Source organism: Medicago truncatula, chromosome 3 (genome assembly GCF_003473485.1).
Source record: "Medicago truncatula cultivar Jemalong A17 chromosome 3, MtrunA17r5.0-ANR, whole genome shotgun sequence".
Classification (NCBI taxonomy): domain Eukaryota; kingdom Viridiplantae; phylum Streptophyta; class Magnoliopsida; order Fabales; family Fabaceae; genus Medicago; species Medicago truncatula.
Genome location: NC_053044.1, coordinates 27,634,649 through 27,778,827, shown reverse-complemented (window position 1 = coordinate 27,778,827; position 144,179 = coordinate 27,634,649). Strand labels below are relative to the sequence as shown.

General features: G+C 33.0%; 13 protein-coding genes and 1 pseudogene across 16 annotated transcripts; 8 read left to right on the top strand and 6 right to left on the bottom strand.

Moving 5' to 3' along the window:
• The first annotated feature begins 7,459 nt into the window (after window positions 1–7,459).
• Window positions 7,460–10,035, top strand: LOC25489154 (uncharacterized protein ycf20). 2 transcript variants are annotated; one of them, XM_024778331.2, is made up of 2 exons: window positions 7,460–7,618; window positions 9,295–10,035. In XM_024778331.2, exon 2 carries the CDS (start codon window positions 9,303–9,305, stop codon window positions 9,756–9,758), a length of 456 nt encoding a protein of 151 aa, XP_024634099.1. In that variant the 5' UTR covers window positions 7,460–7,618; window positions 9,295–9,302; the 3' UTR covers window positions 9,759–10,035. The 2 variants fall into 2 exon arrangements, with proteins under 2 accessions (XP_024634099.1, XP_013460096.1); XM_013604642.3 differs by having other exon boundaries at window positions 7,464–7,618; window positions 9,292–10,035.
• A 6,007-nt stretch (window positions 10,036–16,042) lies between these two features.
• Window positions 16,043–19,913, top strand: LOC11443562 (nuclear transcription factor Y subunit A-1). Of its 2 annotated transcripts, XM_024779710.2 has the most exons (7): window positions 16,043–16,206; window positions 17,146–17,425; window positions 17,585–17,691; window positions 17,919–17,990; window positions 18,118–18,282; window positions 19,068–19,480; window positions 19,712–19,913. In XM_024779710.2, the coding sequence occupies exons 2-6, from the start codon at window positions 17,158–17,160 to the stop codon at window positions 19,443–19,445; spliced, it is 990 nt and encodes a 329-aa protein (XP_024635478.1). In that variant the 5' UTR covers window positions 16,043–16,206; window positions 17,146–17,157; the 3' UTR covers window positions 19,446–19,480; window positions 19,712–19,913. The 2 variants fall into 2 exon arrangements, with proteins under 2 accessions (XP_024635478.1, XP_003600468.2); XM_003600420.4 differs by having other exon boundaries at window positions 16,044–16,206; window positions 19,068–19,913.
• A 3,747-nt stretch (window positions 19,914–23,660) lies between these two features.
• On the bottom strand, window positions 23,661–27,662 carry LOC11443180 (uncharacterized). The gene is made up of 5 exons (XM_003600417.4): window positions 27,506–27,662; window positions 26,604–26,918; window positions 25,771–25,972; window positions 24,239–24,467; window positions 23,661–24,056 (listed from the first exon to the last, which is right to left on the bottom strand). Exons 1-5 carry the CDS (start codon window positions 27,590–27,592, stop codon window positions 23,795–23,797), a joined length of 1,095 nt encoding a protein of 364 aa, XP_003600465.1. The 5' UTR covers window positions 27,593–27,662; the 3' UTR covers window positions 23,661–23,794.
• A 2,393-nt stretch (window positions 27,663–30,055) lies between these two features.
• On the top strand, window positions 30,056–31,615 carry LOC11443179 (uncharacterized). Its single transcript, XM_003600416.4, has 2 exons — window positions 30,056–30,426; window positions 31,354–31,615. Exons 1-2 carry the CDS (start codon window positions 30,144–30,146, stop codon window positions 31,518–31,520), a joined length of 450 nt encoding a protein of 149 aa, XP_003600464.2. The 5' UTR covers window positions 30,056–30,143; the 3' UTR covers window positions 31,521–31,615.
• An 11,475-nt stretch (window positions 31,616–43,090) lies between these two features.
• Window positions 43,091–50,937, top strand: LOC11438034 (THO complex subunit 3). Its single transcript, XM_003600413.4, has 11 exons — window positions 43,091–43,327; window positions 43,479–43,574; window positions 44,472–44,601; window positions 44,768–44,859; window positions 45,083–45,151; window positions 49,292–49,349; window positions 49,454–49,553; window positions 49,707–49,793; window positions 49,903–49,981; window positions 50,408–50,540; window positions 50,628–50,937. The coding sequence occupies exons 1-11, from the start codon at window positions 43,265–43,267 to the stop codon at window positions 50,660–50,662; spliced, it is 942 nt and encodes a 313-aa protein (XP_003600461.1). The 5' UTR covers window positions 43,091–43,264; the 3' UTR covers window positions 50,663–50,937.
• Window positions 50,938–52,010: 1,073 nt separating this feature from the next.
• On the top strand, window positions 52,011–52,563 carry LOC11440148 (histone H4). Its single transcript, XM_003600412.4, has one exon. The coding sequence runs from the start codon at window positions 52,104–52,106 to the stop codon at window positions 52,413–52,415; it is 312 nt and encodes a 103-aa protein (XP_003600460.1). The 5' UTR covers window positions 52,011–52,103; the 3' UTR covers window positions 52,416–52,563.
• A 4,938-nt stretch (window positions 52,564–57,501) lies between these two features.
• LOC25490748 (uncharacterized) lies at window positions 57,502–59,021 on the bottom strand. The gene is made up of 2 exons (XM_013604641.3): window positions 58,141–59,021; window positions 57,502–58,055 (listed from the first exon to the last, which is right to left on the bottom strand). Exon 1 carries the CDS (start codon window positions 58,886–58,888, stop codon window positions 58,187–58,189), a length of 702 nt encoding a protein of 233 aa, XP_013460095.1. The 5' UTR covers window positions 58,889–59,021; the 3' UTR covers window positions 57,502–58,055; window positions 58,141–58,186.
• Window positions 59,022–70,307: 11,286 nt separating this feature from the next.
• Window positions 70,308–86,356, top strand: LOC25490747 (proteasome activator subunit 4). Its single transcript, XM_013604638.3, has 35 exons — window positions 70,308–70,638; window positions 71,866–71,968; window positions 72,061–72,173; window positions 72,590–72,712; window positions 72,944–73,045; window positions 73,135–73,300; window positions 74,769–74,885; window positions 74,988–75,055; window positions 75,158–75,259; window positions 75,346–75,562; window positions 75,740–75,976; window positions 76,063–76,190; window positions 76,317–76,434; window positions 76,523–76,741; window positions 76,827–76,982; window positions 77,120–77,196; window positions 77,304–77,509; window positions 77,822–78,035; window positions 78,136–78,215; window positions 78,313–78,430; window positions 78,506–78,676; window positions 79,444–79,612; window positions 79,698–79,741; window positions 79,836–79,878; window positions 79,955–80,106; window positions 80,311–80,405; window positions 80,547–81,445; window positions 82,016–82,297; window positions 82,398–82,493; window positions 83,754–83,932; window positions 84,191–84,272; window positions 84,879–85,003; window positions 85,503–85,595; window positions 85,780–85,933; window positions 86,046–86,356. Exons 1-35 carry the CDS (start codon window positions 70,478–70,480, stop codon window positions 86,085–86,087), a joined length of 5,451 nt encoding a protein of 1,816 aa, XP_013460092.2. The 5' UTR covers window positions 70,308–70,477; the 3' UTR covers window positions 86,088–86,356.
• Window positions 86,357–88,625: 2,269 nt separating this feature from the next.
• On the top strand, window positions 88,626–105,244 carry LOC25490745 (proteasome activator subunit 4-like; annotated as a pseudogene).
• An 11-nt stretch (window positions 105,245–105,255) lies between these two features.
• Window positions 105,256–106,830, bottom strand: LOC25490744 (transcription factor MYB80). The gene is made up of 3 exons (XM_013604635.3): window positions 106,311–106,830; window positions 106,088–106,217; window positions 105,256–105,984 (listed from the first exon to the last, which is right to left on the bottom strand). The coding sequence occupies exons 1-3, from the start codon at window positions 106,441–106,443 to the stop codon at window positions 105,270–105,272; spliced, it is 978 nt and encodes a 325-aa protein (XP_013460089.1). The 5' UTR covers window positions 106,444–106,830; the 3' UTR covers window positions 105,256–105,269.
• Window positions 106,831–109,038: 2,208 nt separating this feature from the next.
• Window positions 109,039–114,146, bottom strand: LOC25490743 (probable amino acid permease 7). Its single transcript, XM_013604634.3, has 7 exons — window positions 113,855–114,146; window positions 113,356–113,592; window positions 111,682–111,775; window positions 110,978–111,192; window positions 110,436–110,569; window positions 110,112–110,339; window positions 109,039–109,852 (listed from the first exon to the last, which is right to left on the bottom strand). Exons 1-7 carry the CDS (start codon window positions 113,940–113,942, stop codon window positions 109,451–109,453), a joined length of 1,398 nt encoding a protein of 465 aa, XP_013460088.1. The 5' UTR covers window positions 113,943–114,146; the 3' UTR covers window positions 109,039–109,450.
• Window positions 114,147–122,095: 7,949 nt separating this feature from the next.
• Window positions 122,096–124,434, top strand: LOC25490742 (probable amino acid permease 7). The gene is made up of 7 exons (XM_013604633.3): window positions 122,096–122,249; window positions 122,344–122,577; window positions 122,682–122,775; window positions 123,136–123,350; window positions 123,438–123,571; window positions 123,660–123,887; window positions 123,991–124,434. Exons 1-7 carry the CDS (start codon window positions 122,174–122,176, stop codon window positions 124,399–124,401), a joined length of 1,392 nt encoding a protein of 463 aa, XP_013460087.1. The 5' UTR covers window positions 122,096–122,173; the 3' UTR covers window positions 124,402–124,434.
• Window positions 124,435–127,631: 3,197 nt separating this feature from the next.
• On the bottom strand, window positions 127,632–131,246 carry LOC25490739 (probable amino acid permease 7). Of its 2 annotated transcripts, none has more exons than XM_024777672.2 (8): window positions 131,092–131,246; window positions 130,529–130,645; window positions 130,201–130,434; window positions 130,003–130,096; window positions 129,508–129,722; window positions 129,287–129,420; window positions 128,968–129,195; window positions 127,632–128,300 (listed from the first exon to the last, which is right to left on the bottom strand). In XM_024777672.2, the coding sequence occupies exons 2-8, from the start codon at window positions 130,602–130,604 to the stop codon at window positions 127,890–127,892; spliced, it is 1,392 nt and encodes a 463-aa protein (XP_024633440.2). In that variant the 5' UTR covers window positions 130,605–130,645; window positions 131,092–131,246; the 3' UTR covers window positions 127,632–127,889. The 2 variants fall into 2 exon arrangements, with proteins under 2 accessions (XP_024633440.2, XP_013460083.2); XM_013604629.3 differs by having other exon boundaries at window positions 130,529–130,701; window positions 131,092–131,138.
• A 9,262-nt stretch (window positions 131,247–140,508) lies between these two features.
• On the bottom strand, window positions 140,509–143,471 carry LOC25490738 (probable amino acid permease 7). The gene is made up of 7 exons (XM_024777637.2): window positions 142,922–143,471; window positions 142,602–142,835; window positions 142,397–142,490; window positions 142,035–142,249; window positions 141,499–141,632; window positions 141,175–141,402; window positions 140,509–141,070 (listed from the first exon to the last, which is right to left on the bottom strand). Exons 1-7 carry the CDS (start codon window positions 143,016–143,018, stop codon window positions 140,663–140,665), a joined length of 1,410 nt encoding a protein of 469 aa, XP_024633405.2. The 5' UTR covers window positions 143,019–143,471; the 3' UTR covers window positions 140,509–140,662.
• Between the last annotated feature and the right edge of the window lie 708 nt (window positions 143,472–144,179).

The following is a 144,179-nucleotide window of genomic DNA, read 5'->3' as shown; positions in this document are numbered from 1 at the left end:
ACAATAAATAATATATTTCAAGATAATAAATTTATAAAATTAGTCGGAGTAGCGGGGGGTGTAACACCCCGTTTTCTCAACTTGAAATTTTTTGCATAATCATCAGAGTAAACAACTAAAACAGGATGTCACACTATTTTAAAAAATAGATAGAGTAAAATTACTATTTATTCAAAACATTAATTCAAATCTCATTGCAGCGGAAAACATTAATTGAACAACGTAATGGCACTACGGCCTCAACATAAACAACAACAATAAATAATATTGATAATTCACATAGTTCCAACTATAAATCATCAATCAACTTCAAATCGTCATTAACAATGCTTCATATAAACAACATAAACAACAACAATAAGAAGTGAATTCATCAACAACAACATTATACTTCACCAATTTTGGGCAAGAATACAAGTATACATATATACATAACTTGAGCATGTAAATTCATCATCAACAACTTAATTAACATCAAATTCACATACCCAAATATTGCATTAAAACATAAGCACAAATTTCACCAATTAAATCCACAATAATTACTTTATGCAAATAGGCACTTATGGGTAGAAGTAGAAAAAGAGATTGTACAAAATATTATGAATGAAATCTAACCCTAATTTCTATAACATCAAACTAACAAAACAACATATTAAACCCCTTTTTAGAATCATACAACCCATTATTAGATAAAGTTAGTCTCACCCTTACTTTAGGTTAGATGATCGCAAGGTTCTACCGCTTTCTCTTCTCTGACTTCTCACTTTCTCCCTTTTTCTCCCAAAAGCAGTTTCTACGTATTCCTCTTTTTTAATTCTAACACTCCCCTTTTATATAAATCCTTAACCTACTTATTTTCTCTTATTTTCAAATCTTCCCTCCAAGTCTCAATATTCTATTCTAATATATATATATATATATATATATATATATATATATAACAAATCTATAACATATATGTTTCTTCACCAAATAACAAATATATTTCTACACCAGATAACATATATATTTCTACACCAGATATCATATATATTTCTACACCAAATAACAAATATATTTCTACACCACATAACATATATATTTCCACACCAAATAACATAATATTTCTATACCAAATAACATAATATATTATACTAATATATACCAACATATAACATAACAAAATATCACTCATCAAAATAAATCGACTAAATTATAAAAAGACATCTAAACTCAATTAAAATAAATAAATAATAAAATAGGGCGTTACAGGGGCAACACTGTGTTAATTATATTTATTTGTACTGAAAACAATAGTAACCCTGATAACATTTTTCCATACATCAATAGTAAATTTTGTCCACCATCAGTACCAACTCGGTACAGAAAAGCTTATGAAAAGATTTAAAAGTCTATGCAGAGATTTAAATTGCAAAGCTTATAACTCGGTACAGAAAAAGATTTAAAAGTCTATGCAAAGATTTAAATTGCAAAGATTATAACTCAGTACCAAAAAGCTTATGAAAAGATTTAAAAGTCCATACAAAGATTTAAATTGCAAAAGCTTTGCAATTTTCTCCACTATACCAATTCAGCCGCCACCAGCACGACCGCCACGACCCCCTCTTCGACCGCCACCACCACGACCGCCACCTTCTCCACCATGATGGGCCTGCTGTTGCTGGATTTGCTGCATCTAGGCTTGAAATGCATCAGCGGCATGTTGTGCCATCAAACGTGACCGCTTAGCTTTCAGGGCATGAAGGGTATTATCGTCTGCCATATGTGGTAGGATCAGTTCAAAGTCACCATTAAATTGTGCATGGAGCGCGTGTAACGCTCTATTTTATTATTTATTTATTTTAATTGAGTTTAGATGTCTTTTTATAATTTAGTCGATTTATCTTGATGAGTGATATTTTGTTATGTTATATGTTGGTATATATTAGTATAATATATTATGTTATTTGATGTAGAAATATTATGTTATTTGGTGTGGAAATATATATGTTATGTGGTGTAGAAATATATTTGTTATTTGGTGTAGAAATATATATGTTATCTGGTGTAGAAATATATTTGTTATTTGGTGTAGAAATATATATGTTATCTGGTGTAGAAATATATTTGTTATAGAAATATTTTGTTATAGAGATATATTTGTTATTTGCTATAGAAGTATTATATATATATATATATATATATATATATATATATATATATATATTAGAATAAAATATTGAGACTTGGATCGCAGATTTGGAAATAAGAGAAAATAAGTAGGTTAAAGATTTAAATAAAAGGGGACAGTTAGAATTAGAAAAGAGGAATACGTAGAAACTATTTTTGGAGAAAAAGTGAGAATGTGAGAAGTCAGAGAAGGGAAGAATCTTGTGAGAAGAGAAAGCGGTAGAACCTTGCGATCATCTAACCTAAGGTAAGGATGAGACTATCTTTCTCTAATAATGGGTTGTATGATTCTAAAAAGGAGTTTAACATGTTGTTGTTTTGTTAGTTTGATGTTATAGAAATTAGGGTTAGATTTCATTCATAATCTTTTGTATAATCTCTTTTTCTACTTCTACCCATAAGTGCCTATTTGTATAAAGTGATTATTGTGGATTTAATTGGTGAAATTTGTGCTTATGTTTTAATGTAATATTTGGGTATGTGAATTTGATGTTAATTAAGTTGTTGATGATGAATTTACATGCTCAAGTTATGTATATATGTATACTTGTATTGTTGCCCAAAATTGGTGAAGTATAATGTTGTTGTTGATGAATTCACTTCTGATTGTTGTTGTTTTTATTATGACATGTTTTTGATTATTGAAATCTTGGGTAATCTTAACCATAGAGCTTGAAGTGAACTTTTGTTGTTCTTGAGAACTTTTATGAAAAATGTGATTTTTGTAAAGTAATGTTTTGGGTCATGTTTTATATGGTTTTAAGTGCCTTAACATGTATAGAAATGATTAGGAAAGTGTTTGGATCAAATTTGGGCATAGAGAAGTTAAAATTAGGATTTTGGGGTGAAAAATGGAGTTTTCCCAAGAGCTATCTGTCATAACTCGCCATGGCGAGTGGATTTACTCGCCGGGGCGAGTTGCTCTCTGACAACATCCACTGTTTCATGTTCTTGCGTCTTTTTCACACGTTTCTGTTTTGAATTGGCCTTTGGTGTAAACATGAAAGTTGTAGATAATTGTGTTAGCTTTCCAGTGGCTTTGGTTTGACTTGAAAATGATTTTTGGTTTTTGAGTTATGATGAAAATACTCCAAGGAGATCTTAGTGAAATTTTATGAAATTAAATTCCGCATAACTATTTCTAAGTCAACCCAAAACTCATGGATTGTCTCCAAACTTCAAAGCCTGTGTACTATGAGTTCAATTAAGGTGTTTAAGAGTATTTAACCTATGTTGTGATGGATCTAACTTGGTTTGACGTGAATATCTTTGTTGGATGATTTAATATCTATATGAATGTATATGTTGAAGAATATGGTGTTATATGATGTAGAATTATTATATGAATGTATATGTTGATGAATATGATGATTTATGATGTTATATGATATTGAATTATTATATGAATGTATATGTTGATGAATATGATGATTTATGACGTTGTTCTTGATTGACGAATTATTGTATGAATGTATATGTTGATGAATATGATGTCTTATGATGTTTTTCACGATTGATGAAGTATTATATGAAGGTATATGTTGATGAATATGATGTCTTATGATGTTGTTCATGATTGATGAAGTATTATATGAAGGTATATGTTGATAAATATGATGTTACATGATGTTGTTTATAATTGATGAATTATGATATTATGATGCAAAGTCGTTGTTGTTGTCGTTGCCGCTGTTGTCGTCAATGTCGTTAAAGTTGTAAATTGTTGAAGTCGTATAAGTTGTTGAAGTTGTTAAAGTTGTTGGTTGCTGAGTCCATGCATACTCATTAAAGTTGAGGGCTTGATGTCCTATGAGCCTAAGTTAAGGGCTTGATGCCCTGTGAGTATATTTATGCTCTATATGTTGGGGGCTTGATGCCCTATGATCCTATTTGCTCTATAAGTTGGGGGCTTGATGCCCTGATTGGTACCACATGCATATTGCATTGTCAAGTTGATGTTGTTGTCGTTGCATTGCCGAGTTGATATCGCATTGTCGTTGTTGTCAAGTTGTCAATTACTAATGAGTTGTTAATGAGAAACTATGTGAAGTATCAATATTATTTATTGTTGTTTATGTTGTTTATATGAAGCATTGTTAATGATGATTTGAAGTTGATTTATGATTTATAGTTGGAACTATGTGAAGTATCAATATTATTTATTGTTGTTGTTTATGTTGAGGCCGTAGTGTCATTACGTTGTTCAATTAATGTTTTCCGCTGCAATGTGATTTGAATTGATGACATGAAGTGTTTTGAATAAATAGTAATTTTACTCTATTTATTTTTTAAAGTAGTGTAACATCCTGTTTTAGTTGTTTACTCTGATGTTTATGCAAAAAAATTCAAGTTGGGAAAATGGGATGTTACAGCGCACGGAATTGCTCATGATCTTCCTCCATCCAATCGTGAGGCATCGTCAAATCTGCAAAAAAAAAAAAAAAAGTGTAAGCTATTCAACATCACAACAATCTTTACATCACGAAAAATGCAATTGGAAAACTCAAAACAACACAACACCTTTTTCCCCCCACAAAGGCAACAAAATCAAATAAAAGGTCGAAGAAAAATTGAAAATTTCCATTTTTACCCTTACGTAAAATAATATCTCTGGATTTTCTGTTCCTTAACACTAAAAAAATATACCAAATCATGAAGAAGAAAAAGAAAACAAAAAACACCTTAAAGCATGCATAGAATAAGATACATAGCAAAGTTACAACTAAAAAAATAAACATGCAGAGCAATAAAGTAAAAACACACATGATTCATGAAGAAACTTAACTTTTTCGCATATTGAATATTGTATTTCCTAAAGAAACAATATTAATAATATAAGAGGATTCATGAAGCAACAATCCAGATATGCAGAACAGAACAGTGCAATAATGATTTTTTTTCCTTATATACACTGAGCATAAGAAGAAACGTGAGAGGGAAGAGATATTAAGATAGGGGTAAAATGATAATATTTTAATGGGTTGAAATATAAATAAAGTTTTCATTTTTTTTCCTTCCATATATACCATTGTAACAAAAAATATACCATTGTACCAACAGATCAAACAACAGAATCAAAAATAAAATAAATACTAACTAAAAACGTATAAACTTTGTTGAAAAGGGGTTGAAGGAAAGTTGAAATACAAAGAAAGTTTTCATTTTTTTTTTCTTCTTCCTTATATACCAAAGTGGATACTGCCAAAAATAAAAAAAATAAAAAAACTATTTCAAAAATATCAATCGAGTTTTCAGATTATATAATCTAAAATGTAGTTTTCTCTATATTTTTGGTGGAAAAATGCATTTTTTTTACCAATTCATATCTAAAATCCGAAAAAATAAGTACTTCAGATTTTATAATTTGAACACCCCTTATAGATTGTAGTTCGAAACATGTATAGGACGCATTCCTTTTTTTTTCTATGGATTCTAAAATTTGAACACCCCTTATACACCCTCTAGTACCAAGAGTCCAGGGAAAAAATCATGTTCAGATTATATAATTCGAATTGTATCAGTTTGAGAACCATATTGACCTCATCTTTATGTTTTAGGTCATTGTTAGATGTTCTCTCTGTTTCCCAGTCGAAAATCTGGTTTTCAAGCTACTTGATTGGATTGCTCCGAAACTTGCCCAATAAATCAAGGAAAAAGACTCTTGTAGAAGAAACTTCTTATGGGACTTCGCACTTCAAAATCCAAAATTCTATTGTTTAGACCTATTTTAAATGTTCTCAAAAATATTTGAAATTTTTTGGCATAAGCTTTACTTGATTTTTAGAATTTTTTTATTTTATTTAACAAGTTTTATCGTTTTTTACTTTGCTTTTTGGTTTTTTTTTAAGAAGATAAACTATTTCATCGAAAAAATTTACAATTTTTTTTCACCCACAATAAAGGTAAAGTGTATTTTTACCAAAAAAAAAGATGATTAGTCAAACACAAAATAAGAAGACGAGATTAAAGAAAAATATACAAGTTATATTTTATAAGGATTAATACCAAAACTCGTTATATTTAGAGGGTCGTCTATTTAAGCTTGTTTTCTATTATGACTTATGCAATTATTGTCTTTTTTGGCATATATGGGGAGAGAAATGATAATTTAAAATCATCTCACTTTATTTCACCATATACCACCAATTTAGACATATCCAAGCACAAGGGATGAATTTCACCACATAACTATAGGGGAGTTTCTTTTCTCACCCTCCCCATTTCACCACATAGCTGAAGATATATTTTATTTAAGTAGCTTTTTGATTTTAAAATTCTTTGATGGTATTTTATATTTTTTATATAGGTTTTATCATTGTTTTTAAAAAGCAAACTTCACAACTGCTGAAATGGAAGAACGTTCTGAATGTTGCTTATGTATAATCATATTCAAATTATATGATCTAAAACTTTTTTTTTTGTTAGAATTATATAGAGTAAATTACACTCCCCTCCCTTCAAAGATGCTTGAGTTACACTCCCCTCCTCTCTTAAGTTAAAATGTACACTCCCCTCCCCCTCTTATTCAAAACATATTAGAAAAAATTACATTCCCCTCCCCTAAGAGAAGCTTGAATTACATCCCCCTCCCCTCTTATGTTAAAATCTACACTTTACTCCCTCAATATTCTTTTTTATTATTTCTAATAATCTAGCAAAAAATAATAATTTAACACACTTAAAAAAATAGTATTGCGGGTCTATTTTAATATAATAAAAAATTGAATTTATATTTTTCGCTATTTTTTATTCACAATTTCATTAACATGTAGCTTTAAACCCTATTATAAAATATGAAACAACTCAAAACAAAATTAAAATATGTGAAAAATTACTAAAATCATTAAAGCATGATTATTTAAAAGTTAATTTTATACTCTAATTTATAAAATCAATAGCAATATATTTAAATTTAATTATCATTGACATTTAAACTGTAAAGAAATGAATTAATTTTTCTTAAATGGTGATTCAAAATTAAAATATATTTATTCATGTTCAAATAGATTAAAGTGTAGTGCATATTTGATTATTAAGGGAGGGGTTTGTAATTCAAGCATCTTATATCGGAGGGGAGTATAAATTTTAACATAAAAAAAATATTGAGGGAGTAAAGTGTATATTTTAACTTAAGAGGAGATGGAAGTGTAATTCAAGTATCTTTGAGGGGAGGGGAGTGTGATTTACTCAATTATATAATCTGAACCGGGTAAAACGAGAATATAGGAGGGCACCTGAGAAAAGATAAGGGTGGGAATAGAAATTCTCTAACCACTGAGTTAAAAAACACTTGTAGCCTTATTCCCCTCAATTTTGGTCTTGTAGGCCTTATTCCCCTCAATTTTGGTGTGTCTTCACTCTCCACACATCTCTCACTGGAGAGAAGCTTGTTCCACTCTCTCTATCTCCACCGGAGTGGTTCAAGGTTCTGGGTAATTATTATCAGGTAAAGCTCACAAACAAGTTTCAAGCATTGTTTTTCTGCATGTACTAATTAAATCAATGTATTTGTTCATTCATTGGTAGCTTTTTCTGCCACGTTTATTCTTATGCACATTGTTTCTCTTATACTGTTTTTGGTTTTTGTTAATTCAAGTTAATTACGAATAAAATTGTGATTTATGAAAATGATAGTATAAGTGTATGCTTTAGAGTTATTTGATATAATGACCAAAAGAACTTTTGTTGGGTTTGTTCAGAATCATGTGGTTGATGATGCCTATGAATTGTTTGATATAATGCCTGAAAGAAGATTTACACTGAATGTGTTACAGATTTTCTGTTATGATTATCATGATTATGAGAGTCTTATACTCTTATCTAATTGGTTATGTGTGTGAGCGCCGGGGGCGTTTTTTTCCTTCGTTTCTTAAACTTTATATTTTAATGTTTGCTTCGATTAATGTCGATATGCATCTATATCTTTACTTCTCAGATACTGTGATATTCACTTGATATATGAAATTTAAGAAGTTTATTTGCTTTAGTATGCATCCTGCGCCTTCAAGGACACACTTGAGGAGTGGTTACATGATAGTATTGGATACATTTCCCTCCTCCTGATGTCATTCATCATCCAAATATGGTTTAGGATAGAACATTATGGCGTAATTTGATCCATGTACCCGACCCCACTTAGTGGGATAAGGCTTGATTTCTTGTTGACGTCATTCATTAATGAATTTGTTTCAAATTTAACGAGTACATAATCACTAGATTTAGAGGTTTTGTCTTCATTTAAAACAGAAAGGTCCTAATAATATATCATAGCCACTTTCTTTCAATAGTTTAATGTAATTTTGTTGAGTGTGTAAACTCCAATTGTAACTTTACGATGTTTAAGGAAATTTAACAGTGGATGATCATGCACTTGTAAATGTAATACACTGCAAATAGGGTTGGGAATAGGCCAAGCCAGGCCAGGCTTTGATAGGCCTGAGCCTGGCCTACGAAAAAATTTGCAGGCCTGAGCCTGGCCTATGGCCTTTCATAGGCCTATTTTTTTGGTCTGGCCTGAAAGCCTATTCACAGGCCTACTTACTATTAAAGTCACTAAACATTCCATTTTATCTACTTTTAAATAGGCTTAATAGGCATCAAAGCCTATTTCAGTGTAAGACTTGTCTATCACTATAAGGCCTTAAAAGCCTATTTCACTATAAAGCTTTAAATCCTATTTAAAAAGTCCACTATGAAGCCTAACATGCATAAACAGGTTGGCCTATTAGGCTTCATAGGCTTTTTTGATAGCCTAAGTCTGGTCTATTTACTTAAATAGACTTTTTAAAAAGCCTAAGCCTAGCCTTTTTAATAAACAGGCCAGGCCATAGGCCCCTGTAGGCCAGCCTGGCCTATTCCCAACCCTAACTGCAAAGCATGTATAGTAAAAGGCTCATAAATGAGAACCACTTATCATTGAAAAAATTATGTGGACAATTTAGTCTGTTGAATTCCTAGTGTATAATTTTACTACTCAGTTGGTGTATCTGGCATAATATTTTATCTATGATATTCTTCTTGATGGTATGAATTTTTGTTGGCCTGACATGTAGAATTTTACATTTATCAACTTTGCTTGACTGAGTATCTTTCTGATTTGACCTTGCTGATTCTTGATAGAAGAAAGACAAATGACGCATTCGATGAGCTTGATCTCTATAGGCCTCGGATTCAGTCAAATTCCAAAAACTAAAGTCGGTGTATGTGGAAGGTTCAATCCAAGATCTTCAGCACGGCTTCGGATTCAGGCTGTGCAAGAAAACGGTGGATCACGGAGACTAGTGGACATTATTAGACTCGTGCCTGACCTCTCAAAGAATTACTTTAGGAGGCCTTCTCGCAGGACTTTGTTTGGTGGAATCGCCTTGTTGGGTGGATTTTATGTTGCGCAAACGATCTCACTCTCTTTTGGAGCTCTAGCAGTCAATGATGTCATTGCTGCGGTGGTATGTGTTCTTCTTACTGAGTATGTGACCAAGTTCTATTACAGCCGGCCAAAAATTACTTTCCCTGTTGCTCTTCTCAACAATTTCAAAATGGGTTTCACTTATGGACTTTTCATTGATGCCTTTAAGCTTGCAAGTTGATCCTCAACATCTAAACACAATTTTCAAGACTCCTGCCCTCCAAAATTGGTTTGGTTGTGTTTGATCACCAAGCTTGTACATGCTGGAACTTTTTAACATCTAAATGCAACTTCTCAAGATATATATTTACATGGTAGCTATCCATATTTGGTCTTGTTGTGTTTAACCACCAAGCTTGTACATGTTAATGGCTCTTGAACTGTCCTCTGATTTGTTGTATATCAGCTAGAATAACTGCAATAAATTATATCAATTTTTTTTCCTTATATTTCTTCCATTTCCATTTCTAGTGATTTGTTGAGCTGATGTAGTCTTTTCTCTATTTTTCTGTACCTATTAGGTTCTAAAAAATTGCCCCTCTTTACTTTTGTGTTACAAAAGTTTAGTCATGTGCCAATTACCACATTATCTTCCAGTTGATGTTTATGCTCTCACAATGCTAGCAATACACTTGTTATGATTAATTTATTTTTCAAAAGATTAACATACTTGTTTGGTAAGTTCATATATGATCTCTTTTTATAAATTAACAATCAGAAGATAATGGTAGGGAGCAAAACTACTGATAATAAGGTATGCTTAGTGGAAGGACTAAAATAAACAAAAACATGTGTATTTATTTGATGGGATGAAAATATCATGTTGAAGTTTGGGGCCTAACTCATCCTTACAAAATCGGCTTGTAAGGTGAGGAGTGTCTCCTCTTTACAAAACTCTTATCAAGAGTCTTATCTAACTGATGTAGGACTAAATCCACCCCCTCAAAGCCAACACGAGGCAACTCAAATGTCACAATTAGGCGATTATGGGCATATCTCAATAAAGGTTGGAATTTCCAACATGTCATTTCAGCCTTTATTTGATTGTCATATGGTATTGCTAATTTGTTGTGAATACACATCCGATGTGCCTTTTTAGTTGCTTTTTGAGGACTAGAAATGCTAATTTTTTCAACTTACGTCTGCTTATTTCATGTCCTTTTCATATACAGGAAATGTTAGCCAAGCTTTCTGGTGGTGTTGATGCGCTTTTGGTGCATATGATTATTTAAGCTTGCTTTTTAGTTTTTAGTTGCTTTTTTAGGTTCTTTGGGGAAGTTGCGCTTATCTGGTTATCTGTGTATTCATAGGGGAGATTTCAATTGCTTGGAAGTCAAAGAAACAGCCCACAATTGCTCACTCTTCTGCTGAAGCAGAATATATAGCACTTGCAACCCTTACCACCAAATTATTATGGATCACTCAAATCATGCATGTTTTGGAGATTCCATTTCAGCTATACATTTGGCCAGAAAGCTTACATCCCACGAGAGATCGATTGTCATTTCATCCGAGAGCATGTGAAAACCGGCTTTGTTAATATTGTGCATGTTAAGTCAGAACAGTAGCTTGCAAATCCACTTGCTAAAGTATCAATTTCAAACTGTGATACATTTTAACTTCTAAAAATATAAAAATGACCATCATGAAATTGATGACAAACCAAAGAAGAGCATGCAATGGATATAGAAAGAAAGGGTACTCCATGATATCATTTGCAATCAGGTATGCATTGAACGTTTGTACAGAATCAGTTTTATGACATTGAAGTACGCTAGTAAAGGCTAAAGATTCTTCATAGCTCTTTCATCACACTGCAACAATTTTATAACATTGTTATGGTATAGCCTTTAAAAAAGCAAATATGTATACAAAATCAGTTTGAGAACCTTTTCGGAGAAATTTGTGTTTCTGTTTTTCCTGTTATGAGCCAACCACACTAAAAAAATAAGGTAGAGAAGCTTTATTGATGAAACCTCTCTTCATTTTCTTCGACTCTACTTATATGGTGAAATCAAACTGTGATACATTTTTAACTTCTAAAAATATAAAAATGACCATCATGAAATTGATGACAAACCAGAAAGCTTCTAAAAATCAAGCTATAGTTGATCATCAGATATAGCTGACATCATACTTCCTTCTTTTTTTTTAGCCTAACGGCTAGAATTCACCTTATAAGGTGAATAAGTGGGGTGTCCGGGGTTCGAACCCCGGCCCCTGCATATAACATCATACTTCCTTAAGTTGTGGAGAATGAGACATCATATATAGCTGACAAAGTTGTGAGTAAACTCTTCAAGAACTTTAGGTTTAAGTTTAAACATGCATATGATTCAATTATTAATACAACAGTAACATGGAGATGTTTATATTTTTAGAAGTTAAATGATGAAAGAAATTGAAGGAATGAAATGCTTATCATTTGTACCAAACTTCAGCTGTTTTTGGAAAACTCAACTGTTTTTCTTTGGTATTGGAAAACCGTGTCGAACTCATTTTGCTTTACTTGAGATCATAAAAAACTCAACTGTTTTTGGCATGAGGTATTGTGGTTAATCTAGGAAGACAAAATAGAATGTATTTTGTCAAATCAAGTGACGGTGGTCTTGTAGGTTTTGTTTCATGTTAAAGTATATGGTTTTTTAGTAGGGTAAAAAGTGTTGTTTGTCTCTATTATTATAAATTTTAGAGTATGATATTTGAACAACCATTTTATACAATTTAGTGACAACTTCTTTTTTCTTTCTTTTCATTGGTTAAAAACAATGCAGAGAAAAAAAGTAAGAGAGAGAATAAGAGGATAATGTAAGTATGAGAAAGAAGGTTGTCAAAAAGTTGTCACAAAGTGGATGTACAAATATCATTTCTCTAAATTCTATGTTGATCTTATAGCTTCTTTACTAAGAATGTAAGCTTGGTATTGAGTACATCTTGAGGTTGGATTGGGTGTGTAATTTATACGGGCGCTGTCTTGTATTTCTCTTTATTGTTTTGTTGTTAAAAAACTAGATTGTACTAAAACTATGTTACTATATAATTGTTCTCTTTAGATGAATAGGTGGATAGAAAAGTAATTATAAAGGGGTTACAGTCATCTATTATCTTATGGAGTATGATTTTATTTTGCCATGTCACTTGAATGATGAGGTATTATCATAAAAAATAATTCTTACCAATTATTCACCAAAACTTCTCTAGTTCCTACCACTCTTCGGATTTGTTTGGGAAACTCCAAAAAAGAGCTTTTAGCTCTTAGCTTATAGCTTATAAGCTCGTTTGACAATTATTTCCCAAAAAATAATTCTTACCAATTATTCACCAAAACTTCTCTAGTTCCTACCACTCTTCAGGTCTGTTTCGGAAACTCCAAAAAAGAGCTTTTAGCTCTTAGCTTAGAGCTTATAAGCTCGTTTGACAAAAAAAGCTCTGTTTGGTAACACTTTTTCACCATGAGCTTATAGCTTATTTCACGAGCTTATAAGCTATTTTTCAGAAGCTATTCCAAGTAGCGTTTGAGCTTATAGCTTATAGCTTCTCACTTTTTCTTCCAACTTTACCCTTATTATTTCATTTAAATTTCATTTTTATCCATTACAATTTTTATAATAAGCTACGTAATAAAGACTATTATCCCTTTATTCCAATTTTTGTATATATATCAGCTGACCTTTTTTTTTTTTGAAAAATATACACCTTCGTTTATTTTTATTTTTTTGAGGTAAGTGTTATTTTCTTTATTCTCTGTTATTAGTATTACTCTATTAGTGCTACCTTTTTTTTGTTTTTGAGGTAAATGTTATTTTCTTTATAAAGTGGAAACATTTAAATGATAATAAATATAAGATAAAATTTTAGTGAATAAAATTTCATTTAATTTATAATACATAGGATATATTAAATTAATAAATTTAAAGTATTTTTTTAAAGAAAAATTAGTTTACAAAATTACAAATACTTAAATATTAATTGATATAATTTTTTTTATGAATTAAGAATACCCTTTATGTCATTTTACATTTATCAGCTAGTTGAACTGCTATTTTTACCAAACATTTCAGTTAGTTTATCAGTTAAAAACTATCAGCTAGCTTATCAGCTAAAAGCTATCAGCTATCCGTTATTTTTACCAAACAGAGTCTTCTACCATTTTCATCCCCATATGATAACTTAAAATACATGACAACTCTTAATAAATACAACTACTTTTTTATAGATATACGAAATGACAATAATTATTAAAAACTTGCATATAAATAGAAGAGTTAGTGTTTGAACCTGACTAAATTTTTTCGACGTGTTTATCAATTGAGATAGAACTTATGACTATATAATGCAATTTTAACTTATTAAATTACGATTTAACAATTTACATAGCACATAAATTGTATTCAATCGCTAACTTTATTAATACATTACCACAAATTTTTCAAAATCATTTGAAGACATTCTTCATTTTAACATTTTATTCATCACCCCAATTTAAGGTTATGTTTGGTAAAACATAGCCAATAACTTCGTTTGATAGCTAATAAGCAAATTGATAGTGAATAAGATAACTAATTAAATTCATAATATTTGATAAAATTAACGGTTAAATTAATTTATAAAATGATAAAATTTCTAGTCTTTGATACCAAATGATGGAATTTCGTCCAAAACATCAAGCTTAATTTTTATTGAACCAACTATGATATTCATTCTAGAGAAAATATCAAGCTTAACAAACAAAACGCACGGTGGTTTAGAGAAAAGGCCAAGCTTAATTTGTAGCTTGTTCTTGCCAGAATGTGATTTAAGTATTTGTTAAATGAAATATAATTTGTGGTCATTTTTTTGTTAACAATGACTATTTTTAGATTTCGTGTATTTTACAGTTGATATTTCAACAATTAATCCAACTAAAGTTGAATACACATTTTTGTAAATAACAAATGTCTTAAGACCATATATTAATTTTTTACTAATAATAAATCATAAAACCATAAATAAATGGAAAAAACAAGAAGGGTGTTTATTTTTAATTTTTTTAGTCAAATAGTTTAATGACTAACGGAGTGTCCGGAGTTCGAACCACGACTCTGGATATAAAACGGGGATAGAAGGGTGTTTATCTAAGAAGAAAAAAAAAAAGGCAAAACAGAGGACACATGGATAGGGTTGCTGCCAACGTTGGTACAACGTGGTCCCCACGTAGAAGCCACGCGTTCCGCAAATTTCAGCAAGTCAAGTGCGTGTCACGTGGGCCACATACAAACTCACCATCGGACCATTCTTCACTTGTAACTCGCTATCGCCGGTTACCCCACACCCTGTTTTGTTTCCCATCTTGGACACGTGTCACTGCTTTAAAACTTGTTGGTCCCACTAGAAGGTAACGTCATCATTACATCATTGGATGATGGAACTTAAGTGAAAAAGATACTCACTCATGTGCCTCATGCTAACGGCAGATTTGAAATTTGATGATTTCACATTAAGAAAGAGAGGGTTTATTAACTTTGTTATTAAGGATTAAAAAAATAATGCAATTGATAAATTTTATATTAAAAAATTATTTTTCAATATTTTAATGTGTTGAATATGCACATAAGATAAACATTTTATTTTAAACTTCTTGTCAAATGTTTTAAAGGTATTTGTTCACACTTTTTTTATAAAGGATTCATAAAAAAAATTACTCTCAATAGATTTGATGTATTTTTTATTATTATTTTAAAGGCAAGATCAAATATTAGGTTGACAGGCTAAATACCTATTTTCGTACTATAAATTTCTTAAATTTTGAATAGATCTTTCAAGTTTTTATAAGTTTAAATAAATCATTTAAATTGTTAATTTAATGCACATATTTAAAGTTTTTAAGTTTTAAATAGGTGCTATTATTATTAATAAAATGCTAAAATTAAGAAAAACTAATATAGTATTTCTATCAAATTTAAAAGATCAAAAAAGATAGTTGACCTGATTAATAAGACGAGATAGTTTTTTTTAAGAAAATATGACAAGATAGTTGAAAAAAATAATTGAAAAGTTCATTTATTTTAAGAAAAAATATTTTTACAAATAGGTTGAATAAATGTTTGTTCAAAAGAGGTAAATATCATTGACACTTTTAGAAAATTTAATAAATTAATTAGTGCGTGTCAAAATAAAATCTATACAATTGAATATAAAAAACTTCAAAGTTATTTAAAATACGTAAAGTTTAAGGTTTGAATTTTGAACACCGAAAAAAAATCATTTTAAAGTTAATGATTATATTGCTTTTAATCCCTTAAAAAAAATTATTGCTTTTTTTTTTTTTTTCCTTGTAACAAATATTATTAAATAATACAAAATACACCTTACTCAAGACTTACAAAGACCAAGACTTTTGAGTGTAACAAATAGTATTGTTATTTTATTTTTATTTTTAAAAATGTTAATTATCTCCATTATTATTGGTGGTGTTATTAATTTCTGATACTAAATTCAGAGAACAGTGTTTCTCTGTGTGTGCGCGTGAAAGAGAGAGAGAGGGAGAGAGAAGAATCAGATTAGCCCCTTTGAATTTTCAATTTCAATTTCAATTTCAATCAGAATCACAATACTAAAAAATCTAGGGTTCTTTTTTCCTTCTTCCTCAGGTAAGTGCATGCTTCGATTTAGCTTCGATTTTTCTCTATCGATTTTTTTGATTGCGTGATTCGTCGTTTTCTGATGCTTATTAGGGATTAGGGTTTTCGTGCTGAATTTTGGGTTGTTTTTGTTTTTCTGAGTCCTAGTCGAACAATTCTGTGATTGCATGTCTTGTTCTGTGTGAATTCTTGTTTGGAATCACAAAAAGATTTTTTTTTTTTTTTTTCCAATACGAAAAAGAGGATTTTTCTCTGGGCTAGGTTTGATTGTGAATGTGGGTGAAAGGTAGAAAATTGGGTAGTTAAGTAACTAATTTTTCGAAATTCTGTTAAACAGAGCTTCAGAGGTAGTGTACGGATGTTATAACCGAAAGTTAAATTACACATGTTATGCCTTATGTTTCATGTGATTCTGTTTTTGACCAAATATGACCTGAAAAGTTGTGGCATAGTGTTTACAGTTTTTGTTCCTCTTGTGTAAATTCTATAGCTGTAGTTTTTTTTTGTTTTGCTAACCCTCCGGTTTGTAGGGAATGGTTTTGGTAATCTGGATTTCGTTCCAGAGGTAAGTTAAGTCTGGTCTAGAAATGTTTCACCCAAGAATCGAACTCGGGTTCTCCCGAACAATTCGTCTTTAGGTAGAGTTCGTTAGCCACTTGAGTCCAATCACTCAGTTATAGTTGTAGGTTTTTTTTGGGGGGGATTATAGCTGTAGGTTTTAGTTCAGATATGTTTTGTGTCAAGATTTGCAATTCCAATATATGGTCAAGTATATAAAAGTTAACATGGGTTGTTTTGTAACTTTGATTGAATAAGGATATCTTATTTGTGAGTGTGATCATAATCAATTTCACTGTGGATTACTGCATTTTGTGACTGTGATTGACCAGTTTTCTTTTAGCATAAGGGATAAGATTTGTGTATAAACTACACTTGTAATTTTTGTAGGGATCTGAGGATATGCAACCCAAGTCCGAAACTGCAAATCAACCGAGGTCAGGTCCTCATTCCTTTCAGCCCGGTGGTGTTTACTCCGAACCTTGGTGGCGTGGTGTTGGATACAATCCTGTAGCGCAAACAATGTCTGGTGCCAATTCATCCTCTCTTGATTGTCCCAATGGTGATTCAGAATCCAATGAGGAAGGCCAGTCTTTGTCCAATAGTGAGAGGAATGAGGAAGATGATGATGCTGCTAAGGATTCACAGCCTGCTGCTCCCAATCAATCAGGTGCTTTAGAATATCGTGTAATTATTTACTAGCAATTAAATAAGGGGAAAATAAACAAATTGGCACTTTAAACTAGCATTTGATGAAAATTTTCCATTCTACCAAATACTATTGATTTAGAGGCACTAAAATACAGTGTATTTTTTTCCTTCTTGATAGGAAATTACGGACAAGAACAAGGAATGCAGAATACTGCATCATCTGCAGTTATTCGCGAAGAATGCCTCACACAGACTCCTCAGCTGGAACTTGTTGGTCATTCAATTGTAAGTCTTTGCCTAAGCTTTATTGTTTTTTTTTCCCCCAATTGCTTTCAAGTTGTTAAGATAAACATTTTTTTGCAAACATCAAATCAGTAATTTTATTCTGGAACACAAATCTTTGCTGATTCGTGCATATAATTTCAATGGAAAATATGTTATTATAGAGCTTGTAGTTGCATGCATTTGGACTGGATGGGACTCCTAGTATTCTTCCAATTCTTTTGATGCAGGCATGTGCTACAAATCCTTATCAGGATCCATATTATGGTGGCATGATGGCAGCTTATCCTCACCAGCCGTTGGTATGTGACATTAATCTGTTACCTTACCTGCTTAAAGGTTATTGCCATTTTGTTCTATTTTCTTGATTAATGGTAATATTTGGATAGCATTGTGATATTTAACCATATGTTCTGTTTTTACAATTAGGGATATCCTCCTTTTATAGGAGTGCCTCATGCCAGAATGCCTTTGCCCCTTGAGATGGCTCAAGAACCTGTTTATGTGAATGCCAAACAATACCAAGGAATTCTGAGGCGAAGACAAGCTCGTGCTAAAGCAGAGCTTGAAAGGAAGCTCATAAAATCTAGAAAGGTATGAATTCGTAAGAGCTAATGCTTCTGTATGATATTTTCCTTTCCTTTGGGATATTTGTCTTTTTTATATGGAGAAAGGCTTCTGTCTACCTTTTACACAATTTCATACGACAGTTGCTTAGTCTTTATCTGGAATATTTTTAAAAATATATATCAGTGTGCATGTAGTAGCAAGTCTTTGTGTATGTTATATACGTTGTTATCTATAAGGAGAAACTATAAATGCTTCTAATATATAGGACTCAACCATAGAGCCTTTGATTTTTTTTTTTTAAGCAGTTTTGTTGTATCCATTATTGTGCTGTATTGACGGCGGCAAAAGCCAGTTCTTGTTTACTTCATTAGAATTATGTAAAAACATTTGTGAACAACAATCACCCACTTTTCAAACAAGCAACAACATCTAATTTAATGTTTAGATGGATCTGATGTTGGAGGCTCAAGGAAGTTAGGATTGTATCCTTGTCTGCAAGAATTAGGCTGTAAAAAAATAAGCTCTCAGATGCAGGTAGTGGTGGTAATTATATATTATGGCACAGATGTCAAGAAAAATGGTATTTGAAATTAGTTTTCTAAAATGATTTTACTACATAAACTATTTGTGGGTTCCACTCCAATTTTGCCAGTGTATGTAGCCACATTCATGTAAAATGAGAAAAGCAAATAGAGCTAAGTTGCTGATTTTCACCATTTTTTACTTGCATGAGTCCAGAATATGTTTCAAGTGAGACAGAACTTGGTTGTACTAGTAGCCATGGTTATACTAACATCTATTATTTTCAGCCATATCTTCATGAATCTAGACATCAGCATGCTTTGAGAAGGGCAAGAGGCACCGGAGGACGATTTGCAAAGAAAACTGATGGTGAGGCCTCGGGAAAGGATAATGGCTCTGGTCCAGTCTTGTCGTCGCAATCAATTAGTTCATCTGGTTCAGAACTTTTGCCTTCAGACTCTGCGGAAACCTGGAATTCTCCCAACATGCGACAAGATGCAAGAGGATCAAATGAAAATGGTGGTAGCTCCTACCATAATAACAACAATGGTATGCAATCTTCAAGGTATCAGGGTGAAAGAGTGGAAGAAGGGGACTGTTCAGGGCAGCTACGTGTAAGCATCTCCTCGAACGAGGCATCGCAGAGGCGTCTTGCTATTCAGTAGACCCCCCTTCCTGCATGGGAGGGATAGATGCTGAGGTTGGTTTTGTATATCCTAGTGATATATTTGGTGAATGAGTACCTTACCTTGGTTATCTTCTTGGCAATATATATGCCGGCAAATCATTCTTGGCTTTTGTTCTTGTGTTTATGGTGTGAATGATATAATATGGGGGGGAGAAGAATGGTGATTGGGGTATATGATTTCTGTTGAAGTCTCAAGCAATCAATCAATCCTTCAATCTTATCTCATTTTTGCATTTTGTACAGAGTTTTAGTGGTAGTCAACTTCAGCTGATATGGATGGTCAGGTCAGAAGACTGAAGAAAACAAACTCTTTTATGTAGTACCAAAACTCTCTTGTTTCATGGGTTTGTTCTGTAAACTTACCTGGTTGGTTGTTAATGTTAACATGAGACATCATTATAATAGAATCAAACATGCATCTAGTTCTGGTCGCATTTTCTATTTATTTGCTGCCTATGATTTCAATTTATAGAAAAACTAAATAAATTACATTTTCATCGTATTCCTGGCATAAACAAAATAAATATGCACCAGCTTTTGATTTATTTATTTTTCCATGTGAAAGTGGTCACTTGAAGCTCATTATTCTTGTATTACAATACGAATAGGGAATAGCTATACAGGATGAATAAAAATGTCATGTCCAAAACGTAGTATGACACCTGCTTTATTAATTTTAATTCTAAACCACTGTTAGGAAAACAATAAAACAATTATCTAACTAAACTTGCAAGAAACATAGCCCAGAAAATCCCATCACGATCATCATCTTTCTATTATCGAGAAAGTGTGGCCTACAATCCCACAAAAAACATTGATTTTCAGTGATTGCAACATATTAAGGACATTATCATTCTCTTCCTATCCCGCCATCATCTGCAAAACCCTTTGGTGGGGTTTCTTTCCTTGTGTTGGTGGAATTACCTTTATCTATGTTGCATTGTGTGTTGGTGAGATTCCCTTTATTTGTGTTGCATTGTGTGCTGGGAATATTTGAGTTACATGTTATAGATCCATAATACGGCGTAGTACCGCCACCGTCATTTCTTAGGGAGTGGTGGCTTGGTGCCTTGTTGGTTGAGGATGGAGGTGGCGATTGATGACGAGAGAAGTCTTTCTTAGGGAGTGGTGGCTTGGTGCTTGGTGCCTTGTTGGTTGAGGATGGAGGTGGCGATTGATGACGAGAGAAGTCTTTCTTAGGGAGTGGTGGCTTGGTGCTTGGTGCCTTGTTGGTTGAGGATGGAGGTGGCGATTGATGACGAGAGAAGTCCAATACTTGGATTGTCAGGTTAAGAATGATGATGAAACGGTTCAGGAACAAATAAGCTAACAAAGTTTTTTTTTTTCTGATGAAGAGGAAATTAAAGGACAAAAAAAAACAAACTAGCCAGTCCGTTTTCTAATTGAGGAGGAGAAGTCCATATATTCAATTGAGGAGGAGACATTCATTCACTTCTCTCAATAAGCTAACAAAGTTTAACACAACTTAATAATAAATTTAAAGTAATACGTGCCATTTTTGTGTTGCAAGACACCAAAAACTGGACCTGCATATGCTTTCTCCTGCATTTTAAATTTTGGATTAATAAGGGTTTACCCCTTGTAATATATGACATTTTTGATTTCGCCCCCGTAAAATAAAAGTTTTGGATTCCGTCCTCGTAAAATAAATATTCTTTAAGATTGTCCCCTGAGCCCTATGACTCAGCAGAATCTCTGATGTGGCATTGATGGAATCCAAAACTTTTTTTTTTTACAGGGGACAAAACCAAAAATAATCTATATTACAGGGGTAAAGCCCTATTAATCTTAAATTTTTAATGGGGTTTCATGTCCACCACAGTTTCAATAGTGTTGTGTCTACTTTCTTGCTGACTTGAGCATGGTGATTATCAAGAAAATGTTCTTCATTTAATAGCATATTTCTGTTTCTATTTTGGATAATCTTGGTTTCCATTTTACTTTCAAAGAAAATAATCCCAAATTGTTCATTATGCATCGGTGATTGATGGTTTTTATACGTGGCTTCTTATAATATTTCTTCGTCTTTGGGTGTAGAAAAATCATTTACATTCTGGCATAAGCGCTTAGGGGTTGAGAGATTGTCAAAAATCAATACTTCACTTTATTTGAGTTTAGTTAAATTTGTTCCTGGATGAGAAAATATTAACAACATTTCTTTAATCCACTGAATACTTGCTTTTGTTCTTGGTTTTTTTTTTCTTTTTTCCTTCCAATGATCTCTTATCATAATAGAATAGTACCTTAAAAACGTATGGTATGTTTTCATCCTTAGGTTTTCTATCCTTATTAGAGTGATGCAAAAACATTCATCACCGTATTCCAAAATTATCTAAATTTGGTGTGCTCATATATCGTTTTTTCTCTAATAAAAATTATAATCTATTTTTATCATATGACAAAAGCTATGTTTATTTTAAGTTTTTTTATGGAAAATAAATGTTAAGTCAACACAGACACATCGCATGCAAAGATGATTCTCATTTTTATAATAGTTTCTCTTATGTTGGATTGTTTTTTCTCTCATATCGAGTTGCTTGCACATACACATACTCATCCCGAGTGTAATTTATACAATCACTTGTTTTTGATTAACACGTCTGATGACGAAATTATATCATCCATTTAACACATTTGTAGTCAATTGTTTTTTCTCTCGCATTGGGTTGCGCACACACTAATATTAAGTGTACTTTATACATTCTTGATTTTTTTTTGTCTAAATAACACATTTGTTGACGAAATTATACCATCCATTTAACTCTGTCATCTTCATTTTTATCGGTATATTTTGAAATCAAAATTGATTTTTTATTTAATAAACCAAAAAGATATATTAATGAGCACTACCCATAACACAAAATGCAACAATGGTACAAAATACAATTACAAGAAGCAATGCAAAAAAATCAAGACCAAGGTCATGTCAAAAACAAGCTAAAACCAAACCAACTCATAACATACTATCAAAAAGAATAAAGCGAAATAGCTAAGGACCCCAAAGATATTGATAAAATTCAACCTTAAATCCTTTCTCATTTATTTTCAGTCACCACCATGATAACAATTTATTAGATTTTAAAATATTTTTGTTGAAAGATATTTGCATTTTGAACTTTTCAAATAGCCCACAGACAAGTCATTTGAACCGCTTGCAACAATTTATAATAAAAAAAGAAGAGAATAAATTTATAAATAAAAGTGTTTAAATAACATATAATTTGAAAGAAAAAATTACACTAAACTTAGTATTCCCTTCAATATAGGCATAGACCGTTATCTTTTTTACCCCCTCAATAGATATCTATACCTATATATGAAGAGTTGGGTATAAAACAAAAACAAGGTTGTTAATCCAAGTCGTTTACCCTCTCAATACATTGAGATGCCATATAAAATAAAGATCATTCAGCCAATACTATCAAGTGCAGGGTGAAGCTATGCATGTGGCTAGTTTTGGCTACCCATCAATATTGGAGAAGAGTCAAAATCTAGTACTAAGTGTGAGGGAATGTGGCCCTTTCCTCCCTCCAAAACAAAAAATAATATTTTTCCATCATTTCTATAAAAGAAAGTTAATCAAATATACGGTATTTTGCCTCAACCACTCAAGATTTTAGCAAAAATTATATAAGGTTTAGATGGGTTTGGGAGAGCTTTTGAATGTGAGAGAAAGACATGTCTTTTTTATTTGATTTCTAGTTTGAAGAGTTTTTAGAACCTCTCAAAAACCCTTCCCTCTAAATAAACTTAAACAAAGTGGGGGACTATCCCTTTTTTATTCTCATTCCTCTTCCATTTCCCTCCAAATCCATTCGCTCTCTTAAAATCCTTTTTTTTTTTTTTATAAATACTCATAAAATTTAAAAAATATATCAAGAGTTACATGTTTTTTTTTTCTCTCCAAAAACTCTCCCAGACAATGAGAAACATTATTCTTTCCTCCTCATCCCTTACCCTCCTCCGATTTTATTCTTAACGTCCAAACGAAGTCTGAATGCAAAGTGTAACTCAAGTAGAGACATTTCTTTTGTCAATTTTGACCTGTTTATCAAGAGACACTCGTCGTGTACATCGGCAAAGATCATTTTATATTTTATATTATAAAGCATGATGATGTGAGAGATCAGCCTGAAAGCCGAAACGATGAGCACGCCAAGGAAGGAAAACATTATCCTTAATAAGGATCTATTTGAAAGCGAACCACTTTTACTGTTATTATTTCACACATTGTACTTTTACACTCACATAAAAAGGAAAATTGTGATCTAGTCACTAGATGTATTTTAGGTATATGATTACCCATTAATCATACTGTTTATCATCTTCACCTACATCCTCTATGTTTTCAATGACTTCTTCAGTATTATATTGTTCCGAGAAAGATTTTTCATCATTACTGTCAGTTGGAGCTTCATGCTCCGGTCCTGTTGTGCTGCCTTGTGAGGCAGCATCAGTGGACCCTGTGGCATTAGTCACATTCTGTTTGTCCATCATCCCAGACAAGGCTAAACTAGGAGACCATTCAAGAACATCATCAATGATGTTAGATACTCTCTTCTGATACCTGCACAAAGACAAAAGCAACAAGTTATAACGGCGAGAAAGAAAAACTGCAAATTGTTTTCCCTTCATGGGGTGTCGTAGACCCAACACCAAATAAGAATTTAAGCTCTGAAGGCAACCAAGATTATTCTGTTCAAAAAAAGTTGGAGGGCTATAAATTCATTCATAAAGTTTAGGAATTACCTTGCTCTTGCAGCTTCATCAGGTGCATGATGCCTCAGAAGTAATATGAACAGTACAGCCACCACAGCATAGAAAATCCTTGTTGTCCATTTCGGCCTTTCCTCTTCATCTTTCTTTGGCCAAAATCTGAACAACTCTCGCAGTGTTGCTTCCTCCGCAAGGATGTTAGGGAAAAACCAGATCCGCTTTCCAACAAGAATATATAGAACGCCAAATATTGTACCTCTTACTACAATGTTAAAAAATTATTCATGAGGCCCAAGAAAAGGGTGCATTTATCAAGAAGATTTTAACACAATTAACAACTAATATTTAAGTACTAGGTAGCTAGGTGCACATGAAGTTAAAAAAACATTTTATTCCTTGAGCCTTTTAGGGGAAATGTTATGAAATTAACATTCTAGAAGGAATACAAGTTAAAATTACAGAACAAGGTAAAGGAGTCCAAAAGTATCATATACGAGCTAATGCTAACCTACCAATAGATATGGAAATAATGAAAATACATACTACAGGGTATATGCACGAACGAAATTGAAAGAGCCTTTTCACACACATATTGAACTATAAAAGTTCTCAACAGTCATTATCTTCAATAAATATCTAATTGGTCAAGATTAGATTGCACACATGATATACCATCAAGCATGGATAAACCCAAAAGCACGCAAAATAAAGACACATGTTATGGATAGTGTGTATTTTATAGGTTTCAAGACTAGTCTGCAATCCAAATAATTCAAGAAGGCATGCATTTTTCAGTAAAAGGTGTGAGTTGTTCAATAATAAAAATATCACTGCAGCAGACATATTTTTTTGTCATATTTATCTCCATTATTATCGAGAAAAATCATCTTTAATCAGTTTATTATTCAAAAACAGCAGATTTACTTCCCTCTTGCATCACAAATATAAATATTTAGGATGAAAACTCCAAATAACCTTGCATTTTCAAAACCTTGCAAACCCCTAGAAAACTACCAGAAACACCAGCATAACCATCTCCAGTTATTGGAAGGTCTGACACAAATCAGAATAATCCAGGGGAATCATGAAGACAGGAGTCTTTTATGAGTATACTCTCCCACTAAGTGCAAAATTTCTAAAATTATTGTCATGGTAAATTGACTTCAAAATCTATGGAAAAATGGTGGTTCAATTCAATGCTGTTTAATAGGGGTTTAGAATACAGGTGTGGTTTAAGTAAACCAATAGACAGTTTTGGTCCTATTAAAAATAACAGTGTAAACGAAAGACCCATTTATTATAACGGATATGGATAATAATATTCATGGTAGATTGGCCTCAAAATCTCCTGATGTACAGGCTTTTTTCTCCTCCATTCATAATTACATATATTCATCAGAAAATGAATAACTGTTGTAATTGTATACATGGTATAGTACCACAACATATAACAAAATTGGCTAGAGACATGAACATTTGTAACAGCCCATAAGGATATATATTTATATACAGAAGTGAAGAAACTAGACATGACCAATCAAACAATATAGAAAAGAAAAACTTACTCAACAGAAGAGAGAGGATGAGAAAAAGGATCCCAGCGCACGAGTAAAGTATTAAGAGCTTGCAGCTATGAGGGTACACGGGAAATAAGCAAATAGCCAATGTTAACACAGGCCAGAAAAAAGATAGGAGTGTCTGCCAAAGTGGATGTCGTTTTACAAATGTCCATGCAAAAAAAGCATCATTTTCGGAAAATGCTTGTTCCTAACAAAGATAATCAGATTGTGTTAGATTCAAACAAAAAGACGAAACTAATCATTTAAACTACCGCAGCGTCAAAAAAAGAGTGTGCTGATATTATCATAGAGCAAACTATACAGATGTTTTCCTTATTCTTATTCAAGAGTAAAACTATCATTGAGTGCAAAAACAATTTTCATAGTGCAGAAATACAATCTTCTCATATACAATATGGTGCAGAGTGCACAGATATCACAAAAGTAGGAAAACGAATTATCAATTTGAATTCAAGAAACAGACACTCATTGATGCAAACATACCTACACAAGATAAAACCAAAAGAATAAGACGGCCACACACAAAAAAGTGGCCAATAATGTTGTTCATTGGATCAACAGGTCATTTTTTCTCACCATGGCACATGGACCCATGTCAGGCAGAGGAATAACTGCAAAGACCAATGGTAGTGACCATAAATTTCGAACATGGAAAATTTTCCATTTTAATTTGCTTAACCTTTGAACAGAGGAATAACTACAAAACGCAAGAAATATACTGAAACATTGACAGATCCACATGCAAACACATATATGTTAAACTTCTAACACACTCATTACTTTGCAACACAACGATTGCAGCAAGAAAAATTACTTACAGGGAAAATTTCTAAATGAGCAGGCCAAGTAGACAGCTTTTTCTTCCCAGGACGAAGAGTTTTTACCACACGATCACAGCGAACTAAAAGATTTTTCTCAAGTAAAATGTTAGCAATGTCCTCTGTTTCTAAACTCCTGTCTGATTCCAGAATGTCTTTAACCTCCGGATGATTTTTCAAGAAGCTCACAAAATCCTTCCCTCTAAAATACTCGACACGTGTCTCCTGTAAAACAGCCCATCTCGAAACCAACTCCTTATGGTCTCTCACTTTCTCAGCAAACACCTGATACACATCCTTCTTCACAGCTTGTTTCTGAAAACCAAAAACATCATAACAACACAGTCACAATATAACACAAACAACTTTTGCATGTCAAATAAAATTGAATCAACCCACAAAATGATCATGTGCAATGGGAATGTAAAGGTTTAAGAAAATCATAAATTTTAATAAATCCTAAATAATTTACAATTTTACATCTAAAAACACACAAACACAAACATAACAGATCAAATGCCATGTTAATTAGGATTATAATATAATACAATTTCAAGTTACCCAATTTAAAAAGCAGCTTAAAAAAATAATCTTTATCGAAAACCCAATCTAGAATTGCAAAAGGGTGTGTAAAAACAAGCTCAAAACAAGATTATCACACAAAAAATTGCTTTTTTTATCATGATTAATGCAAAACATGCTTATAATTTTGTTGCATCAAAGCTCCAATAAGCAAAATACTGAAATAAAAACACGCTAAAAATGCAACAAAAAAATGAAATTGAAATTTCGATCTAAGAATTTGAGAAGAAAATACATTGGGTGTAGAAATTGGTGATGGAAAATTGGGAATTGGAAAAGAATTGGAAACCCTAGAGAGAGAAAGAAGGAGAGAGAGAAACCCTAGGAGGAACGTCGGTGGAGGGATCTGGTGCGGAGGAGCGTCGGACGCGTTTCTTCTCTGCCGCGCCTCCCGATGATTTCTTCATTATTTCTGTTAACCTATGTTATGTTTTCTCTCTCTATTTTTTTCTTTTTAGTACAAGAAGATTCAATACATTACAAATATTAATTTAATATATTATTGGACTATTATTAGGTAGATTTTAAGATAGACAATCACTTATGACATGAATATGATGGATTTTAAAGATTTGATTTGTACGTCGATATTTGTCGACATGATTTATTATTATTTTTTTGATGAAAAAAAAAATCTCATTGGTCCGAAAAACAAAAATTGCAAAGTAATATCATAATAAATGAAAGTATATTAAATAAAAGTTTTACACTACCTTTTTAAAATATAAATTAATCTTATTGAAACATGAGTTTTTTTGTTGGTAGTGGTCGAGATTTGAACTCCGAACCTTACATATTTTATGCATTGTCTCAATCAACTGAGTTACGCTCGCGCACCTTGAAACATGAGTTTAGTAGTTGTGTAATTTTTTAATTAATGTCTATATATTGTCATTGGTGTAAAAAAAATTACAATGTCGCTAAATTACAGTCGTTGTACGTAAATAGAACATTAGAAAAAACTGACGTTGTATAAAAATTAAATAATTTTTTTTTTACAGATTTACTTATAAAATATTTTTATTTTTACACAATTGTTGTTATTTTTTTTTTTTACAAATTGTATAGTTTAAATATACTATATTATTATTAGTTATTATTTATTAATACCATTATTACATTGTCATATAAAGTGTGGAAAATTGTTGACTGTTATTTTTGGTGGTGTAAATTGTTGACGTTATTTTACAGAGTTATGCAAATAAATAAGATTTTATGTATTATTCACAAGTTTTTAAATGTAATTTAAATTATAAAGATACAATTTTTGTTATTGAAAACTTATAAATTAACATACAAGCCTATCTAGTATAGTAACAAAATGTTATTCAAACTTTCCTTACGAAAAAAGTCATTCACCATTAAAAATAGGTCATTCAAACTTTCCTTCAAAGCAAAGTCATTCATCATATAAAAAAGTCATTCAAACAAAAATTTAATTTTTAAAATAAATAAAGAAATTTAATCATAAATTTTAGTATTAGACTTTTGACTATAAAGTGATTTTAATAAAAAAAAATATGTTGATTGTAAAAAAAAAAAAAAACTCATAACACTCGTGTTAATAGCAAAAAACGACGGAATATCTATGTACAAATATGACTATATATAAATCTCCAAAATACTCATGTTTTCGAATCTACAACGTTGGCGATGAAAAAATCATTGATTGAATCTGAATCAAATAAACACACCGTACAAAGACATGAAATCAAAATAAATAGAGTCGTCCAAAGACGACGAAATCACAAAAATAAACGAAAGAATACTTAAATATGTGGAAGTCACTCGTTTAACTAAAAAATGGAGAAACAATTCACACGATGATTCTGGGTCAAAATTGACAATAAATCACCCTTCTCCGGTATATCATGAAGTATTTAAAATAAGATATTGAAAAACGACTTTTCATTTAAAGCAAATTATAATATATATTTTTTTCTTCATATTCTCATTTTTAATGAAATTAATCGTGATCTAAGGACCTTTGCGGCTAAAATCTTAGGTGCATAACAGTTGCCAAAAATTCCCTCGTGTATCTCGTTCATCGTGTATTATGGTTCCTATTCTTCGAGGCACACCAGTTAAGAGAATTATCTTCTATATAACTTTTCAGTTTTGACAGTACATTGTGGTGCAAATTGTGTCATCTTAGAGCCTGCTCCTTGCCTTCATGAAACGTCTCAAGTAAAAGGTAATCTCAATGAAATATGAGATTACATTTTACTTGAGACGATAGTACACTTCCATCTCCAAGATGGACGGTGCTTATAGGGTTTGAAAAACCACAAATTTGTGTTGACTAGAGGTTTCATGCTTGCCAGCTTCGAAAGTTTGTCCATCTTGATTTTTTGATAACATGGCATATTGTTAATGTAAACTTCAACAAATTTTTCCATAAGCAATCCAACCTTGTTTAGATATCGGAAATTCAAAATTTAACTACCAATTAACTAACTTTTTCTTCGACAAAATTATTCTTACCAACTCAACTATTCTTTAAATTTAATCTTAAATCTAAAATCTACCCCAATAATATAGGAAATTTGAAGATTAACTATCTTTTAGTTAAATATAAATTTTTTCAAAAAATTTTCTCTTTAATAATCTAATCAATTTTTAAAAATTAAATTAAAAAACACTTAAACGAATTAAGTTAAAGTTATTATTATTTTACAAATAATAATATATCTGTGTAACGAAATACAATAGAACAGATAAATTTGATAGAATTTACTCAAAAAAAAAAAAAAGAAGATAAATTTGATAGAATGACCAGAATGCCCTCAATTATCCTATACTGAATGTGACAAAATACCAAATGACAAATGGACCACACTTTTTTTACCAAACAATTATTTAAAATATCAAGTTTCGTTTTCATGGTGAGGCTAAAACCATAAACATTATCTTCATTTCCATTGCTTCTCGTGTCTTAAAATTTCCACTCATATTCAGATGTTATTCTCTATGAAACCTCTTAGCATCTATAAGCAGCCACCATTATTATTTGCATCACTTTCTAAACAGTTATTACATAATGATGATAGAGGCATATTCAAAGAGAGGAGGCTCATAAAATATTCTTCTTCATTTAATTCATGCTGCATAGTTCATGCATTAAAGGAAGATTCAAAGCAATATGAGATAGACCCAGAGAAGGCCAGAGAAGCCCTCAAAGAGCTTGACCAGAAAATTCAATCTCTCTCTAATAGAGAAGTTTCCTCTCCAAAACTCAAGGGTATTCTCTCTGTTTCTTTTTCTCTTATTTTTTTCATTACTTTTTCATTCTCAAATTGCTAATTTTCAAGTGTTTTTAAATTTTGAGAGATTAACGTTTTTTGTATCCATAGAAAATTATGGTAATATGACTTCTATATTACTGATTTTTATCTAAATTATGCTTTGTCAAAATAGATAATGGTATTTCAGAAACATGAGGAATTTATGTAGAGATTATAAAAAAAACATTTGGTGCCTTGAAGTTTTGCGTATGCGGTAGGAATTACTTATTTATTGAAAAAAAAAACTCAAGTTCCACGTATAAAATATAAGACTTTCGATAAAAATTTATAAAGATGTTCATCCTTATCTTATAAGTCGATTTTGTAATAATGAGTTAAGATCGAAATCTAACATCATTAATAATATTATTTTTTTAGTGAGAGTAACGACACATACATTAGCTGCATTTTTTTTTTATGGAAGAAATTTATAATAAGAGAATGGTGACCCCATACAAAGTAGGGATTAGCAACATTTTTTATTTATAAGCAAAATATGTTAAAGAATATGCAAAATTATAGCATATGTAATTCAATTAAATTTGAAGTTTTAAATTCGTCTTTGATTTGTTTTTTCTCCAAGTTCTCATGTTTCCGTTAATATACCCTTATACAACTTGTGATAATTCAAGTAAATATTTTTATAATTAGTTATTTTTTTATATAAAAAAAAAAAAATTTGATACAAAGTTCAAATTCCTTCGGTAATAGTTGTGAAATGATTATTAGTGTCACTTTAATAATAATTATAACCTCTAGACGACAAAAAATAGCAACATTTTGCAGCACACGACTAAGTATAATAGTGTTATTTATTTATAATATTTTTCTGCTGTGATAATTTTTAATTAAACTGAAACATTTTTCTTTCAACTTTTTTGCAGTATCAGAAATGAAGCCTACGAGAGAGGAGGTGATAAGTGAAAACAATGGTAAGCTGGAAATTTCAGAGTCCTTTCTTGCACTTCTAGCTGGTGGACTTGTTCTCTTTACTATATTGTACAATGTACTATTCCTTACTGTAATTAAGCCAGCCATTGATGGTCCATAACCTATATCCAAGAGCTGTGTGATATTAATTTACTAAACACTTTGCTACATGTATAAAGTTAAGGTTTGGAACTATAGTACTATCATTTTTTGCAAGGGTCATGACCATGTTATTATAATTTTAATAATCTCTAGTAGAAATTGAATGGGCAGTAGCTTATACCACATAATTTCACGATTCATAATTTCTATAAAAAAAAAAATATATATTACTATGTGCTAGTTCAATTTTCAGTTTTTCACATAGTGTAAAATTACCAATAAAACATGCGCAGAAAAAGAAAAGGGAAAAAAACACCAATAAGAGACATTCAACGAGGGTTGTGTGTTAGCACGGAACAAAGTAGTAGGAAGCTCCTCATATTAACTTTATCACAAGCCACTTAAATTTTATTTTTGCTCATAAAATATTAGTTTTTTTCTTACTAAATATTTTTCCATAATTAGTGTTTTTGGCTAGCTTCTCATAAGATGGAGAATGAATAGAATACAAAATCAAACTAGGTAAGATTTGAATCATATATATGAGCAAGGACGGCCCTGAACATATGGGCGGGACAGCCTTCGAGGTGATTTAGGAAGAGTGGATACGTGTATTGAAGACTAAGTGACGTGTAAGAAAGGTTCAATGTGAATAGTGCAGATTTGATATCCGGTGTCCGATTCACTATTAATATATCTTTTTGGAAAGGGAATCTGCCCTCGTGAAGGATTTGCGCCTTCAAGGAGTTCCAAAACCAATTACTTAGACACCAAATTCCTCAATCATTTATGGACATCCCTGTGGAAATTATTTGGAACATAGTTGAATAGGGGTTCAACAACTCATCCCCAAACTGATGGACATATTGAGGTCACAAACATAACTTTGGAAAATATGATTTGATGTGTTTGTGGAGACAAGCCAAAACCGTGGGATTTAGCTTTGCTTAAAGTTGAGTTTGCTTATAACAACATTATGCATCCTGCTATCGGAAAAACACAATTTTCACTTGTTTACACTTATGTTTCTATGCATGTGGTTAATTTGATTAAGTTGCCTAAAGCTCCTGAAGTTAGTGTAACTGCTGAAAATATGGCTGAAGAAATTATAGTTGTGAAGGATTGTGTCAAGGTTAAGTTAGAAGCTACTGGACTGAAAAATAAAGTTGTTGCAGATAAACACTGAAGAGTCAAAGTATTCAATTTGGGAGATGATGTGATGGTGTTTCTGCGAAAGGAAAGATTTCCAGTTAGCACCTACAGCAAGTTGAAGCCTTGCAAGTATGGCCCATTCAAAGTAACTCGCAAGATCAATGATAATGCGTACGTGGTAGCGCTTCTAGAATCGATGAACATTTCCAACACTTTCAATGTGGCAGACATATATGAGTACCATGCAGATGAGGTCCTTTATCGAGATGAACTCGGGGTCGAGTTCTTCTGAAGTGGAGGAGATTGATGTAGGAAGATTGGTTTCGCGTATTGAAGATGAAGTGGCGCGTAAGAAATGTTTTGTCTTTTATTATTGATGACATGTCACCTTATGTTATTCTTAGCATGTTTTTCAGTAGGTTTTACCAGCAAAACATAGGAGTACTAGAGCAAAGGAGCTAAATCTTAAGGGGCCAAAATTGTAGTTTTTATACTTAGGGTGCCAAAATTGCAAGTTTTTTAAAGTTAGGGGGGAAAAAGTGCACTTTGGCCTTAATCATACTATATTCTTATAATAGACAACGTAATGTAGGTAAAGATAATGAAACATGAGATATCCCTTTGAATTAAAAATTTATATATAGAAAAATGTTCATCATCGTTTCACTTCTTTTTACAATAAGTTTCACTGTCATAATTAATTTTGTGTTGATAATTGTAAAAACACAAAATATAAATGTTTCACTAAAATCGTTTTATATGTGATATGGTAAGAACAATGTGAATTGCATTTTCCTAAACTGAAAAACGTAATAGAATCATGTACAAAGAATCGACAGTTAGATGAAGAGGTTTATGTTTTTGTTTTAATTAATTAAAGAAATGTTATAAAACTACCCTTGCATTTAAAATTGGTTTGAATAGTAATAAGTTGGTTTTTTGGTAAAAAACAAGTGGTAGTAGGCTTGCTAACTCGCTTCTTCATATTTTTGGGTGTGAGTAAGTTAGCAACCCCATATATATATATATATATATAGGGGGTGTATCAAATGAGAGGACTTCTTAAATGAGAGGGTGAGAGGATTGATTGCTAGCCACTAGATTAAGATGAACGGTTAGGATTAAACTGGTCACCAAAACACAACACGCGCCTTGTTTTTCTTCTCCATTCTCTCTCTTACGCGTTATGTTTCTTCTTTCACAAACTTTTCCAATTCCTTACCTTTTCAATCGTTCCTTTACTCCCAAAACCTCATATATAGTTTCTGATTTGCAAAATCAACTCTACGATCCAGATGAAGAATTTCGGTGCTATTATTTCCGGTCACCGTTTACAAAATCATAACCCTTGATCCTGCTTTCTCTAAGTCGCGACGATGCTATTATTTTTGTTTAACAAATCAGTGCCGATTTGGCTTCATCTTTCTTTGTAAAATTAAACGAATGATTGTTTCATCTTTCCTTGTACATATATATATATATATATATATATATATATATATATTTTTCTTTACAAGTGACATTAACGGAGGATGTTTTTGGAGTTCTGTGCATAATTTTTTGGGGAAAATTGATTAATAAATAAAAAATATGCTTAATTCACCATCGATTCACCAAATTACACATACTGTTTTTGTGTCGGCACTGTTGTTGGGTTTTGCAAGTAGAAGAAATTGTTGGACAAATTCTGGAAAAACTGGACGAAGAGAGAATAGAGAAGAAAAACGAAGCGCATGCTGTGTTTTAGTGACCAGTTTAATCCTAACCGTTCATCTTAATCTAGTGGCTAGCAATCAATCCTCTCACCCTCTCATTTGATACACCCTCTATATATATATTAAAAAATTAGCCAAAAAATCGGTCATAAGAAGAAAAAAAAGAAATAGACATATAATTTTTGTAATCACACAAAAAATCAAGGATGGTAAATGATTCTCTTATCTATCTTATGGTGGATTCTAGGGTGAGGGAGTTATTAAGTCCCTCACCGGTGGACCACTATTAAGAGACGTCAGATTAATCAGATTACACACATCTTATTGTACATCATCTACACTAAATCACAAATATATTTTTTTCTCATTGGTAAAATCATGGTTCTAAGGTAAGGTTATTTCCACAACTGTTGTCTCGGTTAGAAACACAGTCCATGGTTTTGCAGGCAATAGATTAAAAGGAAATTCAGTCACGTATCAACTTAAAAACTTCAATTCTTTTGTCTAATTTTTTTTTTATTATGTTGGTTGAAATCATCATCTTCAACCTCCATTACTGTAACGCCCTCTTTGAATTATTTGTTTTATTTGATTATTTTATTGAGTTTAGAATCTTTTTGAATAATTTATTTGATTTATGATGATGTGTGTTATTTTTGTGTTATAGGTTGGTGTTTTAGTAGTATATTATATTATATTATCTAGTGTAGAAATATATTTGTTATTTGGTGTAGAAGTATATATATATATATATATATTAAAATAGAATATTGAGACTTTGGGGGCTGATTTGGGAATTTAGAAGAGTTTAAGAGAATAAGTGGAGTTAAGAGAAAATAGGTAGGTTAAGGTTATAAAAAGAGAAAAGTGAGAAGTCATAATAGTTTTTCACGTACAACCAGTTTTTGGAGAAAAAGGGAGAAAAAGTAGAGAAGAGGAGGAACGAGAAGAGAACCTTGCAATCGATTTCTTAAGGTAAGGGTGGGACTAACATTCAATAATCTTGAGTCTATGATTCTGAAAATTGTATTTAACATGTTGTAGGTTTAGTTTTTGAGAATTTGATAATTAGGATTAAGAGTGATGATTGTGATGATTTTGAATGAAAGTGAAGTTGAATAATATAAGTTGCTTTTTCTGATTTTTCTTTTCATCTCTGCCCCGAATTTGAAATGAAATCTGGTATTGATAGCTCCAGAATTGGTCTTAGGTGTAAACACGAAAGTTGTAGGTATGGATGTTAGCTTTCTAATGTCGTTGGTCTGACGTCAAAACGATTTATAGAACTTGAGTTATGGTCAAATTACTGCACGTAGATCACAGTGAATAATTGAATATGATTGATGAATTAGTATATGTATGTATATGTTTGTGAATACTATATTGTGAATTGCTTGTACTGTTTCTGTTGCTGTTGCTGTTGCATATTGATCAAGTTGCAGGTGTTGGTCTAAGTGGTAAAGTTGTAAGTTGTCTTTCCAAAGTATTGGAGTCTTAAGTTGTTAATGTTGTCTAAGTTGTTGAAGTCGTAGTTGAAGCTGTTATTGATGACTGTTTATGTTCAGGTGTTTTGTAAGAGGTGGTGTACTCTTACGTTGTTATTCTTTAAGAGGTGGTGTACTCTTACGTTGTTGTTTATAAGTGATAGTGTACTCTTACTTGTCGTTTATAAGAGGTGATGTACTCTTACGTTGTTATTCTTTAAGAGGTGGTGTACTCTTACTTGTCGTTTATAAGAGGTGGTGTACCCTTACGTTGTTATTCTTAAGAGGTGGTGTATTCTTACGTTGTCGTATTATAAAAGGTGGTGTACTCTCACGTAGTTGTGTTGTCAGGTTGACGTTGTCGTTGATGAATCGTTGAAGTTGTTGATAAAGACAAACCACTGAATATTGATGAATATGTTGTTGCTTATGTTATTATAAGATGATGAATATGTTGTTTCTTATGTTATTATAAGATGATGAATATGTTGTTCTTTATATGATTATGAGATGATGATTATGTTGTGTTGTTTATATTATTATGAGATGATGATTATGTTGTGTCGTTTATGTTATAAGATGATGTTTATGATGTGATGATTTATGATGTTATATGATGATGGTTATGATTTGATTATTATGTGCTAAGTGATGATGTATATAATGCGATGAATATGAAGTTAATAGTAATTAGAAGTTGGTTGAGTTATTAAGAATCATTACATAAAGGATTATTATTACTAATAGATGAAGTTATTTATGTTGCTAAATATAATTAATGAATTATATGCTTGATATTATTGTTTTGTGAAATCTCACCCATTCTGCTTGGAAATGTTGCTATTCATATGAGTAACTTGCAGGTGATCGAGTTTAAGTTGTTGTTAGATTGCTGTCGTGAGTGGATTATCTCTCATGTGTGTAGGTGCTCTGATACGTAACGGGATGGGAACTTTGTTGCATGCTTTTCTATTCCTTACGTATTGCTTATGAATTTACATGATTAAGTTGTTAATTAGATTTTTATGAGATACTTTGATGAGGCCTTCGTGCCAAAATTATTTTAGATGTTCGAATAAATTCCGCTGCGAAGTATTAAATATTATGTTATTGAATTTTGAATTTTGAAGGATAATTAATTAATTATTCTGTTTATGATTTTAAGAAAAGAAGTGTGACATTCCGTTTATGTGAATTACTCTCATTAAATAAATGAAATTTTTACGTTGGGAAAACGGGGTGTTCCAATTACAATTTAGGAGCAGCAACACTGAAAAAGCTAATCTACAATAAAAGTTGAGTTGAGTACCATTTTCAAAAGTTCATGGGTTTTATTAAGAATATAGTGTTTGGATACAATTAGAGATGGTGACCTTTTAATAAACATGAGTTATTTGAATTCTACACACCGAAAGAAACACATTGAAGAAGAAATTAACCAATTTAATTTATTTTACAATTGAAGTTAAGAAGAATAAAAGGGTATAAGTTTTCTGTCAAATAAAAGAAAAGGTATGACGTATGACTAAAATCTTTATGTGATATTTGATGGAGAACGATGTATTTAATTTCTGAAAGATAATTCATAAATTCAAAGGACGTGTATTATTGAGAAACGAACGACAATGGGATTTGAGAAGGTGATAGATGAAAACAAGGAATACTGCAAAACTGCAAATTAAAGAGGAGAGGAGAAGAAAGAAAAGAGATCAAGTTCAGGAAGGTGCATGATAAAAACTATGGACTCATTTAATCTAATGGTTGTTAGACATGGTCCACCGGTGAGGGACTTAATTGCTCCCTCACCCTAAAATCCACCCTATCTTATAGTATGTTATCCACCAAAATCCAAATAATAAAAATAGAGCAACTAACTTCTCTATTCAACAAAGAATAACTAACCTCTCAAAATGTATGAAATTTCATACACTCATGGTCAGAAAAATTAAAATTTTAGTAATTCGTTTAACGTCAAGACCTAAAATCATAAACAACTATCTCATAAAAATCGTAAACAACTATCTCATATTATGAATCAAGTATAAACTCCAGCAAATGAATTAAATTATGTCGGCAGTTTCTTGGCCACAACAATTTTTTTAACAACTAAAAAGTTATTGAGATAACGCAGAACCATTGCACAAAATGTACTTTTCCTATCAAAACAGAACACGAGGACCACATGATAATAATTGTCCAAAACAACAAAATACCGAAAATAAAAGGAAAAAATAACAAAATAAACTTTCACAAAGCTAGAAATGAATCCCCATAACGACTGCAAATGACAACCAAGTCATGGATGTGCATTTCAATTACGAACAAAATTACAATCCAAAAATATAGTCTCAACTAACATGAAATTTGGACCAGACTAAAAAAAAATAAAATTGTAGTAACACCAGCAGACACATACGGAGCAGAAAAGGAGAGCAATGGCCAAAACAATGGCAAAGAACCATACCAGCCCAAGATAAAGGGAACCTTCAAAGTTTATAATAAAGTGTAATACGAACAATTAGAACGCCACTTAAAATCAAGACCACACATTTAGAAATCGTTAACAACATATACAAAGCCGCTTGAAATTAAAGTCATAAAATTAGAAACAATAAGTAGCATATAGAAAATCTCACAAAATTTAAAAAATATAGAATTTAAACACTTCTATAGTTGTTTATATTTTGCTACTAATCAAGTATGATCTTTTTTTTAGTATCCAAACCAAGTATATGAAAAATTGAAGTACCGTAAAACATAATCATTCAAAACTCCATATCCTTTCAATATTTATGGATATGTCCAACTCCTATATTATGACTCTACAAACTAAATACTTCTCTAGTTTTCATGTTATCAAATCTCCAATGAATGAGCTCAATATCATTCATTATCATTAACCTTGCCTCCTTGTTTGACAAACATGCCATTAATTGATTGGCAACTCTGTCAATATTTTATTACAGCACCCTCATACCTAAATGCAACAATGTCAAATAAGTTTTAAAAATGGTCAAGCTAACTTAAGATAAAGTAGCTACTCCATAATTCTTCATAGCAAGGCAATTGAACCATTCAATTCCATCAACCAATTGACAGAATTGTAAGTTTGAAACAAACAGGGCTCTGCATCTCCTCTAGTTCTCCTACAAATGAAAGTGAGCTATATAATTTATTCAAAGATGCAGGCAATCAATGTGCAAATGATTTGCTCCTCCATAAGCTTAAAATAAAGACTAAATCAAAATTTTAAAAAAATTAAAAGAGCTACATAACTTATTAAATTGTAAAAAATAATCAAACATTCCCATCATACACTTCTTAGTTACTTGAAATGAATGAAAGAGTGTGAAAGCAATCAAATGCTCCAACTAAATTATTAGTAGATTGACAAATTGCCTAACTACTTCTCAAATTCATATGTATAAAAAGTAGCATGCATATATACATATTGATTTGTCATTGTGATGATCGAAATGAGTTCAACAAATAAATAAATCATAAACCAAACAACACTTTCTTCTATGTAATTATAATAATTACTAACATAGACAAAATTATATCAATTAAGCATAGAAAAACCAAGAATAATTATAGTCCTAGATTGATATGGAATGAGCCTTGTATCGTCCAATTGAAGTCAGTCTAAATTCTTGGGATATAATATGTAATAAATCAATGAAGTAGTTAAAATAGAAGCTAAACACTGAGCTTAATAGGAACTATATCAAAGCATCCCAAACTAAAATAAAAATTAGCATCAATATTTTAACACATATCCAATATAAATCAAGGGGGTGTTTGTTTCTAAGGAAAGATAGTGAGGGGGTGGGAAAGTTGAGGGAAAAAAAGAGTTTCCCTTGTTTGGAACAAAGGAACATATGACAAAGGAAAGAAACTGAAATATGGGCCCCACAAAAATATTCTTTCCGCTCAAATTTGTGAAGAAAGTGGGAGTGAACAAATTTTTAGACTGAAAAGACAGTATAGCCCTTATTTTATCATCTATAGTCCCATGTTAATTTTTCTAATATATACACCATTATTTTTCTAAAAATGGCAAATGTGCTTTGTGCAATTAACGTGCAGTCATAGTTCTTCTTCAAAGTACCTAATTTTATATTTGATTTTATTAAATAAACATATATTTCTACATGTTGATATGCATGTGAATTACCATCTTTATATAAGGGTATTTATGTCATTTACTAAATATACATCTTTCTTTCGTTTCACTCTTTCACTTATTCCAAACAACCGAAAAAACATCTTACTTTCCTTTCACGTTCTATTCGCTTTCATTCCTTAATCATTCTATCCTTTTACTTTCTTTCCTCTCACCATCCAAACACAACCTAAAATATTCAACCTTTTGTTTATGAGAGGAATTCCAATTGAATGTTAGAGACCAAGAACATTTTTGTTTATTGAAAAAGCCTTCACCGGAACAAAAGAAACCAACACGTCAACATAGCAAACATTTTTTTTTACTAAAGGAAAATCTTTAATTAAAAAACAAATAAAAATATTGAATATCGCATAGGTGCACATCTAATAACGCATAAACAACAATAAACAAACTAATTAGAATTGGTTTATACATAATTCTAATTAAAGGAAAAGAAAAAACATAAGGGGAGAGCTCAAAATTAAAGAAAATTAAATGACACTAAGAAATTTTGAAACAAACGATAAACCTCTTTTTAGTAATTGCTTCCTTCATTGATAAACCCCTTATTCCCCTTTTACCAATGCATCCACATTATCCCTGTGATTCACTGTCCAAAAATAACCAAGGAAATAAAAATAAAATTAGCACCAAATGTAGTTTTGATGATAAGAGAAAGGAAAAAAACTTTCAATTGTGGGCGCCGTTGTGAACATGCTGAAAGAGAAAAAAACATAGAGGAATAGAAGAATTACAGTGTTTTTCCAACAATCTTAAACGTCGACATCGTTGCCGAATTCAATTAAGTATTTGGTGACGTGGACTCATAAGTGGAGAGAAGAGACAAGAAGAGGAGTGTAGTTATCGTAATATGTGGTGTATGGTGGTAGAATTAATGATTTATAGTTTATGTTGAATTAGTTTTAAAGAAGGGATGATGGAATTGAGGAATAATCCAATTGTGATATGTTATGTTATTGTTCGCAGGATGGAACGAGGATGACAAAGGAGTTTATGACATGAGTGTGTCTATATATATAAAGTTTATTAACTTAAGAACCTCATACAGATTAGGGTTGTATCAATGGTTAGAAAGAGAGAAATTCAAATTTAAAACATACATATAGAAGGTCACCAAGTATTGGGTGTTGGTCTATATGGCCAATAAAGATGCGCGCTAGAGGGGGTGAATAGCGATTTAAAAAGTTTACGGAGTTTTGGCGAAAGCGTTTTGAAAGATATTGACTTATTAGAAATATGCTTTGAACAATCACAAACTTTGACAAATTGTTAAGACCATGCACTAATAAGATTTGCAATAGAATTGAGAGATTCATAAGCTAAATCTTATTTCAATCAATTATTAATAATACTTGAACAATTTGCAAAACAAGACAATTGCACAATCAAACCTATAAGAAAATATAACAAGCTAAACATTAAAAACACAATGTATATGCAATTGATGAATTGCTGAGAATTGAAACTAATTGATCCAAGTGAAATAGTAAAAACATAACTCGAGGAATTAGGCCAATTTTAACCAAAAAGGAACTTAGATCAAAATCAATTTCTATCCTATCAATTTAAGCATATACAATTATCAAAATTAAAGAGGATAAGGAAAATAGAACAACACCGAGATTTTTATAGTAGTTCGCCCTTTCGTCCTCGTTTCGGGCTACGTCTACACTTCTTGATGAAAAACACTTCCACCAAGGACTTCCACTAATAGTAACAATGTTGAATTACAAATGTGATTACAAGAGTTCCTTAAAACTATCCTGGTTCTTCAACCCCTATGTAACCACTCCCTCAAACTTCAAATACCCTTTGAATTTGGTGCTTCTTGATGTCTTTGAATCCTCAGATACCCGTGCAATCCTTCAAGCTCTTCACTCAAGCTCTTCGATGCTACGTCCGACAAATGGATCCCCTTGAACACAAGAACAATTAGAAAGAACCCTCAAGACCTTTGGAGGTGGAATGAGATTATTCACCTCACTTTAGAACCTTGATTAAGCCCAATCAATTTTCTTGAAAGAACCAACTTACAATCTCTATCCCTAGAAAATCATATGACTCAAAGAACAAAGTGATTCTAAGAAAAAGTGTTTAATCTTGAAGAATTTATGAACAATGAGTTTTTGAGACCTAGAGAGAATAAATGCAAATGATTCAATACCTTGGGTGTTATGAGGAAGTGAATATATATAGAATGGGATGACAAGTGCAAAATTTCGGCAAAAAACAACATAGTGAATCGATTCAGACAACAAGAGGACACACCAAATGAACTATGATAATTGATATGATTCAAACATAATTTGAATCGATTCAAAGTGCCCTGAAGATTGAAACGATTCAAATTATACTAAATCGATTCAATATAAGTCATAAAGTTTTGGTGATACAATTCAGGCAAATTTGACTCGATTCAAAATATCATGAAACGATTCACCCCAAGTCAGAGACTTTAGGTGATACGATTCAAACATAAATGAATCGATTCAGACAACATAAACTTCAATTTTGACGGTAAAAATGAGATTTACCTAGTCATAACTCATAAGCTAACTAGAACACAAGGAATCACACAATACAAAGATACACATGTTGCTTGGGTGCTTTAACATAATCTAAGCTAAACTATCAAAGGAACAACATGCTAAATAACAAGCCACCAATTATTAAAGACATCATCAAATTAACCCAAGACACATCATTAAAACAACTATGTCAAGACAACTTCATATCATCAAATTAACTTTTACTAAGACAAATTTAAAACTAAAAAAACTAAAAAGGATTAATCTTGTATAACGTAAGTAGGTATTTTGGCCAACCAAGTTGTTTGGACTCTAATGGCAAGGAACTCCTTTCAAGAACGTATCCGGGTTCGATTTTCAGGGAAACAACGCTTGACCAGTGCACATGCCTCTACGCATGAGTCAGATTAGTCGCTCACCATTGGTGGGTCGGAAACCGGTGCAAAAGCCAAAAAAAAATAAAATTAAAGTAGGTATTTGGCCTATAATATAATGGGAAATACCTAATACCACTACAAGTTTTTTCAACGAAAACCAAGAATAGGCTAGCATCCTCTTGTTTGGATATGAAACGAAAAACCAATAGTGTCGTAGCGGGAATCAAAAGTGTTTCCCAAAATTCCTAGCTTCGATTCCACCCACGAATCCGTACGACAATCACAGTTTCCGTGTCTCGTAAAAGTGCTTCCAAAGCCATGGAGGAACAATTCTCATTTAAGAATCTTCACAGCAGAGAGTATTCCGGTCACAAGAAGAAGGTACCCTTTTCCTCTCTCATTCCAAACACCTTCAAACTTCTGATTTTTTCCTACTTGTTAAGGTTTAATATCTAGGTTTATGTTGGAAAAAACCCTCTTTTCAATGTTTATGTTTCAATTCTGAAGCGGGTCTTTGTTTGTGTTTGAAAAGGTGCATTCAGTGGCTTGGAATTGCATTGGCACAAAACTTGCTTCTGGTTCTGTTGATCAAACTGCTCGAATTTGGCATATTGACCCACATGCCCATGTAGTAACCTTACTCCTAATTGCACTTTAATTTTCTATTAATTAATGTACTTTCTCATAAATCACAATATTAGTCACTGTTTAATTTTAGGCCTGTGCTAGTCTTATTATTTGGATTTATCTTATGAGACAAATATTTATATTATTAGTATTTGAATTTTGGATAGAATCATGAAAATATTCAATATCATGTCTATAAGTTGTTTCCAGTTTATTTCATTAGATTCCCATAATGACTTATGAATATAAAGTTTGATTAAGCTCCCTAGAGTAGTAGATCTTGAATAAGTGCTTAATTAAGTTGCTTACCTAGCGCACTGTGAATACACATCTTAGCTATATTGTAATGCTGTCGTAAAGAAATACAGTAGCTTTGCTGTTTGTAAAAGATTTGACTATTCAAGTTTCCCTTAAGTAATGGTATAGTATAATTTAAGATCTGCCCTTTTGAAATTACTGTAGGAAACTTTGATGAATTTTAAGTAATGCCCATTTTCACTTTTGATGAATGAGATTACATGACCTAAGAGGATTTGTCTTTGAGAACATATGTCTTTTTAACATATGATGTAGTTGCTTTGGTGACCTTCATGACCTAAAATGACAGTAATGTTAGAGTATTTTTCCATTAAGATTGAAACTTGTCGCATTAAATCAAGAAATACATGGCGAATTATGTATGATAAGATAGGAAATTGTTGTTGAAACTTGAAGCTATAGAGTAAACTAAGGCTGGCTGTTAACTTTTCCACGAGCATCTTTACAAACGAAGCATTTTGCGATGAGATTCTATTTCAGTTTTGGTTGCTACTTATATGTCACTGTAAATTATTTTATTTTTGTTATTTCTGGATTCAAATTTGATTGTTCCATTTTGGGTGTGTGGGGGTTATTATAGGGTAAGGTTAAAGATATTGAATTGAAGGGTCACACTGATAGTGTGGACCAGCTATGTTGGGACCCCAAACATCCCGATCTTATTGCAACTGCTTCAGGGGACAAAACTGTTCGTCTATGGGATGCTCGTAGTAAGTGATCATATTTAGCTATACAATTTATTTTAAATTAATCATACAGAAGGGAGGATAATTATTATGAGCTTTTATATTTTGGGAGACGTTTAATATAATCTACTGTTATTGCCGAATAAACATTAATGAATATTGAGATGCCCCTCATATTTGATTTCTGCAGGTGGAAAATGCTCACAACAGGCAGAGCTTAGTGGGGAGAATATCAACATCACCTACAAACCTGATGGTACTCATGTAGCTGTGGGTAATAGGGTATGTTACACAATCTCTTCATTTGCTTAAAGCTCGGAAGTGAAGATTTTCTGACCATGTCTGTACCTATTAGGGTACTCATGTAGCATATGTTTTTGAGTCGATTCTTTTTGGAATCATCGAGCTTTGTATTGTAGCTGCTAAATAGACCATGTCTGTACCTATTATTATCTTGCTGTTTTTCATCATGTGAAATCTTACTTTTTCTTTGTTTTTTTTATAGGACGACGAGTTAACAATACTTGATGTTCGGAAATTCAAACCAATGCACAGGCGCAAGTTCAACTATGAGGTATTGCATAGTTTTTGCTTCATTGTTGCAGTCTGTTCTGTTTTTTGACAGTTTTTTCAGACATATTTGGAGGTTACAAAATGAAATTGTTAAAAACCTATACAAGCAAAATGTGAAATTGGTAGAGTAGAGACAACCAGAAAAAATAAATAATTTTAATGAAATATTGAAAATAGGAGAAAGAATCTTCACTTAAGGCTTATTCCCCTTACAACTGAGCCACTGCTTTATTTACTCAATACTAACAATTCTCAGTGATGAGAATCATGTGCTCTGTGTACTAAATGCCAACACTGCTAACAAATTCCCCCTAACTTACTAGCTTACTGCTCTGGTTAGCCCTAACTAATTTCCCGTTCTCTTCTGTCGTAGCAGACACTAAACCTTGAAAATTATGAGCAACCAGTCTTTTTACCACATCCTTATCATTTTACAGAAAATATGAATGTGCTTTCTTTTTCAGTTTAATTGATAAAGTAACTCGTGAATATCCAGCTATCTTCGTTGAAATTTTACAGTTTGAGAAAGGGCTTAATTGTTGGATTGTGAAATGTGAATTACTTATAGTTATATCCCTTTTAATTGATAGAAATTTGCTTGTCAACTGGCATAACTAAGTGCCCTGGTGTCAAATCATTAGAATCGACCATGAATTTGCATGTCTGTTTTGTTTGAATTACAATTTTCATGCCTTGAAACCTGATCATCTGTTAAACCTAGAAAGAAGTGAAAGAACATCGTCTTTACTTACAGCCACGTCAGTGCAAGTTATAAGGATTCACCCTAGACAGAGACGAGTACAAATTACCAATTATATGTAGCTTATCACTGATTTAAGTATACAGTCACATTTGACTGTACATGTTCTTTGGCATTGTCACCGTAAATAGTCTTGTTCCTGCTTCACAGTAAATTGAGAGGCAGAGGAGGAATGCCATTGAATTATGATGGAAATTAAGTAAAACTGAGTACAATTCCAGAGCTACAGCTCCTCAGTAAAGAGAAAGTGTTTTCTCCTACTGCCTAACCGTAAGGTTCTAACAAAATGATTCACTGAAACTTCTCACACACCCTCTTATTAGGGGAAGATTCTAACAAACATGCCAGCTCACCCTTCCCACCATCTCTTTCTTCTTTTTCCTAGTGCACACCCTCCACACTTTGGGCCCCTCGTTATTGAGACCCACCAAAACATTTCCCTCTACCGAGTCAGGCCCATAGCCCCACACAGGATCCTACTGAATGGCGTTGTTGAGGATGTGAGGTTTGGATCCTTGCTATCCTCTACTTATAACTCCTTACCTTGTTGCCAAATGGGATAAGAAATTAAGGCACTAACTTTCACGTCTTCAATGTTGTCGAGACAAAGCATCTGCCACTTTATTCTCAGCCCTAACCCCAACAGTTTAGCCATCCACTCTTGTTGATTGGAGGTGGTGATCCGCTGTTGACTCAAATTCCTCAAACTCTTTTGATTCGAAAATACCTCAAACTTCCTGCCCAGTAGATAATGCCGCCAATGTTGGATGGTTAACACCAAAGCCATCAACTCCTTATCTTAGGCTGATTTAGTTTAGATAGTTTAAAACCAGAAAAAGCTTTGCTAAAGAAAGCTATAGGGTGTTTTAGCTGCTTAAGCACAGCCCCCACGCCTTTACCAGACGTGTCACACTCGATCTCAAAGGGAAAATCAAAATTTGGTAATGCTAATACCGGAGCTGATGTAACAGCCACTTTGAGCTGTTCAAAAACTGTAGCAGCTGCATGATTCCAACGAAATCCCTCCTTTTTTGTTAACTCTGTTAGGGGTTTGGCAATCTTACCATAATAAACAATAAATTTTCTATAATATCCAGTCAATCCCAAAAACCACGCACTCCTTTAACATTCTTCGCAACCGGCCAATTAAGAACACTACCCGCCTTGTTAGGATCCACTCTGCAGCTCCTTGATGAGAGATGACATGCAGGGACGGACCCATGTTAACAGGAGGGTAGGCCTTGGCCCTCACTTTCTTCTTGAGTTTCTTGGTAATTATATTATATGATAGCTACATCTAAACATTACTATAAGATGATAAATATATATACACCAGGCATTTCCCTCATGTTTTCTTGTTTTTGTTTTATTTTACTGTTAGGAAAAGCACACCATAAATAATAATGTGTTTTAAAGATTCTATCTTTATTTAAGCCGAGAATGTATATCCTATGCTTTGTTATTCTTGTGTTTAGCTTTTTTTTTTTTTTTTTAACGATACTTGTATAATATTTTAAACAAAATTGAGTTTATTTACTATTTCAAATAATATCAAAAATAAATATTTAATGTTAGTGTTAAGTAGTCTCGCATCGGATAAAAGATGACCTGACAAGTGGAGGCAATCCTCACCTCACAAACCGGTTTTGTGGAGTTTTGTAATGGTATTAGACCCTGATTTAAGATCCATTGGACCACCCAGCATTTATTTAAGAGTTAGAAATTTATATGTAGACATGGCCCTCACTATTGAGAATTTCTGGGTCCGTCACTGATGACATGCCTGAGATATTCCACTTGCTGTTAGCCAAAAGCACATTTCTTTTGGTTCACTGCAAATTGATGCTGCTGCAAAACTCGCAGAACAGTCTCCAAGTGCTGGATGTGAGCTTGCCAATCGGAATCTACACCAAAATGTCATAAAAAACACCAAAACAAATTTGCGCAAGAATGGCTTAAAGATCTCATTCATCGCTGCTTGAAAAGTTGCTGGACGTTGGTAAGCCCAAAAGGCATGGCCAGAAACTCATAATGAACCTCCAAACGAATTTGGTGATAGCCGGACTTAAGGTCATGTTTGGAGAAGTAAGCCACACCATGTAATTCATCTAATAGTTCCTCTACCACAGGAGTAGGATACTTGCCCTGCACTGTGACTTTGTTAGGTGCTCTATAGTCTACACATTTGCACCATGAACTGTCCTTAACTAGGATCACCGGACTAGAGAAAGCACTAGTACTATTGCGTATCACACCCTGCTGCAGCAAATCCTTGTTTTGCTTCTCAATTCCGTCCTTCTGGTAGTGGGGATACTGATAGGGATGTACACTCACTTGACCAGCCCCGTATTGTAATTCAATAGCATGAGAAATGGTCCTCAGAGGAGGAAGGCCCTTGACAACTGCTAAATCAGCACCAAATTTACCCAATACCTGCTGCAATTCAGTCCTCTGAGAACAAGGCAACTTGGTGTCTTTCACTTCCATCATGGCACAAAAAAGAACCAGTGTGATGTTTTTCATCAGTAACAATGTTGTGTAATGTAGCTGGAATAGTCAATTGATGGTGGGCTTGGAACTGGACTGGTTTCCCCTCATGAACAAACTTCATAGACATTGCCTTCCAATCCATAGTGATTGTCGTCAAAGTCTCTAACCACACTACTCCCAGGATCAAAGCAATCCCTCCCAATGCCACACATAAGACTCCAAGGTGATTGTGATGCTTCCCAACTCTCTGAGCCAGAGTTTCCTTCGAAGCACAAACGCGATTGTTCTCAGCGATCAATGCGTCTCCCAACCCAAACCATCGATTTCTGATGCCAGACGGTCCAAGTTGAGCTCAACAGCAGTCAATCTATCAGACATTTTGGGGGTATTGAAGAAGGCAGGACGACCAATTTGATAGAGCAGAGACAACATAAATGGAATTAAAGGAGGAATGTTATTGAATTATGATGGAAATTGAGTAAAACTGAGTACAATTCCAGAGCTACAGCTCCTCACTAAAGAGAAAGTGTTATCTCACTGCCTAACCGTAAGGTTCTAACAAAATGATTCCCTGAAACTTCTATTCCCCTCACACACCCTCTTATTAGGGGAACAAACAGTCCAGCTCACTCTTCACACCTTCACCGCCATCTCTTTCTTCTTTTTCCTAGTGTTTACCCTCCACACCTTGGGCCTCTCCTTATTGAGACCCACCAATGCATCTCCCTCTACTGGCATGGTTGATTGAGAGTTGAGAGCAGCAATGAATTTAACTATTTAAGTGACTTGTCTTGTACTCGGAGCACACATTTCTTACTGTGCAAACATTTGTTTAACTCTTCTGTGAAGAATTATTTCCAATTTGCTCAATGATTCCTGTATCCTTCCTAGGTAAATGAGATTGCTTGGAATATGACTGGCGAGATGTTCTTTCTAACAACAGGAAATGGTAAGTAAGGTCATTGTTTTCCTTGCTACTTTTAAAAATATGAACCTCGATTGTTTTATTTGTTATTTTTTATCTTACAATCTGTTACCTGCTCACCTACTCAGGCACTGTGGAAGTATTATCTTATCCATCTCTTCGACCTCTTGATACTCTCATGGCTCATACAGCGGGTTGTTATTGCATTGCAATTGACCCAACTGGAAGGTATGCTTCTTGTGTTTGTTATTCCTGGTCTTGCAAATTGCACTTGAATTAGCAAGCAAGGCTTCATAACTGCGTATTGTTGTTTCTGTTTTCATTTTTCTTAGAAAGTATAATGAACATAACCAAATATATATCCTCATTATATTGAGACAGACATTTCGCTGTTGGAAGTGCTGATTCCCTTGTCAGCTTGTGGGTTATTTCGGAGATGCTTTGTGTGCGGACCTTTACAAAGCTCGAGTAAGTTTTCCCTAACTTCCATGTTTGTTTATTGTATTCAGCTTTTGTTTTTCAAGATATAATTAGCGTTTAGCTTCTTGTGACAAATTCAGAATGTTATGTTTCTCAGATGGCCTGTCCGGACAATTAGTTTCAATCATACTGGGGACTTGATTGCTTCAGCAAGTGAAGACTTGTTCATTGATATTGTAAGTTTGTATATTTCCTTTTCAACATTTCTTATTTACTTAAATGTGTTTTTGGCCCTTGTAAAATACTGTATTTAGTTTATAAGTGGTCCCTGTAGTATATATATTTTTTGTTTTAGTCCTCTTGTTTTGTTTTGGTTTATGCAATATACACTTTTTGTTTTGTTTTAGTCTCTGCAAAATAATTTTTTGTTCGAGTCCACTTTTTTCGCTTTAGTCCTTGTATGAATTGAGCTTAAACAAAATATCATGCAAACTAAATCGAAAAATAAGTATTATGACAAGACTAAACAAGAAAGTAATGAGGACAAAAACGAAGAAGAAAAAATTACAGGGACGACCAAAAACATTTACACCATTTTCCAAACAAAAACATTCATCTTTCAAATATACATTGCATAAACAAAATTTGCTTCTTTGTGACAGTCCAATGTTCATACCGGAAAAACAGTACATCACATTCCTTGTAGGGCTGCCATGAATAGTGTTGAGTGGAATCCTAAATACAATGTACTTGCATATGCTGGAGATGACAAAAACAAGTATCAGGCTGACGAAGGTATGATATTTTGGACACATGCAAAATGTTATTGGAAACACAAGAATCATTTGAGGCTGCAATTAACTTGTGTGCATTTTGTTTCAGGTGTTTTTCGAATTTTTGGTTTTGAAAATGCTTAGTACTTGGCATACAAACCATTTGCCTTGGTAGTTAAGAATGCGAACGAAGGACAAAAGAACTTGAAGACAACAAATGAGATGGCTTAGTGTTGCTAGTTGCAAGGAGATTAATTTAATACATTATTGTATCAACCTGTGCTAAGAAGGATGTTCACAGAAAATATGAAATTGGATGTGGATGTAATGGCATTTGTTTTGGTTTTAAGATTTTGGATAAATTACACTTCAGTCTATTTTAGCATCAATGGTCGCATATTTCAAGAAAAGATTTCTTACTTTCAGTGTCAAGTAATTTTTAATACCTTATTTAGGACTTCAGAAAAATGAAGTTAGATTATGTTTAAGAGAAATGTTAATAAGTGTCCGTGAGACATTGTTAAGAAGGCAAAAGAAATAACTTTTGCTTAAAAATTTGTGTAATTATGACTTTGATAAGTGTTTGATTTGTATTTTCAAAACAAAACTTTCTTTTACGTATTCCTTAAACAATGTTACACTGCAATAATAATACTAATACAATTGTTCACCAGTAGGTGAACCACATAAGAATATCAGTTGACAATTAGAGTGTTTTCACTTGAACAAAAGCCATTTTGTCAAAGTAATAAGGATATTTGACATTTAAAAATTACTATTCTTCCTTTTAAAATTACTCATTCTCTTAACTCAACTAGAGTTAACTTCTGCTTGGTATTTTTCAGCTAGGGTTAACTCTCGTTGGCACTTTTAAGATCGGTTCAATTACTTTTTAAATCGGTTAATTCTCGTCATGACACAAATTTAAAAACGGAACTTTCTAATTTTTTTAATATTTAAGATATGTCCAAAGAATGATTTTCACTTTTTAACATATTATTGTCGGAGAAAGTCTTGCATAAACACAAATACAAATGAAAAATGTTTGGACACATTCACATGAATGAAGAAAAATAAATGAGAATAAATTTAGTCAGATCATTCAATTATTTTCTCTTTTAATTTTATTAATTTATATATGTGTGTCTAACCACTTTTACTGTGTTTGTGACCTTGCCTCGGTTGATCTAGAAAACAGCAAAAAAATAAAAATGAAGGATATCGTTTGACCAAAGAAAACACAACATGCATCCACCAAAAACACAAAAAATAGCACAACAGAAGCGCTTATCCGCACAAGTGAACAAAACAAAATCGGACCGTCAAAATATTGTTTATCGACGTTCACTATTCATTTGGGCAATACGCACGGATCGAGTGTTTAAACCGTCGATAATTTCAAATCCAACGACGGAAACCAAAAGTTGAAAAACTCATTTGCTTCTTCTACTTCCCGCTCTGAATCTGTGATACTATATATACCCGAATCTCATTCTTCATTATTCACACTTGAAATTCAAATTACAATTTCAAAACCCTAGATCCCCAAATTTTCTATTTCGTTTTCTCAAATTTTCTCTTGAAAATGTCAGGGCGTGGAAAGGGAGGTAAGGGACTCGGAAAGGGAGGTGCAAAGAGGCATAGGAAGGTTCTTCGTGACAACATCCAGGGTATCACCAAGCCTGCTATTCGTCGATTGGCAAGAAGAGGTGGTGTTAAGAGAATCAGTGGATTGATCTATGAAGAAACCAGAGGTGTCTTGAAGATCTTCTTGGAAAATGTGATCCGTGATGCAGTTACATACACTGAGCACGCAAGGAGGAAGACTGTGACAGCCATGGATGTTGTCTATGCTTTGAAGAGACAAGGAAGAACCCTCTATGGTTTTGGAGGTTGATGAAGAAAAACAAGAAGCCCTCTTATGTGTATTATGCTTTTAACTTTGTTATTAGAACATGTAATTGTTCTTTAAAATGCTTATTTAGATTGTTCCTTTGTAAGTTTCAACAAGATTTGAATCTAATGAAGTAATTATTTCTGGTGAATTATGATTCTTCTTTTATGTCCTTTTTATTTCTTTTAAGTTTATAATTTGCTCACTGATTATTTCTTTTAATGTCACTCTTTATGTTTCTGCCTTGCAATGAATTATGGTGATATTATATGTATTTTTTGTTATGTTGATCTGTATTTGATAACTATTGAATTATGGCATTGAATTGAATTCTCAATTTCTAGTTTCTCAGCAATAATGCAAAGTAGTACTATTCACACCCTACTGTTGGGTACCACATATACTAAAGCATTGTAAAAGTGCAACGCCATCTAGGCATGGGAGTTGGATTTGGAATAGGTTTCTGGTTGATCTGTGGTCCTTTGTTTCGTATTAGGAAATGGGGCATACATACTATCAGTTTATCGATGACAAGCTCTATGTAACTTTGATGGTAAATTTAAATAATTTTCACTAAAATTGAGCTCCTGCTGGTTAAGGTTAGTTCCAAAGAGAAAGTGAGTTCCTGCTTCTGAATTCATCTTGAAAAACTTTTGATACTAGTCAGGGAATGAATGCATTCATGTTATCAACTGTTCCATATATATCTTTCCTTAAGTATTGTACAAAATGCAGTGATTTTGGACAATCTTACTTATGTTATGGGTTTTGTGGAGAAAGTGGAATACTTCTTTCTATTATCTCTCTATATTAGGTTATGCAGATGGTTGCAGAATAAGATATGATATGCAGTAGAAAAGAAAAAGCTAAAATCTTCATTTCTAAAGTAGATTGTATTGGCACTTGCAGGTACTACTTTATTATATGGGTATCTCAGAATGATTTTCTCCTTCAATATCTTTACCACGTAACCTTTCCTGTGCAATATAGGCTTCATTCCCACATTGCAAAATTTGTAGATTGCTTTGAAACTTCTGAGGTCGTTGTTATAATACTTGTGCATGTTTCACTAAAATCAACAATTCGCATTATCTGCAGCTAGCCAATCTACAATAGAGATCAAATTTGTATCGTGATTTCATTAAATCAAAAGCTCAGACCAGCTATGCTTCATTCCCTGGCTGAGAAAACAAGAGAGAACGCTAACCATAACAAAACAAAGCAAATCGTTTTGAAAGTGAGTGTAATTATCATTTGAAGCAAGATTCTCAACCTTATGATAAAATGTTAAAAAATTCAATGCAAAACTATGGCCAAATTCATATTGTTTTGGTGCTTAATCATTAATAGACTATGAATCGAGTTCCATTAATGAATGGTAGCTCTTATTTCATAAGATAAGACATCCCAATGGATCAAGATTGAAGAGCAGCTAGCATTGCATAAGTGCTCCCAAGATTGACTAGATACCGAGAGCACACAAGAGGTGTTGCTTCAATGAGACAATGACAGGATATCTAACAATGCAACGTATTATTATGCTCTTGCAGTATATCTAGTTAGTAGTCACAATGACACAATCATCAAGAAAAACCTTCTGAGTTGCAACTTGAAACCATGTTAATTTTGTCATGTATAACTTATACTTTATTCCGATCCTTGCTAAATTTGTAATTAGCATTGAAACCTCTGAGGCCATTTTTTGTATTTTTCCATGATTCACTAAAATCAACTGTCATGAGTAATGAGTAATCCATCAGTTCAACGATGAACACACGATAATTGCAGAAAGCAATTTATTTGAACAAAGGCTAAACTAATGAGTGAAAGAAAATGAAGGATGAGCACAAGAATTTGGTAACCCAGTTCAGAGTAAAACTCCTACATCTGGGGGACAGAATCCGCCTTGAAGATTACTATATACTAATGAGTAATGAGAGAAATTACAAGGATCATCCATTAATGATACCATGAATCTTGATGAGATCTAGCCATACACCTCACAAATTAATTTTTCTCCTGTTTTGTGCACTCAATATCTGAATTGTTTGATCTGAATTCTTCCACTTAACTCTTTCATGTCTATTCCTAAGACTTATATATTGCACATACAAAAGAGTAAGTTAGTTAAAACAAACAGGATTTGCTTGTTGTGCACACACCCAAATCTGGTAAAAGGGGATGAACTGAGCCATGATCCAAAGTCAATTGATCTAAATCAACAATTCCCATCTTCACCATGGCTAGCTAGATCGAGATCAAACGACTCATGTCGTGGTTTACAAAAAATCAAAAGCTCGTGATCTCAACAGTGTAATCTTCATCAACAATCGAGCCGAGCTAAGTGCAGCAAAACCCAATTCCCTTGATTCAAAAGGGCTTGTCTAAACCAATCGGGCTGACATTTCTTCATTCCCTTGGCAGAGGCTGACAATTCAAGGAAACAGAAACCATTAAAAACTAAATAAATAACACAAGAGAAAATAGGATACGCTACACTGTCATCAACAACCGCGTATTCCGCCAAATCCCTCACTTTAATGGTATGACATCGAGAAACCGTGACACAGCATCAGCATATTCATTAAACTTGAACACAAATAAAGAAAGACAAGACTTTTTTCACCCAAGTAAAAAAAAGACCCAGGGTACGATCCATATCACGTGTTAACATGCTAACATGCTTCATTCACCACTTTTTAGCATAAAATCCACCTCTTTCTCTTATTGACTTGAGCTTCGGAGTGCTAATGTGCTTGCGGGACAAAAAAACAAAATTGTTGTCCATAAAATATTATAAATTAAACATTTATCCTTTTTGAATCATTTGATACGGCTAAACTATTGTCCACATACTTTCTTATCAAGCTTTTTTCAATTTATCCTTTTTGGAGCTATTTCTTTTTTCAAGCTTTCCATAACCCAACATCTTCTTATATAAACAACTACAATCTCGTAACAAATCATACTCCCATTTGAATTACATCTTCTTTTCTAATCCAAATAATCATTCATGATGACCATTCTTACTTCGCAATTGCCACTTCTTTTGCTTCTACTTTTATCCATAACCACATTCCACAAGAGCATGTGCAGCCATCACACATTGGTTTCATGCAATGAGAAAGATCGAGAGACACTGTTAGCCTTCAAACAAAGCATCGATGATAGTCTTGGTCTGATTTCAACATGGTCAACCGTAAAAGATTGTTGTGCATGGAAAGGAGTCCAATGTGACAACATTACTGGCAGAGTTACATAGATCGATCTTAGTGATCAGTATTTGAAAGGTGAGATCGACTTTTCTTTCCTAGAACTTGAGTTTCTTAGTTACTTGGACTTGAGCGATAACGATTTTGATTTGATAAGTATTCCAACCATTCAAAACAACATCACACATTCATCTAAACTTGTCTACCTTGACTTATCCCCCCTCAGCTTTGGTACTCTTCACATGGATAATCTTCATTGGCTTCCTCCACTTTCTTCGTTGAAATATCTCAACCTTAGTGGAATCGATCTTCGTGAGGAAACCAATTGGCTTCAAGAAGTGGCTACACTTCCTTCACTATTAGAATTACGTATGATTGATTGTAACCTAAACAACTTCATGATCAACTCATTTTTTGAGTATTCGAATTTGTCTTCACTTGTAACTCTTGATCTTTCTGAAAACAACTTCAGCTCTCAGTTACCAAATGCATTTTTTAACCTCACCAAAGATATCACCTATCTTGGCCTTTCGTTTCTCAAAATACATGGCAACATACCTTCAAGCTTGCTAAACCTGCCATATGCCTGAGAAATTAGGGTTTAGGGTTTAGTTTTGATATTTCACCTGAGAAATTATTAGAGGCAATAGATAAGTAAGATAAGGATGGGAGTTGGGTTTGGAGTAGGTTTTTGGTTGATGTGTGGTCCTTTATTTCTTATTAGGAAATGGAGGCACGCGTACTACCGGTTTATCGATGGAGTGGGTGACAGGATCTATGTAACTTTGATGGTGAAGTTATAGCTTTCACAGAAAATGAGTTCCTGCTAGTTAAGGTTAGTTCCAAACAGAGCCAATATTACAATTATAATAATAATATCATCATTTAAGAGCTGTATGACATGAGATGTGATTGTACCATTGTTGATTTTGAATTCATCTTTCACTTGTTGTAATGTTTTTATTAATTGAAAAACTTTTGATACTAGTCTGGGAATGAATGCATTCAAGTTGTCAACTGTTCTATAAATATCTCTCCTTAGTATTATACAAAATGTAGTGATTTTGGACAATCTTGGTCATAGATGGTCAAGATGGTCCCTGTGTAACATATGCTTCATTCTCATCCTTGCAAAATTTGAAGTTTGCATTGAAACTTGAAGAGGCCATTTGTTATAATACTTGTCCGTCCAAGTTTCACTGAAATCAACAATTCCCATTATTACCGCAGCTACAATCTAAAATAGAGATCAAAATTGTGATTTCATAAAATAAAAAGCTCAGAATTTGAACCTTCTTCTAATCAATCGGACCAACAGAGGCTGAGAAAACAAGAAAACACTAACCATAACAAAACAAAACAACAAAGCAAATCGATTTGAAAATGAGTTTGAACTACTTGTGGACCTTCACCTAGAGTGTGAATTGAGTTCACATTAAAATAATTCAATACAAAATTTACCCTTATCTCTATCTATGGCCAAGTTTCACGTTATTTTGGTGCTTAATGATCAGTAACAGACTATGAATTGAGTTCCATAAATGAATAATAATTTTTATTTCGCACGATATTCCAATGAATCAATATTGAAGATTGAAGCAGCTAGCACTGCAACAGTTGCATTAATGTTCCCAAAATTGAGTAGATACCAAGAGCACAGAAGGGGTGTCGCTTCAATGACATATATCTAGCACTGCAAGATGCAATGCTTATGCTATATATCTAGTTAGTAGTCACAATGACACAATCTAAAACTTGTGCTTCATTCCCATCCTGTAGAAATTAGCAGTTTGCATTGAAACCTGAGGCCATTTTTTGTACCTGTCCATGATTAACTAAAATCAATTGTTGAGATCAATGATGAACATGCGCGATAATTGAAAAATGCAATTCATTTGTTGAAGAAAGGCAGGCACATAAACGAAAGAAAATGAAGAATGAACACAAGAATTTGGTAACCCAGTTCAGAGTAAAACTCCTACATCTGGGGGACAGGATCCGACTTGAATATCACTATACGTTAAGAGAAATTACAAGGATCATCCGTCAAAGAATCTAGCAATGCCATCTCTCACAAATTGAATTTTCGTCTCCTGATATGTGCACTCAATTCTAGCTAAAAAGTTTGATCAGAATTCATCCACTTAACTCCCTTAAATCTACTCATCACAAGGCTTTATATATATAGCCAATACAAAAGGAGCAAGTTAGTTATAACGAACTTAAGAAGCATGATATGCTTGTTGATTAGGTAAAGAGGGATGAGCTGAGCCATGATCCAAAGTCCATTGATCTAAATCAACAATTCCCGTCTTCGCCAGCACTAGCTAGATCGTGATCTCTCAACGGTCTAATCTTCATCAACAATTGAGCCGAGCCAAGTGCAGTAAATCAATCGGACCAACATTGCTTCATTCCTTTGGCAGAGAGGCTGAAAACAACAGTTACCATAAAAAACTAAACAAACCTCATAAAACCAAATAACACAAATTAAGAAAGACAGACATTTTTTTTACCTCATCATTAACAATAAACAAATCCAAACATCATCATAATCTTCAATCACAAACCACATAGAACAAACTTGGAAGCAGGAAAAGCCAAGCCTGTAAAACAAACAAGAGAAACAGTAAGCAAATAACGATTAAACCAAGTAACCACTTTCCATTTAATCTCAACACTCGAACTCTTCATCCTTTTCCCATTCACTTGCAACTCTTTAGACAAATCAAAACTAGCCCCTTTCATCCTTAATTCCTGAATACACCTCCCAACACCTCTACTATCATTCCTCTCCCTTTGTAACCGTTCCCACACTTTCCAATACCTAACCAATTTCACTTGAACCAAAAACACAAACACAAGTGAAGTTGAAAGTGAAATCAATGATGGTATCCACCATATCTTACAACTTCCACCACTACCACCATTCATTTGGGTTTTTTGCCATGAAGTGAAAAGGAGTGTTAGGAAAAAGCCATGGAAGATGAAGAAGAATGAAGTGAGTTGAAAAAGTTCTGATTTGATTGAATCCATTCTTGTTTCTTTTCTTGAAATGCGTTTGGCGAAGAGATTTTCTTCTCTTTGCCAAAGCTTTAAGAGTAAGAGGTGCCCGGGTGATTCGGAGATTTCGGTTAATGGGTGGTCGTCGATTGCATCAAACATGTTAGAACATAACAAAGCTTTGTTGTTGTTGTTGTTTTCATGATGTTCTTGGTCTACTGGGATTTCAACAATGTGGTGAGTGTTGTTTGTTTCAGCCATCGTAATAATAATCAAAAGAAAAAGAATGAAATGAAATTAAACAATGACAATGATAACGATGAGAATTTGCAGAGAAAGAGAGGATAGAGAGAAGAAGAGAATGTTAACGTTATTGTTGTGTTGGAAGAGAAAGGTGCGGAAGACATATATCTGTGAATTCTAACGGTAACAAAGCGGGGCTTTTATTTATTTATTAATATTTCACACCGTCTTCCAACGGATACATTTAATTCGGACCGACTCCACTCTTAAATTGTGGTTCATTTTAGAAAAATTATAATTTTTAAAAATAAATAAAAACATGGAAAACAAAAAATAGTCCCCATAGCTTAAAATCAAACACTCTGTTCCTCTATTTTGTATGTTTGTTGCAGTTTTGGTCCCAACTCGACTCATGTTCTTTACCCAAAAAAAAATAGTGTTTTTTGAAGAAAAAAAAATTGATTTATTGTTCAGACGTTGAATCTAAATAGAATCAAGGGTAAATATCTTTTTTCCTCCCTGTAATATTAGTGAATTCCGGTTTTAGTCCCTGCAAAAAAAAAGATTTAAATTTTATCCCTGTAATATTAGTGAATTGTTGTTGTTTTTGTTCTGGAATAAACCAGACCACAGCGACAATTAACTACAACTTATTCATCTAATGAGCGGTAATTAATTGTCAATGAGACATTTTAATATTTTTGGGGTATTATGGAGTAAATTTTGAAGTGAAAAGAACAATTTTCAAGGTAGAAAGCTCATGATAATACTGGACTGGGAAAAAAATGTATTTGTTTTTCTCACATGTATTTTTTCATATGGAAAATACTATCCCCTCTGTCCATATAACGCTAAAACACGAGTTTTTTTCTTTCTTTTTTCCGATATTGATCTAAGGTCATCAATATACTAACTATGAAATTTGTTACAGCTGCAAATCCAAATCCAAAAGTTATTATTACTCTTATTGTTAGAGCATTGATATTCGTATAATCATTTAATGATAACTTTTGTGACAATCATCTTTCTCTTTTCTTATTAGTAAACAACAATAGAGAGAAAAAAGAATGAGAGATAACAAAAACATCATATAAATATGAGAAAGTTATCCAAAAATTATCACAAAATAATTGTTAAATTATCATTTCTCTATTTTTATTCCATTTTAACCATTTCAGCTCTTCTATTTTATTTTTGTTCAGCACCTTAATACAACATTTAAAAACACAAGCAATTTGAAAGCACGTCTATGTCTATTTTTCATTGGGGGGCATATATGCTTCTCACCGGTAAACAACAACACATTACAATCTTTTTGTACTTGTTTCAGTAGTACTCCCTCCGATCCTTATTATAAGACAAAGTTGATTTTTAAATTCATAGAATAATTAATGTATCTTATAGTAAATATAAACTAGATACATCACCTACAAAATAAACTAAAAAAGTCAATTATTTTTTATAATAAGGACCAGAGGAAGTATACAAGTGCATGACATTAAATTTGCCATTTGTATTCAGGTTGCATTTTAATAGATTCGATTCTAGTGGCGCTAAAGTTTTCTAGATTTTTTCTTTTTGGCACAAAGTCGTCTAGACTATTTAAACCGAAAAAAGAGTACATTTTTGAGGATAAATAAAGAACAAAGGAAAATCTACGGTGAAGTCACGAAAATGATTTTTTTTGTGAAGTTAAGACTATAGTATTAAAAATGTTGTGAGTAACATTCCACTGTTTGCACAATGACATCAAAAGTTCAGTCCCCATATTATCATCAATTCATCAGACTAACAAGAATACACTTAATCTAATTTTATCTTACATTGTTTTAAGTGTAACACCTCACAAGGTGTAACACTTAAGACTATCACACAATATCATCAACTCTATTTGCATGTTAAAGATGCCAACAATAAAATAGTGTCAGTAAGTTCAAGATGTTGCAAGCATTACTAGATGCATTACTATTAATCATGAATCAATAATCAATAATTTAAAAATGAATCAAACATTAATATTAAAATTAACTTTTTAAATAAAAGTCAATTTCCTCATTACATCGTAGAAGCTCCCAAGAACAAAATATGATTATGTATATGAAATTTGGCGCCACTCACCTCGGAGAGGATTTTCAATCCACAACTTTATAAGATCTTCTTCGGAAAAAAAAAAAAAAAAAACTTTATAAGGACCCAATCATATCAAAAGAGCATCAAATGCTATTTTTCTAATATTTATTTAAAGGTCCTGTTAACCGGTGCTCCCGGAGCACTAGTTCAGCATATCATAAAAGAGAATTATTACCATAAAAAGAAACTGTTTTTGATTTTATTATCAATTAATTACACTATTTCCATGCATTAACTATTATATAATTTCCTTTTTTACATTCTTAACCAGTGCCCCAGGGGCTAGGGCACTGGTTAGTATTTCCGTTTATTTAATTACATGATAACATATTATCCTTTTGAGTTATATGACTTACTTTGGTTTAAGACACACATAATGTTATTTTGTTTTCCCTCTATACATTCCAGTGAAAAGACGGACGCGATCTTTTTATTACGTTAACGTTTGAAAATTATAAACGGTGTTTTTTTATGGAATTTTGATTTTGATTAAATTTAAAAATATAAATGTTTATAACAAACCAAACTAACCATAATTATCTATTTCAATAACACCACAATATAACAAAAAAATATTATGTAAATTCTTTTTTCTTTAATGACACCAACAAGAATCTTTATTATATAAAAAGTTGTTAAATGTATAATTGGGATAATGAAAAAATAAGTATAAATATACTCATCTAATATATATATATATATATATATATATATATATATATATATATATATATATATATATTCATATCGTGTTTGTTACATTTTTTTAATATTTAAATTTAGGATCTTGTTAACAAGTGCCCTTAGGGCACTTGTTAATGATTCAAAAAATAGAAACAATTGATAACTTTTATGTAGAAAAAGTTAATTTTTGATGTTTTAATATGTTGAGTGAACATATGTCAAGACAAAATTTCCATTTTAAAACTCTTATCAAGTTCCTTAAGGGTACTTGTTAACATTTCCCTTAAATTTATTCTTATCTATTTGTTACATGTGTTATTTGTATTGAAAATTGAGGACATTTTTTAAAAGAGAAAAAGTCGGCCTAAAAGAGCTTAAATGAGTTGTTTTCTTTATATATAGTATAGATTGTATAAGATTCTTTATTCTTAAAGATCGAGAAAAATGAGTATTAAATAAATACAAAAGGTTAAGGAAAATGCTCTCTTATTTGTTTGTACAAAAACGATTATTGCTCTTTATAAAAGAAAGACTAAATTGGTTTATTAGTCTATTAATTAATTTTTTGTTTTTATTTTGATTTCATGACTCGTAAAATTTACGATTTGGTTCCGCAAGTTAATCTTTGTTAATCAAATAAATCTATGACTTTTAACGTTAACCCTAGATGTTTATGACTAACTTTTAAGATTGGTCACTTTTAAGATTGGTCAACCATAGATCCTATTAATTTTTTAATTTAAATTGTATGATCTTTTTTTTAAAGGAGGACCATTTGATTAAGCAGATCTATTTTATCTTACGGTAAGTCAACAACAACTAATTAATTTTCCCTTTCTTCGTCTTGTTCATTTATCTTCTTCATCATCTTCAACATCACATTCATCAATATTCACGCAAAACCCATAAAAAAAATCCAAAAACAACAATCATCACCAACATCATCATGTAGACATTACATGACAAAAGATCATGAGTAAGTTAATCACATTTATCTCAAGCCATTCTGAAACGTTCCCACAAACATCCCTTCATTTGGTTTTGAAACGCAGATATATCATCTTAATGACTTAGAGTGGTTTTGATGAATGTTGAAGAGGCTCGTCGTGGTCAATTTCTAGTGTTTACTTCCTGAATATTAGTGGATCAACTTTTGAGAAAAATCCATGTATCCCAAGATAGGGTGACGAGGCATATTCATGTACCAATGGAGGAAATCGTCCTTCAAAGTGTCTAATAAGAGTTCACATAGTCTTTGACTCATTTGACGAGAAGGGATCAACTCTTCGTGTGGAATGCAGAATGTGAAGAAAGTTTTTGAAAGTCAGAGCGGAAGCTTACGGCAATGCTAGTGCACACCCACTTAATGTTATGAAGGTGTATATTATCAAGATGCACCTTTTTTGAGTTTGAAACAAATACCCTATGTTTAAATAAAAATAAAATAAAATTGTGGGGTAAGTTTGTAATTTAAAGTTTTTTTGTGGTGAAATATTGCACTGGGGAAGATAGGGATGTTTCATAGAATAGTTATGGTGAAAGGCAATTTTGTTTTGTCAGGTTGAACGTGTCGAATCAAGATTATTTCCATTTATTCATCTCTCCATTTCCTCAATGAAGTCACAAAAAAGTTTGAAATTAATTAATAGTGGTGGGGCCCACTTAGTAGTAAGACCCACGACTTACTTTTTCGTATATATCTATCACCAAATAACATTATTCATTTATTTTTAGCAAATAGAGAGGATTTTAACTCGAATCGAATGTGATAGAACACAACAAAATTATTTTTCTACCCCAATTTAATGTTATTTTAGTTTAAACACAAGGGTACTTTTGTCTAACTTAAAAATGTGCATCTTGCTAATACAAACCTTCATAAAATTAAGTGGGTGTGTTCCCTCAAAAAAAAATTAAATGGGTGTGCGTTATATATATATATATATATATATATATATATATATATATATATATGAGATAAGATCAAATGACACAATTAAATTTGACACTAAATCATAGTCATTAATATAATTTTAATCTAACGGTTTCCATCAATTCATTAAGTGGTTACATGTTTGATCAAATGATTTACCTTTTAATTTTAATAGTAATTTATTCTTTTTCCTTTGGTTAATTACTTTCCGAAAATTCTCTAATTCTATGGGCCCGTTTGTTACAGATTAATATAAAAGTGATTTTGACATAAAATAATTTTTAGATTATATTTTAGAGATTTTATGAAAAAATCAGAATCTATTTTGTGTTTGTTTACCGTAATAAAAATTACTTTTTTAAAACAAATAATTTAGTTTGTTTGGATACAACTATATAAAATAGGTTTTTTGTTACAAAACTAGTTCAATCTTTTAATTCATGTTTTCCCTTTCCTCTAAAAACAAATTCTATTTTTTGAAAAGCTGCTCTTAAGAGTCCCATTTGAAGTTGTTTTTAGATTTTTTTTTGGCTTAATTGCACTTTTCTCCCTATAGTTTGCCAATTGTGCGATTTTGCACCCCATAGTTTTAAATGAGCGATTTTGCCCCCTATAGTATTCCCCCTTTCTAATTTTATGGTCCCCATGACATTAGTGCTGATATGTTTGTTTTCTTTTTTATCAATTAATGTGTACCACGTGTGTAATTCCATTTTTTTAAAAATAAAAAAATGGTATTTTTCAGATTTTGAGAGAAGGAGGCACGTGATATTTCTTCTTAAAATGTGAAAAATCACGTGCACCCTTCTCTCAAAATCTGACAAATACAATTTTTTTATTTTAAAAAAAATGGAATTACACACGTGGCACACATTAATTGATAAAAAATCAGCACTAAATGTCATGGGGACCATAAAATCAGAAAGGGGAAAAACTATAGGGGGCGAAATCGCTCGTTTAAAACTATGGGGTGCAAAATCGCACAATTGGCAAACTATAGGAGGAAAAATGTAATTAAACCATTTTTTTTTTTAAGAAGTGTAACAATTGAATGCAAAACTCTTAAAGTGATTTTTTTCTTAATAAAACTATAACAAAGGGCTCTATATCTCTTATTATTATAGCTCCCTTGCACATGCTTCATTCTTTTTCATTACTTTGAGTAACCCTTATTTTCTGTGACTCTTCCAAAACCTAATTGCCGTTTATTTTTTCACATATCAGTTTTTTTTTCCTTCAATTCCCTAGCTATTCACCATCACAATCAAGAGAGAAAAATCGACTCTCTCTTCCCTATACCACTTCCATGCCTCTTTTTTGAAGAAGAAAAATCATGCAACTATGGAAAGTTCAAAATCAAATGCCAAAGAAGATAATCATAACATGTTTAAAAGATGAAAATAGTGTTGAATATCCAGTTTTAGAATATTGAAATTAAGATAATTTATTCCACAATTGCAAAAAATAAATAATAAAACCACAATTTAAAGTATGCAAATTGACTTCACTTTATCACTTATGTTGGGTGTGGCCTACTTCTTTTCCCTTCATAAAAAGTGTTCGGTTTCTCAATTTTTATGTTGACTAATGGTGGACCATAAAGCATATGCAGTCTTAATATGAAAAGTATATTCCAAATATTTTTTATCAGACACATATATTAATATAATTTGTAAGATGCATATTGTGTATATCTTTTTGTCACCGTTGATGCTATGAACTGAATATAACTTGTCTAACATTAAGTACAAGTATGATATTTATCACGTAGCAGTCGCAGGTATCAAATATAAGATTCTTTGCTGTGTCAATTGTAATGTGACATTTTTCAAAAGTGATGAATCAAATAAAAAAGTTGAACAAACAAACAGTATATGCCTCCTATAATGGACTGTCTTTGTAAATAACACAAAAGGTATGTTTCACTTTGCTCCACCTTTTAATGGCTTCCACGCAAGCTTCCCACTTTTATCACGGTTTACTTAACTTACACCACCCCTTTTAATTAACTTAATTTAAATTAATTTATTTAGCTTGGAATTTTTATTATATTGACATTTTGTAGTTAGCATTAGAGACTAGGTAGTAACGTGTTATACGTTTCTTCTCCACTATTTGATTAATGCATGCCAACAATTTTTTATAATTGGTTTCTATCATTCTCAAACCCTAGTTGTCACCCTTTTCTTCTTCTTCTTCTTCTTCTTCTTTTCTGAGAGGTGATTTGGAGTCAATTTTGACACACAAATCACCCATCTGAATTGTTTTTCATTCTATCATAATTGAATAAGTGATTTCACATATTTTCTGTTTTCATACATTTGTTTTTGTGATTTTGTCGTCTCTGAACGACTCTGTTTGTTTGATTTTCCATCTTTGTACGGTGTGTTTTTTATTTTCCATCTTAGTGCGACATTTACTTGATTTAGGTTGAAATATTAGCTTTGAGCAAGTGCAGATCCGATCAATGACAATGACTTTGGCATCGTCAACGTTGCAGATCTGGAGACATGAATATAGTCATATTAGTCATATTTGTAGGCATAAGGACTTTGCCGTTTTATGATATTAACATGGATGTTGTGAGTTTGTTCACAGGTTTATCCTTTTTATTTTTAGCGAATTTGGATTTGTATTCTATCGATGTACTCTATCAATTTGAATGAATGAATATCGTTTATTTTTGTCAATTTTTTTTTTTATATTATAATTGGTAATAATTTTTTTTTCTCAATGTCCCACATCTCTTAATGAATTAACATGTACGAATATTGCGCCCATAGGATGTCAACACATTTTATTTTTAGCTAAAACTCTTATTCTACTTCACACTAGTCTGAATCCGCGTTTGGAGTTTTAATTTCGCGTTTTAAGGTGATGTTGAGGTGAAAAGTGAGAAGCCATGAATAACAACTTCTGCATTAACGTTGTTCTTTGCTGCGATTCTTCTTAATGCGCTGCATTATCAAACACGTACTTAGAGTCATGATAAATCCTATTTGAAATTTGAGAAATGATATTTGAACATCCATTTTGTGACAACTTTTGCAACAACTTTCTCTCTCATACTCACATTACTTTTTACTTTATCTCTATATTGTTTTGGTTTTCGTGCAAATACCAACTTTTTCTTTGTAAGTTATGGTTGTCCCAAAAGTTGTAAACCAAATGGTTGTTCAAATAACACTCCTCTTGAAATATATAGTTGAAAACTTTGGTTTATGTTTTAAAAGTCTTTGAAAAATGTCATAAACAAATCTAACCCTAGTGCGACAAACCATCATTCTATACAATGTGTGTGACTAATATCTGTATGTTGAATTTTTTGATAATAAAAAGAATCATTTATCCGTTTGAGTCAAAATAAAAGATTTTTTTTTAATTGTTTATGCATGATTTTCAACTACAGAACTTTTCTAGCATAAAATATATTTTCTATTAAGATAAAATAATGTTAGTCAAAAAATACTTTTTGAAGGAAGTCAACAAATATTTATAATTTAGCAATTTGCAGCCGTTGAGTTGCAATTATTTCTTAGTTTTAAAACATTATCACAATATTCTTAAAAAAAAAAACATTATCACAATATCTTCTTCCGCAAGTTATATGCATATCTTTTTCCTCAAGCAAGATGCATCAATATCAATCATGTCATAAAATGTATACATGCAAATATGAATTTTCAAAAGTCGGTATCAGTATAACCAAAAGTGAAAAGGCAGAAATCAGACGTCAGCTTCCAAATTTCTGTAAAAACAAGAACAGTTTCCAATTTAGTTATGTTTTACGATAAAATTGGATGCTAAATGCATAAAATTTTAAACTGAAGTAAATACAAAAGATTAATTTCAATGGAGTGACGATGTAAAATATTTTTTTATATAAGTATTCAATTAAATCTTACAATTGTACTATTTTCATAAGTTCGTTTCTAAAATTTCTTTACAAATATGCATCAGTGGCGGATCTCTTTGGTGGCCGGCGGGAGCCACGGTATCCCCCAAGATTACCTTATATAGCATAATAGATGTATAATATTAGTAAGATTTTGTTGCTGCAGTGGAAAGGGGTGCCATAAAAAAGCGTTTGTGCGGATTCAAACTCATGTTCTCTCCCTGCTTTCAGACGATTAATACCACTAGGCCAATTATTATTTACTGATATATCTTGAAACCATTTAATATATATTCCATAGAAGTTTGACACCCTCAAAAATTTAACTCAAGATCCGCCACTTATCTGCACGGTATGATTTATTTGGATACATGTCTAAAGAATTTTTATACGGTTAGTTTAAAGTTTAAACAAATTAAATCACTTTTTTTTATTACAATTAAATATTTTTTTAATAAACTAAATCAATCCACCTAAATTGACATATGAGATAATCGAACTGAGACGTCGAGAAAAAGCACACTCTCAAGTCCCAAACCAATACCACTAGACCAACTCAAGTGGGTTTATTACAATTAAATCCTTATATTAATTAATATATTTTTTTTTAAATAACAATGTGGTTAAATTCAGGCCGAATCTGAGGCAGAGCGAAGAGGGCGCTGCCCTAGGCCCAAAAAAACAAGTACGAAATTTGGGCCCTAATTTTTTTTCTCTAGGGTTCTGTTATGCCCTAAAAAAATTGCTTAGTTTTTTTTATCAAGTTTGATGTTTATATATATTTACTAGTTAGAGTCTAAATTGTAGGTTCGCTCTAATCCAACAAAATCTTAGAAACGGCCTTGATTAAATTCATACTAAAATGAATAAATAAAAAATCTGTCTAAGCTTCAAACCCTTTAACCCTACATATATTATGCGATATCGCAAACTTATTGGTAACTAATTTCATCCGAAAAACTTAGCTAAGAGACCACCTTGTTGGGGTACACTACCCTCCCAATTATATTTCCTTATTAATGGCCTGCCAAACAAAGCATCCGTGAATCCATCGTGGTGTAAGGTTGTCATGATTACACGAAGACTCGTACGTCAAACACCAATCCTTTTCTTTTATTTTAGTTCAACAATTGTAAAAATCCTTTTCTTTTAGGCCAAGCTACTAAGCTAGGACGGAATATAAGAAAGACTTTACGTAGTCAAAAGTAAAAAGAGATCAGAAACACTATTCATATCCCACAATTTGTTTAATTATGTATAAAAACTATTTTATTTTTGTAAAAATACAATCCTTTATTAGCTTTTTATATGTAAATATATGTTCTTGTAAAAACAGAGAGTAAGAATACGTTCTTACAAATTCTACCGGTGGAGGCGATGATGTAAATGTCACATGTAAGAATCATTTCTTAACCAATCAAGAATAAATATGAGGTGATTTGTTTTGTTCGTTTTAAAGGAATATATGTAAATTTATAGATATCAAGATAAGATGTGACATATAACTTGTGGGATTCATTTGTTCTTAAAGTGTTATACCATTGGAATTAAAATTTGCTAAAAGTCTTCAAAGTGACGTGGTATTGTAGGCTTAACTAAAAGAAAGACAAATACTAAATTAAACAGAGAAATGATATCTAAACATATATTTTTTAATAATTTTTGTTACAATTTTTTCTCTCACACTCACATTATTTTTTACTTTATCTATCTATTACTTTGGTTTTTGTGCAAATACCTACTTTTTCTTTGTAAATTATGATTGTGCAAAAAGTTATCAACCAAATAATTGTTCAAATAACACTGCACATTAAACAAATGGACACAAATTCAAAATCTACTTTGATTAGCTTGCTAGGGAGAGAAAAAATTGTTAGCAACAAGGCTTAAATAACAAACCTCCTTCTTAATCTTTTTCGGTTTTACAAACCTAGGTCGTCTTACGGTTTGATATGCTTTTGAGGTAAAAAATTATCCCATTTAAAATAGAAATCAAATGCGGTTTAGTTTGGTTTGGATGACTATTCTGAAAAAAATCTGATTCGATTCAAATATATGTTGTTTAATTTGGATCGATTTTAGGACATCCAAAATGCAACATGTGATTTTTTTTTTATCAATATTAGTATTATACATACACAGTAAAATAATAGACTTTATGCAAAATATAACACAAATATATTTAAAAATTAGCATTATAGAATGAAAATGATCAATTATATTCAAAATATATGAATTATTGATAATAGAGATTAAATTAATGCAATATATACAATGAAAAACAAAAAAAATATATATCAATGTAATATATAATACTAATATATAATAGAGATTAAATTAATGAGCTGTTTGATTTGGTTTTAAAAAAGTGATTCGAAATTCGATCCAATCTTATAGTTTTTACAAAAATTATTTAATTTTTTAGATCAATATACAATTTTATTTTGAATATTTGAACACCTACACCGAAATATATTTCGAAGAAATTTATTATCTATAACAATAGTACTAAAATCAAAACAGCTCATTATATGTCGCAACTAATACTAATGTGGTAATGAAATGAGATTATATTTTGCTTCACCTTGCTAATGGAGAGTGTTAAAATAGTTGGAAGCAATTACCCTTGAATCTAATGGCGGCTTCATCATAGTGTAAAAGTCAATTGCAATGCAACCAAAAACCCAAGTCATATTTTCATCCCATCCATAGTAACAACAACAACAAAATCAACAGATTAATTAATAAACAATAATACTAATAAATAAAATAATAATATTCAGTTTCACACTTCTCCTTTCTCTTCAACTCAATGAATTTACCTTTCTTGTTCAGAAAGTACCTCTGACTCTAAATCTTCAATCCTCGCACCTACACACACACACTCTTTATATAAATTCACATTCACAGTTCTATAACTACCAAAACCTTATTCTTCTTCATTTCTCTCGAAAGAACAAAAAAAATGCATCTCTACAATGCATGGTTGCCGCCACCGGTGGCGGCTCAAACCGCCGGTGAAAGAGATTCCTTTGCTCGCATCATCGCCGCCGTCAACTCTTCCTTCAACCGTGACGATCCCGAATCCGTTTATTCTACTCTCAAATACATCTCCGTTCTTGACCTGTTAGTTCCATTTTTCAACTCTTCAATTTTCTCTCTCTTCATTCGTTGCTGATTTTCGTTTTCTTTAATTTCTTTTTTCTTGTTATATTTTGATTTTATCGTGTTTTTGTTTCAATTGATTTGTTTTTTTTTGCTTATTTTTAATTGATTTTAGGTAGTAGTGATTTTTTTTAGTGGTAATTGTTGCAAGATTTTGTGTTTACACGAAGAAAATTTGTTGTGATCGAATTCGAAGGTTTGGTGAGGTTTTGAATATTGAAGTTAGTTACTGAAACGTTATTGACTTCATGGTTTTAAGTCTTTTTAGACTCTGATTTTTTCACTGTATTGGAAGGAATTTACAATTATTCTGATTACCATAGTGTGAACAGTACTTGAGGAGACTGCATAGTTGTCACACGCGGATAGCAAAACAGTAGCGCGATAGCACCACAATAGCCGCTAATTGACAACATTTTGTACTAAATAGCGAATCACGAAACACTGGCAGAGTGATTTGTCTGAATTCTGCTACTCTATAGTGGTATAGCGCTGCTATAACTCCTATATAACAACAGTCAGCTTAATTATGTTTGGGTCAGCTTAATTATGAGAGAAATAATGGCTTCTGTTCTATGTACCACTCCCACTTTATATTGAAGGAGCATACACTGTACAATGTCCGACACCGACACATGTATAGTTATGATCAATCACTTCGATTTTAAATTATCATCAGTGTGTACGTGTCAATGTCATGTCTGGCGTCATTGTTTTTGAATGGACTAGCCCACTGAAATTGGTACTGGGAGGAATTGAACCCGAGACCTTGAGAGGAGAACACTTCAAAGTACCAAGCCAATACCACCAAACCAACCCAAGTGGGTTGCTGTATAGTTTTCGTTATCAAAACTTCCCTCTGGTACCTGTCAAAGAAAAGCGATTATTTTCTTTGATTAAGCAAATCAAAACACATAATTCTTGAGAGTGTTGTCAGGGTTTAATTGTGTCTGTAATATCACATCATATATTGTGTATAAACAATTACGCTTGTTTCATTGTTTTGGTAGTTCTGTTATCACTAGTTTCAGTGTTTGTTATTCAATTGAAGATTCTTATCAGTATCTACTCGCCCTTCATTGCATTCCAAATTGCATTGTTAGCAGTGGAGATGGGGTTTTTCGTTCATAGGTTGTATCTGAATGGAGTTGGTTATGGAAGTTAATCTGACTTTTATGTGTTGTGCAGTTTCATAAAGGCAAAAAGTGACGTGTCTTTGGAAGATGTCCGGACCCTTATTCAGACGGGTCTTGAACTATTTCACATGTCCCGTAATAAGCTTTATGCTCAGGTGCTGCATTTTTTCTTGGATGAGATATGGAGTTTTCTTGTTTTCATGTCTTTTCATGCTTTTAAATGAATGTGTCATTTTTTGTTTATTAGGTTAGATGGGGAAATTTATTAGTCAGGCTACTCAACAAGTATAGGAAAAAGATTGCACTGACTATTGAATGGAGGCCTCTGTATGATACGTTGATTTGCACACATTTTACTAGGTAAGGTTTGTACTGTTACTGTCAATATTGCAGTCTTAATTGGTTTAAACTTTGAAGTTATTCTGCATTGTTAATAGTTTGCAATACCTAGCTCTGAAATTTATGATTTCTTAGTTTTATCATTGAAAACAAAGGGGAAAAAAAAGAAAATAATTCCAGTTGATTTAAAACTTGAATTAGAAATGAACACAAAAGTTATCTGTTTTTTGAGGGAAACACAAGTTATCTCTAATTATGAACTTAAGCTTTTCTCTGATTTCAATGTTACTTTCTTAGTTCGTTAAAAAAAAAAGTAATTTTAGTAGTCCGTTCTAAAGCAAAATACTTAATTGAATATATTGAACAATTTAATTCTTTGCTTCGTATTAGGTTCAGTAATTTTAGGCTGGTGATTATGAATTATATCATTGTTGCAGAAGTACAGGCCCAGAAGGATGGAGGGTAAGACAACGTCATTTTGAAACTATAACTTCACTTGTTCAGTCCTGCCGAAGATTCTTCCCATCGGGTTCTGCCTTTGAGATATGGTCCGAGTTTAAGTGAGTGCTCTGACATTGTTTCTGCATAGTTTTATTCTCGAATTATCACAAGTTTTTCTCCTTATGCCTTTATTTATTTTGTACTATTTATTGACACTGAGATAAATGGAAGTGAATTGTATATGTTTCCATTGGACGTGTATTAGGACTTTTATGTTTTTTTGAATTTCGGTTTTGTTTAATTTATTTGCTTATTAATTATTTTTCTTTGGGTCAATGAATGATTTGTAGATCTTTATTGCAAAACCCATGGCATAATTCATCCTTTGAAGGATCTGGATTTGCTAGACTGTTTCTCCCAACAAATCTGGATAATCAGGCCTTTTATACACAGTAAGAAGCATAAATTTGTTAGGAAATTTATGTTTTGTGATATCTGATATGACTTCCTGTGCGATGAAGTCTTATAATTGAATTCGCAGTGATTGGATTACGGAGTGTATAGACTTGTGGGAATCTATACCAAATTGCCAATTCTGGAACAGTCAGTGGGCAGATGTCATAGCTCGTGTTGTAAAAAATTACCACAATGTTGATTGGGAGGGGTTGTTGCCTTTGCTTTTTGCTAAATACTTAAATATGTTTGAGGTGAGCATATCAATTATTTTTATTCACATTTTGATTTACAAATTGATTGAAAATTATCAGAAGTACATACATGCTATCTCTATCTTAAGCACTTCATTTAAAGATAATCTATTGTGTTGTTTTTTCTCCATTTTTAAATATTTACAAACTTTTGTTATTGCGACTGAGATTTCACCTTTTCAACATTTAAAAGATGTTTTTTAACACTGATGTAGTGAAACACAATTAATTAGTGGCGAATATTAAAAGAATGATGTTTATCTTAGAGCGTAGTGCTGAATGTTTGGTTTTTTCGCATAATTGATCACATATTTATACCCTATATCTCTTGTCTTTTGATAAATACACTGGAATTACCCGCTGCCAATCAGTTTACACCTTCTTAGAAATTGTGGTTGGGCCCAACACATCCCTACAAAATCAGCTTGTGAGGTGGGGACCCCTCCCCCCCCACTTATATAAACACATGTTTAGGCCATCTTTTGTCCGATGTGGGACTTTTTAACACAAACAAATAAGCACTGTCTTCTCAATAGGAAATTTTCAAGGAAGCTAGATGGTGCCAATCCTCATGCTTTAAGCTGCGAAACTAAAATAGATTTCTTTAGTGTACCATCTTTTTTCTATAATTTTTCAACAGAATTTTTTGAAGAAAGCTACAAATGAAAAATTCGTTTGAATAGCTTATCTTAAAACGTCATTCTAAATATTTCATCATTTTGTTGAAATTTTTTTTGGATGATAAAATTTTAAAAATCTCTGAAATAAGAAGCTATTTCAAATAGCTTTTCATAAAAATAATTTTTGAAAGATGTCTTTTTGAAAAAATAGGTGATCTTTACTATATAAATTTTCTAACTGAATGTTTATGTTAGTGCATATCATAATCTCTTCATTAACTTATGAAAACGAGTTTGAAATAACTTCTACTATTTTTGAATATATTTCCAAAAAAATAATTTTTAGAAATACAAAGAAAACTCCATTTTTTTAAATATATAACAAACAGGCACATTATTCTACCACAAGACCAGCACGGTCCTTCTTAATAGCCATGTTTATATAGTTCCCTATCAACTTTCATGCATATATACAAACATTGAAAGATATACTTTGAGATGCATTATTATGTAAGTAGGAATTCCAATCCATTTCCAAACATACCTCCAACAAATGGCAATCTTAATGCCACAGCTGTATCAGTTATTTCCTGCAAAGTCATGAGCATGCTATCAAAACTAGCTGCTTCACTTTTAAATTCTTGTTTACAGTAAAAAATGCATCCTCTGGCAAAACTTATTGGATTAGTTGATCTGTAGGTACACCCACATGTTGTCCTGCTATGTTTTGTATATATTTCATTACTTTCAATATTTGTAAAGCTAATTGATCTTTATTTCCATAGCTTACTCCTTTGGTTAGTCATTTGGATTTTGCCTCATTTCATGCTTGCACTAATGAATCCCAGGTTCCTGTTGCAAATGGAAGTGGATCATATCCCTTTTCACTGGATGTCCCAAGAAACACAAGGTTCTTGTTTGCCAATAGAACTTCCACCCCTGCAAAGGCTATCTCCAAGTCAATTGTAAGAAAATATGTTGTTCCTTATTTTTCTGGGATTCTAACATTTGAGCCATGTTGCTGGTTTCTTAGTTTTAATAGCGATCTTTTGTAATTGCAATTACAGGTATATTTGCTAAGACCTGGCAGTTCCGCGAAACAGCACTTTGAGAAATTGGTCAACATTCTGGAACAGTTAGTTTACTTACACATTGCTTGCAATATTTAGCTTAATTAAGTTTACCTTTTCTTCAATTCAATTATTCCCTTTTTGTTGTTTTCTTTTCCTTCCCTTAGATACTATCATCCCTCAAATGGTGGTCGATGGACTTACTCACTGGAGCGGTTTTTGTTTCATTTGGTGATTCAATTTCAGAAGCGTCTACAAAATGAACAGTTGTACGGATCAATTATCATTTGTCATCTATTCTGTTTTTTTTCCTTCCTGCTTCTGTTTTATGGAACTGAAAAACTCTGTTCTACAGGGGTATAAATAATTGCAGACCCACTGAACAGCATCTTGGAGAATCAGAGAGGGTCTTCTTTGTGAATACAATGCTAAAGTTAATTGATCGTGGTCAATACAGCAAGAATGAGCATCTCTCTGAGACAGTTGCTGCAGCAACATCTATATTGTCTTATGTGGAACCCTCACTGGTCCTTCCATTTGTGGCATCTAGGTTTCAAATGGCCCTTGAGACGGTTAGTTGTGTTGTTTGAATATTTTTCATGGTAGAATTTCAGAAATCATATGTGGTCAGTGGCATTACAAAGAATAATATTTTCTTCTTGGTAATATGTCCACTGAGGGATACTCTTTGAAAGTATACTGTATTGTGTTAATTTGTCTTTCTGACCATATTCATTTTGCCTGGCCAGATGACTGCCACCCACCAGTTGAAAATTGCAGTTATGTCTGTGGCATTTGTTGGGCGCTCACTATTTTATACATCTGTATCGGCTTCCTCCATGAAACAAGTTGATCTTGGCGGTGGTGATGAAGCATTCATTGATCTTGTGGGGGTTTCATTATCTAATGCATTACTTGGCATGGATGCTAATGACCCTCCGAAAACTTTAGCTACCATGCAATTAATTGGTTCCATATTTTCAAATGTGAGTTTCAACTTCTTGATATATTGAATAAACGTCTTCTAGATATATTGAATGATAAAATTGACCACTCTACTGTGTAAATGCAGTTGGCTTTATTGGATGATAAAATTGACGATTTATCATTTATGCCAATGATCCGTTTTTCTGAATGGCTGGATGAGTTCTTATGCCGTCTGTTTTCCCTACTTCTACACTTAGAACCCAGCAGTGTTTTGTAAGTAATGGTGTCAAAATCCCTCCTCTCTTGCACGTAATTTTATTTGGCAAAGATGTTGTTTAAGTGGATTTTATGTATGTTATTATGCTTTCATAATTGGATAACTGGTTTTTGGTATATTAGAAATGAAGGTCTGCACTCGTCAGCTTCGTCAGGAACTTTTCTAGTTGACGAGGGTCCATACTACTTTTGTGTTCTTGAAATTCTTCTTGGGAGGCTTTCAAAATCACTATACAATCAGGTATTACTTTATAACTTAAAAATACTTGATATAGACAACTTTTTCTGAGCTAATATATTGTCTTGCACTTCACTGACATATCAAACAGGCATTGAAGAAAATTTCCAAGTTTGTGGCGACAAACATTCTTCCTGGTGCTATTGCAGAGGTTGGATTGCTCTGTTGTGCGTGTGTTCACTCAAACCCGGAAGAAGCAGTTAGTCAACTTGTTGAGCCAATATTAGTGTCTGTGACATCCTCTTTGAAAGGAACACCAGGCACTGGATTTGGAGGAGGTGGGACTTTTGATACTTCTGCTTCAACCAAGGTACCTGAGTTTGGTTATTTGTGATTGTCTTTGACTTCAAAGTTGCCTATGGATTCTCTGGAAAGCTGAGACTTCTCTACTTCAGGTTAGGTCCACAATTTCACCAGCTCTTGAGGCTGCAATTGACTATCAACTAAAGATATTATCAGTTGGTATCACGTATGGAGGTCCAGCACTCCTCCGCTACAAGGATCAATTAAAGGAAGTTATCTTCTTGGCTTTTGACTCACCATCTTGGAAGGTCTTACTCTTACGGGCACACTTGATCCGTTTCTTCAAATATGCTGATTGTATTCTTTTACTAATGCACATGAATTTGGTGCGGAGTAGTACTCCATTGGTTTCATATCTATATTTGATTGCTCTTTTCATTGACAGGTTAATGGTGCTGCTGATCATCTTCTTAGGTCTCTTCTTGGAAGTCAGATTCACTATTATCCAATAGACCAATATAAGTATGTATTAGAAGGGTTCATTCATTTCACTATGTTTGCGTGGTATTTTTTCTGCGATTCTGTGGCTGTATATCTTCAGTAACAAACACTGTTTTTTGGGATTCAAGGTGTGTTCTTAGTCACCCTGATGTTGTTGCTCTAGAAGAGTGGATTAGTACGAAAGATTTTTCTGCTGACGAAAGGTTGATTCCAAAGTGGCATATTCCCTGTGATGAAGAAATTCATTTTGCAAACAAGCTTTTAGATATTCACTTTAAGTCTGCTTTGGATGATCTGTTGAAAATATGCCAAACTAAAATTCATGCTGATCAAGGTATAACAAATAAGCATTTGTCTCAAAAAAGTTAATTAGTTATCCTGTGTTTATTAGCAAGATTTCTTATTTTAGTTCCTCTTTGACGATGAAAACTTGTATTAATTATGAATAGTTCTTGAAATTATCTATGTTCATTATGCTGATACGTATTATTCTGTTTTCTTGGAGTTTTCTTCTTTTTCTGATATAGTAATTTGTTTATCATAAGACATATTTGGGTGGTAGTTTTCTATGAAGGAAATTCCTATAGGATAATAATACAAATGTATGCTTTTCTAACTGTTATATTGAATGTAATTTTATATGCAGGAGATGAGAAAGAGCACTTGAAAGTGACTCTTTTACGTATTGAGTCGTCTTTGCAAGGACTTTTTTCTTGCTTGCCTGATTTTGTCCCAGCCTCTAAGAATGGAATGGTTGAAGATTCAAACCATACATTTCTAATTGCTGGGGCAACAGGCTGTACTGTTGGAACTACTGCTCTGAGAGAAAAGGCTACTGAAATTGTACATGCAGCCTGCAAGTAAGTGTCACATATATTGCTACTCTATGCATCATCCCTTCAACTTATGACTATGTGGTTTTCGATCCGGAAATGCTATTAAACTTTGTCTGTTTAACAGATATGTCATCGAGAATAAATCTGATGACAGCATCCTGTTGATACTCGTTATTCGTATTATTGACGCTTTGGGAAATTATGGTATTGAATTCTCCATTCAATCAAGTGTTTGCATATTATTCCAAATTCTGTTTGTACATGCACAACCTAACTAATTCCGAACCCTTTTCAAACACAGGAAGTTTGGAATATGATGAGTGGTCAAGTCACAGACAGTCTTGGAAGTTGGAATCTGCTGCCATAATAGAACCACCAATTAATTTTATCGTGTCATCTCATTCTAAAGGAAAGAAAAGGTACTAATACTTTGACCACTCTTCGCTCTTAAACGCAAGAACTTTTTGATAAGTCTGAGTTTGTGGTCATTTCAGACCTAGGTGGGCTCTTATCGACAAGGCATTCATGCACAATACCTGGAGGTCTTCACAAGCATCCTATCATCTTTACCGTACAAGTGGGAATTATTGTCCACCTGAACACGTGACTATTTTGATGGATGATTTACTGAATCTCGCTTTGCATAGCTATGAAACTGTCCGCCTGTAAGTGATTGAGGAATCAATAGCCAACTGAAATTTTGATTTCTATATTATTTGGTATTTATATGTTAGCTATTGGTTTACTATGTAGCATTTATTTTAATATTTCACCCGTAGCTATGTTATTAATGATATTCAACGAACAAACAAATAATCCAGAATTCTTTTGCTGGAGAGAAAAATAACACATTGAAATCAGTTCATAGGCTTTGCATTTATATAGAATTTAGAGGGTGTTGCACCTCCAATGGTCTAAGATGGCATGGATTTGATTTCTATAGTGTGTACCATAAATTTGCAATAGTTTATTAGGAAAAGAGAAAAGGGCATAAAAATATTGTTTGTAATTGCTGATGTGCTTAAGAATAAAGTCGTGGTATAGTTCCGTCTTCATGTTACAATCCAAGAATAGATGCTTCATATTTTCTTATTTAGGTTGAACTGCTTACATCGCCTGTTAAGTCAACCACTAATTTTTTCTGTAAAATGAAACCAATTTATTTTGGAAGTTAGAAACCCCCAGTCAGAATCATCTATACAGTGATTAGTCTTATCATCATGCATCAATGTAATATTCAGACCATGTTTACTTTGAGGTTTCATGTGTTATAGAAGTTAAGTTTAATTTCTTTTAGTTGTTCTACAAATATTTATCTTGATTCTCTTTCCTTTTGGATGTGAGCTAACGTCTCATCCAATAATTTAACATGTTTTACTGAATACAACTGCTGTGCTGTTTTATGCCTGATTAAGTTTCTTTTATGAACTAGGCTTGCAGGGAAAGCTCTAGTGAAGCTGATCAAGCGATGGCCTTCTATGATTTCAAAATGTGTCATCAGTCTTACTAATAACTTGCAGGACCCAAATGCCAAGGAGTATACAGTCTTGGGTTCTTGTTCAGTCCTTGCCTCACAAACAGTTCTCAAGCATTTGACTACGGTGATTGTCAAGGATTAGGTTTTTTAAAATTCTTTTATTGACAGCTAATATTTTCATTCCTCTTACATAGTTTCTTTGATTCTAGGATCAAAAGTCATTCTCTTCATTTATCTTGTCAATTCTATCAAGGTAATTCTATTTTCTCTGTTTCCCCTTTTAGATAAAAATCGGTATAACTTGTGTAACATTAGAGAATAATACTTTCCTTGCATCTTCTTTGAAGTTCTCATCACGAATCCCTGAAATCTCAGAAAGCAATTAATGAGGTAAGCTTCCCTGCATCGGATTACTACAATTTTATTATGTGCTTTTCATTGTTTAACCTTTCCTCACTTCCAACAGCTTTTTGTGAAGTACAATATACAATTTTCTGGAGTATCTAGAAGCTTTTTCAGGATATCAGACAAAGATAATCATAACGGTGGACTGGAGTTTTCCGATTTGGTTTCTCAGATTGGTTCTATGAGTTTTGATTCTACTGGCTTGCATTGGCGGTAGGTGTCCATTCATTTGGTTTGAAAATAGTGACTCATGATTAATGAGTTGTTCTTCTGTATATTTGTGTTCTGTCTCTCATCTGCTTCCTTTTCATTTATTTTACTTTTTACACGGCGCTTCACAATTTGTCAACTTATTTAAGCTTTCTGTTGAAATTCTTGCACATTTAAAATGTTACCTGATAGTTTCGGTTTTTTCAGATATAATTTGATGGCTAACAGAGTTCTGCTCCTTCTGGCTTTGGCGTCTCGGAGCCATCCAAATTCATCTTCTAAAATCCTCAGTGAAGCTGCTGGTTTGTACAGCTTCTTGTTTGCTTCTGGATCTTTCGTTTTCTGTTATACTTTTTTTGCTTGCCTTTTGCACATTAAAAGTCGGCATTTCTGCACCTTTTTATGCACCTGTCTTTATGCTATTCATACTGTTTCTTATTTAGGACACTTCTTGAAGAATTTGAAAAGTCAACTTCCTCAGACAAGGATACTTGCTATTTCGGCTCTGAATACATTGTTAAAGGAATCACCTTATAAGTTGTCTCCTGGTGAGAAATCTGACGTACTCGAGGATTTGAAAGGCCATGTCAAGTCATCCCTAGAAGGAGCTTTAACCCAAACTTTTCAGGAAGATGATTTCTTCAATGACACACTCACTAGTCTTTCTCATGTTCACATAATAACTGACAATGAATCTGCTTCTAGAGGAAACCAAGGAGATTCCAGTATTCAAAGCTTAGCAGACAAATCCATAACCCGTTTTTATTTTGAATTTTCGGCTTCATGGCCACGTACACCAAGTTGGATCTCCTTTTTAGGAAGTGATACATTCTACTCTAGTTTTGCTCGTATTTTCAAGCGGCTAGTACAAGAATGTGGCATGCCTGTAGTGTTGGCTCTTAAAGATGCAGTAGACGAGTTTACAATTGCTAAGGAGAGGTCTAAACAGTGTGTAGCCGCTGAAGCATTGGCAGGTGTGCTGCATTCTGATATTGACGGTCTGTCAGGAGCATGGGAAAGCTGGCTGATGCCCCAGTTGAAGAATATAATTTTAGCACCATCTGTTGAATCAGTTCCTGAGTGGTCCTCTTGCATAAGATATGCCGTTACTGGTAAAGGAAAGTTTGGAACAAGAGTTCCTCTTTTGAGGCAGAAAATTCTGGATTCCTTGATGACACCTTTACCTCCAACAGTAGCTACCACTGTAACAGCCAAGCGATATGCTTTTCTGGCTGCTTCACTTATAGAAATATCTCCACAGAAAATGCCATTAGCTGAAATCCAGCTCCACAATACCCTGCTGAAGGAAGTTCTTGGTAATATGTGCCACTCATCAGCCCAAGTATGCATTTCCTCTGAACCTTTATATTTAATCAATCATGTTTTAACTCTCCATTTGATCCATTACTTTCCACCCTCCCTTGTTTCCAGCCAATTTGATTATAGTTCAAATTCCTAATGTTTTTAAATAGACTGATCTAGAATATAGCTGAGTTTACATCTTTAAGGCGTATTGTATCACTTGACTTGGTTGACTGTCCCGGAGAATATAACTGCTGTATACACTACTGTGCTCTGGTTTATCTCTTTATGGAATTACGTATATAGGGTTAGTGTTAATTATCATAACAAAATTTTGGGTATATGATTTTGATTTTAAAAATAGTTGGGGAAGTTGCAAGGAGAAAAACTTACATTGAAGCCATGCATAAATTTATTAACTAATGCATGGTAGGTAGTATTTGAACATAAAAGATCTCTGTTTCTATATGCATCCATTTGGAGAGAGTGGTTGGAATAAGCGGTTTGGCTCTGGAACAGATGCCCCCTCCCTGTTCTGCAATATGAATATATAAGTGGGTAGACATTTCCTTAATTGTTTTTGGTTTTGACCTATTTTAATATGCCACAGGTGAGGGAGGCTCTAGGTGTTACCCTTTCTGTATTATGCTCTAACATTCGGCTATATCATTCAAGTCATCGTGATAATGTGGGTGATGAGAGAACCAACGATGCTGATAATTTGATGAAAGATGAAAGTTGGGTTCATTGTCTTATAGAGAGAGCAGCTGAAGCAGTTGTGAACATTCATATTGCTTCTCAATCAGATAAAGCTGTGAATACAATAGATACAAATTCTCAAAATGGGCATTTAGACGGGGATTCACAAGATGATATGAAATGGATGGAAACGGTACTAATATGAGATATATATTTATGGATTTTGCTTTTACTTATTATTATATTTTTTACTATTTGTTTTACTAATTGTTTACTGTTCCAAACAAATGCAGCTACTTTACTTTATCATCTCATCGTTGAAGTCTGGGAGATCCTCTTATCTACGTGATGTGATTGTGGGGCTTCTTTATCCTGTGATTTCCTTGCAGGTTTGTGCTAAACATTTGACTGTATTTATGATGATATGCAATTTTTTACTTCATGTTTGACAATATTCATAACTCTGATCCAATTTCTTCCCTTATTATGTGAACTTGATTGTGTATTTTATTTTCACAAATTGTATGATTTTTTTTTTGAGGATTTTGATTTTCTTATTCTCTTAAGCCTTCAAGTTTAGACACCAGATTATGTTATTGGTATTAACCAAAGTTTCGTAAAAACACCAAACTCAGAATCCTGATTTTCTTCCAGGAGTTGATTAATAGGATAATATATCTTGAAATTTTTGCTCATAACTTTCTTCCAAGATTCTGGTTCCACCAAAATCCTAAAACCAGTAACATGGTTGCCGGCAAAGAATGTGACCAAATCTGAAGTATAATCCCTTGAAATCTTGGAATTTCTTAATTGAGGTTCTTAGAGTTCAAGAATACCTGTGCATGTCCTTGCATAAAATATTAGTAGGTGGCTATGTAGTCTATGGCGGATAGCAGCTGATCCTCAACGCTGAAGTGCTATAGTAGGTAGCGATATGGCTGCTACGTCGATGTTTGGGGAAATAATACAAGAATTTACACCATAATACCAGGCACATGTGCGAATTTCCATAGGCAAGATTCCAACTCTGCGTCGAAGCTAAAAACCAATGGAGTAACCGCTACACCACCTATCATTTACAAAAAAGTCAGTCAAACTCTGCCACTGATGCTCAAAAATTTAATGCAACAAGGATTCTTGTAGCGCCTAGAGGCTTCTACCCTACATAGCGCTGTTATAGTGGCTGGTATTAACTACAGAGATAGGCAATTTTCTTTCTATAGACAAGCTTCCATTTCTCATTATTATGCTAAATTCATATCAGGACACTTCAATTGAGATGCTTTTGCGGTTACATGGAATTAATGATTAGTGAAATAGAAAATCATGTGTCAATTTGTGTAGCTTACTGCTGCAAGACTTTTAATGAGGGTACGCACAACATTGCTTTTAACATTCCTATACCTTTGAGAAGTTGTATTAAAAAATTAGACAACATTTACCAACAAGGGTTGATCTAGCAGAAGGGGCTAGACTCCCACAACATAGTGAACCAAGGTTCAATCCTGTCTGAGAGAGGTACTAACATTTTGTGCAAAAAGCGGACGATTGCCTAGAATATTTTTTATATTCATTTCCTTTCTCTATCATCATTCAATTTCAAGTATATCGGTTATCACACTTCTGAGTAATGTTGTTTTCTTTTGAAGGAGACATCAAATAAGGATTTGTCAACATTAGCCAAGGCAGCATTTGAATTACTAAAATGGATGATTGTTTGGGAACCTCACCTCCAAAAGGCCATAGATGTGATTCTTTCTTCTGCCAATGATTCCAACTGGCGAACGAGATCCGCTACATTGACATATCTGCGTACTTTCATGTACAGGTATTTGATCTTGTGACTGGTTTGCTTCAGCATACCATACTTTAAAGTTTAAATAGTTGGAGTCCTTATACGCATTTATCTTCATGTGGTAATATTTGATTTTTAAGACAACTGATTTAAATCCCTCTTTTGAAATATAAGCAAATAGTACTTCAGAAGTTTTTCATTGTAATAATTTTCGCAAAATTTCTCATAATTATCTTACTACTGCCTGTTATCAAACAGATGAAAATAAAGGTTTGTTCCCATCTTTAACAGGCACACTTTCATTCTCTCAAGTTCAAAGAAACAAGAAATTTGGAGAACGGTTGAGAAGTTACTAGTAGACAACCAAGTTGAGGCAAGCTCTCGCTCTTTAAATAGAAGTGCAAACTATGTTGTTTTTCTCCCTTTATTTTGGAATTTGGGTGATTTAGGATGAGACGTCTGTACTATATATAAAATCCTAAGCTTGTTGAGAAGTTTTCACCTGATAGGTCCTACTTGTCTATTAGCCTGGAACCTCTTTCCACTTTTAAGAACAGGGTTGTGAATGAAGCAAGATCATACACCAAATGGTTTTTTTGTTTTTTGTGAATGGCAAATGCTAGTAGTTAGTTTGTTAGATTAATGTTTTTCTCCTTCGTCCGAGTTTGATCCCAGGACCTCCATTTCCCTTAGCTCAAACCAGTTGAGCTACCCCCGTCACACACACACACACACACAAAATGGGAAGTTGTATGACTTACCTGTGGAGAAAGTGTGTTCACTTAAAAAAAAATTAGTTTTTAGTGGTAGTTCCTCATGTGAACAAATTTATATGAACACGTATTTTAGGGAAACCATGTTCTGGCTTTCTTTTCTCGTGATTTCTTCTATTGATGGTTTCTATTTTCATTTAATCTTATGTGGTTCTAATTACTGCATTTAAATTACCTCATTCTGGAAGACTTAATCTTTGGTCTAGGTAAGAGAACATGCTGCGGCAGTTTTAGCAGGCTTAATGAAAGGTGGAGATGAAGATTTAGCTAAAGATTTCCGTGATCGAGCTTATGTTGAGGCAAATATTGTACAAAAGAGGAGAAAATCGAGGTAACTTCTTTCAACTAATATTGTTCCGAAGATTTTCTCGTGTTTATGTGAAGTTTAGTTGTTGTTTTGTGAAAAAGTGGGCCTCACAGAAAACCTAAATGCTGATTAATTTCTTTGAATGTAATATCATCTTTATCTATTGTTAATGGTCTTGTAAAGTTATATCTGTAATTGTAACTTCGTACCTTTATGAAAAAGCTATTCATGCTATAGTTGAAACTTGATTTCTCTACATGGACAATAAGCTTAATTATTTAACTCTGGAATGTTTTCCATTAATGAGAAGTGAAGTCATGGTGCATCCAGCGTGTCAAAAAAATATTATTTAACATGTAGGCTGGACTGCATTGTGTATAGGGTGGGATTTGCAAACATGATTTATTTTTGTCAATTGACCAGCTAATATGATCATCTTGCCCCCACGCCCGCCCTCTCTCCCTCCCCCCGTCTCCTATAGCACATTTCACGTTTGATCAAGTAGGGAAATTTTCAATTGCAGAAAGGCAAGCTCTGGTTCGTCTGTAGCATCTGTTCATGGTGCTGTACTAGCTTTGGTAGCTTCTGTATTATCAGCCCCATATGACATGCCCAGGTTTGTCCAACACTTTCTTTGTTATCTTTGTCTTGGAGATATTTGAAAGCTTAGCTTTTTATCCTAAGTTGCTTTTTATCCTAAGTTGCTTTTTAACCACCGGCTTTTTTTTCTTGATTACACAATTATTGGTTCTTTTGACACTATGTTTTCCGTTGTTATCTGACTGCATAACTACTTTCAGTTGGTTGCCTGAGCATGTTACACTACTAGCTCGCTTTAGTGGGGAGCCATCCCCTGTGAAATCCACTGTTACAAAAGCTGTTGCAGAATTCCGGCGGACCCATGCTGACACATGGAATGTTCAGAAAGAGTTATTCACTGAAGAGCAGCTTGAGGTAGCTTTTATGTAGACGAAACATATTGTGCTATGATTTGGAAAACGTAATTATTACTTGTGTTTTTTATTTTATATGTGTCCTAATGTTTATTTCTCCCCCATATTCACAGATTCTGGCAGATACATCCTCTTCATCATCATATTTTGCGTGATCTAATAATCCAAAGATACTGTTAGGAAGTAAAAAGAAAATTTGTTAGGCATAATATGCTTTTCATTTGTTGTGTATTTGTAATTTGTAAAAATAGCTCGTTTACATTTTGTACCATTGATCATATTTGTAAGAATTTTATTCCATAATGCAGTCTCACAAGTTGAGCTTCTAAGCTTCCTCTATTTTGTAATATAATATTTCTTATACCATAGGGTTCATTAAATCATCGGCTGGTAAATCCCACACGACACAGTCTGAGTTGGAACATATTGGATAGATTTCTAATTTCTTTTGTTGCCTCAGAGTCATCCCCATTTTCCTCTTCAAGTTTTTCATGAAACCGGCTTTGCTTATCCATGGCTGTGCATGTGCTTCCAGTACATAAACTTTGGCTCCATTGTGATGCATCCCCTTTATTGCCAAAAACATGATGGGCTGAATTGAAACCCAGACATTGTTGGGTAAACATTGTATGGCATTGCAAAACTTGCAGTTGTTGCTGCAGTGGTGTCCCAAGGTTATTTGTGGGTACCATTTCGTGTTCCTGTTGTTTGGCCTTAGATTGGTCAAACTTAATCTTCTCAATAGTATCTTCTTTTTCTTCTGGCTTACGGTTAAAGTAATTGGTGATGTTATTCCCGATTAATGTTTTATTCTCAATTTTTCTGTTTTTTATAAAAACGTTTTTTTATTTTTATTTTTTATCAATACATAAAAACGAATAATCTAGCTTGACTGTTTTATTCTCAATTTTTCTGTTTTGCATAAAAACGATTTTTTATTTTTATTTTTTATCAATACATAAAAACGAATAGTCTAGCTTGACTAATGGTGGACCATGGAGCATATGCAGTGTTAATGTGAAAAGTATATTCCAAATATTTTTCATCAGACTCATTAATATAATTTGTAAGATGCATATTGTGTATATCTTGTTGTCACCGTTGATGCTATGAACTGAATATAACTAACTTGTCTAACATCAAGTACAAGTATGATATTTACAAAGTGCAGGGACATAAAAATTGGTGTAATTGCAGGGTCTTATCACATATTTAAGTCTAAAAACAATTTTCTCAATGTCTCACATCTCTTAACGAGTATGTATGAATATTGCGCCAGTAGGATGTCCACATTTTATTTTTAGCCAAAACTCTTATTCTACTTGGCACTTGTTTTGCGTCCTAAGGTGATATTGACATAAAAAATAAGAAGCTATGGATAGCAGCTTTTACGTTAACGTTGTTCTTTGTTGCGATTCTTCTTGGCGTGCCGCACTAACAAATACGTGTACATAGAATCTTGAAAAATTCCATTTGAAATATAGTTGAAAACTTTGGTTTAGGTTTTAAAAGTCTTCGAAAAATGCCATAAACAAATATTACCGTAGTTTGACAAACAATTTTTCTATACATTGTGTGTGACTGATACTTGTACGTTGTATTTTTTGACAATAAAAGAATTATTTATTTATTTGAGTCAAAATAAAAAGATTTTTTTCAATTGTTTATGCTTGATTTTCCACTACAAAACTTTTCTAGCATAAAATATATTTTCTATTACGTTAAAATAATATTAGTATTACAGAACATTTTTTTTAATTAATATTAGTATTATACATATATAATAAAATAATAGATTTGATGCAAAATATAACACAAATATATTTAAAATAATAGGTTTGATCAATTATAGAATAGAAATGATCGATTATATTCAAAACATATGAATTATTGATAATATAGAATTATTGATAATATAGAAATGATCATTAATGATAATTTGATAAAATTACTGTTTTTTTTCTTTTATTTATCATTTTTTATTAACATGTATTCTCTCCGTTTATATTTACGTTAAAATTGCAGTTTGCTTTATGCAAGATACTACAGTGACAAAGATTATTCTCTATTCTCAAAATGTTATCAAGTTGCATGATATTGCTGAGGGGTTTGTTCAACATCTTGAAATGTGACGCATATAGTTACAAAAAACACTTTAGTTCCTTGAAAACTACAGCGTCTTCTAGTTCCTCTACACGAGAACTTCACCGTCGCCGCCGTTGTGAGAGAGAAGAAGGAGATGAAAGAGGAGAACGAAGAATTTTCAGTTGGTAAGGGAAATCCGACTTCAGCTTGTAATTCGAACTATATGCGACGTTCCCTTAAAAAAAAAAACATATGCCAGATCATTCTTGAGTTTTCGTTGGAGTAATTCGAACTATTTGCCACAATACATCGGTTAAAGAGGCACAATAACCGTTCTTCGCTTTCTTGTGCATCATTGACATATGAATTATTTATAGGGTGACATTTGTCCAAAGAGTATAAATACATAATCATTGCTTGATTTCATAACTAAAAAATGTTGTGGTAATGAAATGAGCAAGATGAGATTAGATTTTACATCACCTTGCTAATGGAGAGTGTTAAAATGGTTGGAAGCAATTAACCTTGTGAATCTAATGACGGCCTCATCATAGTAACAAGAACAAAATCAACAATTAATTACCTCCTCTGTCCCTATATCTAACCACTCTTTTGATTAAAAAATGCATCTCTACAATGCATGGTTGCCGCCACCGGTGGCAGCTCAAACTGCCGGCGAAAGAGATTCCTTTGCTCGTATCATCGCCTATGTCGACTCTTCCTTCAACCGTGATGATCCCGAATCCGTTTATTCTACTCTCAAATACATCTCCGTTCTTGACATGTTAGTTCCATTTTTCAACTCTTCAATTTTGTCTCTGCATTCGTTGCTAATTTTCGTTTTCTTTAATTTCTTTTTTGTTGTTGTATTTTGATTTTATCGTGTTTTTGTTTCAATTGATTTGTTTTTTGTTTTTTTGCTTATTTTTAATTAATTTAGGTAGTAGGGATTTTTTTAGTGGTAATTGTTCGAAGATTTTTTCACTGTTTTGTAAGGAATTTGCAATTATTCTGATTACCTGAGTGTGAAAAATACTTGAGGAGACTGCACAGTTGTCGCTCGCGGATAGCGAAGCAGTAGTGCGATAGCGCCACATTAGCCGCTAATTGAGAACATTTATTACTAAATAGTGAATCATGAAACACTGGAAGAGTTATTTGTCCGAATTCTGCTACTCTATAGTGGTATAGCGCCGCTATTTAACAACAAACAGGAGAGTGATGAATTGATGTTGATTTTGGTTGTATTATATGTTTGGTTCAGTTTAATTATGAGAGATATAATGACTTCTGTTCTATGTAGCACTGCTGCTTTATATTGAAGGAGCATACACTGTACAATGTCCGACACTGACACTTATGTATGGTTATGATCAATCACTTCGGTTTTAAATTATCATCAGCGTGTACGTGTCAATTTCATGTCTAGTGTCATTGTCTTTGTCAATGCTTTATAGTTTTTTATTTTATTTTTAAACTTGGTATCCGATAATCCGAGGGGTCCAATATCACCGTCCACATGTGGGGGCCCATTTAAAGCTAGAGCTTTGCTCTGTATGTACTTGCCCACCGAAATTGTTACTGGGAGGAATGGAACCTGAGAACACATTCCAAAGTACCAAGCCAATACCACCAGGCCAACCCAAGTGGGTTGCTTTATAGTTTTTGTTATCAAAACTTCCCTCTGGTACCTGTCAAAGAAAAGCGATTATTTTCTTTGAGTAATCAAATCAAAACACATAATGCTTGAGAGTGTTGTCAGGGTTTAATTGTGTCTGTAATATCACATCATATATTGTGTATAAACAATTACACTTGTTTCATTTTTTTGGTAGTTCTGTTATCACTAGTTTCAGTGTTTTTTTATTCAATTGGAGATTCTTATCAGTATCTACTCGCTCTTCATTGCATTCCAAATTGCATTGTTTGTAGTGGATATGTGGTTTTTCGTTCATAGGTTGTATCTGGATGGAGTTGGTTAACGGAAGGGAATCTGACTTTTATGTGTTGTGCAGTTTCATAAAGGCAAAAAGTGACGTGTCTTTGGAAGATGTCCGGACCCTTATTCAGACGGGTCTTGAACTATTTCACATGTCCCGTAATAAGCTTTATGCTCAGGTGCTGCATTTTTTCTTGGATGAGATATGGAGTTTTCTTGTTTTCTTGCTCTTAAATGAATGTGTAATTTTTTGTTTATTAGGTTAGATGGGGAAATTTATTAGTCAGGCTACTCAACAAGTATAGGAAAAAGATTGCACTGACTATTGAATGGAGGCCTATGTATGATACGTTGATTTGCACACATTTTACTAGGTAAGGTTTGTACAATTACTGTCAATATTGCAGTTTTAACTGGTTTAAACTTTGAAGTTATTCTGCGTTGTTAATAGTTTGCAATACCTAGCTATGGAATTTATGATTTCTTAGTTTTATCATTGAAAAGAAAGGGGAAAAAAAAGAAAATAATTCCAGGTGATTTAAAACTTGAATTAGAAATAAACACGGAAGTTATCTTTTTTTTTTTTTGAGGGAAACACAAAAGTTATCTTTAGTTATGAACTTAAGCTTTTCTCTGATTTCAATGTTACTTTCTTAGTTCGTTCAAAAAAAAAAGTAATTTTCTTCATTTATGTTTGAACTTAAGAAGTCCGTTGCTAAAGCAAAATACATAATTGAATATATATCTTGAACAATTTAATTCTTTGCTTAATATTAGGTTCAATAATTTTAGGCTGATGATTATGAATTATATCATTGTTGCAGAAGTACAGATCCAGAAGGATGGAGATTAAGACAACGACATTTTGAAACTATAACTTCACTTGTTCAGTCCTGCCGAAGATTCTTCCCATCGGGTTCTGCCTTTGAGATATGGTCTGAGTTTAAGTGAGCGCTCTGACATTGTTTCTGCATAGTTTTATTCTCGAATTATCACAAGTTTTTCTCCTTATGCCTTTATTTATTTTGTGCTATTTATTGACACTGAGCTAAATGAAAGTGAATTGTATATGTTTGCATTGTGGAATAAAGGTGGACCTGTATTACGACTTTTATGTTTTTTGAATTTCGATTTTGTTTAATTTAATTTCTTATTAATTATTTTTCTTTGGGTCAATGAATGGTTTGTAGATCTTTATTGCAAAACCCATGGCATAATTCATCCTTTGATGGATCTGGGTTCGCTAGACTGTTTCTCCCAACAAATCTGGACAATCAGGCCTTTTATACACAGTAAGAAGCATAAATTTGTTAGGAAATTTATTTTTTGTGATATATGATTTGACTTCCTGTGCGATGAAGTCTTACAATTTGAATTCGCAGTGATTGGATTACAGAGTGTATAGGCTTGTGGGAATCTATACCAAATTGCCAATTCTGGAACAGTCAGTGGGCAGATGTAATAGCTCGTGTTGTTAAAAATTACCACAATGTCGATTGGGAAGGGTTGTTGCCTTTGCTTTTTGCTAAATACTTAAATATGTTTGAGGTGAGCATATCAATTATTCTTATTCACATTTTGATTTACAAATTGATTGAAAAAATATGTGATCTTTACTATATAAAATTTCTAACTGAATATTTAAGTTATTGTATATCACAATCTCTTCATTAATTATGAAAACGAATTTAAAATAACTTCTACTATTTTTTAATATATTTCCAAAAAAGTAATTTTTAGAAATACAAAGAAAAATCCATTTTTTTTAAATATATAACAAACATGCACATTATTTTACCACAAGACCAGCAAAGCCCTTCTTAATAGCCACATTTATTTAGTTCCCTATCAACTTTCATGCATATATACAAACATTCAAAGATATACTTTGAGATGCATTATTATATACGTAGGAATTCCAATCCATTTCCAAACATACCTCCAACAAATGGCAAATGGCGATCTTAATGCCACAGCTCTATCAGCTATTTCCTGCGAAGTCATGAGCATGTTATCAAAACTATCTATTGCATTTTTAAATTCTTGTTTACAGCAAAAAATGCATTGACTGGCGAAACTGTTTTGATTAGTTGATCTGTAGGTACACCCGCATCTTGTTCTGCTATGTTTTGTATATATTTCATTACTTATTCAATATTTGTATAGCTAATTGATCTTCATTTCCATAGCTTACTCCTTTGGTTAGTCATTTGAATTTTGCCTCATTTTTGCACTCATGAATCGCAGGTTCCTGTTGCAAATGGAAGTGGATCATATCCCTTTTCACGGAATGTCCCAATAGACACAAGGTTCTTGTTTCCCTATAGAACTTCCACCCCTGCAAAGGCTATCTCCAAGTCAATTGTAAGAAAATATGTTGTTCCATAATTTTGTGGGATTCTAACATTTGAGCGATGTTGCTGGTTTCTTACTTTTAATAGTGATCTTTTGTAATTGCAATTACAGGTATATTTGCTAAGACCTGGTAGTTCAGCGAAACAGCACTTTGAGAAATTGGTCAACATTTTGGAACAGTTAGTTTACTTACACATTGCTTGCATTATTTAGCTTAATTAAGTTTGCCTTTTCTTCAATTCAATTATTCCCTTTTTGTTGTTTTTTCCCCCTTCCCTTAGATACTATCATCCCTCAAATGGTGGTCGATGGACTTACTCACTGGAGCGGTTTTTGTTTCATTTGGTGATTCAATTCCAGAAGCGTCTACAAAATGAACAGTTGTACAGATCAATCATCATTTGTCATCTATTTTGTTTTATGGAACTTAAAAACTCTGTTCTATAGGGGCATAAATAATTGCAGACCCACTGAACAGCATCTTGGAGAATCAGAGAGGGTCTTCTTTGTGAATACAATGCTAAAATTAATTGATCGTGGTCAATACAGCAAGAATACGGATCTCTCTGAGACAGTTGCTGAAGCAACATCTATATTGTCTTATGTGGAACCCTCACTGGTCCTTCCATTTGTGGCATCTAGGTTTCAAATGGCCCTTGAGACGGTTAGTTGTGTTGATTGAATATTTTTCATGGTAGAATTTCAGAAATCATATGTAGTCAGTGGAATTACAAAGAATAATATTTTCTTCTTGGTAATATGTCCACTGAGGGATACTCTTTAAAAGTATACTGTATTGTGTTAATTTGTCTTTCTGACCATATTCATTTTGCCTGGCCAGATGACTGCCACCCACCAGTTGAAAATTGCAGTTATGTCTGGCATTTGTTGGGCGCTCACTATTTTATACATCTGTATCGGCTTCCTCCATGAAACAAGTTGATCTTGGCGGTGGTGATGAAGCATTCATTGATCTTGTGGGGGTTTCATTATCTAATGCATTACTTGGCATGGATGCTAATGACCCTCCGAAAACTTTAGCTACCATGCAATTAATTGGTTCCATATTTTCAAACGTGAGTTTCAACTTCTTGATATATTGGATAAACGGGTTCTAGATATATTGAATAAACAGCTTCTTGCCGGTACTAGTATAACAAATGCTTAACCACTCTACCGTGTAAATGCAGTTGGCTTTATTGGATGATAAAATTGACGATTTATCATTTATGCCAAAGATCCGTTTTTCTGAATGGCTGGATGAGTTCTTATGCCGTCTGTTTTCCCTACTGTTACACTTAGAACCCAGCAGTGTTTTGTAAGTAATGGTGTCAAAATCCCCCCTCTCTTGCATGTAATTTTATTTGGAAAAGATGTTGTTTAAGTGGATTTTATGTATATAATTGGATAACTGGTTTTTGGTATATTAGAAATGAAGGTCTGCACTCATCAGGAACTTTTCTATTTGATGAGGGTATATACTACTTCCATGTTCATGAAATTCTTCTTGGGAGGCTTTCAAAATCACTATACAATCAGGTATCACTTTATAACTTAAAAATACTTGATATAGATAACTTTTTCTGAGCTAATATATTGTCTTGCACTTCACTGACATATCAAACAGGCATTGAAGAAAATTTCTAAGTTTGTGACGACAAACATTCTTCCTGGTGCTATTCCAGAGGTTGGATTGCTCTGTCGTGCGTGTGTTCACTCAAACCCGGAAGAAGCAGTTAATCAACTTGTTGAGCCAATATTAGTGTCTGTGACGTCCTCTTTGAAAGGAACACCAGGCACTGGATTTGGAGGAGGTGGGACTTTTGATACTTCTGCTTCAACCAAGGTACCTGATTTTGGTTATTTGTGATTGTCTTTGACTTCAATGTTGCGTATGGATTCTCTGGAAAGCTGAGACTTCTCTACTTCAGGTTAGGTCCACAATTTCACCAGCTCTTGAAGCTGCAATTGGCTATCAACTAATGATATTAGCAGTTGGTATCTGGTATGGAGGTCCAGCACTCCTCCGCTACAAGGATCAATTAAAAGAAGTTATCTTCTTGGCTTTTGACTCACCATCTTTTGAGGTCTTACACTCGATCTGTTTATTCTATTGAAATATATATTGTTTTCTTTTATTATTATTCTATTTTTAATGGTTTTTATTTTTCATTATGTCACTCCTTAAATTAAAGAGTTGATTAGTAATTTCTACATATTCTTTTACTAATACACATGAATTTGGTGCTGAGTAGTACTCCATTGGTTCCATATCTATATTTGATTGCTATTTTCATTGACAGGTTAATCATGCTGCTAATCATCTTCTTAGGTCTCTTCTTGGAAGTCAGATTACCTATTATCCAATAGAGCAGTATAAGTATGTATTAGAAGGGCTCATTCATTTCACTATGTTTGCGTAGTATTTTTTTCCTCGATTCCGTGGCTGTATATCTTCAGTAACATAAACACTGTTTTTTGGGTTTCAAGGTGTGTACTTAGTCACCCTGTTGTTGTTGCTCTAGAAGAGTGGATTAGTACGAAAGATTTTTCTGCTGATGAAAGGTTGACTCCAAAGTGGCATATTCCCTGTGATGAAGAAATTCATTTTGCAAACGAGCTTTTAGACATTCACTTTAACTCTGCTTTGGATGATCTGTTGAAAATATGCCAAACTAAAATTCATGCCGATGAAGGTATAATAAATAAGCATTTGTCTCGAGAAGTTAATTAGTTATCCTGTGTTCATTAGCAAGATTTCTTATTTAAGTTCCTCTTTGACGACGAAGACTTGTATTAATTATGAATAATTCTTGAAATTATCTATGTTCATTATGCTAATACGTGTTATTCTGTTTTCTTGGAGTTTTCCTCTTTTTCTGATATAGTAATTTATTTATCATAAGACATATTTGGATGATAGTTTTCTATGAAGGAAATTCCTATAGGATAATAATTCTAACTGTTAAATTGAATGTAGTTTTATATGCAGGAGATGAGAAAGAGCACTTGCAAGTGACTCTTTTACATATTGAATTGTCTTTGCAAGGACTTTTTTCTTGCTTGCCTGATTTTGTCCCAGCCTCTAAGAATGGAATGGTTGAAGATTCAAACCATACATTTCTAATTGCTGGGGCAACAGGCTGTACTGTTGGAACTACTGCTCTGAGAGTTAAAGCTACTGAGATTGTACATGCAGCCTGCAAGTAAGGGTCACATTTACTGCTACTCTACACATCATCCCTTCAACTTATGTGTATGTGGTTTTCGATCAATCCGGAAATGCTATTAAACTTTGTCTGTTTAACAGATATGTCATTTACTGCTACTCTACGCATCATCCCTTCAACTTATGTGTATGTGGTTTTCGATCAATCCGGAAATGCTATTAAACTTTGTCTGTTTAACAGATATGTCATTTACTGCTACTCTACGCATCATCCCTTCAACTTATGTGTATGTGGTTTTCGATCAATCCGGAAATGCTATTAAACTTTGTCTGTTTAACAGATATGTCATTGAGAATAAATCTGACGACAGCTTCCTGTTGATACTCGTTATTGCTATTATTGAGGCTTTGGGAAATTATGGTATTGAATTCTCCATCCAATCAAGTGTATGCATATTATTCCAAATTCTGTTTGTACATGCACTGTAACGAATATCGAGACCTAACTCATCCATACAAAACCGGCTTGTACGGTGAGGAGTGCCTCCTGTTTATAAACTCTTCTCAAGAACCCTATCTATCCGATGTGGGACTAAATCCCCTCGAGTGTTGGCCGCTAACATGCACAACCTAACTAATTCCGAACCCTTTTCAAACACAGGAAGTATGGAATATGATGACTGGTCAAGTCACAGACAGTCTTGGAAGTTAAAATCTGCTGCCAATGCCATAATAGAACCGCCAATTAATTTTATTGTGTCATCTCATTCTAATGGAAAGAAAAGGTACTAATACTTTGATCACTCTTCACTCTTGAACGCAAGAACTTCTGTAAAGAACTTTTTGATAAGTCTGAGTTTGTGGTCATTTCAGACCTAGGTGGGCTCTTATCGACAAGGCGCATATGCACCATACCTGGAGGTCTTCACAAGCATCATATCATCTTTACCGTACAGGTGGGAATTATTGTCCACCTGAACACGTGACTATTTTGATGGATGATTTACTGAATCTCGCTTTGCATAAGTATGAAACTGTCCGCCGGTAAGTGATTGAGGAATCAATAGTTAACTGAAATTTTGATTTTTATATTATTTGATTTTTATATGTTAACTATTGGTTTACTTTGTAGCATTTATTTTAACATTTCACCCGTAGCTATGTAATTAACGATATTCAACGAACAAACAAATAATCCAGAATTCTTTTGCCGGAGAGAAAACAGCACAATGAAATCAGTTCATAGGCTTTGCATTTATATAGAATTTAGAGAGTGTTACACCTCCAATGGTCTAAGATGGCATGGATTTGATTTCTATAATGCGTACAATACATTTGCAATAGTTAATAAGGAAAAGAGAAAACGGCATACAAATATTGTCTGTAATTGCTGATGTGCTTAAGAATAGAGTCGTGGTATAGCTCCTTCTTCATGTTGAACTCCAAGTATAGTTCCTTCTTCATGTTGCAATCCAAGAAAAGATGCTTCATATTTTCTTATTTAGGTTGAACTGCTTACATTGCCTGTTAAGTCAACCACTAATTTTTTCAGTAAAATGAAACCAATTTATTTTGAAAGTTGGAAACTCCCGGTCAGAATCATCTATACAGTGATTGGTCTTATCATCATGCATCAGTGTAATATTCAGACCATGTTTACTTTGAGGTTTCATGTGTTGTAGAAGTCAAGTTTAATTTCTTTTAGCTGTTCTACAAATATTTATCTTGATTCTCTTTCCTTTTGGATGTGAGCTAACGTCTCATCCAATAATTTAACATGTTTTACTGAATACAACTACTGTGCTGTTTTATGCCTGATTAAGATTCTTTTATGATCCAGGCCGGCAAAGAAAGCTCTAGTGAAGCTGATCAAGAGATGGCCTTCTATGATTTCAAAATGTGTCATCAGTCTTACTATTAACTTGCAGGACCCCAATGCCAAGGAGTACACAGTCTTGGGTTCTTGTTCAGTCCTTGCCTCACAAACAGTTCTCAAGCATTTGACTACGGTGATTGTCACGGATTAGGTTTTTAAAATTCTTTTATTGACAGCTAATATTTTCATTCCTCTTACATAGTTTCTTTGATTCTAGGATCAAAAGTCATTCTCTTCATTTATCTTGTCAATTCTATCAAGGTAATTCTATTTTCTCTGTTTCCCCTTTTAGATAAAAATCGCTATAACTTGTGTAACATTAGAGAATAATACTTTCCTTGCTTCTTCTTTGAAGTTCTCATCACGAATCCCTGAAATCTCAGAAAGCAATTATTGACGTAAGCTTCCCTGCATCGGATTACTGCAATTTTATTATGTGCTTTTCATTGTTTAACATCTCCTAAACTTCCAACAGCTTTTTGTGAAGTACAACAACCAATTTTCTGGAGTACCTAGAAGCTTTTTCAGGATATCAGACAAAGAAAATCATAACGGTGGACTGGGGTTTTCCGATTTGGTTTCTCAGATTGGTTGTATGAGTTTTGATTCTACTGGCTTGCATTGGCGGTAAGTGTACATCCATTTGGTTTGAAAATAGCGACTCATGATTAATGAGTTGTTCTTCTGTATATTTGTGTTCTGTCTCTCATCTGCTTCCTTTTCATTTATTTTACTTTTTACTTGGTGCTTCACAATTTGTCAACTCGTTTAAGCTTTCTGTTAAGATTCTTGCACATTTAAAATGTTGACCTGATAGTTTCGGTTTTTTCAGGTATAATTTGATGGCTAACAGAGTTCTGCTCCTGCTGGCTTTGGCGTCTCGGAGTCATCCAAATTCATCTTCTAAAATCCTGAGTGAAACTGCTGGTTTGTACATCCTTCTTGTTTGCTTCTGGATCTTTTGTTTTCTTTTATATTTTTTTGGCTAGCCTTTTGCACATTCAAAGTCAGCATTTCTGCACTTTTTTTATGCACCTGTCTTTATGCTATTCATACTGTTTCTTATTTAGGACACTTCTTGAAGAATTTGAAAAGTCAATTTCCTCAGACAAGGATACTTGCTATTTCAGCTCTGGATACGCTGCTAAAGGAATCACCTTATAAGCTGTCTTCTGGTGAGAAATCTGACGTACTCGAGGATTTGAAAGGCCATGTCAAGTCATCCCTAGAAGGAACTTTAACCCAAACTTTTCAGGAAGATGGTTTCTTCAATGACACACTCACTAGTCTTTCTCATGTTCACATGATAACTGACAACGACCAAGGAGATTCCAGTGTAGAAGAATCCATAACCTATTTTTATTTTCAATTTTCGGCTTCATGGCCACGCACGCCAAGTCGGATCTCCCTTCTAGGGAGATCCAATTTTTGCTCAAGTTTTGCTCGTATTTTCAAGCGGCTAGTACAAGAATGTGGCATGCCTGTAGTGTTGGCTGTTAAAGATGCAGTAGACGAGTTTAGAAATGCTAAAGAGAGGTCTAAACAGTGTGTAGCCGCTGAAGCATTGGCAGGTGTGTTGCATTCTGATATTGACGGTCTGTCAGGAGCATGGGAAAGCTGGCTGATGCCCCAGTTGAAGAATATAATTTTAGCACCATCTGTTGAATCAGTTCCTGAGTGGTCCTCTTGCATAATATATGCAGTTACTGGTAAAGGAAAGTATGGAACAAGAGTTCCTCTTTTGAGGCAGAAAATTCTGGATTCCTTGATGACACCTTTACCTCCAACAGTAGCTACCACTGTAACAGCCAAGCGATATGCTTTTCTGGCTGCTTCACTTAAAGAAATATCTCCACAGAAAATGCCAGTAGCTGAAATCCAGCTGCACAATAGACTGCTGAAGGAAGTTCTTGGTAATATGTGCCACTCATCAGCCCAAGTAAGCATTTCCTCTGATCCTTTATATCACTCTCCCTTGGTTCCAGCCAATTTGATTATAGTTCAAATTCCTAATGATTTTAAATAGACTGATCTAGAATATACACTGTCACATTTTAACATTTACTGTTTTTGGAAATTCAATCTTTTACTAACATCGTCCGTGTCAAATGCAAAGATTCAAAGACTAGCCTCAACTGAATCCTTGGCTTCCATACTTGGTTGTCAATTGATAAATATGTTTCCTCAGCTGTTGAGAGCACATTCGTACTATAGGATAATTTGTCATGATGTGTCTAGATTCAAGATTTATTTATTTTTTACCGGAAAGGGCCAAAAGATACACACTCTGCACTAGCAGGTTTAGATAAGAAACCAAAACCACTATATATCCTAACAACACAAATGAAAGAACGTAGCTCAACTTAAACCAGAACCAGTCCACCACACCACAATATCAGTCCCCTATCAATGCCAAACACCAGCACCAGCATCAAACATACTAACAATGCACCAAACATACTAAGAATGAGGACCATATCTTCCATGAGGAAGAACAGGACGCAACATACCAATATACACCAAATCCATCGCAGCCTGAAGCAGGAAAAATAGCAGCACAAATTCAGATTAAGCGATATTAATTCGGTTTACTTCATTTATTGTGGCATTAGTTGACCGTTTACATTTTAAAATGGATCTTTTCCCAGCATTTGTAATAGGACATGAGACAACGAAATAACCGAGTTTACATCTTTAAGGCGTATTCTGTAACTGATGTATATGCTACTGTGCTCTGGTTTATTTCTTCATAGAATTACGTATATAGGGTTAGTGTTAATTATCATTACAAAATTTTGTGTATATGATTTTGATTTTAAAAAATAGCCGGGGAAGTTGCAAGGAGAAAAAGGAACTCTGCAAAAAAAAACTTATGTTGAAGCCATGCATAAATTTAATAACTAATGCATGGTTCAGGTAGTATTTGAACATAAAAGATCTCTGTCTCTATATGCGTCCATTTGGAGAGAGTGGTTGGAATAAGCGGTTTGGCACTGGAACAGATGTCCCCCTCCCTGTTCTGCAACATGAATATATAAGTGGGTAGACATTTTCTTAACTGTTTGTGGTTGACCTATTTTAATTTGCCTATGCGACAGGTGAGGGAGGCTCTAGGTGTTACCCTTTCTATATTATGCTCTAACATTCGGCTATATCATTCAAGTCATCGTGATAATGTGGGTGATGAGAGTACCAACAGTGCTGATAATTTGATGAAAGATGAAAGTTGGGTTCATTGTCTTACAGTGAGAGCAGCTGAAGCAGTTGTGAACATTCAGATTGCTTCCCAATCAGATAAAGCTGTGAATACAATAGATACGAATTCTCAAAATAGGCATTTAGACGGGGATTCACAAGATGATATGAAATGGATGGAAACGGTACTAATGCGATATATTTTTATGGATTTTGCTTTTACTTATTATTATATCATTTACATTTTGTTTTACGAATTGTTTACTGTTCCAAACAAATGCAGCTACTTTACTTTATCATCTCGTCATTGAAGTCTGGGAGATCCTCTTATCTACGCGATGTGATTGTGGGGCTTCTTTATCCTGTGATTTCCTTGCAGGTTTGGGCTAAACATTTGACTGTATTTATGATGATATGCAATTTTTTACTTCTTGTTTGACTGTATTCATAACTCTGATCCAATTTCTTTCCTTATTATGTGAACTTGATTGTATGTTTCGTTTGACAAATTGTATGATTTTTTTTTTTTGTTGAGGATTTTGATTCTCTTATTCTCTTAAGCCTTCAAGTTTAGACACCAGATTATGTTATTGGTATTAACCAGAGTTTCGTAAAAACACCAAACTCAGAATCCTGATTTTTTCCAGGAGTTGATTAATAGGATAACATATCTTGAAACCAGTAACATGGTTGCCAGCAAAGAATGTGACCAAATCTGAAGTATAATCCCTTGAAATCTTGGAATTTCTTAATAGAGGTTCTTAAAGTTGAAGAATACCCGTGCATGTCCTTGCATAAAATATTAGTAGGTGGCTATGTAGTCTATGGTGGATAGTGGCTGATCCTCATAGCGCTGAAGTGGTATAGTGGGTAGCGATATGGCTGCTACGTCGAAGTTTGGGGGAACAATACAAGAATTTACACCATAGTACCAGGCACATGTGCGAATTTCCATAGGCAAGATTCCAACTCTGCGTCGAAGCTAAAAACCAATGGAGTAACCGCTACACCACCTAACATTTACAAAAAAGTCAGTCAAACTCTGCCACTGATGCTCAAAAATTTAATGCAACAAGGATTCTTGTAGCGCCTAGAGGCTTCTACCCTACATAGCGCTGTTATAGTGGCTGGTATTAACTACAGAGATAGGCACTTTTTCTTTCTATAGACAAGCTTCCATATCTCATGCTTATGCTAAATTCATACACTTCAATTGAGATGCTTTTGCAGTTAACTGGAATTAATGATTAGTGAAATAGAAAATCAAGTGTCAAATTGTGTTGCTTACTGTTACAAGTCTTTTAATGAAGGGTACGCACAACGTTGCTTTTAACATTCCTATACCTTTGAGAAGTTGTATTAAAAATTAGACAACATTTACCAACAAGGGATGGTTTAGCAGAAGGGGCTAGACTCCCACAACATAGTGAGCCAAGGTTCGAATCCTGTCTGAGAGAGGTACCAACATTTTGTGCCCGACACGCCTCAAATAGGATTACTTCCAGTGGAGGGAACATATGGGAAATAAAAAAGGATGATTGCGTAGAAGAAAATTTATATTCATTTCCTTTTTCTATCATCATTCAATAAGTATATCGGTTATCACGCTTCTGAATAATGTTGTTTTCTTTTGAAGGACACATCAAATAAGGATTTGTCAACATTAGCGAAGTCAGCATTTGAATTACTAAAATGGATGATTGTTTGGGAACCTCACCTCCAGAAGGCCGTTGATGTGATTCTTTCTTCTGCCAATGATTCCAACTGGCGAACGAGATCTGCTACACTGACATATCTGTGTACTTTCATGTACAGGTATTTGATTGTAACTGGTTTGCTTCAGCATACCATACTTTAAATAGTTGGAGTCCTTATACGCATCTATCTTCATGTGGTATGATTTTTAAGACAACTGATTTAAATCCCTCTTTCGAAATATAAGCAAATAGTACTTCAGAGGTTTTTCATTATAATCATTTTCGCAAAATTTCTCATAATTATCCTACTACTTCTGCCTGTTATCAAACAGATGAAAATAAAGGTTTGTTCCCATCTTTAACAGGCACACTTTCATTCTCTCAAGTTCAAAGAAACAAGAAATTTGGAGAACTGTTGAGAAGTTACTAGTAGACAACCAAGTTGAGGCAAGCTCTCGTTCTTTAAAGAGAAGTGCAAACTTTGTTGTTGTTCTCCCTTTATAGAGAATCCTAAGCTTGTTGAGAATTTTTCAGCTGATAGGTCCTACTTGTCTATTAGCCTGGAACCTCTTTCCACTTTTAAGAACTGGGTTGTGAACGAAGCAAGATCATACACCAAATGTTTTTTTTTTTTTTGAATAGCAAATGGTAGTAGTTAGTTTGTTAGATTAATGTTTTTCTCCTTTGTCCGAGTTTGAACTCAGGCCCTCCTTTTCCCTTAGCTCAAACCAATTGAGCTACCCAACCCCCCCTCACCAAATGGGAGGTTGTTTGACTTACCTGTGGAGAAAGTGTGTACACTTAAAAAATTTAGTTTTTGGTGGTAGTTCCTCATGTGAACAAATTTATATGAACACATATTTTAGGGAACCCATGTTCTGGCTTTCTCTTTGTTTCTTTTCTCGTGATTTCTTCTATTGTTGATGGTTTCTATTTGCATTTAATCTGATGTGGTTCTAATTACTGCATTTAAATTACCTCATTCTGGAAGACTTAATCTTTGGTCTAGGTAAGAGAACATGCTGCAGCAGTTTTAGCAGGCTTAATGAAAGGTGGAGATGAAGATTTAGCTAAAGATTTCCGTGATCGAGCTTATGTTGAGGCAAATATTGTACAAAAGAGGAGAAAATCGAGGTAACTTCTTTCAACTAATATTGTTCCGAAGATTTTCTCGTGTTTATGTGAAGTTTAGTTGTAGTTTAGTGAAAAAGTGGGCCTCACAGAAATCCTAAATGCTGATTAATTTCTTTGAATGTAATATCATCTTTATCCATTGTTAATGGTCTTGTAAAGTTATTTCTGTAGTTTATTTCTGTAGTTTATGAAAAATCTATTCATGCTATAGTTGAAACTTGATTTCTCTACATGGACAGTAAGCTTAATCTTTTAACTCTGGAATATTTGTCATTCATGAGAAATGATGTCATGGTGCATCCAGCATGTCAAAAAAATATTATGTAAGATGTAGGCTGGACTGCATTGTGTATAGGGTGGGATTTGCAAACATGATATTTATTTGTCAATTGACCAGCTAATATGATCATCTTGCACCCCCTACCCCCCATAGCACATTTCACGTTTGATCAAGAAATTTTCAATTGCAGAGAGGCAAGCTCTGGTTCGTCTGTAGCATCTGTTCATGGTGCTGTACTAGCTTTGGTAGCATCTGTATTATCAGCCCCATATGACATGCCTAGGTTTGTCCAACAGTATAATATCCACTGAACATGATTGCATATTGGTAACTTGGTATGTTAGTAATGGCTACGTAAAATAAACTTGAGATGGTATGTTAGTAATGGCTATTTAAAATCAACTAGAGATAGTAAAAAGAATTCGACGATGCATCAATAATATTAAAAAATGAACTTATTTCTTGATAAAATAATATGAAATCCGTACATCAATTGCAATGTTTGTAGTACCAATTACTTCTATCTTCAAGTTATGCATCTCTTTGAAATGTAAGTTCATCCATAGTTACTGAAGGAAACCATATCAAAGTAAAAAACCATGTGATGTCCCTATATCATTTGAAATGTGAATGATTGAAGTGGCAGTGCTAAGGCTATAATCTAATACACAAACATTATTTTTCTAATTGATGGTAGTTGAATTTGACAAATGATCACTGTACTTGGTTGAGAGAAATCCAAAAGATTTTCCTGAAATCACATTCGTAAGCACGATTAACTTGGGATAAATAATAAAGTTTTTTGCGAAAATAATTGTTTACTCTAATTGAACTGTTGATCTATATATAGAGGGTTCTGTGTGTTGTTCTCAATTATAGATTACAAAGATCATAAGCATACTTTTCTTTCTTATCTTTGTTTTGGAGAAATTTGAAAGCATTGCTTTTTATCCTTAGAAATCGAACTTGCCAGGATTTACATCACTCGCACACCCTGAGCACTAACCACCGGCTTTTTTTTTCTTGATTACACAATTATTAGTTCTTTCGACATTATATTTTCCGTTGTTATCTGACTGCATAACTATTTTCAGTTGGTTGCCTGAGCATGTTACAATACTAGCTCGCTTTAGTGGGGAGCCATCCCCTGTGAAATCTACTGTTACAAAAGCTGTTGCAGAATTCCGGCGGACCCATGCTGACACATGGAATGTTCAGAAAGAGTTATTCACTAAAGAGCAACTTGAGGTAGCTTTCTATGTAGACGAAACGTATTGTGCTATGATTTGGAAAACCTAATTATTACTTGTGTTTTTTATTTTATATGTGTCCTAATGTTTATTTTTCCCCCATATTCACAGATTCTGGAAGATACATCCTCTTCATCATTGTATTTTGCGTGATCTAATAATCCAAAGATACTGTTGGAAGTATTAAGAAAATTGGTTAGGCAAAGTATGCTTTTCATTTGTTGTGTATTTTTAATTTGTAAAAATAGCTCTTATTTACATTTTGTACCATTGATCATATTTGTAAGAATTTATTCCATAATGCAGTCTCACAAGTTGAGCTTCTAAGCTTCCTCTATTTTTGTAATATAATATTTCTTATACCATAGGGTTCATTAAATCATCGGCTGGTAAATCCCACACGACACAGTCTGAGTTGAATATATTGGATAGATTTCTAATTTCTTTTGTTGCCTCAGAATCATCGCCATTTTCCTCTTCAAGTTTTTCATGAAACTGGCTTTGCTGATCCATGGCCGTGCATGTGCTTCCCGTACATAAACTTTGGCTCCATGGTGATGCATCCCCTTTATTGCCAAAACATGATGGGCTGAATTGAAACCCAGACATTGTAGGGTAAACATTGTATGGCATTGCAAAACTTGCAGATGTTGCTGCAGTTGTGTCCCAAGGTTTATTTGTGGGTACCATTTCGTGTTCTTGTTGTATGGCCTTAGATAGGTCAAACTTAATCTTCTCAACAGCATCTTCTTTTTCTTCTGGCTTACAGTTAAAGTAATTGGTGATGTTATTCCCCAGAGCTTCATTAGAATGTTGGCCCTGGTAGTTAATTGGCTTCCTGGTAAGAAGGTGGAGCACCTCATCTTTGAAACAACCAAGGGCTGCTTCAGCTAGGTGAGCTGCCTGTGGCGGTGCCAATGTTGTAGCAATTTCAGCCATTAAATGGGAGAATGGCTTGTGAGTGACAGGGTCTATACCCATGCCTGACAGTTTCTTTTTCAGCTTGGTGTTCCAATGATTTTTGACATCATTGTCGGTGCGTCCTGGCAGCTGCGCTGCTATCAGAGACCATCTGAACAACCATTTAAGCAAATCATTAACAATGTGAAAAAGAGAATCTCATACACTACGAATAACATAACATAACCTTAATGCATAGATAACATTTGTGGTACCTGTTACCAAAAACTGAATGAAGCTTCACAATTGTTTGCTCTTCTCCATCCGAGAAATGGCCATGTTTCAGATCAGGGCGAAGGTAATTAGTCCACCTTAGCCTGCAGCTCTTTCCACATCTCTGAAGACCTATTTATTTTAATCCACAAAAATCAAGTATTAAAGTTAGTTTTATTGACATTGATTCAGATTATATTTATACGAATAGGGAGAAGGACTAACCAGCATTCTTTGGAATGAGGCGCCAGTTGCGGGTGCCATGTTGAGCAATGTAAGAGGAGAGCTTGTTGTCTTCCTCAGGTGTCCACTGACCTCTCTTCACATTGTCCTTCTCACAGCATGGAATGCGACCCATTTCTCTATTCTTTTTTTCAAAATGTTAAATTTGAGAAGAGGTTATGACTATAGAATAATGGAGGGAAGTATCAAGTATAAGAATTGTTTGTCTTTCTTTCACAAGCTGTGAATTGTCTCTACCAGTCTTTCAATTCTTTGAGGCAAAAAGGGAAGACGTGGAATATTTCTGTGTTGGTTTTTGTTTTGTTTTTCCTTCTTCTATGTTTTTTATTTGGTTGTAACTCACTATTCTTTATATATATAAGGGGTGTCAATTAGAATTGCATGGGGTACATGGTTAAGGCTCAAAGGCATCAAAGGTGCATGATTTTATTAAAAAATTCAACGCCGTTGAGTGTGTGAAAGAGGCAGGTAGCTCACCCACAAGATGCTTGGTCAACTTCTTTTTCCTTCCCTCCCTCTCTCTTTGTTGACTGCGTTAACCATAGTTTGTGTGCTTTATGCATGTCTTGGCCAAGTTTCTCTCCTTTGCTCACACAAAACAACTTCACCTTCAGAGGAAGAGTGGAACGGTTCAGATCCTATCTAACATCTCAGATGTAAATTTTGCGAATAGAGATGTGAGGTGGATCCCACACGCTGTTAGGGTATGGTACATTTTGTTATGGAACCAAACAACACTGTTCGATAAATTTACATAATGGTTTTCACGACTTGTTATGGTATTTAAGTGATCTAAATATCATATTTGACTGATCTACTAAAATTGTTAACGTACATACTTTCATGAAAATAAATAAAATTACAGGATATCATAACTCACACTTTCCGTTTTATGTTCTTTAGAGAATTTACAATAAGAAATAGTTTGAACGTGTTTTTATTTTTAGTGATAGCATGTTAAAGTATATAAGAGTAGTGTAAGTGTTCATATGTTTATGAACCAGTTACACTGTAAAAAAAGGAAAAAAATGAACTAGCCAAAACTGCAATAGGGATTCTACTTAGAGAGGGCTGAGTTGTAAGTGTTTTTTTAGAGGGTCAAAATTGCAAATTCGTAATTCAAAATTGCTATTAAGCCAAATAAGATATGTCACTTTTATTACAATATTTCTCATTTCTTATCATATTTATCTATACTATTAATAAAAAGGATACACAATTTTTTGGTGTAGTCTATTTTCAACGTATTAAAATTACACTCTTTACTATTGAACTCATCAATTCTTTTTTAAAAATAAATTTTAATTTAAATCTATCTAAATTTTTCTATCTCATAGAGTGAAATTTGCATGTGAAAGTGGTCCGGGCCACAACTCTCCCTTTCACTTAAAACAAAATAATTTTCTCAAAGTTTATCACAAATAAAAAATATATATTTTAAGTTAAGAACCATACAAAAACATCAAAAGAAATTTATTTAAGTTTTATTAATAGAAAAAAAAAAAACTCCCTTAAAATGTTTTTTTTCCACATGTTAAAATGTCATTTCTTGCTCTCCAAATTCTTAGTACGTATCTTAAGATATCAATTCAAGAACCCACTTACTTGTTTAATTGCTTGGCTAAATAGTACTAATTGGTATTCCAGTGTTACAATTTAGGGTGACAAAAATACTCATATCCACGGGTATTTGTGGGTAAATCAATCCATCATGGACACGGAGCGGGTAGTTAAACGGGTATCCATGGGTATAATAAACGGATAATTCACTACCCATTATTATATGGATACGGACACAAATTTGATTGTACCCATATCCTTGAAAATCTTATTAAACCTCGGAAATTTTAATGATGCATTTGGATAGTGATCCAATTTAATGATAATCTATTGCTGTTTACTTTTCTTAGTTTAGTTTACGCTTGGAATAAGGAACTTTAAAAAAGAGATTAGAACACATTTTCATGTCTCAAGTCAAAGTTAATTGAAGACACCGTTTCATGTCCTCTCAAATACGATTGTTGTATACTGTGCAGTGGTGGTAGAGATTCGGATACCAAGTCAAATAGGTTAGCCCAACATATTTTTTAGTTTTTTATGTCTTAACTTTTTAGTTTTTAGCAGAAAATATCTTTATAATCAATCCAAAGCTTGTTATAAAGTAACTAAAATATGAACAATAGTTCTTGTAAAAAAAAGTATGATCAATAATTGTTATTAATTTTATATTTTTGAAGAGTAGTTATTGTGGTTGTGGTGAATAATTCGTGCATATGTAATCACACCCGAGGCATCCTATGGTTTAAAGTTTAGAATTTTAGTTTTTTTTAAAGATTAAATCACTAACAAAATGAGTAGCCTAATCGTAAAAAGTTTAAATAACCAAGTCCCAAAGCCCTAGTTTTGAAGCTTTTTTTTTTTTTTTTAAGACTTCGTATCCGATCAAAAGACCGACTAATCTAAAAGATTTAATCTCATCGCCACTTGCAGAGGCTTCATTTAAAGCTAGAGTTATGCTCCGTATGGACTTAATCCATCGAAATTGACATCACGGAAAATCAAACTTGACACCTTGAGAGGGACACACACCAAGGTCCCAAGTCTACACCACTAAGACAACCCAAATGGGTCATAGTCAATTTGGTGAGATTTGGATCCCACGCAATACATTTGTGACACATTTAATGATCTTGGTCATCTAATCTCTAGATCAACGATAAAGATAACTTAAAGATGATTTAGTGACTTTGTAATGTGAGCCGACCGATCTCAAATCGATGGCCAAAATAAATTAACGTATGTAAATGCCTGATTTTCTAAATGCATGGAATTTGAGTCCAACTTAGTACCCTCCAATACAACATTATTACAGGTGAAACTAACTAGTTCCTCAAAATCATTCCAATAGACAAATGTGCAACTCAATCAGACTTATTACTGCTACAGTCCTAAAAGACTTGAACAAGCAGAACGGCAAAACCATGAATTCATCTATGCTCCATGAATATGTAACATGTTTGCTATCAAAAAAAGGGGGTAACCCATAAGCCACTCTCCTGTGTTTGGTGTTTGGTTTCAAAACCACTGATTCCTCACTTAATTTCAAGTTCTCTTAAAGCTTCTCAGCTTTGTTTTGCAGATATTATCCCTTGAATGGATCCAACGAGAGTGAACAATCCCACAACAAAGCCAACAATGCTAAAAGTCCTAAGCAAAACCCACTTGGTTGTCCATGCATCAATATTGCACTTACTGATATACATTTCCACTGGGAAATATATGGTTAATGGATAAAATATTATGCCAGCCAAAACTCCCAAAATCTGATTGAAGTATGGAAACAGCATTGCAATCACGGTCGTCGACGCAACATATAGTGTACGGAAACAAAGCCTTAAAGGACTGAGTTGAAAATTTGGCAGTAATGGGAGTTTTAAGTTGTACGAGTTATTCACAAATCCACTGTCTGGGAAATTAAATCGACACCAAGTCTCAACATTTGCATAAAGTGGCTGGCTATACACCTGCATATCAGAATAAGATGAATGACACATTACTTAGTAACAAAAGTAGTGGAGAATGTAAGGATTCAGCATACCAAAACAAAAATTTAAGTAAATCACCGATTTTGCCTCTGAACTCACACCCATCTTGTTCGTAGTTTTATCATTGATTCATTATATAATAATAGACTAACAGAATAGGTAAGGAGAGAGGATGTATGTTTAGAGACGATATTGATGGTTTACGCTAAAATTTGATAATAATGTATATAATATGTACCTGATATGCACCAACTAGGTGAATAACTATACAAGCATTGGCGAAGTCTACAAGCCAATACAGCTTATAAGTTGCAAACCCTGTTAAAAGATTTCCTGGTGTATCATTGCCAAAGGCTGCATAACCAGCACAGCCACAACAGAGGTAGAAAAATGTTGTGACTATGACTGATATTGTTGAGGCCCTCCTCATGGTTACGTTTTCCGGTGGAGGTGATTTCAAAGTGTCCTTTAAGAATTGAAGATAAGTTTATATTAGACTTTAAGGTTGTGGTGATGAAGTTTCAGTATTGATATATAAGATCAAAGGGTCATGCATACATACCTGTATTTCTATAAGAATTACTGAGAATGGATAGGAGAAGGCTATGTCACCAAGTGATTGTGCAACCAGCCATAGTTTTTCGGTTCCAGTTGAAGTTGGCATTCCTTGAATGCTACCCTCAAAATGTCCATTTTCTGAGCACATGATTACCACAATTACTCACATGATAGATAGATAGTCTAAAACATCGAGTCAATCACAATTTAATCCATAAAAATGTAGGGATTGGACAGTTTGATTTATGAGTCAACGAAATTCCAAAATGATATTTGAAATTGAAAGTCCTGATCACATTAGTCGTTTTAGCTCTATTAATTTAATCCTTGGAATTTTCCAGAGGGACAAATTATAGAGGAGATTTCAATTTCAGAATCATTTAGGAATTACGTTAATTTCAGAGATCATATTGACAAACATCTGCAATTTTAGGACTAAATTGGCAATTCAGTCTTTGTAATGTTGTATGCTGAATGCTTTGAAGCAACTACCATGCATGAGGAGAGACATCAATAATCGAGATATTGGTGAGAAACTAAGAATACCGTTGACTTTAACAATGGCAAGTGCCATTCCTATGAAAGCATAAGCAAAGGACATTATTGCTGCAACAATAGACAGCCATTCGATGTTATGGAAATTAGGTATCTGCGAGAGAACAACTTGGATAGCCCCAAAAACAAGCATGTTATATGTATCATCATATCCACATGTTTTTTCACTCCCTTTGTTATGGAAGCAGATTGAGTCTTGGATTGCTCTGCAGCCACAAAAACACACAGACATCCAAATCAATAGAATCATTATTATTTAGCGACAATAATTAGTTAGATTTATTGAACAGTTTCATGAAGTGATAAGGTTCTGTTTGGTAAAATTAACAATTGAACTGATTAATAAGTAAATATAAAATGACAAGCATATTTTTAGTTAATATTAAAAAAATAAAATTAATTCAGATAATGAGGATAAAAATTATACGCTAGTCGCTATAAGCTATTAGCTCAAATACTACTTGAAGTAGCATCTGAAAAAATGCTATAAACCAGTGAAAAACGCTATAAGCAGAATAAAAGTTACTAAACAATTGTATTTTGATCTTAAGAGCTTATATGATATAAGCTATAGTGGTTTAAAAAAGCCATTTTTGCAGCAGGTAGCATCCAAGAGATAAATGTAGAAAAAGTAAACAAAGTATAAGACATGAGAAAAGAAAAGAGAAACCTGAGTGAGAAGTTAAAGAACAGACCTTATACTGATGGATGCTGTGATGATATAAGCAATTCCAAAACCATATAAGCTTATGTTTACAAAAACACCGCAGAGACGTCCATTCTTTTCTCCTGTAACCACAAATAAGGATCATGTAATGATTTTCTTGCCTACAGAAATATAATACTATGAAGGAGTGCGTGTCATTTAGACCTGTCTTAGGGAAGACGAGTGTGATTTTCTCTTTAATCATATATATTACATGAACTACTTGATGACATATTAACATCTGATTAACTTTTTCTAAATCATTGTTAAGCTTAATGCTATCTATCAAAAGGAAAAAAGCTAAAAGAAGAAAAGTTCAATAGTTATATAGAACAAGCAAACTAACATAACTCCATTATCAACATCATCATAGCTCATGTATAATTGCTTTTATCACCATCACCAATTCACTGTGATATGTTTTACCAAACCTCTCATTAATCATAACCACAAAGTTAACACTCTATGTACATAATAACAGTAAGGATTTAAAAGATATGTAATTTCAGTGTAAAGTAGTTTTATACCATCATCCTATAACACCACCTTACTTTTATAACTGCATTTTTAAAATAAGTTATGACACGGAAAAATGAATGACTCAAATTAGATGATAGTGAAACTAATTTACAGTGATAATGTATGTCCATGAAATTTTAACAACACTAAATTGACAAAATGATTAAGAAGTAATATCTTTCTTTCCTCCGGATGTTTATTTTTGTTTTTTCAGTTGTTATGATTTGGACTAAAAGATTAATCTATAAGATTTCCATTAAAAAAAACTTGGTCTATATAATAAGATTAGAAATGCCGAGTCTTGGTCAAAAAATAAAAAGAAATACGGAGATCTGAAAGTATATTATTTTATATTTTTGACAAGACTGAGATATAGAGAGAACGAATAATTTAGTGTACAGTCTATTATAAAATGAATATAAATTTTAATTAAGTTTTTTTGACAAAAATTGAAACATATATATCATTGAGAGAACCAATAATTTAGTGCATAGTCTATTATAAAATGAATATAATTATAATTAACCTTGAAACATGACTTTTAATTAAAAAAAAATTGTAAGGAATTATTTTAGTCAAAAACTATAGGACAAAAAATGATGCCATCTAATCAGGGAATGATTCAGCAGTTACACGTATCGTATTAATTAAAAAAGTAATCATTAAAATTTGTTTTCTATTTAGTTTTTTTGTTTTGTTTTCCAAATAAAGTTTGATGGATGGAGAAAGGTAAGGGGGAAGGGGTAATGAGCAAGATACATGTGGAAACATTAAAACGATAAGTAAGGATCTGATAGATAATGTTGCCGTGACACAACTGAACTACTATCTATCTATGTGTCACATTTTAAGTAGCTCTCTCTCTCTTCTCACGTTTTAATTTGTCCAAGTCAAGACCCACATTTTCGCTTTTTTTTTTTTTGGGTCAAGTAGTCTAGTGGCTAGAGCTCACACAATTTAATTGTGGAGAAGTGGGGTGTTCGAGATTCGAACTCCGGCCCCTGCTGCATATAATATACAATATCTCTACCAACTGAGCTAAGCTCACGGGATCATTTTCGCTAACTTTATCACCATTAAATGATTGATTAACATTTAATTTCATTATGGTTGACATGATAATTATGAAAAGAGAAAAACTAACCCTTATGAATATTAACAGCATCAAGGTAAGAAGAGCTTCTCCTAGGGCCAAGTTCAGGATCAGGAGAACGATAAGTATCACTGAGAAGAAAAGCAGAGAGAAGAGTAACAGAAGCAAATAAAATAATTGCTAATGGTCCTGCAATCCATCCAATTTGTGCAATGCTCCATGCTAATGATAACACTCCTGATCCTATTACTCCTGTCACTATGTGTGCCACTGCTGTCCATACTGTTCCTGTTACAAACAAATCACCGTAATTTTGTTAAAGCTTTAAAGTGTAATTTTGATGTCAAATTTACCGTCAATCCAAACATATACTAAAGACCATTGTCAAGATTCAGAAACAACATATACTTATTTATTTATCAATGATTCAAATTTTCAATATGAAAATAAAAAGTTGTATTGATTAAAATGCACATGACTCAGAAACAGAACTATATAATAAATATATGATAATTTTATTTGATAAGAATTGAGAAGAAAAAGTACAAACCAGTTCTTTTGACATGATATGAATTATCTGCATATTGGGTTTGCAATAATGGGGTGCTACCATCTGCATCACACTCTCTTCCACTCATGATGATGAAGATTTGATTTTGATTATCTAATTATCCCAATCGCAAAAATTTGTTATTGATTTGAAAATAGATTTTGGTGGATCGGATTTTTTGATTGATCTTTCCTTTCAGAGAGAATTTGGCTTTGGTTTGTGATTGTGTGAGATGAGTTTTGTTAAAATACAAATGCACAACACAATGGCATGTGGAAAGTATAAGTCGCTTACCCGAGCATACAAATGATATATGTGATCGTTGTGACTTTCATTTTTTTTTTTTTTTTTAAGTGTTTGTTATGTGACATTCATTTTTTTTTAGGTGTATTATTATTATTTGATAAGATCAATATATGTCTCATCATTTTTGTGAGGGTTCAATTTTTAAAGTGTAGATCCACAATGATTTAAACCAATAAAATAGTGAGTATTAGAGAGAGTATTGCTAGCATTACTCTTATTATTATTATTATGGCTTAATTACCTTTTTGGTCATCTAACTATTTAATTGGTATCAGATTGGTCCTCTAACTAAAAATTGATTTATTTCGGTCTTCTAAGTTTCTCACCGTTACTACATTTAGTCTTTTATGTTAGTTTTATTCAAATAAACGTTAGGGTTTGTGTTATGTGGGTACCTGACCTCCTGTTTCACACATACATATGAAGCATAATAGTTACCAATAATATCAGTCACTATTTAATCATAATACCTTAAGAAGGCATAGGAGCAAAATGATACTAATAAATTAAGTTAGAGGATCCACATAACACAAATCCCAACGTTTATTTGAATAAAACTAATAGAAATGACTAAATGTAGTAACAGTGAGAAACTTAGAGGATCGAAATAAATCAATTTTTAGTTAGAGGACCAATCTGATACCAATTGAATAGTTAGAGGACCAAAAAGATAATTTAGCCTATTATTATTGTTAAAGAGTGCATTGAGATGTGCGAGCTTAGCTCAGTTGGTATGGACAATGCATAATATATGCAAAGTCCGAGGTTCAAACCCTGTCAACCACAAAAAAAAAAGAGTGCATCGAGATTCAATCCTCTGATCCGAAATGCATTAAAGAAACTAAGACTCAATAAGGCACCTCACAATATCAAATCATCATTGACGTTAGCGAAGACCGCAAAACATTGAATAAGATGTTCATAGTCCATTTGACCCCTTTGCGTCATCGAATGGTCACGTGGCCTCTGCACCACAAAAGTATTACTTTCAAGGTGTTTATTCTTGTAGCTCATGAGAATCTATAAATAGAACATCCCACGACAAAGTACACATTTCTCATTATAAATACAGATTACTCAGTCTCTTATTTAATAGGTACTTGTCATATAAGGTATATAGAATTGCACGTTTTTAATGTTGAGGTTACATGATATTGTAATTTGATGGTGATTAATTTCTATCAAGTAACTTGTTAGATGAAGTACATAAGATGGATTCTTCCTTTTCAATGAAACATTATTTTTTACTAATTCAATGAAATATTTTTATATGCAAAAGCTCAAGATCCAATCTCTAACCGTTTGTTTAGAATATTTAATTCCATGTTATTTAAACCAATCAATTGTTGAAGGAAAATCACACACGTTGTTGTCTCATTTTATGAAAAGAGATAAATTAATAAAATATATTTTTTGTTGTGATGATCCAAATTATTGTATTTTCTTATGTAATATGTGTAGCATCTATATATATATAATTGAAAACCAAATAGAATCACAAAAAGTAAGAAAACTCTGCATTAAATATTTAAACACTGTGTATTTTCAAAGTTTAATTCAAATTTTAAAAAAAATTAATATGGATAAAATAACATAAAAATAAAGTACACAAAAAATTAACTAAGCACAATTTTAACCATGTCCCTAGCCCGAGTAAGATACAACTTATTTAATTAAAAAATTTGAATGAGTATTTGAAATATTCTTATTTTTGTCACTTCTGCAAAATTACCAATTGGCAATTCAAGAAAGATAAAGAAATTACTAGATGTTTGCGGAAAGGTATAGAAACATCTTTGGTCATAATCATTGTTGTGTAATTTGTAAAGTATTCATTGGTTGAACTTCTTTATCAATTTGTTCTTGTCCACTCCGGGCTTCATACGAGGAACTTAAATTAAAAAATAAAACAAAATTCCACCTTATTTCTATAACAATAAACATTCAAATCAAGAATACTGAAAATATTTGCTAAAAAAAATATTGAAAATACACACATACTTTTATAATAAATACACTGTGAAAACTAAAATTCACACATGTCTACTTCTTCTTATTTTGGCAATTTTACCAACCAAAAAGTGTTTACATCACTCTATAAAAATTCCTCAATTTAGTTTTTAGAGATTAATAATTTCTTTCCTAAATGAATCAAAATGAATCTTGACTTTATATTTTTCCTTTTGGAAAAAGAAAAAAAGAAGGAAAACAAATCAAACATTTTTCAAAATCTCTTCCATTCTTTGAATCCTAAAAAACGTTGTGAGTTCTACTATAAAAATAATTTTCGATCTAGCATTTTTTAAAGAGTCTTGAACTATCTTATTCGTTTCAATTTTTTTTTTAATGTATGTATGCCTTTACTTGATTATGGAATTTGTTGAAGCTCTTTTGCTTCTTGATCTCTATGCTTGAACTAATCCAAATTCCTCTGGGTACATCTTCATTTTGTCATATCCAACATTGACCACGATGTTTTTTTTTTTTTTTTTTTTTTGCACCTTTCGATGTAGTCTCTAAGTGGTTTGTTATTCTTGGTTCTAATATAGCTCCTAAACTTTCAGTGGATTTTTGTTGTTTGTGATACGCAATTAAATGAAGGTGAACTAACAACACAATTCAAACCATGAGTGGATGAAATGAAACAAGTATTTAAACCCTTGAATGGCTAAAACAGTCCAAGGTTAATCTAGAAATAATTATTTATCAATCACATGCATTCGCATTATATGCTTGCATCATCTAGAGGTGTCATATGGGCCGGCTCTGAGAAGCCCGACTATAGAAATGGGTCCGCCCGACCTGGCCCAGGTGGGCCATGGGCCAGCCCAGCCTGACCCGTTTATGTTTTATTTTTAAAAAAATTTCACTTTTTTTTTATGTATTTTCTTATGTATTAGTTACTCACCATTATTTTTTTGCTAAAATATGATTGGATAGACATAAAAATATAAATAATTTTTACATTAACATTGAATAATAATTCAACTCTAGATTATTCTTTCAATTAAATCAAATTAATAATTTATAAACTTTAAAATTTTAAAACTATAAGCTAAATTCATCCATATTTATTAAATTTGTTTATTTAAATATTTTTTTGTTAATAAATTTTAAATTAGTTGCTAATTTTTTTAAAAAAATATGTTGTTTTTTAACAAAAATAAAATGAAATATGGGCAAATGGGCCGGCCCAAAGTCCGGTGGGCCAGCCCGCCCAAATTGGCTTGGGCCGGAAAAGCCCGAGTGCATTTTTTGGTTAGTTTTAGGCCCGGCCCGACCCAAAAATATGGGCCAATGGGCCGGCCCATTTTTGACAGCTCTAGCATCATCGCATTTTACTTTTATTAAGTTTAATGCATCATGAGGTTCTTTAAACGACTAAAAATATGTGACTGATGCTACTGCTTTGTCTAGCTCTCAAGCGTGCCTTTACACCGCTTCAGGCGAAAACAACTCTGGGATTACTTACTGCCTAGTCAGCACCTAGACACATGTTTGATGCGCTTAGGGCGCAAACGACTCTGGGTCTACTGACCTTTCTGCGCCTAAGCATGTGTCATAGCGCTTGGAACACAAATAACTCTAGGACTACTGCAATGTCAGCGCCCAAGTGGTATTTTCTAGTGCTTCAGGCGCAATTGACTATGGGCTTCTGACATTATTGCACCCAAGCGTTTCTGTACGGAGCTTGAGGCGCAAATGACCCTGGTGATACTGCCTGTACCTAGTTTTGGACAACATCTAATTCTATCAAAAACAAAGTCAAAAGTTCATAATTGTATCAATATCAACAATTCAACATCTAATTTTGGACAAAAACATAGCCAAAAGTCCATAATTGTATCAATATCCACTTTAGAAGCACATGACAAATAGATAATTCATCTGATTATCAACAACTATCATAATTTAAAACAATAATGCAGTTGAGTGGGAGTATAATTGGTTTAAAACAAATCATGTCCTCTGCACTGAAAAATTAAATATGAAATTGTATCATTAACTGTATCTAAATGTTGAACATCATCAATTTTTGTATCATAAAAGTACTTTCCAGTCACATGCTTTTTCTCTTGCAAAACTAAATTTTTCCAATAACAATCCCTAAGAATGATGAATCTTTCATTCTTCAATTATATTTCTGATTATGTTTACTTTACATTAAAAATATATTATTAATTCTTTTAATGACTTACTTCGACAATGAGCTTGAATGAATATATGATATTGATAAGCATGATGAAAATTGTTCTTACATTTTTCGAGTCACTCTCCAGATAACTAATCTGAGGAATCAAAGAATACACCTTCCCCATCATCCGTGTCATCAGAATCAGATAATACAACTCCCTGCATCATCACCAACAAATTCAAAATTATAGCGAGGAGAGGAACTACTTTCAAACTAGTATGATCAAAAAAACCTATTTGAATTATTTATTGAAACGTGCAACAAAAAACTATATATGCTGATTTTCTGAGTCCGAACACAATCGTAAGTGTGGTAATCTATTCACGGATAATAAAAAATCTTAAAATAAATTATCTGCAGCATTGAACACACATCACACCAAACAGAAGCATATTGAACACTCTTCAAAGATCACATTATTCAACTTCATTGTTCATAATGACAATATTATTTTACTCACGTCATATCTTCCCTGTCATGAATTATATAGCCATATATAAAGTTCTCATCATGCAAATGTTGTTGTTTGCAATTATTATGTTTTTCAAAACCTGTAGGGGAAAATAAAAAAAAAAAAAAAAAAAGCAAAATAATGGTAGATGGTTTGTGTCAGTATTCCTGGTAGGTAGGAAATAGAAGTCACCTACATTTCTCTCAAACTTCCAGTAGCCTTAGGACAGTCAAGTATTTTGTTTGTTTCAAGTTTCACTGCCTTCGACTTCAAATCCTAGCAGATATCAATAAAACTTGGTAGAAATCGAAGATACATAGTTCTCAAGGTTGGAAGCACAATTTCTGATACATTATTAGAGTTGTCTCCACTAACATGACTAAAAACTTCTTCTAGTTGAGTAGCATTTGATGTGTCAAGTTCGCTCAACTGTGGAAGGATTCTAACCACAATTTCTGAAACCTTCTAACAGCTTCATACTTTGAGCAACAAACATTGAGAAGAGTGTTTGACCACCATTGAAATCCTTTATCATGAGTCTTGTGAGATTTCTTAATTGACATTCCGGTGGAAATAGATTCTTCAATTGCAAGAAAAGATAATTTTTCAAAAAACTGTAGCACTTGCAGAGGTGGGCCTCGACGTAGTTCTTTCAAGTTTTCCAATGATTTCAGATGTGAGATACTATAATGACACTTGAAATTGGTGTACACTATATTAACCTGAGGTAAAGTTGTAATCAAGTCAGTAATTTCGTATTGATAAGTAAAACAAAACTTGTTTTGAAAATATTTTTCTTGCTAAACCAACACTTACATTAAAATGGAGTGAGAAATTTCTTGCCTGTAAGAACCAGTTTTTACTTTTTACTCATTGCATCATTGAATGCACTTTACTTGGAAGCAATGTAAGAAGCGTTCTTCAATAAGAAAAGTTTAATACCAATAAATTTTATTTGGCAATAATAGTGAGAGTTCAAATTTGCATCTAACTGAAGTAAGTTAAAAATTATTTAAGTTGGGATTTACTATTTACTTCTATATGCCGGGTCATGCTGGCTAGTGCTTTCGGGGTACTACTTAATGAAACAAAAATGCAATTTTTACATTGAAAAGAGTATTTTTCACATTTTTAAGGGTCAACTGCACAACTTCCAATATATTATTACTATATTTGTTTTCTTTAAAATTTAAAAATTCTCTAAATCAAAAGTAGAAAGTTTTGCATAAAAATAGTATCAAATTATGACAAATTATGATAAATTATGATTAATCAATAGTAGAAAGTTTTGCATAAAAATACAGAGAACATGATGCCCAATAACATCTAGTATCAGATTCTCTACTTTGAAGGATGATAACTTCTAGAAATGGTCCCATTTGGCATGCAGGGAACTAACATAGTAACAAATCCTGATCTCAATATTAGTCCTAGTTGTTCTAAAACCGTTGGATATGTGGAGTATGGCTCGTAGACAGGGCAATGGACGGAGAGCTAAGCTAGCATAGCGTTGCGAATAAACATACTTGGCCGAACTACGTAAACAAACGATGGTGTTCCATTGTTTACGACTTTGTTTGTCTATTCTTCTTTTACTAGTTGTTGATCTAACACGATAGACCAGTAAAATTGGTCGAAATCCGTGATCTAACATCCCCAAAATCAGCTTGGGGGGAGACCTTAAAAGTTCGAGAAATTAGGCCATTGAGTTCCTATTAATTAGAAGTGACATAAACCAAATGAAATTCCATTCAATCACTTTGAAGTTAATCTCAACACCAGATGTGGTCCAACTGAATAAAGTTGTTGCTTTTAGGCCAAAGATTCTACTAGGATAGGATTGAAAGTTGAAACTATCTTCAATTACAGCATAAGACAACTTTGATTTATAAATGTGATCAACATAGGTTGGTCTGCTTTCAATTCAATGGTCGGAAAAATTTATGATTTTGAACCACCTCTTTCAAAGATACTGAATCTCTCCATTGTTTTTTACTCTTTCTAATATAATGTAAGATTCAAAATAATAATAGAGTTAATAAAAAAATTCCACGGTGAACATGAAACCTGATTCCTTCATGGCTTTGTTTAACATGGACAAACAAATTGACGTTGCACCATGCGCAAGATTGGTTTCCACCATTATATCAACAAGTCTCTTCATATTTTATTTAATTTGAAAGTGAACTTTATTATTCCAATAGTGAAAATGACCTTATGTATGGTGCAAGATGTGTCTCCCTCGACTCCATAGACTTGGCCTACCTCCGTATCTTGAATAGTATAAACTTATTTTGTATTTGATGAAATAAGGTTTTTGTTAGTACACTAACCCGGTTCAAAAAAGAATAAATATACAAAAATTGCAAACATAACCATTTACATCTTATCTTATATGAATACAATTTGACGACATTTTATGTGATTATAGAAATGCTTTATACGTAAGTGCTTATATGAAGAGCGTTTATTTAATAATGAGCAGTTAATTAAGTCGTTTATCCAAATGCACCGTATTTCACTCTACAATTAGTGCTTGCAATCTATCGTTAGTTAGGACTTAAGGACTTGGTTGTTTTTCCTGCTGTTGAATGTCTTGTAAGAGACATTAGTAGGCATCTTTGGTGTTACAACAATGTATTTAAATACTACGATCCAGATTACAATATGACCCTTAAAACGTACAGTGGAGAGTGCTTGAGCGACACGACCACTTATTTTAGTAACTATGAGTCATTGTCAAAAGCTATTGCCATAGAAGCCTTATATAATAATGACCTCATAATCACAGATCATACAGATTTGTAAAAATTACGTCAGCCTAATCATCTAGTTTCCCCCCTAGCCTATATAATTACTATAGGCCATAATTTTACATGCAGATAAGAACATCTGCATTGGTTCAAGTATAGAGACCTTTTCCTGATTTTCTGCTGTCTCAACTCTCAAGGAAATCTGGTAACTTATTTTACACAGGTTTGTTTAGGAAATAAAAAATACACATGTCTTCCAAAAGTTATTAAATGTCCATATTTCATCATCTACTAGATTATACATAAGCCAAACAAACACATGTTTTTAGCATAATTAAGATTCTATCAAACAATCTTACCATGTTCTGCTCTTTTTATTAAGCAGTTATATATTTAGTAAAATTGTCCAATCACATAGCCATATGCTTAGACTTGTGTCAGTTTGTCCCATACATACCAAACATATCCAGTTCCCTAAGTCATATATATATAGTATTAACTTCAAATTTAATGTAGATGAAGACTAGTTTGTCTTTGTTGTTTATAGCTCAAGCTTTTTCTATCATATACAGAAAACTTCATAAGCTTCTATTGAATTACATTCTTGGATAAAAATGGATGGGAAAAACTCTCTTCAAATAACAAAAGCTTCTGGTGCTTATGATGATGATGGACATGCAAAAAGGACTGGTATAAAACACTCTCTATAGCATCCTAATTCATACATAACCAATTCATTTTTTTCATATACATGGATTTGAATATTGAATATTTGTTTATGCAGGAAATTTAAAGAGTGCTGTGGCTCATATCATCACAGCAGTTATTGGTTCTGGTGTTCTGTCATTGGCATGGAGTACTGCTCAATTAGGATGGATTGGAGGACCAGTTACCTTGCTTTGTTGTGCAATAGTTACTTATATTTCTTCATTCCTTTTATCCGATTGTTACAGAAATCCTGATTCGGTAACTGGGAAAAGGAACTACTCTTACATGGATGCTGTTAGAGTTAATCTTGGTAACTATAACACACTATAAACTCTTCATTATGTAGAAAACATAGATATATTATGATTTTCATGAACTCTACCATAATAGTTATAACTTGAAAGTGGTTTTCAGGTAATAAGAGGACATATGTGGCTGGTTTCCTTCAATTTTTGACCTTGTATGGGACTAGTGTTGCCTGTGTACTTACCACAGCCACCAGTTTGAGGCAATTCTCCTATTCAACCCTTCATGAATTTGGAAGACTTATTTTCTTTTCTTTTAGGCTCGAATTGGATAAACAACTTAGTTAAGCTCTTAAGGGCATGTAGTTGGCATAACATCGTTATATACTAGAATGAAATTAGTAGTGCAGGCACATGACCACTCAACTTTCTACATAGCTTTGCCCCTAAGCATGTAACATATAAATGCTTACGTATAAGCAATTTCTATAACAAAGGATAAACTAATGATTCAAATTGTCCTCATACAAGTTATAAGCTGTTTTCATTAGCTATCATGGAAATAAGATGAGAACAGCTTACGAACATGCTAATGATACATATTTATGTACCAACGAATACAGGGCTATTATGAAATCAAATTGCTATCATAAAGAAGGACACCAAGCTCCTTGTACTTATGGTGGTAACTTGTATATGATACTGTTTGGACTTGTTCAGATTGTAATGTCGTTCATACCGGATCTCCATAACATGGCTTGGGTTTCGGTTGTTGCTGCACTAATGTCCTTTACATACTCATTCATTGGACTAGGACTTGGCATATCAACAGTCATAAGTAAGACTCATTTTCACTCAAATTCTGTCGATTTGTTACTCCATCCGTCCCACAATAACGACTTTGAGTTTAATCGCATTATTGCAGAAAATGGAAGAATTATGGGAAGTATAACAGGAGTACAAAAAGCTAAAGTTGCTGACAAAATCTGGTTAATCTTCCAGGCACTTGGTGACATTAGTTTTTCCTATCCATATTCAATTATCCTTCTTGAGATACAGGTACCATAAACATTTCATATTCAAATAGAATGATTAAAGAAAAAATTGTATATCTGAAACAGAAAGTATTGAATTATGTTGAGAACAGGACACACTAGAGTCTCCTCCACCAGAGAATCAAACAATGAAAAAGGCTTCCATGGTTGCAATCTTCATTACAACATTCTTCTACCTATGCTGTGGATGCTTTGGATATGCAGCTTTTGGAGATGCTACACCAGGAAATCTCTTGACAGGGTTTGGATTTTTTGAGCCTTATTGGCTTATTGACATTGCCAATGTTTGTATTATCATTCATTTGGTTGGAGGCTATCAGGTACTACCATTAGTCCCTTGCCAATTAAAATTCACTAGTAATTCTTTTTTTACAATAGCATCATACATTTTGTTTTTCATCTATATGGTCTTCTCAATTGCAGATATACTGTCAACCAATATATACTACTGCTGATAGATGGTTCTCAAAAAAATACCCTAACAGTGGCTTTGTGAACGATTTCCACAAAGTGAAACTTCCTCTATTACCAGCTTTGGAGATAAATCTTTTCAGATTCTGTTATAGAACAAGCTATGTGATTTCAACCACTGGACTAGCAATTTTATTTCCTTACTTCAACTCAGTTCTAGGATTATTAGGAGCCATAAATTTCTGGCCATTGGCTATATATTTCCCAGTTGAAATGTACTTTGTACAGAAGAAAGTTGGAGCTTGGACTAGAAAATGGATTGCTCTAAGGATTTTTAGCTTTGCTTGCTTTCTTGTCACAATGGTTGGATTTGTTGGATCATTTGAAGGTATCATAAGAGAGAAAATTAGTGGAAAAGGTTAATGATGTTATTAATACTTAGTAATGCTTACTTTATTTGGGGCTGTACGTTGGTTCATGTAATGTCTACGGTTTTCAGAGTTGTTAGATAGGCATTAAGATATTTAAGGGATGGATTATACTACAAGCCATTTAATCATATACAAGTTGATTGATGCATAACTCGCTTCTTTTCAACAAATTTGTAATTTGATATTGATGGAGTTGTATTTTATCAAAGTCTATTGTTGATTTTTTTTTTTCTTTATTGTTACCAAAAAATGGCAAATTCCCTGGCTTAAAGAATTTGGTCTTGGATGGTATTTCTAAATTGTGCCTCGTATCAAGGGTGAGTCCCGCTCCTGGACAGATTAAGAACTTTCAATATCTTGGGCAATTACAAGCGGGTTGATGTGAAAACTTGAAATCTCTATTCAGCATGAAGGCACATAGAAGTCTGCCAGAGTTGAAAGACCTTACTATATATGAATTCCATGAATTGGAAGAAATAATTGCGGAAAATGGAGAGCTTGTGCAGCTTTCCAATTCTGAAGTTTGTATTCCAAAGCTAGAAAGAATAGAGGTCAGTTTTTGCCACAACTTGAGAAGCCTTTTCTCTGTTGCTATGGTTAGAATGCCTCTACAGTTGTGTGCACTTGACATATCAAATGCTACTCAACTAGAAGAAGTTTTTAGTCATGCTAGTGGAGACAACTCTAACAATGTATCAGAAATTATGGAGACAGTTGAGTGTCTGTCCCACTCAAAGCTCTCCAACCTTCACCTGCAAAGGCAATGTAATAAAGTGTAAGCAAATTAAATGAACTACGCTACATGGAGTGAACAGGTTGTGTGAATCATATTGGTCTTTATTTAAAAATCTTATCCCCACAAACATTGAAAAGAAGAAAATTTTACAGTTAAGGACTATAATTAGCAACAAGCAGTTTGTGTTTTCGAGGAGATTGAATTCAAAGAGAAAATGGAAAAGGAAATCTCATACATTGAATCAATCATCTAAATGAAAGTTAGTTACAAGAGTTCTATATATACAAGGAATGAAAAACTAGATAACTTGGTAAACAAGTTACCGGTTATAACTAACTTCAGACAAGCTTATTTGATGCTAACTAACTCACAACAATGAGATGTAACCTATTTGAGACTTGCAGTAACCGGTTGTGTATGTGTTGATGTATTATCCTCCAATAGTATTTACAAAAACCATATTGGTCTTTATTAAAAATCTTGAAATCTATAGTTTTCTTTGCAAGTTTGCATTGAGATTTGTTCCTTCAGGTTCTTGTTTTTACAATTTCAAACACAACAATGTTCTAATAGTTTGTGCACCTTCCTTATTATTCTGGAGCAGATCTATTTCCTCTATGTTGTTCAAATACTTTTTATGCTAGTACCACAGTTTTCTAGTTCAAAAAAAATCCATTTTGTTTGTTCAATCCCTGTGAAATACTACAATGATCATAAAAGTTATATTTGAACCAGAAAATATAGGACAACAGATTTAGTGTATACAACCTCTGAGAACAAGTTGTAAGATATATGTTGTGATGTGAAATAGCATGCCATTTTTATTAAGCAACTAAGATGAAACTTATAGGTACAAATGGAGTATGATATGACTAGAATCTTATATATTTTGAAACTTATATACTTTGATGGGTGAATTATATCAGGTTTTTTATTTTTATCAGGTTTTAAAATCAAGAATGATATCAAATAGTCATGGACTTCACTGTATCAGTTTTTTAAAACATTATGTGATGGATAATTGTATCAAATAGTTATATACTTGGTAAAAAATTCCGAAGAAAAAAAAAAATCACTAATTATAATCAGAATCAACTCAAATATTCACAAAGTAGAATTAGAAGCAACTCAAAAATTCAGAAAGTATAATCAGATTCAGAAGCTTTAAATTAGAAGCTTTAATCACATATAAATTGACGAAAATGAAGAATAAGAGATTACGTATAGTGTAAAGATAACTTAAGTTAGGATGTATTTAGATAGAAAAATGGAGGGTACTTAGGTTAATGGTCACCATCACCAATAATCCCGTCCGGAGCATAGTCCATTTTTAAAATGATGGAACCCTTTAAGATCTCAGATGACAAACTCTCTTCCCACTATTTCCGAAATAATCTTCATTACAGTATGACATTCGAAATAAACTCAGATTTTTCGTTATTATTCATACTGTAGTACGAACATCAGAGTTGAGCAAGAGCAATTTTTTCACTGTGATGAAGAAGATGATATTCTTTTGTCTTCCTGATCTATGTCATATGACGAACATTACGCCACTACCATATAGCCAGTTTATTTCATTTACACTCTCAAACGTCTAAGCAAAACATCGACCTCACTATTAATTGGACGGGAACCATCTCATTCGAGATATTCATAGACTTCACGCCGAACTTGACCACTTTTGATTGCTAAGTCTGAACTTTGTCCAAGTAAAAGGCATGCTATTGTTTTTTCCCTTGTACCAGATGAATTCAACTTTTCAACTACTTTGGCGCACTAATCACCAAATTACAAGTTTCCACGAACCCTACAATTGTTCAGTAAACTCTTCCATACCTCAATGCTAGGTTCTATTGGCATCTTTTCAATGAATTCCAATGCTTCATCATGATTGGTATCTCAAGCAATATTTAAGCAATTTTCAGCAAGAGCAACAGAAGCCAAGAGTCATTTGTGCCGTAAGCGCAAATTGGGCACTGATATGGCAATATTCCCAAAGTTATTTGCAACCTAAGCGCAATAAACATGGGTCTCTGGCCATTGACAATGCAGTAATTCCATAGTCAGTTGCGCCGTCTGGCCACTGACAATGCAGTAACTCCAAAGTCAATTGCGCCTCAAGCGATGTATGCTTAGGCGCTAGACCAACCAGTAGCACCAGTCATATGCGCCTCAGAGTGCTAAAAGGTATGCTTGGGTGCCATAAAGGCCGCTTCACAGCATTTTGGTTGATATTTTTTGTTGATCCACTCTCATCTCACCACCACTTGAGGTTAATAACAAGTTACCATGGCGTTTGGTCTTTTCCATTTTTTTTTGTCACGAAGGAATCAGTCTTTAATGAAGCGATGAACCACACCTCGAATTTGTTGGCAAAACCAATAGAATCTCTATATGTCTTACCTCTACTTTGAATAAAACTGCCTTTGATAAAAGTTAAATATGGAAGAAAAAAAAAATTGTTCTTGAATGAGTGTAGAATGTATTTTTGAGAAAAATAAAGTTTGGGACTTCGATAAAATAGAACTCCATCAATATCAAACTACAAATTTGTTGGAACTCACTTCTTTGAAGGGAGTTATGCATCAATCAACTTGTATATTATTAAATGGCCAGTAGTATAATCCATCCCTTAAATATCTTAATCCCTATCTAACAACTCTGAAACCACCACTATTACATTACATGAACCAATGTACAACCCCAAATAAAGTAAGCATTATTAAGGATTAATAACACCATTAACCTTTTCCTCTAATTTTCTCACTTATGATTCCTTCAAATGATCCAACAAATCCAACCATGGTGACAAGGAAGCAAGCAAAGCTAAAAATCCTTAGAACAATCCATTTTCTAGTCCAAGCTCCAACTTTCTTCTGTACAAAGTACATTTCAACTGGGAAATATATAGCCAATGGCCAGAAATTTATGGCTCCTAATAATCCTAGAACTGAGTTGAAGTAAGGAAATAGAATTGCAAGTCCAGTGGTTGAAATCACATAGCTTGTTCTAAAACAGAATCTGAAAAGGTTTATCTCAAAAGAAGGTAATAGAGGAAGTTTCACTTTGTGGAAATTGTTCACAAAGCCACTGTTGGGGTATTTTTTTGTGAACCATCTATCAGCAGTACTATATATTGGTTGACTGTATATCTGCAATACAGAAAACCATATAGATGAATAACAATGCAGAAAACTATATATTTGTTGATTTAAAAATCAATACTAGGTAACATAGGCATAAATGTCAGTATATAAGTAATGTAAACTAAACTAAAATCAAATCCACACTGTTTTTTTTTTTTGCATAATTACAAATAAGAAAGCACAGCATAGGTTGGTTTTTGTATATAACTGCACATGTTTATGTCAGATGACAGTAGAACTATGTCTCTTCTGAAGTTATTTATTTAGTGCTTTTCTTGTCCCATTTATTTAATAATTTTAGTGAGGTCGGCTACTCAACTGAATGCTATGAAGCAATGGCACACATACACTACCCTAATGCTGACACTTCAACAATATTAATAACTTGAAAAAAAAAAAATAATTAAATGTAATAATATGTGACGTTGTCATATCAGTGTCGGACATCAAACACATTTTATCAGTGTCGGACATCAAACACATTTTCAAATAGAAGTGTCGGTGCTACAAAGATTGCATGTTGCAAATAATTGTACTTTTTCTGATGAGTACAATTGTTTCATCAATTTGACATGAGGGAATACAAAAAGACCTTAAGTTATGATAAATCAAAAGGTATGATTTTATTGTAAAAAAATAATTACTAGTGAATTTCGATTGGTAAGAGTAGTACCTGATAGCCTCCAACCAAATGAATGATAATACAAACATTGGCAATGTCAATAAGCCAATAAGGCTCAAAAAATCCAAACCCTGTCAAGAGATTTCCTGGTGTAGCATCTCCAAAAGCTGCATATCCAAAGCATCCACAGCATAGGTAGAAGAATGTTGTAATGAAGATTGCAACCATGGAAGCCTTTTTCATTGTTTGATTCTCTGGTGGAGGAGACTCTAGTGTGTCCTGTTCTCAACATAATTCAATACTTTTTTTGTTTCAGATATACAATTATTTTCTTTAATCATTCTATTTGAATATGAAATGTTTATGGTACCTGTATCTCAAGAAGGATAATTGAATATGGATAGGAAAAACTAATGTCACCAATTGCCTGGAAGATTAACCAGATTTTGTCAGCAACTTTAGCTTTTTGTACTCCTGTTATACTTCCCATAATTCTTCCATTTTCTGCAATAATGCGATTAAACTCAACGTCATTATTGTGGGACGGATGGAGTAACAAATCGACAGAAATTGAGTGAAAATGAGTCTTACTTATGACTGTTGATATGCCAAGTCCTAGTCCAATGAATGAGTATGTAAAGGACATTAGTGCGGCAACAACTGAAACCCAAGCCATGTTATGGAGATCCGGTATGAACGACATTACAATCTGAACAACTCCAAACAACACCATATATATATTAGCCTCATATCTACAAGGAGCTTGGTGTCCTTCTTTATGATAGCAATTTGATCTCATGATAGCCCTGTATTCGTCAGTACAATAATGGATTATTAGTTTATCCTTTGTTATAGAAATAGCTCATACGTAAGCACTTATATGATACATGCTCGGGGGCGAAGCTATGTATAAAGTTGAGTGGGCATGTGCCTGCACTACTAATTCCATTCTAGTATATAAAATTAGTTCTAATATTCTTGACCAAAAGATAAATCAGTCCTAATTAAGACCTTAACCAAGTTGTTTATCTAAAAGAAAAGAAAACAAATCTTCCAAATTCATGAAGGGTTGAATAGGAGAATTACTTCAAACTTGTGGCTGTGGTAAGTACATAGGCAACACCAGTCCCATACAAGGTCAAAAATTGAAGGAAACCAGCCACATATGTCCTTTTATTACCTGAAAACCACTTTCAAGTTATAACTATTATGGTAGAGTTCATGAAAATCATAATATATCTATGTTTTCTGCATAATGAAGAGTTTATAATGTGTTATAGTTACCAAGATTAACTCTAACAGCATCCATGTAAGAGTAGTTCCTTTTCCCAGTTACCGAATCAGGATTTCTGTAACAATCAGATAAAAGGAATGAAGAAATATAAGTAACTATTGCACAACAAAGCAAGGTAACTGGTCCTCCAATCCATCCTAATTGAGCAGTACTCCATGCCAATGACAGAACACCAGAACCAATAACTGCTGTGATGATATGAGCCACAGCACTCTTTAAATTTCCTGCAGAAACAAATATTCAATATTCAAATCCATGTATGTGAAAAAAATGAATTGGTTATGTATGAATTAGGATGCTATGGAGAGTGTTTTATACCAGTCCTTTTTGCATGTCCATCATCATCATAAGCACCAGAAGCTTTTGTTATTTGAAGAGAGCTTTTTCCATCCATTTTATCCAAGAATATGATTCAATTGAAGCTCATGAAGTTTTCTGTATATGATAGGAAAAACTTGTGCTATAAACAACAAAGACAAACTAGGCTGCACCTACATTAAATTGAAGTTAATACTATATATATATGTGTGTGTGTATATATATATATATATATATATATATATATATATATATATATATATATATATAACGTATGGTATGTATGGGACAAACTGACACAAGTCTAAGCATATGGCTGTGATTGGACAATTTTACTAAATATATAACTGCTTAATAAAAAGAGCAGCACATGGTAATAAGATTGTTTGATAGTTCAAGTTAATCTCAATTATGCTAAAAACATGTGACTATTTGGCTTATGTATAACCAGTAATCAATATGTTAGGTGGAGTAAGTACATGCTGAAATATGGACATTTAATAACTTTTGGAAGACATGTGTATTTTTTTATTTCTTCAATAAACTTGTGTAAAATAACTTACCAGATTTCCTTGAGAGTTGAGACAGCAGAAAATCAGGAAAAGGTCTCTGTACTTGAACCAATGCAAATGTTCTTATTTGTATATAAAATTATAGCATATAGTAATTATATAGGCTTGGGGGAAAACAAGATGATAAGGCTGACGTAGTTTATATGAAGCTGCATGATATGTGATTATGAGGTAATTATTATATAAGATTTCTATGACTATAGCTTTCGACGATGATTCATAGTTACTTATAAGTGGTCGGGTCATTTAAGCACTCTTTAAGTGTAATATTGTAATCTGGATCGTAGTATTTAAATGGAGTACATAGTTGTAACACCAAAAATCAAATTTTGTTGAATAAACATTTTTCATATAAGCACTTACGTATAAACTATTTCTATAATCACAGAGAAAATGTCGTCAAATTGTACTCATATATGATAGGATGTAAATGGTTATGTTTGCAATTTTTGTATCTTTATTCTTTTATGAACCGGATTAGTGTTCTAACAAAAACCGTATTTCATCAAATACAAAATAAGTTTATACTATTCAAGATACGGAAGAAGGCCAAGTTTATGGTGTCGAGGGAGACGCATCTTGTACCATGCATAAGGTCATTTAGCTATTGGGTTAATAAAGTTCATTATTAAATTAAATAAAATATGAAAAGATTTATTAATCTAATGGTGTAAAATAATCTTGTACATGGTGTAACATCAATTTGTTTGTCCATGTTAGGCAAAGCCATGAAGGAATCAGGTTCCATGTTCACTGTGGATTTTTTTATTTATTAAAATTCTATTATTATTTTGAATCTTACTTCATATTAGAAAGAGTAAAAAAAAAATTGAGAGATTCAGTATCTTTGAAAGAAGTGGTTCAAAATCATAAATTTTTCTGACCATTGAATTGAAAGCAGACCAACCTTTGCAGATCATATTTTTCAATCAAAGTTGTCTTATGCTGTATGGAAGATAGCTTCAACTTTCAAACCTATCCTCATCAAACTTTAGATAGCATCTTTTACCAGAAGGAGCTAGTACAGAATCTTGGATTTCATATTACAAGAATCTTTAGATAGCATCTTTTAGCCTAAAAGCAACAACTTTATTCAGTTGGGCCACATCTGGTGTTGAGATTACCTTCAAAGTGATTGAATGGAATTTCATTTGGTTTATGTCACTTTATCCTAATTAATAGGAACTGAATAGCCTAATTTCTAGAAGTTTTAATGTCTTCCCCCAAGCTGGTTTTGGGGATGTTAGATCACGGATTTCGGCCAATTTTACTGGTCTATCGTGTTAGATCAACAACTAGTAAAAGAAGAATAGACAAACAAAGTCGTAAACAATGGAACACCATCGTTTGTTTACGGAGTTCGGCCAAGTATGTTTATTCGCAACGCTATGCTAGCTTAGCTCTCCGTCCATTGCCCTGTCTACGAGCCATACTCCACATATCCAACGGTTTTAGAACAACTAGGACTAATATTGAGATCAGGATTTGTTACTATGTTAGTTCCCTGCATGCCAAATGGGACCATTTCTAGAAGTTATCATCCTTCAAAGTAGAGAATCTGATACTAGATGTTATTGGGCACCATGTTCTCTGTATTTTTCTTTATGCAAAACTTTCTACTATTGATTAATCATAATTTGTCAAAACTTTTGGCCTATAAAGTACTAAAGCAGGTTGGTCCTGGTCCTGAAACATGGACCATTTTATTAATTCTAGTGATAAACTATATTCAAGCCTATATTACTTCACTTCAAGAGAAGGCAACAACTACACGACAATTTTTTGATTTAGAGCATTTTTAAATTTTAAAGTAAACAAATATAGTAATAATAAATTTAAACTTGTGCAGCCAAACCTATAAAAATGTAAAAAATACTCTTTTTAATATAAAAGTTGCTTCTTTTAATCCATTAAGCAATACCGAAGAACACTGATTATCATGACCTAGATGATAGAAGCTAATCTGAGTTTTTAACTCTATTTTAGTGTGCCTTACAATTACAATGATGCATATGATATAACCTCATTATTTTTCACTTTAACAGTAAATAGTAAAGCCCAACTTAAATTTTTAACTTACTCCATCTTTAATTAAAGCTTGTTAGCTACTTAAGCGGGAGTATACGTGGTTTGGTAATACAATTACTAACATCTATGACCGTTAATTTAACCGACATTATTCGAGTTTAATAAGAGACAGTTTAATGGGGTTACTCACAAATTAGCTTAAGTAGTCCTATGTAATCCTAGCCTTCACATATATGATGATGTACGATCATGTATTTGGCTTATTTTAACTAATAAAATGCATTCATTTGCTTCCTTAAAAAAAAATTAATCGACATTATTAGATAAACAAATGAAGAAAATAGAAGCCACCCAATTAATAACTCTAATATCAAGTCCACATCAAATTGTATAGTCTCACTCACTCTTAAGATATCCTCAATCAACCAACCACTTATTATTTTATGGTTATAGCATGCTAGAGCATAGGCATGCCAAATATCATAATCTAAGTGGTCACCCCATTCCCTCCCACTTTCAAATTCATCCCAAAATAGTTTTCAATTTGAGGTAGAGGTCCAGCGTCTATTTTTCGTGCTGCCAGAATATACGAAATGAAAAATGAGTGGTGTGTATACAAATTTACAAGGACTTTTCTAAGGTGTGTAATGTGTTTATAGATGAAAAAGAATAAGAATTGTTGCTTTCCATGAAATAATAATTTTAGAGTATAGTTACTTCATGAATGCCTTATGATTTGACTTGTTGAAATATATGCCTTATGATTTGACTTTTTTAGTATAGTTACTTCATATTAACGCTTTATGTTAGGTGAATTCTAAGTAAACCATCTTTATTTTTAAAAATGATATGCTTTGGATTGGTATTTAAAATTATTAGAAATTCTAACAATCGTCGACAACAAAGCTGTTTAGAAATAGAACCTATGACTTTTTTCATATGTATGACGAAGACGGTGATTGATTGGTGTCGATTTAATACAAACTTCATATCTATTTTCCGTGTTTTAATCAAACTAATATCAATTAAATCATTATTTGAATCTTAAAATTGAAGGAAAAAAAAATCATTAACATCTACTGTCAAGAGACGACGTATATCGTCGTTGAAATTTAAAAAAAAATTTAAGTGCTAATCTATGCTAGACGATTTGTCAAGATGGTCCATATAAGAATATTTTTTGATGATTTTTTTTTAGGAAGAATATTTCTTGATGATATTGCAAATTCTTGTACTATATCCTAGAGATTACTGCTATAAAAATATTTGTTTTCTCGATTGAAACGTGGCACTTCAATTTAGAGAATATCGGTAATTTAGTCCATAAGATTATTATAATATATTTCATAATAGTTCATAAAATTTAAAACCATATTTTTTATAGAATAAAGTTTATGAGTTTTACTTTAGAGTTTACCTGAATTAGGGTAGGTCTTTTTGAGAGATAGTTATTAATCATTTATTAAATATGTCATCACATTGATAACGAGAGTTAAACCTTTAATTTTAAAAAAAAAAATCGACTTCTTATTAACTGAGTCAACATTCATTAAAAAATTTATAAAAGGAGAATGATCTATCATATTAGTCCTTACCCTTTAAAAAATCATCGATCATATTAGTCTTTTGTTTATCTAATCATATGAGTTCTTTTACATCAGTTAGTATAATTTCTAAAATCATCTTAATTAAAGAGATTAATATGATTACAAAGTTAACATGATCCTATAATTTCAAGAATTAAATTGATGACTCGAGTGAATAGAAAAATAGATCATATTCTTCAGAAGTGCAAATGTTTTTGGTAAATACATTTTTGAAATTGCAAAATATTAGTCAAAAAAGCCAATTTGTCAACTTTCTTTGTTATGGAGCATGCCCCGACATGTAAACTGAACATCCGGCCTCTATCCTTATCCCACATCAATGTGACTATATTAGAGACTAATTTCTCAATGAAATTTAGGCATCTTAGAGCATAATTGCAATAACAATTACCGGTAAATTTTCTTTCAGATAACTAAATTTTATATGCAAATTAGAGCTAGTGATATAACAATAACTAATCTTCACACAATGCAACATCTTCATGTTTATTTAATGTGTTACATCATCATAGTCGAAAATAAATAGAGATCCTACTTTAAATAAAATTTAAAGATTTAAGATATATTTACCCCATCAGAAAACGAATGTTTACAATCTCAAATTTCCTTGTTTATTCTTGTTGATAATTTCGTGTCATTCAACGCTAAATTCGTCACATTCAACAAAATAAGGCCATGATTTGTACAGGTTGACTTGTAAGTCTTTAATTTGGATTGGTATGCTCAATCTGACAATTGACACACATAATTTAAGGACCCAGTGTTTCTTTACGATGACTTGTGAGTATGGGTTTGTTGAATATATTCAGAATTTCCATCGAAGAATACAAAATAAAACATGGGCCCAATTATATTCAATTTCTGAATTTTGAGTCACCACTGGTATGATGTAGCGTGAGCATTGGTGCAACGATAAAGTTGTTGTTATGTGTCGCGGTATAAAGAAAACAACTTTTAATGTAAAAAAAATATTGTAAGATTGTGCATATATTAAATGGTAGAACTTCTTCCCAAACTTTGCGTATGTGGAAGGTTTAATGCATCCCTTCCATGCTCTATGTCTATTCTCCTTTCGATTATTGCTCAATAAGTCGAATATAACATTGAGTGTTCCCATTGACACACTTGTGTACTCTTCTTATTTTATGTTTTTTGAAAACTGCCAAATTGTATTGTATTAATGATCAAAGATGCCACAAGGGATGCTCATGTGTGTGCATACATCACCTTAATTTTTTATTTTTTTTTAAAACTCGGTATCCGATCCAAGAATCGACTAATCCGAGGGGACCAATCCCACCGCCCACTTGCGATGGCCCCGTTTAAAGTCAGAGCAAATTCTGTATATACTTAACCCACCGAAATTAGCACCAGAGAGAATCGAATCTGAGACCTCTGAACGAAATATATCACCTTAATTATTATCTTCACCAAGTAGAACCATATCTATCTTTACATCAAATATTATCACTACAGTATCTTATGAAAGAAGGGCCTCAAAAACATGACGGACAAGACAACCTTCATACCACTTGTGTCCTCCATGATTTGCATCAAAGAAACAAGAGAATTACAGCCTTACACTCCCCTTTTATGCATTCAATAATACAATTTATGTATTAAATAAGTTGATCGTTTTAAAAAAAAAGTTAAATTACAAAATTTCATTTTTTCTTCCACATAATTTTTTTTTGCACATTTTAGTTCTACAAAATTTTCTAGCACACAATTTTTGTCCTGCTTGTTAAGTCAATGTAATATTTTTATTTTTTTTCCAAACATAATTAAAACATTATGAAATTCTCTTACAAAAAGGAGCTCAAAATTTAATTTTTAGATCGAGATTTTCGTTACTTTTATCTTAAACTTTTAAAATTTTATAAAAAATCATTAAATTCATAAAATATTCTAAATTTTTGTAAAAGATCTTTTTATAATGTTCTAAACATGTTCGAAAAAATATTCAAAAACAAAAAGTTTAAGGATAATTAAACAATTTTTAAAAATAGGAGGGACTAAAGCTGCATGTGAAACACCCCATTTTTTATGAGGACGGCAAATGAAATTTTGTAATTTCTTAGGTACGAAAAACTTATTTAACCCTATATTTTTTTGACTAGTGCTAGTCACATCCAAAAAAAAACAAGTTACACCCAATAATGACTAATATACCATTTAACTAAAATAAAAATTTCAAATCAACTAAATTTACATTAACGTAAATTTAACATAAGTAAACTTAATTTACATTAACCTAAATTGAACATAAGTAAACTTAATTTACATTAACCTAGATTGAACGTAAGTAAACTTAATTTACATTAACCTAGATTGAACGTAAGCAAACTGAATTTACACTAACCTCTTATATACATACGTAAACTAAATTTACATTAACCTAAATTGAACATAAATAAACTTAATTTACATTAACCTAGATTGAATGTAAGTAAACTGAATTTACACTAACCTAAATTGAACATACATAAACTTGAATTTACATTAATCTACATACGTAAACTACACTAACCCCTTTTATATACATACACATAAACTTAATTTACACTAACCTCTCATTTAAAATCAAATTGACAGGCATATCTCATACCAAAACAAACAATAAACAAATAGAAACTCATCGAAAATGAAATTCATGAAATTCACTAACCTTTATGAATATAGTACAGATCAATAACAAAGATGTTGATTCAGATATTGGTTGCACATCTATGGTGATTTGTGGATGAAATGAGGTAGGGGTTCAGAATGATCATAAAAGATGGGTTTTTAAAAATTTACATGAAGAGGACAATTTTGGTATTATTGTAAAATTTTAAATAAATTTGGATGTAATTTTTTTTTTTTGGGTGTGACTAGCACCAGTCTTTTTTTTTTCTTTCATACTTTTTAATTGAAAATGATAGTATTATGTTGTAGTTGAGTTTAAACTCGCATTCTCCTTGTATCACTCTACTTATTAACTCCCTAAGTCCCCGCATATTTTATATTTTATTTTTTTGGCACATCTTTTAATCTAGAGTAACATTATCCTAAAGGAAAAGTTAATTTAAATTTAAATTGAACTTTTTTTTTTAAGCAAAACGAAAATTAAATTAAAATAAAAAGAAAGATACAAAGACTGGGGGCATGAGACCTGACTCAGGTACAATTCATATGATAATACATCGTGATAAACCATACCAAATGGAACAGTCCTAATCTATTCTAACAAAAATTCACTAGTCACAGGCGCAACTCAGCGAACCCGCGTAGGGGCACGAAACCAAACTACAAAAAAATATGAAAAGTGACCTATGCACAAACAGTTTTGATTTTAAATGGCGAATGGATCGACCTCCAGCACGGTAACAAATCCAAGTGCCAACAGCTCCCTGAACAAGCGGCAAGCGTGAAAGCTCTTTCGAGCAAGTACCAAAGTATAGGCAGTCATAACTCCTTGAAACCTGCAAAAATCAACAGTCCTGGAAACAACAGAGAATCACAGGCCAGACCACCAAACACAACGGTTTCCAACAGACGCGTAAGAACTATGATCGAGAGATGAGTCCAATACGTTAATAACCAAACCCTTTCGGGTTAACAAAACAGACCCTTCCGGGTTTTGAAACTCCACCATAGGTCAAAATCAACAGCCACCCCATCTCCAAAACAGAACAAAAGAAAACACACGTACCAACTACCTTAGCCAAGAAGAATAGCAGCGAAGAACCGCAAAACAAGAACACCACAAGCGAACCAAAAACCCATAACAACTAAGACAAACGCAAAAGCCAAAAAACCAGAAAGAACAAAGCAGTACCAATTAACCCTTTCGACACGGTGGAGCTGCAACAAACCTTAACTCAGCCGGCCAAGGAGCAAAACCCACCACCTTAGAGAAAAGGAACCGAACAACCGCGGCAACACAACCAACCAACCCTTTCTCCACTTATTTGTTCTTGTTGGTTTTGACAAAGAATTTTAATTCTCAACAAGTGACGTCCACCATGGGGAAGGAGGCAAAATTCTTCAAGAGCTCAAGCACCAAGGGTAGCAAATTGAACATCAATAAATTTTCCTGAGACAACTATTTGCGATTGTGGAAGATGGAAGCAATCTTGATTCAAGAGAAGTGTGTAACTTTGAAGAGTGAGACATCGATGTTGATTAACCTAATACAATCACAGAAGACCGAGATGACTGGTAAGACAGAAAGTGATATTATCTTGTGCATCAGAGATAAGGTAATGAGGAGGTCTGGAAGGAAAAGATTGTGGACCAAGTTGGAGTTGTGTATATAACATAGTCATTGGCTCATATTCAATTTCTGAAACAAAACCTATATTCATTTAGGATGGTGGAGTCTAAACCAATTGTGAAGAAATTAATTATTTGGTGAACATTAAAGTGAACTTTGAGGATGATGATAATATTTTTCTCTTATTGTGTACATAAACTAAATCTTTTAAGCATTTCGAGGATACTATGTTTTATATAAAAGAACGAACTATGACCTTGGATGAGGTCCTAATCAACTCTTGGTGCCAAGGAGTTAGCCAAGTTTAAAGACTTGAAGGTGGAGAATAATGAGAAAGCCTTGGATGTATCAAGAGGAAGAGGTGAAAGTAAATGGAAGTAGACTAAATCAAAGTCAAGAGGTGTTGATAAGATGAAGTACTTGAATTGTCAAAAATCATTTCAAGAGGAAATGTCCCGAGTTAGAGGGCAATGATAATTTCACGTCAATTGTCGTTGGCTTAGAGGGGGATTATGATGATTCGAATAAGGTATAGGTGTCAAGTTAAGAATCGTACGAGTGTTGGGTCATGAACTCTGAATGCTCCTTTCACATGTGTTCAAGAAATGAATACTTTAAGACTCTAAAACTAGAAGAAGGTAGAGTCGTTCACCCTGAAAACATGGAAAATTGTAAGGTTCATGTAGGGTTTTTTGAGGATTTTTCTTTTAGTCTCTAACAACGGAGCAATTTCACATTCCATGTTCTTTTCCCAATATATAGCTTCACACTCATTTAAACGCCTGACACCTTCCATGAATAAATATGAATGAGACGTTGAAGATGATGAAGAAGAGGAGAAGAAGATGAAGAAATGAAAGAAAAAAAAAGTGTTGATACAATAGACTTGCAAGATCCAACGATCATCTTTCTTAAAAAAAGATTAAATGGTTAAAATTGAAAAAATTAATAAGGTTTATGGTGGACTATCTATAATGTTAGTTCACCATAGACATTTAGGGTTAAAGTTAACAAACATGGATTTACTTGACAAACGGAGGTGAACTTGAGGGACCAAAACATAAATTTTATTAATTATGAGACCATAATGAAAACTTGAAATTAATTAGTGGACCAATAGACCAAATAAGCCTTAAATAAAATACTTACATGGCGCCTATGATAGTTAATCCCCAAAGTTTCTAGTATTCACATTCAATGACACAGGAATGCAAAATGTGAAGATTGAAGTTTGATAATATAATTAGTTTTATTAACATGTGTCAATCCCATTAGTACTATACTTTTCTCTAATACAAGAATTTATGTGCGAGATATCAGCTCAATGATAAAAGTTTGACCTTGTTATATGAATTATGAAATGATGAAGTTCAGATCTTCTCAAAGATAATAGTAAAATGACAAATAATGTCACTTTATTTAATAGTGTAGAATGTATTTTTGGAAAATAAAGCTTGCAGTAGAAATAGAGAAAACCAACAATTTAGACTTTGATAAAATACAACTTGATGAGTAAAAAAAAAAAGGACTCCAAAGATATACAGACAGCAACTTGTATAATTGCATGGCTGGTCTGAAATAGTTTAATCCCTATCAATAAACTAAATTACATGAATCAATGATCATGCTCAAATAAAGTAAGCATTATTAAAGGGTAATGTCATAAACTTTATTTCTCTCTAATTTTCTCACGTACGATTCCTTCAAATGACCCAACAAATCCAACTATTGTGACAAGAAAGCAAGCAAAGCTAAAAATCCTTAGAACAATCCATCTCCTAGTCCAAGCTCCAATTTTATTCTGTACAAAGTACATTTCAACTGGGAAATATATAGCCAATGGCCAGAAATTTATGGCTCCTAATAATCCTAGAACTGAGTTGAAGTAAGGAAATAGAATTGCAAATCCAACGGTTGAAATTACAAAGGCCGTTCGAAAACAAAACCTGAAAAGGTTTATCTCAAAAGCAGGTAATAGAGGAAGTTTCACTATGTGGAAATCATTCACAAAGTTGCTCTTTGGGAATTTTCTTGTATACCATCTGTCAGCAGTGCTATATATTGGTTGACTGTATATCTGTCGACAAGAGCGTGTGAATGAAGCAAATGTATTAGAAAAAGTTAATATCAGAAAACAACAATGACGGTAGAATTGTTTCGTCAATTTGACACGAGTAGTACCTGATAACCTCCAACCAAATGAACCATAATGCAAACATTGGCAATGTCAACAAGCCAGTAAGGCTCATAAAAACCAAACCCTGTCAAGAGATTTCCTGGTGTAGCATCTCCAAAAGATGCATATCCAAAGCCTCCGCAACATATGTAGAAGAATGTTGTAATGAGAATTGACACCAGGGAGGCCTTTTTCATGGATTGATTCTCCGCTGGAGGAGACTCGAGAGTGTCCTTTGCTCAACAAAATTTAATAATTTGTTTCAGATATAATTTTTTATATCAATCATCATTTACTTATCCAATTTGAATATTAAATGTTTAAGGTACCTGTATCTCAAGAAAGAGCATCGAGTATGGATAGGAAAAACTAATGTCACCAATTGCCTGGAAGATTGACCAGATTTTGTCAGCAACACTAGCAGTCGGTACTCCTGTCAAACTTCCCATAACTTTTCCATTTTCTGCAAGTGCAACCAAAGTCCTATGAAGTATGAATATTTATAGTTGCATAATATCGATTTTGGGATACTAATATTTTTTTACGTCATGATGTTGCTTTAACTATAGAACCAATTAAGCAATATCTTTATTTAAATGTATATCTTTAGATCTGGTTCATGATTCATGACAGTTTATATTCAGGAACTAAATTGACCGATCTAAAAATACTTATGCGATCAAACTGAATATCTATAATTTAGGGAGTGTTTGTCTCTATGACATTGTTTGATTTATGTAGCTAACTCAGTTAGTTAAAAAAGGGTTTGGTTGTTATATGGTGTTGCTTTAATTATCAAGAGGCTTGAAATTAAAAAATAAGCATAATCTGAAATTGACAGAAATTGAGTGAAGATGAGCCTTACTTATGACTGTTGCTATGCCAAGTCCTAGTCCAATGAATGAATATGTAAAGGACATGAGTGCCGCAATAATTGAAACCCATGTCATGCCATGGAGATCCGGTATGAATGACATTACAATCTGAACAACTCCAAACAGCACCATATATATATTAGCCTCGTAGCTACAAGGAGCATTGTGCCCTTCCTTGTGATAACAATTTGATCTCATAATAGCCCTGTGTCAATTAGTAGAATAAACATGTCTCATTAGTTTGTTCACAAAAAAAAAAAAAAAAAAAAAAAAATTTAGGTAATTGTTGAAATTATTACGACAAAATTGAATGTTTATTTGACTATGGAGATGTGTCCAACTAGAGAATTACTTCATACTGGTTGCTGTGGTGAGTACATAGGCAACACTAGTCACATACAAGCTCAAAAATTGAAGGAAACCAGCCACATAGGTCCTTTTATTACCTTAACCAACATTAAACACAATTTGAAGTTATAGTTGTTAGCAGTTCATGAAAAACATATCTATGTTGGCTAGAGTGATTGGACATAGTGAAGAGTGTAATATGTTATTACCAAGATTGACTCTAACAGCATCCATAAAAGAGTGGTTTCTTTTCCCAGTTACAGAATCAGGATGTCTGTAACAATCAGCCAAAAGGGATGAAGAAATATAGGTAGCTATTGCACAAGAAAACAAGGCAAGTGGCCCTCCAATCCATCCTAATTGAGAAATACTCCATGCCAAAGACAAAACACCAGAACCAATAACAGCTGTGATGATATGAGCCACAGCACTTTTTACATTTCCTGCAGAATTTATCCCGAATAAAACTTCAGTATTCAAATTCAAGTATATGAAAATCAATTGGTTATGATGCTATAGAGAATTTTACCTGTCCTTTTGGCACGTCCGTCATCATCATAAATATCAGAATCATCATAAGTACCAGAAGCACTGTCTGATACTTGGTGAGAGTTTCTTCCATTCATCTTGAAATCAAAGCCTATAGCTCAATGGAAGCTGAGGTTTGCTGCATACGATTGAAAATCCCGAGTTAACAATAATAAATACAAACTAGGCCGCATTTCATGAAATTGAAGTTAATACTCAACACACACATATCTTAGGGAACTGGATAAGTTTTGTATCGATGGCCGATGGGACAAAAACAAGTCAATGCATATGGTTATGTCATTGTTCGGCTTGTGTATTATCTATTATCAATAATTTAGGTTGAACAGCTACATGATGCAAATTTGGACACTTGGTAAATCTTGAATGACATATATTATTTCCTAATGGAAATGATCTTCACCATGGAACCATTCCCATCACCCGGTGATAATTTCCTTTTCACATGTAGACCCCTGACAGTTTGGTCCTTCTGAGAGTGCTCATTAGGACCTTTGCAAAGTCCAATTCCAAAACCAATTTGGAGCCAAGTCTAATATGATATTATCTTGTGTGTGCGCGAGTATACTAAGATAATGCAAATGGAGTTGGCAACAAACAAAACAATAATTTATAATGACCATTAGAGAATGACACCAACATTCATTCATACAAGAAACAGACAAGACCTTCCCGGAATATTAATCAGCTATGAAGCATGGACACAACACAAATACATCGACGCTGATAAATTTTTGAGACAATGACATAATTCAATGTAATAGCATGTGTCAATGTTGGACACGACTGAAAAGGTCGACATTGATAAAATTTTAAGACAGTGACATAACACAATGTAATCACATGTTTGAATGCCGGACATTAATACACGACAAGGACACGTCGACACTCATAACAAGAAAGCAATGTAAGCATGATGTCATCATCTATATTCAAATTATGGGTTTGATGAATGAAATAATGTCTCAAAGGTGCATTATTCGATTTGGCGGGAAATGAAGAACCTGGCGGCAACAACTTTGGTGGTTCTGAATCCGGTGTTCGGTTGATGTTCGGCGGTGGTTGCCACCTATCACCGACGTCCCGGCAGTTTGGTGAATGCTTAGAGAAATGTTATTGGGTCTCTCAATCTCCAACCACATTAAAAAATTTAGTAGATGAAATTTTATTGTTTAAGTTATTGTTCTCATTTATCTCCGGAATGATCTCAAACCCAAATAATCATTGACTGAAATTCA

Coding starts and splice junctions, on each gene's coding strand:
- LOC25489154 (XM_024778331.2), top strand. CDS start 9,303: ATGACGCATTCGATGAGCTTGATCTCTATAGGCCTCGGATTCAGTCAA.
- LOC11443562 (XM_024779710.2), top strand. CDS start 17,158: ATGCAACCCAAGTCCGAAACTGCAAATCAACCGAGGTCAGGTCCTCAT. Junction 17,426..17,584: donor TGCTGCTCCCAATCAATCAG/GTGCTTTAGAAT, acceptor CCTTCTTGATAG/GAAATTACGGACAAGAACAA. Junction 18,283..19,067: donor AGCTCATAAAATCTAGAAAG/GTATGAATTCGT, acceptor TATTATTTTCAG/CCATATCTTCATGAATCTAG.
- LOC11443180 (XM_003600417.4), bottom strand. CDS start 27,592: ATGAAGAAATCATCGGGAGGCGCGGCAGAGAAGAAACGCGTCCGACGC. Junction 25,973..26,603: donor CTCATTTAGAAATTTTCCCT/GTAAGTAATTTT, acceptor TATCTTTGTTAG/GAACAAGCATTTTCCGAAAA. Junction 24,057..24,238: donor GATGAAGCTGCAAGAGCAAG/GTAATTCCTAAA, acceptor GTCTTTGTGCAG/GTATCAGAAGAGAGTATCTA.
- LOC11443179 (XM_003600416.4), top strand. CDS start 30,144: ATGTTATTCTCTATGAAACCTCTTAGCATCTATAAGCAGCCACCATTA. Junction 30,427..31,353: donor TTCCTCTCCAAAACTCAAGG/GTATTCTCTCTG, acceptor ACTTTTTTGCAG/TATCAGAAATGAAGCCTACG.
- LOC11438034 (XM_003600413.4), top strand. CDS start 43,265: ATGGAGGAACAATTCTCATTTAAGAATCTTCACAGCAGAGAGTATTCC. Junction 49,350..49,453: donor CTTTCTAACAACAGGAAATG/GTAAGTAAGGTC, acceptor TCACCTACTCAG/GCACTGTGGAAGTATTATCT. Junction 50,541..50,627: donor CAAGTATCAGGCTGACGAAG/GTATGATATTTT, acceptor ATTTTGTTTCAG/GTGTTTTTCGAATTTTTGGT.
- LOC11440148 (XM_003600412.4), top strand. CDS start 52,104: ATGTCAGGGCGTGGAAAGGGAGGTAAGGGACTCGGAAAGGGAGGTGCA.
- LOC25490748 (XM_013604641.3), bottom strand. CDS start 58,888: ATGGCTGAAACAAACAACACTCACCACATTGTTGAAATCCCAGTAGAC.
- LOC25490747 (XM_013604638.3), top strand. CDS start 70,478: ATGCATCTCTACAATGCATGGTTGCCGCCACCGGTGGCGGCTCAAACC. Junction 78,431..78,505: donor CATTCTAAAGGAAAGAAAAG/GTACTAATACTT, acceptor TGGTCATTTCAG/ACCTAGGTGGGCTCTTATCG. Junction 79,742..79,835: donor ATCTTGTCAATTCTATCAAG/GTAATTCTATTT, acceptor TCTTCTTTGAAG/TTCTCATCACGAATCCCTGA.
- LOC25490744 (XM_013604635.3), bottom strand. CDS start 106,443: ATGGGTCGCATTCCATGCTGTGAGAAGGACAATGTGAAGAGAGGTCAG. Junction 106,218..106,310: donor CCTCATTCCAAAGAATGCTG/GTTAGTCCTTCT, acceptor TAAAATAAATAG/GTCTTCAGAGATGTGGAAAG. Junction 105,985..106,087: donor CATTCAGTTTTTGGTAACAG/GTACCACAAATG, acceptor ATGGTTGTTCAG/ATGGTCTCTGATAGCAGCGC.
- LOC25490743 (XM_013604634.3), bottom strand. CDS start 113,942: ATGAGTGGAAGAGAGTGTGATGCAGATGGTAGCACCCCATTATTGCAA. Junction 113,593..113,854: donor ATATCATGTCAAAAGAACTG/GTTTGTACTTTT, acceptor TGTTTGTAACAG/GAACAGTATGGACAGCAGTG. Junction 109,853..110,111: donor ACCTAGTTGGTGCATATCAG/GTACATATTATA, acceptor TCTGATATGCAG/GTGTATAGCCAGCCACTTTA.
- LOC25490742 (XM_013604633.3), top strand. CDS start 122,174: ATGGATGGGAAAAACTCTCTTCAAATAACAAAAGCTTCTGGTGCTTAT. Junction 122,578..122,681: donor TGCTGTTAGAGTTAATCTTG/GTAACTATAACA, acceptor AGTGGTTTTCAG/GTAATAAGAGGACATATGTG. Junction 123,572..123,659: donor TTATCCTTCTTGAGATACAG/GTACCATAAACA, acceptor TGTTGAGAACAG/GACACACTAGAGTCTCCTCC.
- LOC25490739 (XM_024777672.2), bottom strand. CDS start 130,604: ATGGATGGAAAAAGCTCTCTTCAAATAACAAAAGCTTCTGGTGCTTAT. Junction 129,723..130,002: donor ACCACAGCCACAAGTTTGAA/GTAATTCTCCTA, acceptor TGACGAATACAG/GGCTATCATGAGATCAAATT. Junction 129,421..129,507: donor TGGCATATCAACAGTCATAA/GTAAGACTCATT, acceptor GCATTATTGCAG/AAAATGGAAGAATTATGGGA.
- LOC25490738 (XM_024777637.2), bottom strand. CDS start 143,018: ATGAATGGAAGAAACTCTCACCAAGTATCAGACAGTGCTTCTGGTACT. Junction 142,250..142,396: donor ACCACAGCAACCAGTATGAA/GTAATTCTCTAG, acceptor TAATTGACACAG/GGCTATTATGAGATCAAATT. Junction 141,633..142,034: donor TGGCATAGCAACAGTCATAA/GTAAGGCTCATC, acceptor TTGCACTTGCAG/AAAATGGAAAAGTTATGGGA.